Source organism: Phaethon aethereus (assembly GCF_964289735.1).
Source record: "Phaethon aethereus genome assembly, chromosome: 5".
Taxonomy (NCBI): domain Eukaryota; kingdom Metazoa; phylum Chordata; class Aves; order Phaethontiformes; family Phaethontidae; genus Phaethon; species Phaethon aethereus.
In genome coordinates this window covers 50,317,792-50,461,970 of record NC_138579.1, presented here as the reverse complement: position 1 = coordinate 50,461,970, position 144,179 = coordinate 50,317,792, and the positions used below count along the sequence as shown (strand labels likewise).

At 38.8% G+C, this 144,179-nt stretch overlaps 2 protein-coding genes across 2 annotated transcripts; one reads left to right on the top strand and one right to left on the bottom strand.

Annotated features, from left to right (window-relative positions):
• Nucleotides 1-31,490: 31,490 nt before the first annotated feature.
• CD44 (CD44 molecule (IN blood group)) lies at nucleotides 31,491-88,722 on the top strand (the record flags this gene model as incomplete). Its single annotated transcript, XM_081999865.1, has 9 exons — nucleotides 31,491-31,557; nucleotides 56,309-56,474; nucleotides 59,653-59,789; nucleotides 61,225-61,296; nucleotides 61,986-62,225; nucleotides 64,185-64,280; nucleotides 82,753-82,875; nucleotides 84,317-84,395; nucleotides 88,506-88,722. 9 exons carry the CDS (start codon nucleotides 31,491-31,493, stop codon nucleotides 88,720-88,722), a joined length of 1,197 nt encoding a protein of 398 aa, XP_081855991.1.
• Nucleotides 88,723-106,564: 17,842 nt separating this feature from the next.
• Nucleotides 106,565-139,910, bottom strand: SLC1A2 (solute carrier family 1 member 2; the record flags this gene model as incomplete). The annotated part of the gene is made up of 10 exons (XM_082000338.1): nucleotides 106,565-106,639; nucleotides 110,204-110,435; nucleotides 119,472-119,606; nucleotides 123,101-123,295; nucleotides 126,983-127,216; nucleotides 129,975-130,101; nucleotides 133,105-133,273; nucleotides 137,003-137,253; nucleotides 137,883-138,035; nucleotides 139,781-139,910. 10 exons carry the CDS (start codon nucleotides 139,908-139,910, stop codon nucleotides 106,565-106,567), a joined length of 1,701 nt encoding a protein of 566 aa, XP_081856464.1.
• Between the last annotated feature and the right edge of the window lie 4,269 nt (nucleotides 139,911-144,179).

Genomic DNA, 144,179 nt, shown 5'->3' with positions numbered 1-144,179 from the left:
AGAAAAGAGGCAGCATGGCTTAAGGAGAATAGGTTTGGATCAAAAAGAAATCTAGTTAAGAATAGTAAAATAAGTAAGTTATCATACAACAATACTGAAACCTGTATAAATGTTTTCAGATTTCTAATGGTGTTAGCAAATACTTTTGGGAATTGCATGACTGTGAGATTTTTAAGCTTTGTTGATAAGAGATAGAAAAGAAAAGCAACTTACAATGATGAACTTCAGACATTCCCAGATTTGATAGTTAATATATTTCTTCATGATTGTTCCCTAAATTAGAAAGGGACCTCTCAGCTCATCAAGGATTTAGTGAATAGGACGCCCTGGGAAACTGTCCTGAGGGACGAGGGAGCAGAACAGAGCTGGCAGATCTTTAAGGATGCTTTCCATAGAGGGCAAGAGCTCTCAATTCCCAAGTGTAAGAAATCAGGAGAGGAAGTCATGAGACCAGCCTGGCTGAGTGGAGAGCTGATGGGCAAACTAAAGGGCGGGAAGGAAATGCACAGGCAGTGGAAGTAGGGTCTGGAATCCTGGGATGAGTACAGGGACGCTGCCCAGTTGTGTAGGGATTAGGTCAGGAGGGCCAAGGCACAGCTGGAGCTGAACTTGGCAAAGGATGCAAAGAATGACAAGAAGGGCTTCCATAGGTATGTCAGCCAAAAAAGGAAAGTCAAAGAAAGCGTACCCCCCTTGATGAGCAAGACTGTCAAACTGGCGACAATGGAAGAGGAGAAGGCTGAGGTATTCAGCACCTCCTTTGCCTCAGTCTTCATTGGCAGTGTGTCTTTCCACACCTCTTGAGGGGATGGCCTGCAAGATGAGGACTGGAGAAGCAAAGTCAAAGTAAGAGAAGATCAGGTTCATGACCACCTGAGGAACCTGAGTATTACATAAGTCATAGTAATTAATAAGTCCTTATTACATAAGGACCTGACGAGAGGCATCCCAAAGTCCTGAGGGAATAGGCTGATGTAGTTGCCAAGCCACTCTCCATGATATTTGAAAAGTCCTGGCAGTCAGGTGAAGTCCCTGGAGACTGAAAAAAGGGAAACATTGAACCCATTTTTAAAAAGCATCAAAAGGAGGATACTGGGAACTACTGAGCTGTCAGCCTCACCTCTGTGCCTGGGAAGATCATGGAAGAGATCCTCCTAGACACTATGCTAAGGCACATGGAGGGCAGGGAGGAGATTCGAGACGGTCAGCATGGCTTCACGAAGGGCAAGTCTTGCCTGACCAACCTAGTGGCCTTCTATGATGGAGTGACCACATCAGTGGACAAGGGAAGAGCTATCGATGTCATCTATCTGGATTTCTGTAAGGCCTTTGGCACAGTCCCCCACAACATCCTTCTCTCTAAATTGGAGAGGTAGGGATTTGATGGGTGGACTGTTGGGTGGATGAGTAATTGGTTGGATGGTCACATCCAGAGGGTAGGGGTCAACGGCTCAATGTCCAGATGGAGATCGGTGATGAGTGGTGTCCCTCAGGGGTCCGTGTTGGGACCAGTACTCTTTAATATCTTCATCAATGACATAGTGGGATCGAGTGCACCCTCATCAGATTTGCAGACACCAAGCTGAGTGGTGAGGTTGACATACCTGAGGGATGGGATGCCATCCAGAGGGACTTGGATGAGCTTGACAAAGTGGGCCCATGTGAACCTTATGAGGTTCAACAAGGCCAAGTGCAAGGTCCTGCACCTGGGTTGGGGAACCCCGCGGCATCAGTACAAACTGGGGGATGAAGGAATTGAGAGCAGCCTCCACAAGAAGGACTTGGGGGTACCGGTGGATGAAAAGCTGGACATGAGCCAGCAATGTGCATTTACAGACCAGAAGGCCAATCATATCCCAGACTGCATCAAAAGAACCGTGGCCAGCAGGTGGAGGGAGGTGATTCTGCCCCTCTACTCTGCTCTGGTGAGACCCCACCTGGAGTACTGCATCCAGCTCTGGAGCCCTCGTCATAGGAAAGACATGGACATGTCAGGAGCAAGTCCAGAGGAGGGCCACAGAAATTATCAGAGTGATGGAACACTTCTCCTATGAGGACAGACTGAGAGAGTTGGGGTTGTTCAGCATGGAGAAGGGAAGGCTTTGGGGAGACCTTACTATGGTCTTTCAGTACTTAAAGGGGGCTTATAAGAAAGATGGGGACAGACATTTTAGCAGGGTCTGTTGCAATAGGCCAAGGGGTTTTAAACTGAAAGAGGGTAGGTTTTAGCTAGATATAAGGAAGAAAATTATCACCATGAGGGTGGTGAAGCACTGGAACAGGTTGCCCAGAGAGGTAGTAAATGCCCTATCCATGGAAACATTCAAGGTCAGGTTGAATGGGGCCCTGAGCAACCTGGTCTAGTTGAAGATGTCCCTGCTCATGGCAGGTGGGTTGTAACTAGGTGGTTTTTAAGGTCCCTTCCAACCCAAAACAATCTATGATTCTATGATTCCATGATTCTATGATTCCATGATTCTATGATTCTATGATATTGTTGCTCACCTCCTTCTCCCATCTCCCAATTGAAAATATTGTTTTACTCCTACAAGAAGTCACTACAGGGCAAAAAAAGTCACCATGTGGCACCCAGGCATAAATTGCACAGATGATGCAATGGCTGACTCATCTACACCAACACAGATGTTCTGAGTGGCTGAAGTATGCAGAAATTCTACTCTAAACACTTCCCTCCACAGACCAAACTTTCTATTGCCTCTTTGATGTATTTATCTTGCCTAGTGTAGGTATGTACATCATCACTTGGAGACAGTTTGCCAGTCTTAGTGTCTGAGTTAATGGCCTACCTGGAATGGCTAAGTCTGACTGGAATTTTGATGTGTAAATAGTGTATACAAAGATGCATTACATATAAAAGATTAAAATACATACACTGTTGTTCTGAGAAAGTAACTTCTGTTATTATTGCCCTGCAGTTCACTTAAAAACTTTAGGAGATGCTGGATTATCAGTGCACTACATTACATTGTCAGAAAGGGGACAGTTGAGTTTTGCTGAGGGGGATGCTGAATTTGGGGAGAGAATTGTGTGTGACATAAAATGAGAAAGTGGTAGAATTGCGTGGTCTATCTAATCCCTTCAACGTAGGAAACTATAATCAAAGGGAAACAATCTAGGATGGTTGTGAGGAGGCTTGAAATAAGCAGGATAGATAAACAGGAGGGAGTACAGAACACTGTACTCAGGTTCACCTGCTCTAATATTTCACTTAATGTACCCTAGAACAGGGAGAGATTGTTCCAATTCACTGCTGGTATCTTCAGCCCAGTGTTCAAACCCCAGGTTAGTAGTAAAAAAAAAGAGAATATAGCACTCTCACAAGGCATTATACTTCTGCAAAAGTAACAACAGAATATATTTTGCAGGAAGTTTTGCAGTTCCACTTTTTCATCATTTCATTAAAAAAATTGCTTTTTCTCTGTGAAAGTGAAAACCCTGAGATTCCTCAGGTTTCAGTGTAACAAAATTCATACAGGAGGAGTAATTGTATTTATGTGTTTGAAAAGAGAAAAGCTGTGTCAAAAATTCAAAAATTTTCTGGAAAATGCTGGAGACCATTCACAGAATGTCACCATTTTAGAGGTTTTGAATGATAAATGTAAGCCATCAACTTTCTGCCTCTAGGAAACTTTCCCATAGGAAGCATGCATGATATCAGCTAAAATTATATAATTCTTGTCTGGAAGGAACAGGTCAACATGTAAAGCCCAGAAAATTACATGTTTTACGTGTTGCTTTGCTTTGGTAGATGCAAAGTCCTATACGATGGTATTCCTAGGGGACTGGTGATGAATGAACTTGAGTGGAAGAAGTAAAAGTAGCAGTTCAGGCAGCAACAAAAAACAGTCTTTCCATTTTTTTTGTCTCTACCATTCTAGTAAGTAGTGTACTGGTAGGACCAGATGGCGATTCCATAGAAGTGTGGCAAGAAATTGAGGAATGGAAAATGAAGTGTTTGCAGGTATATGCATCTGATTCTCTCAGATTTTTCTAAGTGGAGAAGATTTGATTTGCAGTAAGAAAAATTTCCAGTTTGTTCATTTTATACTACTCTTCATTAAAAATTTCTGTTCCTTTTCTAGCAAACCTCCTCAACTCAGTTGCCTTTAATACTTATGCAAGTTGGTTTCATTGAGAGCAAGCAGCTGGACTTCATTGAGTGAGAGGGATGCAAAAATAAATTAAATATTTTCCTTGTGAACATACAAGTTGCTACAATGGGAATTTCAGTGGTTTTCTATTTATAAATAGTGCCTAAATTCTTTGCATAAATCTGCATAGCAGGAGGATTTCATCATACATACATACATACAGTTGCTGCATTCAGACAAGAAAATGTTCATTGATTTTGTTTTAAAAGTGATTGCTTTAGTTCTCTGCAGTACAAGTAAAAAGTTGTATTTTAAAATTGATCTTCAAGTCACTTTCTTAGGTCCAGGAGAAGAGTTGATAGAATTCTTCATTATGTATTTTTGATAGAATTTACCCATATCCTTTCTGGCTGATTTACGTCACATGAACCTGTTTCTAAATCCAGGTTTAAACTTGCCTTGGTTAAATGCTATCTGATCACTGATTATGTCTGTATCGTTTTGGACTGCTCCATAGAAAGTGTCTGTTCTCCACGTCATTCGACATAGGACAATCAGGCACAATCGACTTGGTATCCTACAAGCCTTTGCACTTCCAGTCTTTTTAGAAATCTGACTGAGGTTGCAAGAGACCTACTGAGATCATCTAGTCCAGCACTTTTGCTCGAGCAGGGCCAGCTAGAGCAGGCTGTCCCGTTGGGTTTTGAAGACCTCTCCGTCTGACCTTCAGTTGAGCTTGAGGCATTTTAACATTTTTAAAGATACTCCAAGTAACTATTAGTATTTCTTTACAAGAAACTGAAGATTACTTGTAGGGCCACTTTGTTGCCCACCTTATCTTTGCTCTTTTAACATGTCTCTGATGGTATGTATTTGCATATAGAGAGATATGGCATAAAGAACTAGGCACAAGGTTTGATGTATTAACAGTTGAGAAAGGATCCAGTGAGGGGGAGCAAGGCATGTCTTGATCTTAACTCATAGTGCCTATTGGGACAGAGTTGTCTATTGGGAAGAAACCTAACTGTCCTATTTTGAATGACATCCCAGAAGTGATGGAGCATAAATGCAGTGGGGAAGACAAAGGCAACAGAATCCTTAAAAGAAACCGACAGTGTACGTATCCTCAAAATACAGCAGAAGAAACTGAGTAAAATGTAAAAACTAGTGCTACCTCCTGCTGCTTACCACTCTGAGACTGGCCTGGAATAACTCAAAAGATTCAGCAACACTTTTGAGACAGAAGTGAGAGTTGTTTCTAATTTCCAGACTATGTTCCTGCATAGTTGTTAAAGGAGAGCTTTCAGACAACTTGTAGTCTTGATCTCTACCCAATTTTTAATATGATTTATCTAAAGGAGTTTTGCATACAAACTTTGCATTCTGGTAGTTGCAATAGTATTTAAAAGAACATTTAGGATACTATTGAATACTGTTTGGAAGACTATTAATTGGAATCCAAAGCATATCTGAATTTTGGACATTTCTCCACTAGTCTAAGAGATTTGGTAAACAATTATTACATGCTAACAATTCAGCGCTTAACATTGTTGTTTCTAGGTGGGTTTTTGGAAAGAAGGGAAAATTTTTTGGTTTTAATGCGAGCGTGGCAAAGAACTTCTGATCTCTTGCCAGAACATTACAGTGTGTTCCTCTTTGGGATAGTCATTCTTTAGGTTATACAGCTTATTATATTTTTGGATACAATTTGTAGTTGCAGAAGTGCACAAGTGTAGCCATTAAAATCTGGCTAATATAGCACAATTTAAGTGTGGGGCTAAAAGTGCTTGTGGTTAGAGAAGATGACATAGACTTGTACTGTAAAAATGAAAGTGCAGCATGAAGATTTATTTTTCCTTTGTCAGCTTCTTAGTAATCTAATCCCATTTAATCAGATCTGGTAGAGACAGTAACACTTTTCACTAGTTATTTCTAACCAGGAAAAACTTGTGCAGTATTTCTCTGTTCCTGAACTAAACAGGAAAATGCAGTTTTAGTGTTTTCTAGGTAGCACATGGCAAGCAAGAAATGTGGCGAAGGGAAGATTTAGTAGAATTATTATAGTCCTAAACCACTGAAGGTCAAAAACATATATTACTTTCTTCCTTGGCACGGCACCTGTTACAAAGAACAGCTCTTCCATGCATTTGCGGAGTGAAAACAGAAAGACTACTGAGAGAATGCTGGAGCATTACCTGTCTTCATCTGGATCATTGTCTGCCAGTATTTAAATCTCATTTGCATCTTTGTACACCTACTAGTGCTCCATGGAAAAAAGACTTAGTTCTCAGGATGGGAAAGACTGCAGTGATACAGTTCTGACCACTACATATGTACTACGTTTCTACACAGAAATCTGGGATAAAGTCATTGCTGTTTGGGTGTGTCAGTATTGTTCTGCCTGCTGTAAGCATTTGTAAGTTGCTGCTAAGTATTTGAATCAAATAGAAACAAGAATTCTAGAACTGCTTTGGTGTAGAGGCATGAAAGGGTTGATAGGAACTAAATCCCAAATTTTCAAGAATCAGGAATTATTGACCTTTTCACCTGTCAGCTCTAAAAGGCCTTTTGGTTGCTATGGCAAGGTAGATTCTTCAGAGGAAACCTCATGGGGTTTTTTCCTCCCTAGCTTGGCTTTCTTTATAGTGGAAGCAAATGGCCTTTACATAATTTAACTTCCTTTTGCTTGGTTCTTTTTGTCCAGTCTTTCAAACCACAGAAGTCTTCAGTTGAACAAATGCAAATTCCAAAATCTGAGAGCTCTTTGTTCAAGAGGTTCTTTGTGAGATCATATTAAACATAAATACACAGTATAAAACAAACCCTTTGAATTATCTCCTCAAATGCATAACATATTAATTTTGACATTTCTTGAGAGAAATTTTTAGTGGGTTGAACAATTGAAGAGAACAAATAAGAAAAGGGGAAGGAAAGGGAGGGGAACTGAAAGATAAAAATCAGTCAAAGCAGAAAAGTTTTAGTTTCTGTTGCAGTTGAATAGATGAATTATATGAATGATGTGCCTTGCTTTAATAGCCAGGAGGAAAAAGTTGATCTGTATTACTTTTCCATAAACAGTATTTAAACACAATTTAATTGAGAACTTGCTGAAGGCCTGGAAGCATAAAAAAAGTCAAAAACAGTTTGAGAAATTTTTTAACTTAGAATATCACAATTTTTTAATAAAATGCCTGTGTTGTTTTTCAAATTAATTTTTCAGTCCCTATATAAAATTGGCATACAATCTTTGCTAAGCTTTTTCCATTGGCTTTTAGAGTGAAAGAATCTGCTACGTCTTCCATGGATATGCACTGAGTTTTCGGGGAGAGAGCTGGGTCTGTCAAGCTCTTCTTATATTAGCAGCTGGTAATGAGTTTTCACAATAGCAGGAGCAGCATAAAAGCATATAGAGTCAAGAATCTGTAGCTTCAGCAAAAGTTCAGCAAAAGTTGGGAACACAAAGGAGAAAATGAACAGAAGAGATTTTGCACTTAGATGCAGCACATGCATGTTTATTGTTTACATTGGTATTCTAACTGAAATCGTACCGGTTCAGTCAGTGTTACTCCACAAAATGGAACAAAATCTGACTAATTGAGAGATCAGAAAAAAGTAACTGTAAAAAGGGAATTATTAGTACATGGAAAAGTTTTTAGATGAGTCTCTGTTTTCTTGGCTCTCCTGTTAATTAATATCTTCCTCATTAATGAGTAGGAGAATATAAAGTCATTTCCAATAAAGTTTATGTAATACATGGTGCACAAAAAAATGGTCAGACAGATCAGCTATACACAACAGTCTAGTTCACATGGTTGGCCTATACCTTGTATTTTACAGCTGCATGTAATATTTTTCAACTGCGTGCAGAGAACAGTTTAGTAGGCAGGAAACTGAATCCCACAAAGAGCAAACAGCAATTTGCATATTTTTTATGATTGATAACTAACTGGACATGAGACTCTGGTATACACATGGTATTATTTATGTCTTAGACCACACCTACATCTGAACTATTCTTCTCTTTTCTTTTTTTTGCACCCATTTGATAATAGGATCTTCTAAACAAAAAGATTTACACAGTGACATTTGTATTCTGTTTATTTCTTCCAAATGTAAATATTTTCATTTTTCCCCATCCTATTTAAACCAATACATTGTTCCAGACTGATTCAGATGTTTTGTTTTGCTCAATATCTTGCTCAATGAAGTATTATCTTTGCTTCCAAGGCAAAATCAGCATTTTGTTAGAAGGAAGTCCATAACTTTTCATTATTAGGGCTGAACCATTAAAATTTTTTTCCCTGATGGCTTGCATAGAAGCAAGACCAAAATCTTGGTAGCTTTGAAAGACTGTCTACTACTAATAGTTGTAGATGCTTGATACATAGTTTGACAGTCCAGGTGGGATTAAGCTGATCTTTACATCACGTTATATATTCTCTGGTAATTACAACAGAAAAGAAAAACTGAAAATGCTGAGTGGACTAAGTCCCTCTACCCTAAATACAAAATAGGAGAAATGTTATTATTTTCAAAGACATATTCAGGGCTAAACTCAAGAGTCCCTGCAAACTGCTTTGAATCTCCATTTGAAAGTTATTTTGTCTATTAGAAGGCATTGTCAAGCTTACAGTCACCAGCTGCTGCACTTTACATTATAACTACAGTAGTGAAATATCATGCAGCTGAGTACATCAGACACTCAGTTAGGCATTCTGAAACCCCAGTGCAAGGAGTCTACATCTCCTCATTGCTGCAAAGTTACTAACTGTTTTCTTCCAAAACTTGTGCAATAAATATCCAGTGCAATGGAAAAGCCCATGATTATGCTATTACAAAAATAATGGCTAAAAAGGCTGTCTAGATGTTCCAAAAATATTTTTATGCTCGGGGCCATCCAGCTGGAAAGCAGCTTAGCAGAAACAGACCGGGGGTGGCTCTTGGACACCAAGTTGAACATGAGCCAGTAACGTGCCCTTGCTACAAAAAAGGCTAATGGTATCCTGGGCTGCATCAAGCAAAGTATTGCCTGATGATATCATCATCAAGATAATATCACTTTTTTACTGTGAGGGTGACCAAGCACTGGTACAGGTTGCCCAGGGAGGTGGTGGAGTCTGCATCCTCAGGAATATTTAAAAGCTGTCTGGACATGATCCTGCACGACTGATTTTAGATGGCCCTGCTTGAGCAAGGGGTTTGGACCAGATACCTCCAGAGGTCCCTTCCAACCTCAGCCATTCTGTAATTCTGTCATTTAGTTTGGGGACTGATAGGAATTCAGACATTATTGATAGATAGTCATGATAGATTGAAAGAAATGGCTAAGAACCTTTGTCTGAACCTTTATTCAGCCTCCTGGCCATGGCCAAGCTATTTCAATAGGCAACAGACTATTGAACCCTGGAGCTCATGTACATGTATCCTAATAAGGCTCATACAGGTGGACCTCTCACAAATTATTCCCCAATTAATTCAGTGGCAATTAAAGCTGATCAAATTTTGTAAGCTAATATAATATGCTTTTCCAGGCCAAGAGATATAATTAGTGATGGACAGAAATTCAGCTTCTATATATCAAGACCAAGGAGAAATATATTATGCATCCATTTTGCAGCAAGTGATGTGAAAATAAATGAGGTAATATAAATTAATCTGAAGAAGAAATATAGAAAACCCTGGGGAAAAAAAAAAACCTGAAATTAAGCATGTAAGTAGAAATTATTTTCATCCATATTATTTCTAATAGAGGTAGATATTCTATATCTGCTGCTAGAATGACTAAAGAAAACCTTATGCATTATCTTTTGTTTTATTATTTTATTATTTTGTTTTATTATTGCTAATATGTTCTTTAAAATTACTTCAGTTCACCTTACTGAAAGCAAATCTGATGCAATCACTGCAATTGATTAAACCTGTAACTTTAAAACTTTTCTGGGAAAATGAATGTGTCAGTATCATGCACAGTATTATTTAGCCAAAAAAAAAAGTGTGCTAAACAAATATGATGGAAAAGCAGAAATATAGCCATAAAGACTGAGAGCTACTTTGGGGCAGTAATTCTGCTGCTCCTGACCTTCTAGGGGCAGTATCTTGTGACTAAAACCATATGAAGCTTTGATTCTGGGATTCAAGAGCCCATATGGATGTATATATTAAAAAGCAGTTGTTCTGGATGGCAACAATTTTACTTCTGAGATCACAAAAGTATGATGGAATTGGTGCAAGCATCAGATTTCCCTGTGAAACCTGCTTGTTCTGGACTTAAGCAAGTTTTTGTGAGCTTGTTTGTTGTTCTCCATTAAATGAATGTAAGAAATGCTATCAAGGGCATCAGTGGACAACATACTGAATTTTCGAATCATTATTAACCCGTTATTTAGAAAAAATACCAGCTAACTCCAAGGACATCTTACTGTGGAAGTACCTGGTTTGTTCCTGAGATGTTTTTCTAAATCATGGCTGCATTCTTGGTCACTGAAGTAATTTAGGGCTTTACTTAATGTAGACTGGCAGGAAAAGTGTATGAAGATTGTCAAAGTGGTCCTGCGTTATTTATGTAGATAGTATTGTCTGTTTACAAATCCCTTATCTTCTCCATCCCTGTACAAATATTTTCCTTTATTATCACAGAGGTAATTACGCACAAACCATACGAAATTCCTACTAGCACTCCAGTGCATCTTCAAATCCTCCCAGCAAAGTAGTGTATCTTATTTAAGGTTATTTCTAAATTGTACAGATCTGCATATGTTCAAAGCAATGTGGCTTATACATACAAGTTAGGCTATTGGTCCTGGCAAAGAAGAATATTTTAAATATACCGCGTTACCCACTGCTTTGCTGGGCTCTATTATTATTGTCATTCCCTTTGTAAGTGATTGTATAGGAAAACAAACCTCATTGTTAGAAATGTTTTCTCACATGCTATAAAATTCTGATCACTATGTGCTCTCCCTCTCAAGTCAATTGGACCACATACAGAGCACAAAATCATTTATTTGATCCTCTTTAAATGTGCTGTTGTAAGAGAGAACTGTGAAGGATTTTGGCAACACTGACCTATCTAGTTATTTCTAATTGCAGTAAAATATAAATTACTTTCTCTGCTCAACACAGTAAGAGAGAACAAATGAATAAGTATTTTAACTTCATACCTTCAAATCAGAAAGTTCATTTTGGAGGAATTGTTTTGTTTGCATTGCACAGATGAATATCCAGTCTGACCCTTTGAAGGAGAAACTATTAGGCTCAACTCACACATTTCTGCTCTGATTAGCTGTTTCACTTTCTTGCTTAATCATAGAATCATAGAATCTTTGCATTGGAATGGACCTTTAAAGGTCATCTAGTCTAAGCCCCCTGCAGTGAGGAGGGACATTTTCAACTAGATCACGTTGCTCAGAGCTCCATCGAACCAGAACTTAAACATTTCCATGGATAGGGCATCTACCACATCTCTGGACAACCTGTTCCAGTGCTTCACCACCCTCATGGTGAAAAGTTTCTTGTTTCAGTTTAAAACCATTACCCCCTGGCCTATTGCTATAGGCCCTGCTAAAAAGTCTGTCCCTGTCTTTCTTATGAGCTTCCTTTAAGTGCTGGAAGGCTGCAAAACACTCTCCCTGGAGCCTGCTTTTCTCCATGCTGAACAACCCCAACTCTCTCAGCCTGTCCTCATAGGAGAAGTGTTCCATCACTCTGATAATTTCTGTGGCCCTCCTCTGGACTTGCTCCTGACATGTCCATGTCTTTCCTATGACGAGGGCTCCAGAGCTGGATGCAGTACTCCAGGTGGGGTCTCACCAGAGCAGAGTAGAGGGGCAGAATCACCTCCCTCCACCTGCTGGCCACGGTTCTTTTGATGCAGTCTGGGATATGATTGGCCTTCTGGTCTGTAAATGCACATTGCTGGCTCATGTCCAGCTTTTCATCCACCGGTACCCCCAAGTCCTTCTTGTGGAGGCTGCTCTCAATTCCTTCATCCCCCAGTTTGTACTGATGCCGCGGGGTTCCCCAACCCAGGTGCAGGACCTTGCACTTGGCCTTGTTGAACCTCATAAGGTTCACATGGGCCCACTTTGTCAAGCTCATCCAAGTCCCTCTGGATGGCATCCCATCCCTCAGGTATGTCAACCTCACCACTCAGCTTGGTGTCTGCAAATCTGATGAGGGTGCACTCGATCCCACTATGTCATTGATGAAGATATTAAAGAGTACTGGTCCCAACACGGACCCCTGAGGGACACCACTCATCACCGATCTCCATCTGGACATTGAGCCGTTGACCCCTACCCTCTGGATGTGACCATCCAACCAATTACTCATCCACCCAACAGTCCACCCATCAAATCCCTACCTCTCCAATTTAGAGAGAAGGATGTTGTGGGGGACTGTGCCAAAGGCCTTACAGAAATCCAGATAGATGACATCGATAGCTCTTCCCTTGTCCACTGATGTGGTCACTCCATCATAGAAGGCCACTAGGTTGGTCAGGCAAGACTTGCCCTTCGTGAAGCCATGCTGACCGTCTCGAATCTCCTCCCTGCCCTCCATGTGCCTTAGCATAGTGTCTAGGAGGATCTCTTCCATGATCTTCCCAGGCACAGAGGTGAGGCTGACAGCTCAGTAGTTCCCAGTATCCTCCTTTTGATGCTTTTTAAAAATGGGTTCAATGTTTCCCTTTTTTCAGTCTCCAGGGACTTCACCTGACTGCCAGGACTTTTCAAATATCATGGAGAGTGGCTTGGCAACTACATCAGCCTATTCCCTCAGGACTTTGGGATGCCTCTCGTCAGGTCCTTATGTAATAAGGACTTATTAATTACTATGACTTATGTAATACTCAGGTTCCTCAGGTGGTCATGAACCTGATCTTCTCTTACTTTGACTTTGCTTCTCCAGTCCTCATCTTGCAGGCCATCCCCTCAAGAGGTGTGGAAAGACACACTGCCAATGAAGACTGAGGCAAAGGAGGTGCTGAATACCTCAGCCTTCTCCTCTTCCATTGTCGCCAGTTTGACAGTCTTGCTCATCAAGGGGGGTACGCTTTCTTTGACTTTCCTTTTTTGGCTGACATACCTATGGAAGCCCTTCTTGTCATTCTTTGCATCCTTTGCCAAGTTCAGCTCCAGCTGTGCCTTGGCCCTCCTGACCTAATCCCTACACAACTGGGCAGCGTCCCTGTACTCATCCCAGGATTCCAGACCCTACTTCCACTGCCTGTGCATTTCCTTCCCGCCCTTTAGTTTGCCCATCAGCTCTCCACTCAGCCAGGCTGGTCTCATGACTTCCTCTCCTGATTTCTTACACTTGGGAATTGAGAGCTCTTGCCCTCTATGGAAAGCATCCTTAAAGATCTGCCAGCTCTGTTCTGCTCCCTCGTCCCTCAGGACAGTTTCCCAGGGCGTCCTATTCAGTAGCTCCTTGGAGAGCTGGAATTTTGTTTTCAGGGTCCTGACTTCACTCTTTGCCTGACCCATATCCCTCAGGACTGCAAACTCCACCAGTGCATGATCACTGCAGCCCAGGCTGCCTCCAGTCTTGACGTCACCAATTAGCTCACTTGCTTTGTTGATGAACAGGTCCAGTATGGCGTCTCCTCTGGTAGGGCTGTCTATTACCTGGTACAGGAATTTATCCTTCATGCACTTCAGGAGTCTCCCGGATTGCCTACAGCTTGCTGTGCTACTTTTCCAGCAGATGTTGGGGTGGTTGAAGACCCCCAGCAGGAAGAGAGCCTGCAAGCACCATGCCTCCTGTAGCTGGAGTGAGAAGGCTTTGTCAATAGACTGTCCTTGGTTGGGCAGCCTGTAGTAGACACAAACGACAAGGTTCCCTTTGTTGCCTTGGTCCCTGATTCTTACCTATGGGTAAGCTTTCAACCTGCTCATGGCTGTTCCTCAGAGACAGCTCTTAGCACTCTATCCATTTCTTCATGTTGAGGGCAACACCACCACCCTTCCTTCCTCACCTGTGCCTTCTAAACAGCCTGTACCCATCGATAGCCACACTTCAGTCGTGGGATTCATCCCACCAAGTTTGAGTAATGGCAATCAGGTCATAGCTTTCCAGCAGCACAGTGGCTTCCAGCTCCTCCTGTTTGTTGCCCATGCTCCGTGCATTGGTGTAGAGGCACTTCAGCTGGGCTGTCAGCCCTGTCACCCTGTTAGGGGAACCTCCTTTAGTTCCTCTGAAGTCTTTCTCTGGTGCAACTGGCTGAGGGGCCTTGCTAGCACCTTGTCCTTTTAACCTTGGTGTGCCATCCCACAGCTTGTCATGCGTGAGCCTGATATTATCTGTCTCCCCCTTCGAGTCTAGTTTAAAGCCCTGTCAATAAGTCTGGCTGGCTTTTCCCCTTTTGAGAAAAGTTAATGCCATCTGATGCCAGCAAGCCAAGTCCCATGTAGGCCATCTCATTATCAAAAACCCCAGAATTGTGGCACCAGTCACAGAGTCATGCATTATTAGACTGTACCTGTCTGCTTCTTTCCTATGTAGCTGCTTGTGACTGGAAGGAGGGAAGAAAAAATAACTTGTGCTCCAGATTCCCTTACCAACTGTCCCAAGGCCCTGAAGTCTCTTTTCATCACTGTGAGTTGCAGCTTCATCTCCACCCACATGGAAGAGCAATAATTAATAATTATCTAATAATTTCTTCCACTGAGGTCTGAATATGCATAAATGAGAACATAAACACTTATAAATATGCAATCAGTTCAATTTCTAAGTCAGAATTGCGAAGTTCTTTAAAATAGAGAGTTCTAACCTGAGAGCTGGGAGGAATGATAACCACTTTGCTTAAAATGCTGAGGGAAATAGATAGTTTATGCTCAGGTTTTGTGTTTTAGGCCAGAAAGATGAGGGAAGAAATCAAATAAAAAGAAAAGAAAGAACATAATATGCAATGGAAGAGGAAATTCTTGAATTCTAGTTGTGATCTCATTGGTGGTGGAAAAACTGACAGTCATTGCTGCTTTGGGAGCACGTTACAGTCTGCTGTAATGTGTGGGGAAAAAATGTTACCATCAGTAACTCCCTCTCGGCCCATGTATTCTACACAAATAGAGTAAATGTGTATGCTCTGAAGTGCAGTGACAAAAGTATAGTGGGGAAAAAAATTGTCTTTCTAAAAGATTATTTTGAACATGGTGATAAAGTAGGGATCAATCTCATATCATACTATGCAATGATATTTACAGGAGTCAGGAGTCATAAAGGTATACCTTTACGTATAACTTTAAAGAAAAGTGAGGGCATGTAAGAACATTATTCTCTTTAATTTTTATTTAATCAAGAAGATAAAAGGACAACAGACTGGGCAGAAAGTTTCTCTGAACTAACATGTTAATTCAATTTCTTTTTTGTTCTCTTTTGACATATTTCCCAACAGTCCGATGAGTAAAACAGAATAAAAAGAAATTGTTCCTCTCTTGAATAAATGGAAGTACAGGTGAACACTTCTTGTACTAGGTGATATTATGAAAGATAATAAGGAGTTTTGTTTCAGAGATTCTTTAGCAGGTAAACAATTTTCTTTCTCTTTGGGAATTTCTTTTTGTCTTGAGCACTTTTGTTTGAACAAAAAAGTGCAGTCATCAATAGTTCTTGAGCAGCAATTAGGAATAATTGAAGCTGCCTGGAGTATTAAAGAGGTACTTGATGAGCCGGTATCATGAGCCATTGATGACTGTACAGTGACAGAGGAACTTGCATTCAAGAGGGAGTATGATAGAACATGTCTCTGTATCCAGTACCTTCAACCATGTGCTGTCAGTCATTACAGATATCCTGAGAACTACCACCTGCTGAAGTTAGTCTACGTACTGTGTGAGAATATGGGTAGCTCACTGTCAAACACACCTTCTATTTAAAATTTTAAAGAATCTTTCAAAGAGAACTTATATGGACTCAATTTTTTACCTAACATCCTGCCAGAGAAAAATTGGTTTAATAAAAGTTTTGCAGAACCTAATTAAAGACTGAAGAAATGTGAAACACCTACTTCTAAATTTAAGTAACAATGTTGGGTACTTTTTGTAATAGAAGAGGTGAGATTACTTGTAGCAGGGAGGAAACAAGGCCTTTTGGGGACTGTAGAAAGGGGAAATTCAAATATTAAACTAATGAGATGTCAGAATTTTCTTCAGTGAGTTGTTAAGAGGAGACACTGCACAAGGATGCAGGTTTTAGATCTTGCACAAAAGGGAAAAAAAACCTAAACACATGCTTCTGTTGTAGTTAGTGTTGTTACTGTGGCATTATAGATTCTTGTGAGACACAGACAAGACCTTAAAGACCTGAATTATAAGACTGAAAAAAAGACCTAAATCCCTTTCACAAATTCAACTCTCTTATTTTGTGGTAGGCTGGCAGGTAAATCTATCTTTTGAAAAGTTCACATGAAATCACATTTTAAGTTGACTTTCCTTATTTATAATTTCTTTTCCTCTTTCCTTTAACTGCCAGTTTACTTTGCTCCCTCTCAGCTCAGCTTCCCATCTCTTCATTGCTACAGTCATATCTGATATTTCCTAAGCAAGGAAGGGTGTTCTCCATGCCTCCAACAGTGCTAAACACTTAGTTTCTGACTGCAGGAGAATGCAATAATGTGGTATTGTAGAGGAATGCTTATTTTACTGTATTCTGAGTCACTGGCAGAAATAAAGTTTTTTTGTTATAATTACTTGACTACACTTCTGATCTGAAATGAGCTGAAAGCATGAACCTTTCATTCCATTTATGAGATATCAGGAAACAAAGAATATTTTAATTATTTGATCAAATAACTCTACATTTCAAAACGTACTACAGGTCCTCTAAGGATAATTTAGGATTATATAAAGCAATTGCAATACACATTAAATATGGTAAAAGCTTGCATTTTTTTGATGCCTTAAACATGTAGGATTAATGTTTCTTTGATTGGTGTTCCCTGTAATAAACATTTATGTTTTTCCTAGATTTGTTTGGAAAAAAATGGAAGATGATCCCTCAAAACATCAAAGAAATCTTGTTTTAATTCATAATTTCCTATCTGACATATCAGTCTTCCATATCTTATTAGTTAAAAGTGTGATTTGCCTGGGCAGAATTTAGATTACAGGGTTCAGGAAAAAACATAGAAAAAATGTTTTGCCATTGCCTCACATCCTGAGTAGCCAATCTGGGGAATTTAAAGCAGTGTTCAGTAATAAATAAATACAATGGCAGCAGTTCAAATTAATTTTGCCTGGTTATAAGTAACAGAAACAGAAGAAAGTTGATGTATAATGGTATAATATATGGTATAATATAATTGATGTCTCTGTGGTAATTGGAGATCAGTTAGAAACACGAGCTCTCTCTTTCAGCAAAATACATAAACTCTCAAATTTAAGCCCAAGAATAGTCCCATTGAAACCAGTCAGAATCACTGACATAATTACTGAGGAATGTACATTTTTAGATTAGATACTGTAAAGCACTTGAATACCTAATAATTCAGTGTGTCAGCCCTGTGTCCCCAAATAGAAGCCAGAACCTCACCAAGAGTTCCATATAGAGTGGACAAGTGAAGTCAGGTATCTCTAAATGGGATCCATAAAAGGCATTTCCTAGAGCTATAGCAGGAAATGTTGAGAGGAATGGGGCTATTTCTAAAATCTCTCATTCCTCTGCGGTTTAGGTAGATTTCGTAGTTTTCTGAGGAAATATTTCCATTTACACAGCATCACAGCTCTGAACAACCACTTAAATGTAGATAGCTAGCATCAAAAGTATATAGGTAGCTACCTATGTAAAGCAGTATCTGAAAGAATAAATTCTTACTGTTCTACACCAAAAAGAGTGCAAATTGGGTTGTTCTCTTTTAAAATACAGTCATTAGTAGCAGTAGTGTCTTTGCACTGGAATTTCCCTTGTCTTTAAAGAGCTGATCAGTTTTAGTACATACCTTATTTAAAACTGATCAGGATTAAGAATCTCAAGGAAATCACAAAATTCAGAATCAAGTTATCACAGAGAGATACTGAGAAGTGGTTCCTTGATTTGGGTGAATGCCTTAGCTGAATTCTAGTGAAGTCCTTCAGGAATTCCTTTTTCACATATTCTTGTAGTTTTGTTCTTTAAATATGTGATGGTTAATTCATAAAGTTTCTTGTTTTATACACACACATATAATATTTTATATATATACACACAAGTGCTTTGAATGACTATATGCTATTGTGTAGGTTTCAGCCTTCACTTGCATGTCAAAATGAAAATGGATACAAAGAAGCCTGATATCACGACTGTATTTTTTTCCTTCTTTTTAAAAGTATACTTAAGAGAACCTAATGTGATGACATTTACAACCAAATCACAAATTATATTTCTGCTACAGTTCCTCCTCTTTAAAAATAAATGTGTCCACAAAAGCTAACACCATTAATAGTTGCATGGAAATCCAAATAGCAGAGCAACTGTGCAGAAATACAGAGGAATATTTAAACCAAGCAATACTTGAAAGCTAGTTTGGTACTTTCTATTATCTACTTGCGTAGCTGAGACCTTTATTTCCCTTAAGAGGCTGTTAAGGATTCCTGCAAGTTTAAAATAAATCGTAACAAAAACAAACAAACAAAACAAAAAACCACAACATCAACTCACAGTGCAACAAACCATGTTTCCTTTTAATGTTTCCTTTTAATTAAGTTCTGCAGCTTCTCATTTGATGTGCAATTTCTTGACTATAATAGAGTTCATTGCCAAATACTTGGCATGGTTATTTATGTCTATCTTTTACTCACCATGTAGCCACATGCAGAGGAAAGAAATTATTAGACTAAGGTGGATGTTGAGAAAAATATGTTTGTTCATTTGGAAATTGGAGTTTATTTATAAACCCCACAGATGACTCCTGATTCCATTTCAAAAGCTTTTGAAAATAATTAAACAAATGTGTTTGATGCTGAATTAAAAAATAAATTTAAGAAGTGAATTTCTGTTTATCCAAAATGAGTGTGAGTAGGTGGTGACTATGTGCAAATGATTACTGATTGAGACAACGGGATCTTAATTGCTGGGTGGAAGTGAGTTCTCTGTCCATATCATGGCTCGTGTCTTTTCTCAAGCTTGTATCTCACTTGAGATTATGGTTTAAAGCAGGTTTCTGAATTCTCTCCAGGCTCACCTTTTCTCTGCTGTTTGCACCTCTTTCCACCTCACAGCAATCATCAGAGATGCAAATTCTGGTGTGTCTTTGACTTAACAGAGAAGGCAAGCTGAGGTTTATAGAGATTCTTGAGACTTTGGAGTTTTCTTTCCTCTCTAAAATCCATTGGGTTTTAGGGTACACATAGGGAGAAAAGTCAACATAGTATTTGGCCTAGTGAGGCATATTGGTTTACTGGAAATAATCCTACATTTGTAAGTGTTCAGACTTAGGGATAGGTTTTGATTCCTAATCAAAGCTAAACTTTACAACCAAATGGGGAAATTAAGCTCCTTGATTTTAATACTTCAAGAATGGAACAGACCAAATTTATAAGACTTTATTTTGTATCTTATTCTTTTTTTGTTGTACTGTTACATTTGAAGCCATTGAGAGATACACCTGAGTGCCGTTTGGGTTCCGTGTTGATCATAATTCTTCTGAAGATGGACTGAACATCTTCTTTCCACACAAACATGCAGACTGGCTGATAGATAGTCCTCAAATCTCAAAATGCTGAATGGGTTCAAACTATCAAAAATTGTGTTTGTTTTGGGAAAAGGGATTTTTACACTGATATGGAAAAGGATTCTACTCAGATCAAGAAATTACTTTTCTACCTCTAAGAGGAACACTCCATCTTAGAGTTTTTACATTCAGGACAAGGGCCCAAAAACTAAATATACTAAAAAAAAATAAAATCAAACCGTGGCTCATGATCCTTCCAGAGCTTCATTCTGGCACTACTTAGCAATGGGGAAGGCTGAGCTGGGACCAAAGCTTCTGGTGAATTTGAGTCTCTGCCTTGTAGGAAAGGATGGCTGAGGCCAGTGTTGCTGGGTCATCCTGTGTGCCCATCTCAACTCAACTCTGCCCTGGAAAAGAAAAGAACCTATCATCATGTGAACCTCTCCTGGAACTCCCCTCTTTTTCCCCAGCTTTCTATAACTTGCCTTGTGGCTGTCACATTTATGAAGATAGTTATTGTTGGCTGTATGGTCAGTGTTGCATGTCTAAAACCATGCACATGAAGAGTGAAGAGTCATCTGAAGGGCAATATATAAGTACATTTTGCTTGAGATCTTGTGTCTCTAGAGTTGATATTTTCAGTGACGAACATATCTCCTATCAGATATTATACTTGTTCCTTACTCTACAACCATTTTTATAGGAAGAGGGCATTATATATTTCATGTTTCTGATCTGCAGCTTGGAAATTATTCATTGACCACATTAAAATAATGCCAACCAGAAAAGAATGTGTTTAGCCCAGTCCTGGTACCCATGTTTCAAATCCTGTGTCCCCTTTTTCTATGATTTCTTTCCCTCTGTAGCACTCCACTCATAAGAATTTATGCAACAAGCCAGAGCTGCACAGTTATTTTTTCCAATATTCCTTAGCAATGTCTGCCATTCTAAAAAGCCACCATTATTTGCAAAGTAATAGCTCAGTGTAGAAAGCACTGAAGAATGTGTAATAGCATGGCAATGAGAGTGTACTTGACCTAGAAGATCACCATGTGTCTCTGTGGGGGAACTCTTTTTTCACAGAATCATCGAATGGTTTGGGTTGGAAGAAACCTTAAAGATCATCTAGTTCCAACACCCTTGCCATGGGCAGGGACACCTTCCACTAGATCAGGTTGCTCAAAGCCCCATCCAACCTGGTCCTGAACATTTCCAGGGATCCACAACTTCTCCAGGCAACCTGTTCCAGTGCCTCACCACCCTCACAGTGAAGAATTTCTTCCTTCATATTGTATAGATTTGTTTCTTTACAATGCCTGTGACTTGAATTCTCAGTTCAGTCAGGCATCAAACCATATGTTTTCTCTTGTTTATGTTAAAAGCAATTACTGAGTCTGTGAGGCAGTAGAAATTATTCTAAGATCTTGATCCTGTGAGGCTCTAATTGCATTGCACAGCCCAAAACATGATGCCGTCTTTCCATGACAAAAGTGCTGAGTGGAGGAAAATGTAGATAATCTGGTGTTTCTTTTGGATCACAAAGTAAAAGACAATTAAGAATGAATCTCATAAATTCATACACAGAGGTAGAAATGAAAAATTCCTCATTTTTCACCTAGTAATTGTCTGTCTACTGATAATGTCTCATCCGTCAGGGATGACAAAATGGATTCTTCAGGAATGTAAAATCCAGGATGTTTCTGAGATGGTCAATAACATGAATAGAGATGAGACAAGTTAAAATACAGAAGTTATTTCCCATAAAGTAATTAACCAGTGTTCCAAGAAACAGAGGAAGTTACTAGCTGAGTTTCAGCCTGAAAGCTGTGTGACTGAAAGCACTCCTTGTCTGCAGCAAAGTCTCTTGTGGAGTGGCAAATCCCACCATGATGTGATTAATTCCTAGTGCTGGTTTCAGTGCCTGTTCAGACATTTCAAGTGTAACACTTGAGGTGTGTGACTCTCCTAAGTGAATCACAGATTCATAGTTAAAAAGCTCTAGTCATCTCATCCATCACTCAGTAAGGATGAACATGTTCTCAGAAGCTATTCCACTATGTAGCTGATATCACACCAGGACCTTCCTAAGGTTCAGCTTCATTTTTTTCCTGTCTTAATTTTATTGCTTACTCCAGTTGAGTCTCTGAAACTAGAAATTTTTCCTAGTCTTGCTTAGACAGACTTCCTGCTTGGCAAAGAACTTATCTGGCAAGGCCAAAATCTGTTACTAAGTAGGCAATTGCTTCAACCTAAATCCATACCAGCAAAATCTGAAATCCTGCAGAGACTTACAAAAGAAAAATACAAGGGAGGTGGGGAAAGGACAGTCTGCCCCAGACTTCAGTGGGAGATATCCTCTTTCCCACCTGAAAGGCCACAAGCAGTGTTACTGGTGACTTATGACTAAATTCTTCAATGTGCTGTGTTCTTTAGGTATGCTCAGCTCAAGGGACTAGGGACATGACTTCAGCATACAGTAGAAGAAGGCAAAGAGATGTACCCAGCTGGTAGTTCCACATGAGGTAATGCCAAGCTTTGTAGAAGCATGAGTTCCTGGAAGCCATAGATCATTACCAGAATGCAGCTGGTCCTAGCTAGTTACATTTATCTGCAAGGCTAATTAGCTCATACACAATTCAATACAACCATGGCTACAATATTTTCAGCTCTGAAGCAGGCTCAGCTGATAGCTCTTTGCTATGCAGATGTGCAAATACATGCTAAACTGCCTACTCCCTGAGGCAATAAGAGGACCTCGATTCCCCAACAAGAGTGTCAAACAAAGCACATCCAGCTACAGTTTTGGTTTCTTTCTCCGGCCTAATACTTCCCTAATTTTCTAAGCAAAATGATGCAACTTCAACATGAATGCTTGAGAGACACCCAGTTCAAGAGGACCACACTGCTTGCTAGCTAGCGTACACTCCTGGGAGAGCAGCTATGGTTGAAATGGTCATAGCAGGTAAAGGACTTAAATCTGTCTTCCACATTCCGGGCAAAAAACCAGTACAATCAAATACTCTAGTCTTATTCACTCATAAGTGTGTGTTTAGTCTTACAGTCTTGGCTGCATTAATTAAGACTGTAACCTATATTTGCAGTTAGAGAAAAATGGTATTTCTATTCTCCTAAATTCTCATACTTGACGTTATTGTTGAAAGGATCTGCTGGGCCCTCTATATGATGCACCCATATTTTGGAAGGAAATGAGTAATCTTTTGAAAGATGCAATCTGAACCTCCTCAGACATTCAGTAAGAATTTCTGGCTGCATGTAGCTAGCAGCATATGGCATATTCTTACCTTTTTATTTCTCAGTTTTCTATGAGTCCTTCAATTAGTTCTCTAATGGGCTAAGCTAGAAAAAGTGAAAAGTATTCTGGAATTGCTAAGTTCAGAAAAGACTGTGCCATGTGAACTGGGTTTCAGATATCTGCCTGTAGAGAAATGTGTGATTAAGAAGAGAGGAAAAACTAGCTAGGTTGGGATTGAAGAACTGAATTTGAATATGGGAGGGAGAAGTTAAAAGGGAATCCTTAAATAGTTGAGATAAGCTTTAGTATACTTATATCTTTATTTGCACTAGACTGCTGAACATTCATAGCCTGTCTATCTCAAATCTGTGCCCTTTGAGATATGCCTCATATAATTCATCACTTAGGTAGTAATGTATTTGTAAGAGTTAATGTTGATGTAGATCTATCCTTCCTGGGCTACGTAATAACAACCGGTAACTTGCCTCCTGTGTAAGGGAAAGAAGCTTTGCAGGAGTGCACTCAATACCTTCCATTTTGTCCTAAGACTCTCAAAAACCTGTTTAGTATGATACTCTTTTGTGGTATTGGCTAGCAATTCCTGCTTGCCAGATAATGGTGTGCAGAGTTTATTATAATACTACTCTATCAGACTAACAGGACAGTTTTTTTCTTACTTCTATTATCTCTGCTTCTCCTACCCATTCCCCTAGGGAAACTTTTCATTAAGTTCTTCTAAAAATTAAAGACGGGTTGGTTATAGAAAGAAAACTGGGTGCAGTATGAATCCCAGCTAAATCTTTATGTTTATAGACATCTTTATCTTGCAAAAGATATGAAGAGGGGTTTTTTACTCTTAGGACTTCCAGGTACAATGGACAGCAGATAAACTGCAAACTGTCTTGCTAGTTCTCATATCCATTTGTATATCACTGAATTTGCTCTCATATCTTTGAAATCTCAGATGACTCAGACATAGATAATTTCTTGTTAAATTCAGTGCAAGTTGGCTGAAACTTTAACATCTCAAGGAGTGTTAATAGCCTTCTGGATCTGACTTGTTCAAAATGCTGTGCAGACATGACTTGCTTAATCCTTCCAACACTTCAATAAAATGTTTAGCATACACAAGTAATGTTTTAGAGGTGAACAAATAACTCATAATACTTTATTTATTGCCAGTTGTACATTTCTGCAAATTAAAAGTTTGTGAACACATTACAAATATTTTAAACATTCATTATTCAGAAGAATCTGGTAAATTTATGAACAAATGTTTTCTTTACCAATGAATCAGAAATGATTGAAAAAGTAGTGTGCAGGAACCAAAAAAATGATATGGCACTGGTTAGAAATTATGATCATGTGATACTGTGTCATTGATGGTTCACATATTTATATAAAGGATGAGAATAGTGCAAATTTTGTAATTTATTATTGCATAAAACATTAAATTTCTTTTTTTCTGTATAGAATTTCTGTCCTGCTAATATCTCTTGCTTGTAGATCCTGTCACCTCAAATATCCCTCAAGAGACAACCCAAAAGGACTGCAACGGAATGCAAGATTAACAATGTGCTTACATTTTGAAAATCATATTCAAGATAATCTTTTTTCTTAACTTCAGTACGTTATTGTCAAACAATATTACTAGGGAAAAGACAAAGCAAATAAACCATGAGTAATATCAGCTTTTGGTCAGTAAGAAACATACATTCTCAAATACAGCTGTGTTATTCTAGGTATGCAGTGAAAGAAATAAACTTCAAAACATAATTGAACTCTTAGAAATTATGTGATAATATCCCAAATGGGTGTTTATTTTTCATTTCTAAAATATTAGCTTTCATTGTTACTTAAGCCAAGTTGTTAAGTAGGCAATGGATGTGTGGTCTACTGACAATTGTCTAGTGTGACAATTCCCAGTTCTAAGATAAACTCACTGTGCTGTAATAGCATTCAGCTCCTCCCTTATCTATTTCTCTACCAGAAATTCAGGAACATGGAAATGGGCGAAAACAGAGTTTCTGTCTCATTAATTTTATGAAATCTATTTTCTTTGCCTTGGTCCCAGACTTACACAAAAGTCCTGCCTGCAGAGTCATGCAGAATTACCTTCTTTTGCTTATTTATATAAAGAAAGCAATTTCCCTCAGAAATAATCTTTTATTTTCCTTAACAATTCCCACATAAATTATGTAGAGCTCAGAAATGAAAAATGCTTTCCTAACTGCCACCTCTACACACTCCAAGTGATCTCCAAGGGGCAAACTGGTGGGGGCTTCCTGCCTTGTGCATTGTCTATCCGTGGAGGGGCACTTAGTGTTGTTTGACCTAAGGCACCTCCCTGAGCGCCTTGTTTTAACAGTTGGGCTCAGGGAGACAGCTGTCCTGACCTTGTCTTGGTATGCCCAGGCAGAAAGGATCAAATCTTAGTAAATAAACTGCTGCTGTTGAACCAGGAGGAGCCAAGTTAATTGATTCCTGGCTATGTTTCACCTGCAGAACTAACAGGGTTTAAAAATATTTTTGAGGAGGGAAAGGATTATAGTTGCTGCTGATGTCTGCACATCCAACAAGGCAAAATGACTGCCTGTTTGAAGAAGAAGGTACTACTGCTGTAGCAATGCATTACCTAAAGCCATATAAGAGGGGCAGCCTGCTTGGTATGTATTTTACACAGCAAGTTTAGCTGTCCAAACCTATCACTCCTGTGTCTATCAGCCTCCTCACCCTGTTCATCGTATGATGTGCACACACCTGCACCTTCCCTCCTAGAGCCAGACTGGAACCAGCTATTATCTTTGTCTCTGAAAACAAACCTGCCTATTATGGTCTAAAATTGGGATACTTTTCCTTCCCTTCTACCTTTCACAGGGGTCATAAAGGGGTCTCCCTGACTAAACGGGAGACTGCTGGAACTCAGTAAGTTTCTGTTTATATACAAATCAGGTCTGGTTTTAGACAGTCTTAGCTATTCATTCCCACACTGCTATGTTTAGGGCACTGCCTAAATGTGGCTATGTTGTATGTGGCTATGGTAAGACTAGCACAAACAGACCTCGTATGAACAGATATTGTTCCACGAATGAATCCAACTAAAATTTGGTTTTTACTTTCTTTAGGTAGCAAAATATTTTATCAGTGGCTACAAACCTGATGTATTCCCTCTATCCTCTCACAGTATATATATACAGGGGAAAAAAGTAAAAAGGTATGTAGAGTTATCATCATATAGATACTGGGACTAAACCAAACACTGTTCACAGCTGGCTTGACTCAAAATTCCTTAAAATCAGTAGAAAACTTCCCTTGACTTTGAAGGGCTCTGGTCATGTCCATATTAGGCATAAGAGCCCCTGAGGATTTATCTGTAGATACAGTTAGCAGTTTACTTATGCAAATCTCAAGTGTTTCCTGAGTTGTTTGAATGTTTGTTTTTTGTAAAGCTCATCTGCTCTTCTGCAGCTTTAAATGTTTGGTTTAATTATTCCAACATACTGCCTAGAAGGGAGAGTGGGTGAGAAAGGATGGGGACTAAGAAAAAAGAGAAATTAGTGGAGATGGGAAAGAGAAGTCGAGGTAGCAGTCAAGAAGCAAAATCAAAAGGAAGAGAATGGAAAGACAGTGAGGAGGAGAGTGAGAGAGATGATAAAGAGCACATCCTGGAGATGGCCTGGTATAAGCTTGATTTGCCTATTGTTAAACTGCAAATGAAAGAAACTAAAGTGGGAATACAGAATGCTTAGTGCAAAGATGGCAGCTCACGCTCTGATAATATCGATTTCCAGGTTCTTGTTGCATAGTGTGTGCTGGGAGGGCCAACATGGGAGAGGGAATTGAAGAGACAGAATGAAACCACCTACAGAGAAAATGTATCTCCCCTTCTCTCCTCAGTTCTCCCTGTACTCCCCCACTGCCACAGCTGTTTGTGGCACAGTTAGTCACTAATGCATTCAGCATGTCTGTGCTGCGTGCTTGGACATCTGGTGGCAGCTGCTGTGTGCAGGTTTCCTGCCCTGTCTCCAATAGTGTAGTAACTATAGTTATATAGTGGTATAGTGGTGTGAAAGTTGTGAATGGGGACTGGTACTGTGATTTCTTTGGGACAGTGCCAGGAAAAAGAAAGCTGATGGGCCACATGGTCTGCTACAGGAGAAACCTTGCTGCAAAGAGTTTCTTATGGCCTACTTGAGCGATTCTGTCTGTTAAGATTTTTGCCTGTGTTGGGTTAGTGAGTTGTTTAGTGATCTGGGGCAAACCAGTAAAACAGGCTGATGAATCCACGAAGTAGGTGCCAATCTGGGTTGCTGCCTTTTTCAGAAGTAAACAACTAGGCGCCATTGTTCATCTTCCTAACTCTCTGCAGGACACAAGCTGTAAATTACATGTAGGAACAAAAGGTTGATGGGAGTAAAACCGGGTGCTCAACTTCCCAAGGGAGTGCTTTGCCCTCCAGCCAAAAGACTAGCTTTTCTGGCTTAAACCAGCACAGGCTCTTCATATGCCTTCCCATCAACACTCAGAGCCCAAGAAAAGTGTGCAGTACAGGATTTGCTACACTGAAGCATTTACAACTGTTTCCATTACAAAACCTGGTTTCAGGGTTGATCATGGAAATTAAATCCAGTCTGAAATGCAGGAAACAAGATTGCAGTCTAGGGACATAGGAGGAAATCTTATTAAAAATACCATATCTTACTGAGATTACAATTAAATGGGTATAAAATCCTCCGTCCTCCCCTGAAACTGACTTACAATCAGTCTCACAGACCAACTGTAGTCTATGCAGAATGTACACTGCCACGACAAGAATCACCTAATAAGCTTTGTGCTTTTTGTATTCACTGAGACTATGTTCTTCAACTCCCTATAACAAGTTTGAAAGTTCCACCAAAATATGTTCAGAAAAGGATTTTCTTAATTAAAACAAAAAAAATCTGATGGTAATAGAAAAAAAGTTTTTTCAAATTAGGAGCTTCCTTTTTCAAAGTTTCTGTTTTTTTAAAATAGAAATACCAGCTATTTCAACAGAAAAAAAATTCCAATCTTCCCTCCTTTCAGTTGTTACCATTTGATAGTGAAACCAATCTCCATTGGTGTAATTTTTTCATCAAAAGTTCAGGTACATTCATTTTCTAGTCTGTCCACATAATAAAATCCAAATAAATACACATTATAGGGAGAGGCTCCCACTGAATCGAGTGGAATTTTGGCCTTCGACTTCAGTTAGCTCAGAATTTCATCCTCTATGGGGATTCCCACAAAAACATCTCTCTATATCGCTGTAAGCCATGCATGTTCCTTTTCTTGGGCTCCAACACATATACAGCCTAATAGGATTTTTATCAAAATTAATTGGTGCTGGCTACAGTTCACATATGTGATAAAATCATGAATGAGTTATTTTGGTGTTCCTATATTGCACCATCATAGATTCAGCATCTGTTGTGTCAAAGGCTTCACAGAAAAACATTTTTTTAAACGCTGGATTTTTATCCTTTGTAGTTGTATTGTTTAATTCTCTTTTGAAAAATTAATTCATTTGGTACCACTTATTATTTTATGAATATTTAGTGCCACTAATTTTACTGCTTGTTGCCAAGGGAGTAAGCAAATTCCAAAAGCTCAAACATTTAACTATGTGATTTGTGTTGTTAACGTCATGGGAACAAATCCACAATGGGAATAAACTGATAGGCTCAACTTAAAGCGATGCTCTGATGCTTTACGATTTTTCTGTCCCTACATACTAAGATTATCCCAAGCTAAAGGAAAAGTTATGTATTTCTCACAAAGAAACCCGCGAAACAAAAAAAACTTTTCCCAAAGGTACACATCTCCTTTGACTAAATTTTCTGGGCAGCATCAGGCCCTGCACCCAGGCTAAATTTGGACTGCTGTCTACCTCAGGCCAACATATTTTAGGGGAGAAATTCCATGTTTGGGTGGGAAAGAAGGAAATACTTTTGTGTCAGCTCTTTTACTTATTTATTAATGGCAGCTCTTTGAAGTGTTCAGTGTGTTGGAATGCAAGTGTGTCCTAGACTGGCATGTAAGCAAGCAGATGGCATATGAAACAGACAAACTTACTTGTTATATACATACAGTTCATTAATTATTTCTGTGGTTTATGACATTAAATGGTGTACTGCGATGAATTATTTTTCTTGTATACATCTGTCTTTTCCTTTTGCATTAGGTACTAGCACATCCATGCACCTGGTCTAAACACACCTAACCTTAGCTGAATTTTTATAGGGCAACAAACAAGAGAGAGACTTTCCAAAGTGGAATACCACCCACTCTCACCAAACACATGCAGAAGTACTGAGAAGTCTAAGATGCATATCAAATAATATTCAGTATTGAGAAAACAACCTGTTCATAATCTGATGTCAGAAGGGCTAGAATTTGAAACTTCAGACCATGAAGAGACTAGGAATTTCCACTCCTAGTAAAATGAAACTTTGCTTCTGTAACACTTGCCCACATCGCTGAAATGGACATTATTCTCCATTTACCTATGCCAAAGAAAATTTAGTTTCATTTTTTTCATTCCATATACTTGTGAATACAGGATATTAACAGAGAAGTATTTTATGCTCATTAAAAAAATAAGATTCAAAGATACCTAAATTTTAATTAAATATTCCATTCTTTTGTTTCATCCATAGGGGTGAATTTTAGAAATAATTTATCAATTGAAGAAAAAGATATGCTTAGTAAACTTACAACAAGCATTAACTGTGCACCAGCATTTTAAATCCCACTAAACTTCATATATTTTGATGCTAAAAATATCTATAGCTATAAACATACAGGAATTCAGAGAACTATTTCTTTTTCCAGTACCATAAACAGTAAGGTGTATAAGAGATTGGTTCTTTCCTTGCTTTTAAAGCCATTTGTTTCAAAAGAAAAAGTAGCGTATTCACTAAATGAATGTGTTTTATCTGTAACTTCAAAGTTGCTAGCTTCTTACTAAAAAGATCCCTGTGTTTAAGAAAAGATTTACACTTTAACCTTGTCCCACCAGATATTCTAGACCTGTAGGAAGAGCCTGTTGGAACTTGTTGCTAAAAATTTGGCTGATTGAGGAAAGGATAGTCAGCCATCTCCAAGTCAAAAGTCAAAGGAAAGGCAAAGTTATGAAGACCTCTTTGTGTGATGTTCTTGTACCTGTGGCTGGAAGGACCTGTCTGTATTTTTCCATTGTTTGTCTTAACAGAGATTAAAAATTAATGAGAAAATTCTTTCAAGTGGGAGGATCAACAAAATTGTAATCTGATACAGAACTATTCATTTCAAATTTGCCGAGTGAAACTGAAATTGGGGCATTACTGGCTGTCAGTCACTATCACATGTTGATTGTTAAAGGTGAGACGTACTGGCTTTGGTGATCCCTGACTAATTCTTCATTCCACTGCACGCAAACCACCGTCGCAATTCGGCAGCTCTGAAGTGTGTGGAGACACCATGAGAAATTGCCAAGGCACACAACAGACATGCCTTTCACTTATCTACAGAGTCTTTAAGGTTTTCACCAGGGATTTCATGTGGCATCTAGAGTCACACAAAATTCCACACTGTAATGTCCCTCAGGAGCTGAGACCTTGTCTGAATGTCAAAGACTGTAATACATTCTCATCCGTTTTCTCTGTTTTGGGAATAAGAGGAATAATTCCTTCCGTACCTCATACCATCAATATAATAAAATACAGCCTTAGCCCTCAGTATCACTGCTGGTACTGGCATTAGTTTCTACTTTTGTTGGAGCAGCCTGTGCAGAGAAGCCAAGGGTAGAATGGGGTGCTGGAGACTGAACTGCCTCGACTTACCTTCTGCATGGAGTTATCCTCAAGGGATGAACAGAAACATTTTATAAAGATTCATTGCAAGAACAGGCATTTTGCTTGCTCTAAATTGAACTGCAAAAAGAGAAAATGGTGAGATGGGACAAAATAAGCAAAATATTTTGGGGAAACATCCAGCTAGCTGTAGATGCTTTGCTGGAGTGCAGAAAATCTAGTGCTTTATGCTCACCTGGTTTGCAATAATGAGGAGATTTTAAAATAGAGGAGGGGAAACTTATAACAAACAGTGCTTTTCTGAGCTAACTCACGAGAGATTACACAATTTTTCCTGCAACTGCAATAAGTATAACTTTTGACTGTACTTGTGTAACAAGAGGAGGTTTAGTGCCTCTTTAAGACTTCAGTGTGGCTGCTTAGTCAGTACTAGCTCGCCTTCCACCACCCCTTTTTTCCACTGCTGGGTAACTTTTGTTGCAATATGGGTGTGACTTTTGATGGAGCTCCCCCTCCCAGTTATGTCATTACTTCAGTTCCTTTGAATCAGAATAAAAAGTGCAGCAAACTTCAGATTCATTGACTGCAGGCTTACAAGCATCAGGACTTTTCTTCTTTCTGCAGCTTGCAAGGATCTCTGGTTTTTGAAAACCAGTTCTGAGAAAACAATGGCCAACTTCTCCTTATGGGCAACTTTTGGATTATGTTTGCTGAAGCTCTGTCTAACAGAAACACGTAAGTTTTTTATGAATGAGAACACTTATGGTTGCTAATAAGTTTATGCTTCAGACAGCAAGAGCTCTTCTGCTAGATAGCTAACAGCTTGTTTGCATCTATCTTTATATAAAGCTTTACTATTTGTAAGAGTTATCAGAGCTGCTTTAGAACTGTAACCTCAGCCATGTTGGTCTGTACAATCACAGAAAGCTGTGTGTTGCTTGTAAAGACCAATTCCAGAACTATAAAAAGTGAATTGTAGATCATTAAAGTTTAAACTAAGAACAGAAGTACGTTAGGGAATTTAGAGTAGCTCTTGTAAAGCTTGGTTCGACAATGTGGCTGCTATTACATGCTTCGTTTGCTCTCCCAGTTCTGTTTCAAACAGTAAAGAGGGGAGTTGGGGGGGATAGGGCTGGACACTCCCTTCCCCCCCCAGCATACAACAACTGCATTCTTGAGTTTACATGGGCTGAACTAACAGCTAGTATATACTGCATTTGGACACAGCCTTGCTAAACAGAAGCAAAACTGCAGTGATCTGTGACTGAAATTTGGAGAGCTTTTGTGCCAAGCATGCTTGTTTCTGACTTCCTAAGGTTTCTTTGGGATTGACTGACAAGATTTTGGAACAGAGGGGGTTAGAAGTGACCACAAAATTTCGTTGCTTATAAGTTAACTTTCTGTACCTTCGTTATCTGCTTCAAATATTTGTATTTAAAAATGAAACATTAATACAGAGAAAGAAATAAAAATTCTATGTCCAAAATGACAGAATACTTTTGAAATTTCAGCAGGCTCAGCTGTGTTTGAGGGAAATGGCCATGCTTTTAACAGACTCTCACTGTGACAGCAACTGCCTCGAGGCATTTTGTGGTTGGGGATAACAATTACACTTCTACATTACTTTTCTACTCATTGATTCCAGGAGTCTAACAAAATACATTTTTCATGGCCATTGTCACCCAAGGGCTGTGTGTGTGTATAATGAATATATATCACGTTTGTTTGGATACTTCTGTAATGGTTGCAGTGCTGCTTGGCTGTGAATGGGTGTGTCAGAGTGAACAGTTCTCAGTGCATCTGTGATACCTTGAAGCACCCTCATTTCTTTTCTTTCTAAAATTACCTGTTGTACCAAAATGCTGTTGCTAAAATCAGGTATATGGACAAAGCCCTTAGAGAAAGGCCAGGGGTACTGTAGGCAAATAAAATATGTCTGAGATGTGTTTAAAACCTTAGTTTTCCCCAAGTCTGTATGTTGTATAAGTATTCTAATCATTTGGTTACCGCCTGCTCAACTGATTTCTTCTTTTATGAGCTGCTGGGGGAGTGTCCTAAAGCAGCAGGGTCTGCACTGACTCTGGGAGTAATAAGTTTTTACAGTGAGACAGAGCAGAAAACTCCATCATCTAGTCTCTAGCATAGTTACAAAAAGCATGTCAAACTTCACATATGACCCACAGGGAAGTTTCTTTAATGGTTTAGGAAGGTATTAGACTATAGCTACAATATATTTTAGCTGGTACACGGTACATTCCAGTGTGACTTTGTAGTCAGTAATGATTTCAAAACAGCAGTTAATAGTAGTTTTATTTTCTTTTTTAAACCGGTGACTTTGCTCTGTATCATAGAGTAGTGGCCATTGCCATTGGCAAATACCTTACTTGAAGACAAAATTCAGATCTGCTCCTGAATTAGAATTTTGATTCTTTCAGTACAGAATTTGGAAAAATTAGAAAGGACCTGGGATTACTGTTAATGTGATCACTAAAGGAAAGATGAGATCTAGAGAGCAGCTGAGAAACTTACTCATCCTGAGTTCTGTGCAGTTGTGACCATACTGTCACTAACACGTGAGTGAGATGTACTATGGTATTGATGTGGTCTTTGTTGTCTAAAGAGTCTGTTGTCTAAGAGTCCAGAAGGATATATAGATGCTGACCTCTTGGTTAATGATGATTCTGGGGGAGATTTTCCCCTGTGAGGATTATGTATTTGTAAAAGTATTTCTCTCAAAGTTTTCCTTGATTAACACAAAGTGAACCCTAGAACTTGACCCCCAAACAGGAAGAAGCTGAAATAGATGTAGTAGTAAAGATGAAATGAAAAGAGGGAGAATGAGTCCACCAGTGGGATGGAGAAGCTTAGCTATTAGCACTGGAGAGGTTGCCAGAGTCTCAGTATGAGGTAAGGTTCTGAGACAGGACTCCTATAGCTATCAGTCAGTCACAAAGGAAGGGACCCACCTGCCTCTTGGCTTATATATCCATCATATAAATTTGTAAATAAAGCAGTTTGAAGAAGCTCTTTGTGCTAGCTTATTTTCACTTCGTCCTTACAGTGTGTATCTTGGCTATTTTCCCAAAGCTGCAAAGTAACTAGACTTTATTAAAGTTCACTTAACTTCCATCATCGTTTAATGGAAAGGTTATATACCTTGAAATACTGCCACTCACAGAGCAAACACATCATGGCAGAGGATTGTCCTGAAGTCTTTGGAGAAACTTATTTAGTGGTGTTCACCACAATGCAGAACAATTACCTTGAAAACAGGAAGTCAAAGAAAAGCTTAATGAGGAAACATAGCATCATACAATTGAGGAAGAACTTTTTAAAAGAAAGGCTTTTAAAACCACTGGTGTCTCTAGCCAAGGTTAAATTAAATTTTCCCCCATACCTCGTCTTTCTTTCCAGAACAGTTCTTTTATAGGCCAAGACTTGAAGACAGTGTTAATATTGCAGTTGTTCATCTAGCACCTAAACATGCATGGAGATTCAGGATGAGATGTCCTGAGATGCTGATAGACAGATATAAACAGCAGAGAGAATCATGAGCTCATTACTGCTAAAATACTTGTAGAAAAGATGGGTTCTCAGTAATTTCATGAAGGTGTAAAAAAAAATGCTTTCACTGAAGGACAACTGCCATTTTAAATGAAAGAACTTAGGGAAGAGAGCAGGAGCATATAGTGAGGAAAAATGTAGATCTCAAAGGCATGTTTGGTTGTATGGCAAGGAACACGGCGGGTTGCAGGAAGCAACTAAAATTAGTTATATAGACAGCATGAAGTCTTGAGGAATTTAAGTTAGAGAAGAAATCTGAAATGTATCAAAGCAAGAACCTGGTGTAAACCTCTGCAGACGATTCCACTAATTTTGATAGGAACTGTCAGGAACAGGGGAAAATAAATGAGGAATAAAAAAAGATAACAGCAGCAATCAAGTTAATGTATAAGAGGATTGGAGCCTATAGATAAGTGAAACATTAGAAAAAGTAAAAACTCTGTTGCTGACTTGGTGGAGGAAAAAGCTCTGGTGAGCTTTGTGGGATATGGGTTAATTAAAAAGTAAAGGGCAAACAATGCAAGATGACAATGTTCTTGCCAAAGAAGAGATGGTATTCTGAGGGAGTGGCTAGACAGCATCAGTAATTAAGTTTGAAAATAAGTTGCTAAGAGACATTGTTTTTAAGGAGAGATTAGATAAGGACAGCCTAGATGTATTTAAAGGATGGTTTGGATATTGGTGCTTGTGCTACTGGGTAAGAAGATGGAGTAGAAGACCTCTGATAACTCTGTTTCTTCTTTGATAAAAGGATAATTTTAGTTCTGAATGTAGTTAACTGGTAGTGGAATACATTGTAGAGAAGCAGGGAGAAAATTATGTAGAGCTTTTTATATAAGAAAAGGATAAGTCAGCCCAAGAACTTAAAAGTTTTTTGACATTCCAGAGATGCTGTAAGAAGGATTCTCCATTTGCTTTCTGGTCATCTTGCCTTGCATTTCTGTTCCTGCGGTAATGGATAAGCGTTTGAAAATGCAGTCAAGATAGAAGATTATAATTGTCAACTTCCTATGACATGGATTCCATTATTTACAAAACATTGATTTTTATTTTATTTTTTTTAAAGAGAACTCTATGTGAGAGACAAGGGAAGGTGTTATGCCAAACTTTCCTCTAAAATGGCTTTTTCCAAGACCAAGGCATGTACATAGTTACCTGTGAACAGTAATTTCAGAGAGGATAATCATGAAACAAACATGACCCACTTTGAAAACAATACAACATTGTACTGCAACAATACACAGTGTTCAAAACACATGAAATTTTAGCATCAGCTGGTAACTGAGAGCATGCTTTATCAAATTTCATTTTTCAGCACTAAACTGAATTCTTAGACTAGAGAAGTTCAAAATTCCACCTGAATTTTGTGAGGAGCAAAATGTGAGGAGCAAGACAGAGATTGGGTTTATCACCAACACATCTCTGATACATACGTCATGGTTGCTACGAAGTAAACCCCACATCCACAGTCTATTTTCTTTGCCTTTACCTGTAAGGGTTTCTTTGTGATCTGTCTGGTGGTTTGGACCGTTCTTCATGGGTTATCGACAACTGTAGGTGTGAAGCCAGTTTGGCATAGCTGCTAGTCATTTTCCAGACTAGACCGGAAGTTCATGTGCTGTTAACACGCAGTTGTATCTCACTCCCAGGGAGGTAATAATTTCAAAGCCATCAGACACTGTAATTGTCAGTGACCATTGTGGCTGCTGCTAATACTGGTGGCAGACAGGACTGTGTCAGTTCAGAATGTTTATCAGTTTGCTCCCTGCCAAATCACAGGCCTCCCTACTGTGGAATCAGCAGTAGTATCAGCAGCAGCTGGCTGTGATTTTCCTCTCTTGCCATGGCTGCTTGGATCTGACCCCACCCAAGAGATGAAAGCAGCTTGTTGCATGAATAAATTTGCAGGCAGTAATGTGAAATGGCAACTCAGAGAAAGAGGGGTTTTCCTTGGAGAATCTTTTCAGTCAGACTGAAAGTTTAGCTAATTGCGATTTAAAGTTCAAACCTCGTGACTGTTTCCTGCCTGACGAAACCTGCAGGCATTTTTGGAGTCTGTGCCTACAATTAAGAACATAATTGAAATCTCTTTTGTACGCACTGGCTTCGGGACTTTCCAGTTCCTCTACATGACAACACTGGGTGCATTATACAAAGCAGCAATCTTATTTCAGTACAATAACCTTCAACGCTCACACTGTGAAACCGAAAAAAAAAAAAAGATGACACAAAGGAGTTGAAGAATAATATACAATTTTAGCAATTACTAACATGGAAGCTCAAGCAACTATGCCAATTCAAAGAAAAAATCACAGATAAGACCTAAATTTTGCTTACATTTGCAGTTTGAAAAATACATTGCTTCACTTTTTTTCTTTCCTTCTATTGATGAGTGAGCTAGGCTCAGTAGCTGGAAGCTCTAAGAGACTGCATTGTATCTTTAAAAAAAAAAAAAGAAAAAATAAGACACAGCAGCTATGGTAAAACTTCTGTCTCTGTTTCTGCTAATGATACTGTTCCAAAAGCAATGTGAGATGGTTAAAAAAGCGGTTGCTAGGGTAGAGGCTGACAGCTGCCTGGGAAAAGGTCATTAGCCAGCTATCATCACATTTAATGTGTGTTTTACTAAATACCTGCTTTTGTAATTAAGAAGCTGTCCTTGACAGAAAGTATAATAGTAAAAAAAATCTGCTGTGACATAGCTTTTGTTGATTATATATGTTTCACAGTGGCAGCATGTTAGCAAAACAAGTTCTCAGAAGTATATTTCCCTAGGGGACTTTTTTATTGTTATTTTTGTTAATATATAGGTGTCTGTAAAGACGCAGGGTGTGGTATGTGTGGGTAGATGTAATGAACAGTTTCTTGCAGCGTTCCCATACTGAAGTTGGAGGTTAACTGGAGCTCAGCGTATTGTCTATGGCCACCCAGGACCCTGTGGGCAGGTGTGAGTGAGCTCTGTCTAGGCAGCAAGCAAGCTGCTATCCAAATCAGGGTCTGAAAGTCAAGCACCAAACTTAAGTTGGCACCCTCTCTGGGAGAACATACCTTGCTGCCAAGGAGGCTTATCAGCAAGAGATCGGTATCACGCTTGCCAGTGCAGCATGACTGCAGCCGTTTTCAGAGAGCAGGCAGAGCCCACATACCCACTCAAAACAGACTAAGCAAGCTGGCAGCGGCTCTTTCTACAGCATGTAAATGCAGTAATTTGACAGTGCTATAGGAGTGATTGTGATGGTAGTGATTAGTTGTTTACCTACTCATTGAGAGGCAGTGATACACTACATCACTGCAGCCAGGTCTTCCCAGCTCCATCATGGTGCTCTGAGTGAAGCTTCTGCACAAAGGAATGTGGAATAGTTAACTGGGCAGGTTCAAGGGAAAGTAGTGTTTACCACTTACAAAGAAACATGTTTCATTAATAATGAAGACACTCAGGGTGAGGCTTGAACTCATCTTAATGTTTTGCTTTCACCCACTTCCCTATTCTTCCTCCTCCTGCTAGATTAGGTGTCCTCCATTAATTTACATGTCCTTTGCCTTTTCCATCATTCACTCAGGCATGTCAGTGTAGAAAAAAAGCCTATTTTGCTAATGAGTCTTCATATTTATATATCTAGGTTTTTGTTCTCTGTTCCGACATATTGCTTATGCATAAATTAGATATATAGGAACATTTAGAACATGGAAATTAAATAATATGTATTCTGTTCAAATAGATTTCTCCAGTAGCAGTGCTATAAAAATCAGATAAAACTTTTATTTGTTGTTCTGACACTTTCATCCTGTTTACTTGTGTGTATGCTATCTATACACATACTTAAGACTGGGAGTATTTGGTTCCTGTTAGACAACAGAGAATGCAAAAGAGATTTTTTTTAAAAAGTTCTTATTCAAGACTTATCTTTTTATGATTAGGGGTGTTTGAAGCTGTTTGGCAAATGAGAACCGACTTAAATATTTTGTCCTACTGTCAAACTTAAGTTCTTTAGGTTCAAGAACTTTAAAATTGCTGATTTAACAGTTAACTGAAGAATGATGTCTTAAATTTAGTCAATTTTCTCTCCTGTTTGAAGCAATACTTCTTAGTGATAATTATCAGCTATCTTCTTGAGATCTTGGAGGTATTTGTACATAAAGGCTTGACACTCTGGGAAAGCTTTGTGCCAAGAGACATAAAATGACCCAGCAAGTCAGAGGAGGAGCCAAGAACAGACCCACTGTTTGTAACCTGAATGTGGGCCACCGGATCACAGTGCCAGAAGGCCATGTGGTGAGAACGTTACAAGTCCAAAGAAGTTTGAGTGCCACTGTGCAGCAACTATGTGTGTCTGGGTGGTACCCAGGTGTATTTTTTAAATGTCCATGTGTTCTTTTGAACAACCTTTTCTGTTTCTTGCACCTATTTACTGTTTTCCCTGCTAATCCATCTCTATGTCTCTGGGACATCTGGCTGAAGCAGTCCAATAAATCTGATAGACTCTTGTCAGCCTGTGTCTGTGATAGAAGGTTACATCCAGTAAAACTTCTGCTCAGCAGCTTAGTCATTCTCAGGCAAAATTAAATGTAGAGAGCAAGTTCTTCTTCCAAGAGACAGGTCTCAGAGAAGACTCAAATTCTCTTATTCATATTTTTTATAATTTTCTTTTGATTTCAGCCTACTCCGCTGGCAAGTCTTACTTCCTGTCTGAGCTGGTTTTGGCTGGGATAGAGTTAATTTTCTTCATAGTAGCTAGCATGGGGTTAAGTTTTGGGTTTGTGCAGAAAGCAGTGTTGATAATACAGGGATGTTTTGGTTACTGCTAAGCACAGTTGCTTACACTGAGTCAAGGCCTTTTCTGCTTCTCATCCCATTCCATCAGCCAGTAGGGTGGGGGTGCACAAGAATTTGGGAGGGGACACAGCTGGGACACCTGACCCCAACTGACCAAAGGGGGTCATGCTCAGCATATAAAGCTGGGGGAAGAAGAAGGGAGAGGGAGACGTTTGGAGTTACGTGTTTGTCTTCCCAAGTAACAGTTCTGTGTGATGGAGTCCTGCCTTGATGGACATGGCTGAACACCTGCCTGCCGATGGGAAGTGGTGAATTAATTCCTTGTTTTGCTTTGCGTGCATGCATGGCTTTTGCTTTACTTATTAAACTGTCCTTATCTCAACCCACATGTTTTTTCACTTTTACCCTTCCAATTCTCTTCCCCCCGTCCTGCTGTGGGGGGTGTGAGCAAGCGGCTGTGTGGTGCTTAGTTGCTGGCTGGGGTTAATCTACAACACTGGCATTGTGTTCAACATCAGGCTAACAGGGCAGGAACATCCAGTGACTTCAGAAGATTGGTATTAACAAAATACCACTCATATTGCACTAGCAAGAATCACTTTGACTTCTTGGGAGGAGCAAAAGCTCTTCTAGCACAGAAAATAAAAATACTTTTCTTGAGTTCTCATATTGAGCTCTAAACTCTTAAAATCCTCTTTTCCAGAATGTAACAAAATCATTTTATAGCCTACAGAGAATAGATACTTGGTGGTTCCAGTTGATCACTGAATGGGCACAGCTAAGATTTTAGAAAGGCAGCTATCCTATTCACAATTCTTGTATTAAAAGCAGTAATAGGCAGATGTTGTGAGAACGTGAGACATCTTCCCTTCTGTTAACACTTTGATGAGAGTATATTTTTATCCAGGTAGTACTTATAACAAGTAGTTTGTGTTTCTGGAGCTGGAGATCTTTCTTTGTCTTTTGTATTTCCTAACAACTCCTATTATTTATATACATGCCTGTGGGTGCCAACCCAGAATACACAATATATTACATACAGAACAATGCGAGACTGGTAAAATGTTGCAACAGTGCCCTTAAAGATCAGTGGAATTTCTATCCAAAACGTTGCATTTGCAAATGAATGAATTCTTTAATTAATTTCCATTGCTGAGTAAAGGAGGAAAAGTTAAAAAGACTCTCTCTACCTGACTACATTACCCTTCAAAATAAAATATAGGCAAAGTTATTTTCTTCAATTGCTTCTATGTTGTCACATTCCCATTTTAAAAATACAGCATAGCCACAGCATTGAAAGTCTTGGGCCCAGCAAGGGTTATATTCATTAATAACCTACAAGAGTGTTGATAACATCCACATCTTCAAAGCTCAAGGTGGGCATTAGTAACAAAATGGAGTGGTCTCTCCTCAACATATCCTACAGCACCTTAAACATTTGAACATTTCAACATCAACATATGTCTGAGATTTATTCCTTCCACTTGTCATCTGCTTGATTCTTCTGAGTACTGTAGAACAACTTGAATTCTTCTTGAAAGAGATTTGATGTCTTATGCTTTCTCAATGTATCACTTCAGAAACACATGGTGTCTCTGATGAAATTCTGTTCTGTGCAATGTTTCTTTTTCTTGCGTTATACGGAGTTCACATAAATATTACAACATTTGGTCTAGAAGGGATTACTGTCTTATCTGTTGTTTCACCAACACATTCAGCACAGTTGGAATCAGGCTGAATGTGTTTAAATTACCATAGAACTTAAAATTTAAACTCTAGGTGTATTTAACAGTGATGAATAAGAACATCCCAGCTAATGAGAAAGAAGTGAACTGATATATATGCTGATAGCAGACAATAACCAGAGTTTTTTGTGATCCTTTGGAAGTCAGTGATCTTATCCCCACCTCACAGGTAGGGAAACAAAGAAAAAGCAAAATGAGTCACTCAGCAACATAGCTGTAAATAAAACATTTTCTTCTAAGTCTCAGCCTGGTGTTCCATGAACAAGATTAGTGCCTCTTTAGTTTGAATTTCAGAAAGCAGATATAAGTACACATACAGGGTTATTTCAGCTGAAATAAGCATTATTATTACTATTATTCATAAGAAAAAAGTCCTTGTGCAAGCATTCTTCTACTGGTGCAGAAGTGAACAAGAGTACAGAGGACCAGAGAGTTCTCTGGAAAGCTGTTATCTTCAAAACAGGAAACTTTCTCTTCAGTTACTAACTGTTTGGTAATCTGTCAGCGAGCTTGGCTATGAAATCCTTACTTGAGCTGGACAATCCATGTGAGAAAACACTCTTTATGAGTAGGAGCTAAGTATTTTCCTAATTTTTGAAACACCCTTACAAGCCGTTGTTTGCAGATCTGCACTGAATTTATTAACAGTACCAGCCAAAGACTTTATTACTCATAGTCATAGTGCTCAGGTCAGGCCAGTTTATCAACACCAGTCACAATCATATTACTGTTGACTCACAGCAATTGCAAGGCAACATATTAAAACCTTTTTTCCACTCCAACATGATACAGATATATCCACAATGATACTCATAGCAGCATAGAATCGTAGAATCATTTAGGTTGGAAAAGACCTTTAAGATCATCAAGTCCACCACTAAACGATATCCCTAAGCACCACATCTCCATGCCTTCTAAATACCTCCAGGGATGGTGACTCAATCACTTCCCTGGGGAGCCTGCTCCAATGATTTACAACCCTTTTGGTGAAGAAATCAAGTCCCAGTGTAAGTCTATCTGTTGCTTTTTGACTTACTGGTTTGGTATCTTGAATTGATTGCTGTATTGGGAGATATCCCAATATCTCCCATCCTTACAGAGCAAATAGTTTTAAGAATCAGCTGAATTAGCAGTGTTTGGGGAATCAATGTATTAAGGTGTGTCTAAAACATGCTTTCAGACTGTTCAAGAAACGCAAATGGGATCTATACACAATGTCTGCTAGCAGATCATCTGGAAAAGTGGTTCCACGCTGTGTCAGCTACTTCTGCTGTTCCTAAGAGAGATCTCTGCTATGTTTAAAGAGCTTTCCCCTTTTATTTTTTACAAGTACCTGATGAGATCTTCTTACTTCTGATTTCAGAGTCCTTTATCGGCTTGCTTTCCTTTTCAGCTCTGATAAAGGTTACTGGTCTCAGTCCCTCTTTTGTATTGTATATAGCTCTCTTAATACTTACTGTCACATGGTAATAGTGGGCCACACACGATTAGTTTTTTGCTTTGTCTAGTGTATTTGACAGACAATGAATTTTGCTTCAAGAATCTAAGTAGTTTCCTTGGGAGAAGAAGAAACAACTTGTAGTGCTTTATTAATAATAAATTGCTACCTATCTAGGATTTTCTATTTATTAAGATGGTTTATTCCTGATTTGCTATTTGAATTGACTTCTGCTCAGAGTGAATCTGACTTCATGGTGTTTTCCAATGTCATGAAACTCACAGTAACTGAACTGAGGTCTGTCACTGTATGATTTGCCATTCAAACCTTGATTTAATTATGGACCTTTTCATAAAATCCAACTATTTCTTTTTAAAATAGAAGATTATTAGAATCAAAGCAGAATCACTGGCTTCACAATGATTCCAGCACTTCTGGGAGACAATGAGTCTTTGCTACTTAAGAATGATTACATTCAAGTAGTGCATTGCCCATACATATCTCCACTGCGTAAATATATATAGATTTAATGTAGTATATGAATTCACAGAATATCAAGGCTACACTACCAATGCCAGTTTGCCATTCTTCCTTCATGCAAGTGAATTTTCACTGCCTTTCATGAATTATTAAGTTTAAATAATCTTTAAAAAAAAATGAAAAAATATATAAAACCAGAGTCATATCATTATTCTCACCACATTTGTGATAGCAACAGCATTGTGTACATACTAATGTTAATTGCAAACTCTAGTTATTAAGCATACCTTTTTACTAAACCAATTATAAAAGATTCAAAACTAAGACTGTAAGAATTATTAAAGAAATTTAACTGAACATTTAGCTTGGGATACAAATAAGCTTCATGCATCTTGGGAAGGTTTCTTGCTAGGTCAGTATTTTCAGTATAAATCTTAAGATTCTTCAATGAATGGATAGAGTCCATAGTCCAAAAAATGGAAACATTTTGCCACCAAATATTCCAGTCGAAGTTTCCTGCTGGCCTAGGCATTCTCATTACAATCTATGGGATCCTTCTGGTATTAGGGAAAAAACAGGGAGTAGTGGATGTGACAGTGTTCTTTTCCGTCATCAGAAGCTTGCACTGATTCAAGGTAGTGTAAGAGCTTTCCTACTGATTTCTATAGATTCTAGATGAGATTTGATTAAGTAGATTGTGTTAATCATTAGTGATCATTTCCAAAGGTATCTTTTTGTTTGAATCATACTTCAGATCCCAAGCCAAGTCTTTCTGCCAATGAAAATCTTAAGTTTGGTTTTTTTTCACTCTTAATCTCTCCCAGTATTTCCAGAGTAAAATTTCAAGGTCTTCAACAAGTGAAAATGAAATGTGCATTCATCATCCATCCCTCTGTTGAAAATGTACTTATGGCTGGGTACTTCTTGTGTTTTTATGGAGAGGAACACATTGAGATCAACCCACTCTCCATCTCTGAAACTGCAGTAGCTTGTACACACAGCTGGAAATGCAACTTTCATCTTTCATTATTTCCTGTGAATTAAGCTCTTCAGACTTCAGATATTGTTTTCTTCCAAGATTGTTTCTTTACTGTCTCTTTCATATCCAGCGTTTCTGATCTCTTCAAATCACAGCATTTGTAAGGTCTTGTGGATAACAATGACCAGACAGCACTGCTAGCAGAAGTTACTTAAAATTGCACTGTGGAAAGAAATCGGGGTTTCTGTGTAACATCACAAAGCAAGCCAGCTGCTTTTTGCTAACCATTGATTTTAATAAGTAACTCCCTTCAGTTTTTGGTTTTGATTTGATTACCATTCATCCAGTAATTTGTTAGGATTTAGAACCCTTCCATATTCTGGAGACCTTCACAATGCAGATGATACTATACCTTATTTTTGTGAAAATCACAAATATTCAAAAGTATTATTTTATCCATGTTTAAAACTGCAAAGTTACATACAAATGCTATATTCTTAATCTGAGGAATCTGAATTTATTATGAGTCATTAAATTATGCATTACATTGGAAGTTTCAGTTCTCCAGTTTGGTTTCTATCAGGACAAATTAAATAGATTATTGGAAAATATTTTAATCAATATGCAATTACCAACTATGATCCCTGATATTGTACTACTTTGTACTATTCTGTAAGGTATCTCCTTGTAAATTTGTACAAGCAGCTTCTGCAAAAAGTTTGGTTTTCATCTTAATTTTCCCAGACATTTGAAAAAGAATGGAGAGGCATTATGAAAGAAACTGGGAATGAGTTCACCTGCATTGTGGGGAAGCTGAGTTGGAAATAAGTACTGATATCTCCTGTTTGGGCAGTCCTCTTCTGCCATTAGTTGTTACTAGGAAGTGTGTATGGGTCATTTGTCCTTTGACATGTGTTACATTGTGAGGCATACTCTAAGCAGGCACCTTCTTTTCAGTATGTCTGCCAGACTAATGTTATCTTTTTTTAACTGGCTGGCTTTCAGAACTTTCAAAAAGATTCTTGGGGTTCCTTTCTCTCTTGTTTTCTTGCCAAGTTGTGTTGTTAAAGCCAATAGATGTCCTTCTTCTTATTCAATTACTTTTTTTCTCTTTTTCAGTTTTGATCACTGCTTTTTTTTCCATAATGAACTTACTGTACAAATGAGTTTAAAATGTTGAGAATAGTTATTTATTTATTAGAGGTTTCCTGTATAACTCAGAGGAGCAAAGGAAATATAAAAAGCATGTTTTTTTAGTTTAGAAATTGTTTACCAAAAAATAAAAAACATTTTTGAATATAATGTGAAAAATAGTTTCAAATCACACCTGGTATTATTAATTGAGTAGCATACTGCAAATAATTAAAATTAGAAATCTATAATTTAATTGGATTTGTTAATCATAGGTCTGATTTTGTATTAAGTTCTTATCTAAATAACCACAGAACTAAAATCAGACTTCCTGTGACTTGTCAAATCTTAGGTGGAGGCTGAATGTAAAAGCTTAAGAACACAATAAAATAACAATGCGATAGTTCTTTGCTCTTACAGTATTCTTTATCAGTAAATCTGAAATTGCTTTATTAAGGAGGTTTGCTGCAGAGTGAGGTAAAGAGAGATTAATTGGCTTATCCAGGTTATATCAGTGGATAGATGACAGAGCAGGGAACAGGCATAAGGCCCTTGAGCTCCAGGCTGGGGATCTGTCTGCTGAGCAACACTGTATCTCACCTGCTTTTATCCCAAATGACTAAACGATTTGCTTTCAGTCAAACAATGAAGATCAGGCTCCAGCTATTATTCACCAGCTTTGTTTCATGTATGTTTCTTCACCTGGATTGCATGGAATAAATGCCAACTGATTCAATTCACAGTCCCTGTTTGTTGCTCAGCCTTTGGGGTTAGGCTACTCATTGTACAGCCTGAAGCTTTCATAGTATCGACAATGATGATTATGTTTTCATCATCTCGAGGGGGCATATCTGATAACTGTCTAATTCCAGGACTCTGATTTCACTGCCTGCAGTTTTTCCACTGAGGTGCCGCACAGCTGTGCCATGTTCTAGCGGAGTCTGAAAACATTCAACTCACTATTGGGTGAGTTGAAACTATTACAGAGTGAAACTATTACAAAAAGAATAATATTAATGTCAGCAGCAAGGAAGTTTATCATAAGTGATGACACTGTACAGGCTCACTCAGGATGTTTACCAGAGCAACAGTTGCCAAGCAGATAAAGTATGTTTGCAAGACTCATTAGCAGACTTTTTTCCTCCGGCAACAACTGCTGAGGAATGAAACATATTTCTTGTACTTACTTGCATTTTGAGTGACTCTGTGAATGCTCAATTCACTGATAGTGCCAACCCCCACTTTTTAATATTAGTAGTCAGGAAAGCTAATCAGATTAAGAGACTGGAGGTTTTTGCCCTTTGGTAAATAGATGCAGAGACAACGACTTTGGTAGCCAGTAGGCAGATTCTTTAAGAAAAATTATTTAAAACAACTTGAGCTTTGTCCTACATCCCATTTTCAGTGTGCATTTACTGAAGGAACACAGAAATGTAAGGAATACTTATTAACATTTGGTGAAGAAAGGAGATCCTCCTGCTGCAGTGTATCCCTCTGTTGCTACTGTCTGTATGCCCAGCCACACCTCTCCATTTCATTTCAGAGATCCACCTGAGTGCACTTGGATCACAGGACTAGCATGTCATGAGTTTTTACGTAGTTAACAGCATACAAGCGAGTGCCTTTTCAGCCCAAATTACTAGGTACCCAAATATAACTGGGTTGTAGGAACAGCTTTGGCACAACTTCAAAGAAAGGCTTTATTTTATACCTCTGGATCCATGGAGAGGTTCTTCACTTTCTTGTCACCACACCCAACTACTAAAAATATGTTGTCTCTATTTATAGCAGGCACTCCTTGCAACATGCAAGTAAATCCCTTTTGAAGTGTTTTCCTGGACTTGACTGTCTTTAAAAAGCCAGGTGTGCAGAGTCCCCCTGAATATCAGCAATCTATTAGGGATATGACTATATTTGGTTTTTTCTCTCCCATTAAAATTTTCAAGACTTAGAATGTTTTCCTATGCCAAACTGAAATATGAAATTTTAAAAAATTCTACAGGAAAATTTTGGGCTGGGTTCCTTAAACCATCTTGTATTGCAAACCAAAACAAAACTTGTATTGCAACCATGTAAACATTTAAACTCAACTTTATTAGATTGATTTTTTATTTTGTGCAAACTAATTAAGTTTCAAAATAAAAGGCAATTTCAAACGGAAAAACAAACGCCTTGTTTTGCTTTATTTAAATGTCCACAAGGCATACTTAAAAAACCGAAAGTATGGTTTATTCCCACTAAATCTAAAAACGTATTTCCTATAAATCATTTTAGGTTTCACAGCTTGGCAATACCCCAGGGAAAGTATTTCATCTGACAGCTCCCAAGAATCTGTGAAGACTTATTTTCACTGTCGCTATTTGGAGAAGCCTCATTTATGGTGTAGGTGGCTTATTTCCAGGTTTGTTTCTCTACTTTCTGTAGAGAATGGTGGCTAGCAGAGCAAGCATATCAGAACTGGGAGAACAGAAAAATATCACCCAGCCACACTAAATGACTATGTTTTTTGATCATTGGTGCTTTTTTGTTGTGATGGTAAAGGACTGCAGCCTCCTAGACACATGCTTGCTTAACTCATGTGGATCCTGCAGAATTTGGCTTGTAAATTTTGATCAATGTGTAGTCATCCCAGTTTAGTGTCCTATTTTCCTTTCCCTGAGGGAAATGAAAGCCTTCCTGAAGCCCTGAGGGATTCAGGTATAGATGTGTTTTAATGATGTTGACACATGTCTATTAGTGGCTGGGGCTGGGATTAATGAATCATTTTACGTAACTAGCAAACAGCTATCCAGTGGTTTTCCTCACTACTGACCAGGGCTTTACTCCAATTTCTGACATAAAGGTGGAAGCCTCTGTATCCTATTACAGTTCTCTGGGCTGCGAATTGCTTTAGTGAATGGTTTTACTAATAGCCTCTAAAGAAATGGTGGAATGCTCAGCAAATAATAATGCCATCCAGCCCTGTGTGTATCGTAGTGTGTTAGGTAATCATGGAATGATATTTTTGCATATTCAGGTTCTCCCAGATGTCAAAATGGTGGTAACTGGGCAATCTCAGTATATCTGTTGACAGAATATCTTGGATCCTGAAATGTTTCATGAATCCATCCTATACAAACTTTTGTACTCAGAGGTCATTTCCTCTAGTCAGGATTAAAATATGCTTTCTTATTTAGCCATGAAGTAATTTTCCTGAGGAACATTTAAAAAACCAAACATCAACTGGACACAAGTCTGAACTGAGAGCCAAGATTTGAACTGTCCAGACCTCCTCGGATAGAATCATAGAATAGTTAAGGTTGGAAGGGACCGTTAAAGGTCATCTAGTCCACCAGCCCTGCAATGAGCAGGGTCTTCTTCAACTTGATCGGTTGCTCAGCCCTGTCCAGCCTGACCTTGAAAGTTTCCAGGGATGGGGCATGTACCACCTCTCTGGGAAACCTCTTCCAGTGTTTCACCACACGCATCATGAAAAATTTCTTCCTTGTATCTAGTGTAAATTTGCCCTATTTTAGTTTAAAAGCATTACCCTTTGGCCTATCACAACAGGCCCTACTAAAAAGTCTGTCCCCATCTTTCTTATAAGCCCCCTTTAAGTACTGAAAGGCCTCAATAAGGTCTCCCCAGACCCTTCTTTGCTCCAGGCTGAACAACCCCAACTCTCAGCCTGTCCTTGTAGGAGAAGTGTTCCATCCCTCTGATCGTTTTTGTGGCCCTCCTCTGGACACGCTCCAACAGGTCCATGTCTTTCCTGTGCTGGGGGCTCCAGAGCTGGACACAGTACTCCAGGTGGGGTCTCACCAGAGCAGAGTAGAGGGGCAGAATCAAATCCCTCAGCCTGCTGGCTACACTGCTTTTGATGCAGCCCGGGATATGGTTGGCCTTCTGGCCTGTAAATGCACATTGCTGGCTCATGTCCAGCTTTTCATCCACCAGTACCCCCAAGTCCTTCTTGTGGAGGCCTCTCTCTATTCCTTCATCCCCCAGTTTGTACTGATACCGAGGGTTGCTCTGACCCAGATGCAGGACCCTGCACTTGGCCTTGTTGAACCTCATGAGGTTCACACAGACCCATTCCTCAAGCTTGTCCAGGTCCCTCTGGATGGCTTCCCATCCCTCAGGTGTGTCAGCTGCACCACTCAGCATGGTGTCATCTGCAAACTTGCTGAGCGTGCACTTGATCACACAGGAAAGACATGGACCTATTGGAGCAGGTCCAGAGGAGGGCCACAAAAATGATCAGAAGGATGGAACACCTCTCCTATGAGGACAGGCCGAGAGAGTTGGGCTTGGTCAGCCTGGAGAAGAGAAGACTCCAGGGACACCTTTTTGCAGTCTTTCAGTACTTAAAAGGGGCTTATAAGAAAGATAGAGACAGACTTTTTAGTAGAGCCTGTTGTGATAGGACAAAGAGAACAGTTTTAAACTAAATGAGGGTAGATTTAGACTAGGTATAAGGAAGAAATTTTTCACGATGCGTGTGGTGAAACACTGGAACAGTTTCCCAGAAAGGTGGTAAGATAGCCCATCCCTGGAGACATTCAGGTTGGATGACACTCTGAGCAACCTGATCTAGTTGAAGATGTCCCTGCTCATTGCAGGCAGGTTGGACTAGATGACCTTTAACGGTCCCTTCCAACTCAAACTATTCTATGATTCTATATTAACAGTACTGTTTGCAATATGGATCCCTGAGGGATACCACTCATCACCAATCTCCATCTGGACACTGAGCTGTTGACCCTTACTCTCTGGATGTGACCATCCAATCAGTTCCTCATCCACTGAACAGTCTACCCATGAAATCCATGTCTCTCCAGTCTGAGATCTCCAGATCTTAGGAATCATATGGCCCAATGTCTAGAACTGCCTGGAGTGAAACTGCAGTTACTAGGAGTCTCTTTTAAACAGGTGTTAATCTGTTTCCAATATGCCACTTTTCTCTACTTCATTATTAGCATGCATTAAAGCAGGTCCTAATATTCAAAATGTAGGTATCAGTGATAAGCAATGGTTGTTCCTGTTCAGAAGTGTCAGTACAAGATTAAGTAATCTGTGATTATAAGGAAACATTTACCCATGTATATCTGCCTAGAGCTTGAAATCTGTTTAATAAATTTAGAACAAAGTTCTTACAATAAATGTAAAAACTATATTCCATTAAAGCAAACAGAGTATGAAAACTACCTGCACCATCAACCCCGTAGTTCTGTCACTGTTTTCAGCCCCAATTTATCATGTCCTGGTGACCTATCAATCATCTTGAACCGCAAACCGAAAAGGAAAATCCCCATGAGAACAGCACACTAACATTTCCTGGTTGCCATGCAATGCAGACTGTGGTTTTACCAAGAAGTTTGTTAAGAATCTTGTGTCTAAGTATTCTCCTACAGGTTTATGTTTTAATGGGGGCAGGGTTTTTGCAAGTCTTCCACTTAATTTGCTTTGATATATCTCTGCAGTTGTTGAAATAACATTTTTTAATATAAGACAGCATCCACCTTGAGAATGAAATCTCTGGGTATTGTCTTGAAAACAATGAAAAGCAGGGAGCAGTGCATGAAACATCCATACAGTAGATCAAAAATCTTTATGGAAAATTGACTCCAGTGGCAAGAGATTGCATGAGTCAGTGCTACTCATTGTGTGAAAGGGTTGCAGAACCAGGGTGGAAATGGAGATTGCACCTGGCTTCTTACTGTGACAGCTTCTAACAAGCCTCTAGTATTCATAATCAGGGTGTAACTCACACTTTCATGAAATGACAGTGTTCTTTGGTCTGCCTCAGCCAGTTCTATCACACCAGTAGGCTCCAGCTAGGAAATTTTCTGTGGAACTGGAGTTAGTGATTTTGGATGAAAAGTATTAATTGAGCCTGGTTTAGATATGTGAATGGCAAGAGCAGCGAAGGACTTGCACACAGCTGCTTGAGACAGAGCACCAGAAATCCCAGGAAAGACACACAGAAACGGCCTATGTGAAAGTTAATGTTCTCTATGCTCATAAAACTCAGTGCAGGCTTAGAGTCATTCCATGGCTTTGGGTTGAGTCACCCAGGTCTTATGGTCTGGATGACATTAATGATGATGACAATTCAGGAATGTCTAGTACTTTTTGCCTTTTTTAAGAGCTATTATTAAACAATTTTGTCTTTAAGCTGTAGCACATCATGTGGATGTTAGGGAAAGATCATGGCCTGTCAGCCCCCAAAGCCTGCCAGCTATAGGAAAAGACAGAAGGGAAGATTTGGGTGGTGTTTGTGAGTCCACTGTGAGTCCATTCTGAATCAGCTCCTTTGAAACTTCAAAAGGGTTGAAAGGATCAGTAACAGTTTGGCACACAGTAGGGGTTTTGCATTGCCTTATCTCTTGAAACAGAGAAAAAATCCATCTTTTGCATAACTGTGTTAAAAGCAACTAAGTAACATCAACATAAAATTAATGGATTTGACCTTCCTGCACTATGAGAAAAGGTGGAATATGTGTTTAGATTTGGATATGGCAATCATGTTTCTTCCTTTAACTCAAAATTTGTCTACAAGCCTCAGCATGGAAAAAAACATTTAAGTTGTTAATTTAGTTTAGACCCCATCTTTTATTTTTGATAAGTTTTGCAATTGATATGACTAGAAATATTTTCATTAATTCAGTTAAGGGTCCCCATTGTCTGGAAGTTAAAATATGAGACCATAAAGTAAGAACTCTGAGTTCCATGACAGCTCTGGGCAGTGTGCTCTGTATCTGTATTTTGCCATTTCTAAAATGTGGTAATTATTGTCTTCACAGAACAGGTGCTGGGTTTATGCAATTTGCTTAGACTGTGAAATGTCGTGTGAATTTTAGGTACTGCCGTAGTCCTTTTTGCACACATTCTGCTTCATGAACAGTGTAACAGCATTTTTAATAGTAGGTGTAGAAGGTATCATCAAAATAAAAACAGAGCATGCTGTCTCAACATTACTTTAGAGCAAAGTGCCAACTAGTTGGATGGCCTCAAAACCAATTTTGAGAATTGGATTGCTACATTTTTGCCAGGGGTTTCCTGGACACCCACATGATCTCCCATGCTGTATGAGTGAGGCTTCCTGGGAGCTTTGTCCCTTCTGTGTGTGCATGCAGTGCAGTTGGTCAGCACATGTGTAATAAGCCTGATACTTCCCAGAAGTGCACTGGTGTACAGTACATACTCTGTAGAGCCAGACTGAGCATTTCCATGGAAAATGTACATGCTTGTAACTGTAGCCCACAAGTAGTTCCAATAAGCCTATTTGTGTAAATAAGCCTATTCAACAGTTGGAGTTTAAGGAATTGTCTGCTTAATAAGTGGGATTCTGACTACGATTGGATGTCTGGGTGACTGGATCTCTGTGTGGTCATGGAACATATATTGTAGTCTTTTAAAACCATGAATGGGCTGAGGTTTGATGACAGCTGAATCAAATTCACTCTAAACAAAAGTGAACTTCACAATATTTCAGTGAGTCTGGGATGAGCTGCGAAATTCAAATGCAACCCAAAAGCAAGTGGATGTGGTGTCTCCTTTCACAGCAAAAGTTCTTCAGAAATTAGCCCAAAGTTATTGGAAGAGATGTTGATGTTCCAAATAAATCTAGTTCCAAAATCACTAAGCTTGTTACTTTTAAATAATCAAATAGATCTCTGTGATCTGATCCCTGAATTTAATATTAAATCTTGGGCTTTACACGGTATGTTTAATTATTAACAAACTTAGGCCTGCCCTGTTCTACAAGGCAGAGAGAATCAAGAAGAGAAAAATGAAGTGAAGCCTTTTTCCTGTCTAGGTCATTTATGCTTAATACAGATACTTGGACAACTTACAAAATAATTTCATGCTTTGAATATGGAACATTCAGAGCCAAAGTAGGAGTTACTCACATGGCAGCTGTGAGAGCAGTTCCATCCCATAGCAGTAGTTGTGGGCCACATCCTTCTGTGCAGAGTAGCTATTCGTTGTGTTGTCGTAAGAAAACATCTATTGGGATCTGCAACCTGAACGTCTGTTGACTACATTTGTGACTTGCAGGTACACATGGCAATGGCTTTTCAGCATGTAGTGCTGTTCAGTGAGGGGCATGGCCACAGAAGTTCTCTAGGTCATCAGCTATCGGCTATCCCCAGGACATGTGCACATCTGTGTCTGGCACTTGTGGAACCACTGCGACTATTTCAGAATCATGTGTGTGAACTTGCTGAGACTATCATTCTATGTTAATCCACTAGCCTCTCCTCAGACTGTGAAACTCAGCCCTGTTGCAAGACACTAAGTCATTGAGGAAAGAAAAATGCATTTGTTAGTGACCTTCCACGCAGGTTCCTCATTCTTGTCTTCAAAACCTCTCATGACATGGCTGTCGTCAGAGAAATTGCAAGAGAACTATTTTTCTCTGGAAGAAAACAGCTGTGTCAAAATAAAGGCACTTTGAGAAAACATGTTAGTCTTGCATAAATTTTACAAAACTAAAAATTATGTCCTCTTGGTATTTTTTAATAACATATGATAATAAAAATATTAAGAACTGTAATCATCAAGACTGTTAAACAGCTATGAAATATATATAAATTTTGTCAACATTACATGTTTTTGTCAGCCTAAATAACTGGGGAGGTCAGTGGAAGAAGAGATAGTTTTTGCATTCTTTTTGTGGAAAGAAAATCCAAGTAACCATAATGATTAATGCGGTTCACAGAATCAGAATCACAAAATCACTAAGGTTGGAAAGGACCTTCAAGTTCATTAAGTCCAACTATTAATCCAACGCCACCAAGCCCCCTAAACCATGTCCTGAAGCGCCACATCCACACGTTTTTTGAATACTTCCAGAGATGATGACTCCACCACCTCCCTGGGCAGCCTGTTCCAATGCTTGACCACTCTCTCCATAAAGAAATTTTTCCTAATATCCAATCTAAACCTCCCCTGGCACAACTTGAGGCCATTTCCTCTTGTCCTATCACTAGTTACTTGGGAGAAGAAACCAACACCCACGTCACCATAACCCCCTTTCAGGTAGTTGTAGAGAGTGATAAGGTCTCCGCTCAGCCTCCTCTTCTACAGACTGAACAACCCCAGTTCCCTCAGCCGCTCCTCATCAGACTTGTGCTCCAGACCCCTCACCAGCTTCGTTGCCCTTCTTTGGACACGCTGCAGCAACTCAACGTCCTTCTTGTAGTGAGGGGCCCAAAACTGAACATAGTATTCAAGGTGCGGCCTCACCAGTGCCAAGTATATTGCCTGTGGTAAAAGTATTTAAGATTGGATGTACAGCTTTTGAGATGCTTTGGACAAGCAGTCATCAATACTATTGGACTCCTACCTATGCTGTGAATAATGGTTGTCTTCTCATACACCATAGAGTCTGGATCTAATCTGGTACTTCATCTTCTTCATTGTTTTCTGCTACCTGTGTAAAGGAACATGCCTTGCAGTTTACACTGAGTAGACACACTGTAGATAGAATAACCTCAGTTTATCAATGAACAAAAGCAATTGAAGGAAGGGTTCACGCCTTGATTATTATCATTTGCATTGACATCTATGCTATAGAAGAAAGTAGACTGTCAAGCAAAAATGACATTAGGAAAGTTGCTCATTATTCACATAGAATGTGACGATGCAAATATGCATGAATTGCATTTTGGGTTTTCTAGGAAAACAGTTATTATACGGCATCTTTTATTTCAAATAGATGGTACGGACACCCGTTTCTAATATTTGGAGAAGACTGGTCTATTTTTCCCTTTCTGCATGTGGAGCTCCCATTAAAACTAAGATAAACATGAGTCATGCTCCTCTCTTCACTGGGAATAATAGGCTACTCCAATTAAGTATGCTTTGTAGTTGTGATTCTAGTCTGGAGTTGCAAACACTTTTTTCTCTTGATGGAAAGGTGGGACAGGAACAAAGTTAATTCACATTGTTTTGAAGCATCCTGATCTTTCCCCATTTTCTCCATGCACATGATTATTCTTATTTGTATTATTACTATTACTGTTATTATTTTTATTATTGTTATTACTTTTTTCTTAGCATTTCCTGTCAAAAAAAGATGATAAACAAATGTTTATTTTTCCTCTAATTTTACTCAGTCACAGACTTTCCTTGGATTATACTATCTTCCCATTGTGCCTGTTGCATTGTGTAGGCAGTATCTTTCCAACATAAAGATTAATGTCATCTCAGAGCCTCTAGCCCTTATGCCTTTCATTCAGTGTCTGTAGTGAATTGTATGAGGCGCTCCCTTCCCATAGGCTTTGCATGTACTACTTGTTCAGGTTCCCAGGCTGAAAGCCAGAAAACAAATTGCACAACATAACTATGGCACCTAAAATATTTTTTATTTTATTTTATTCATTATTTTTATCCTTATACTGCTTGTCATTGAAAAGTACTTCTATGTGCAAACCTTTACAGTATTATTAAATTAAAATATGTCTAAAGTCATCTTTCAACATTAAATAAGCTTTCTGCTGTACATATTGAAACTCTGACATGGGTTGGCAGTAAGATGCTTTTGTGTGAGCATGAGCTCAGCAAGAGGAAGCCTTTCAAAATGGAGGAAAATACTGTCAAGACGAATGAACAGGGAATGAGAAGTTTATTCATGTGAGCTCTTATATAATGTCTATTTGATGCATCTCTATCTGCCCCAGTAGGCTAAGTAAGAAGAGCTTAAAGATTATCTTTCACGGAGTATTTAACAGCATGATGTTTTTCTAGTTCAGAATACCTGTGCAGCTCACTTAGGTTTATGATCTCGGGTAGATCATGCAACATCAAACCAATGCAAGCTTTCTGCTTTTGTCTTACTAATAATAGGAACATGTTTCTTGAACTAGTTCTGAAACTGTGGATTGACATATATATTCATTTAAAAGGATTCACTGTGAAGAAATCACAATGACATAATTAAGGAACCTTATGATCATAAAGGCTCTGATTATACGCCATTTCATCTTTTAAAAATTCTGTTATGAATGAAATATTTTGTTTCCAAATACATTTGAATATTCAGTTAGTTTTGCAGTAATGTGGCTTTCAAGACTTTCGCAATGTATTTACATCTTCTGCATGTTATTGTTAATGGTATGTTAAAAGTGCTAGATACTTCACAAAAACACGTTGTATTGCTATTTTTGGAACGGCTGAAGATTTGGCTTGTGTCTCAGGCCAAAGAAGGAAAGTGTGAAGAAGGTGATTGAAAGTGCTAGCTTGCTTTCTGAATGATTTGGTAGCTGCTACTTGTTGCTGGTTTGCATTGAACACGCTATACTTGAAAAGAAATAATTTCCAGGTCTTCGGTGAATCATTAAGTCCAACAATTTATATTTCCTTTTTTCCTTTTCTTTCGATAAAAGAATTCAATGTAAGTTGCAGATACGGAGGAGTTTTTCATGTTGAGAAAAATGGTCGCTACAGTCTCACGCGATCTGAAGCCGTCGAACTCTGCAGAGCTCTCAATAGTACCTTGTCAACATTAGAGCAGTTGAAGAAGGCTCATGAACTTGGATTTGAAACTTGCAGGTAGAAAAGTTCTTGAAAATATATTTTGACAAGTACATCCATCCATGCTATTGTGTAATAATTACGGTTGACTTCATATACCTGTTAATTAGATGGCTGTATCAGTCCTCAACTGAGTTATATTCTGTGATGAACAAAACATCTTTGTGCATGTGTATGTTTGCTCTAGGTTTGGTAATAAATAAGTCCTTGACTGTATATACATTTTACCAATTATCTTTAAAAAATCATAACCTCTTACAGATAAAATCTAAAGATAAGAAAAGATTCACAGTATAATAAGCTAATTAGGAAGATGTTCAGATCATACTGTGTCACTGACTAATTGGTAAGATAAGTATGTGAAAAGTATTTATGATCTGATGTAAGGTCATTGACTGAAGATGTACAGTATAGGGAACTCCGTCTTGTCAAGAAACAGTAAAAAGCAGCAAGTGGTATTGTGAGGGATGAACTCCTGACATCCCAGTGAAAAAATGGCCATGGTATTAGTGCATTCTTATAATCTGTGAATGGAGAAGTTTCAGACAACAGCCATGAAAATGGTTAAAAACCCCAAACCCGCATTGTCAAATGACTTAATTACCCTCTGTAATTAATGATGTATATAGCAACAAATGCGGATAATACAGACTCTTCAGTTTAGCAAAAAATAATAAGACAGAGAGACTGGAAGTTATTCACAGAAAATTTCGGATTAAAAAAATTGAGTAGTAATATAACAAAATACGTAAGTATAATAATTATTGGCTGAAACAACTTACAAGGTTTGTAGTAGATTCTGTGTCACACCAAATTTTCATCAAGATGAAATATTTTCCTCAAGGATGCCCTCTGTTCAAACAGTATTCAAGTCAGGACAGTCCTATGGTTTGTAAATATGTCAGACTAGATGATCATGTGATCTAGCTTTACAAAACATGTAACAAACTTATTATACAAGTCATCCTAAACATCATATGCAGAAAAGAGACTGAACTCAGGAGCTGTATATTTGAAGTTTGTTTGGGTTTTGTTTTTTGTTTTTTAAATTAAATAACATATTCATGTTGGAAAACCATTATAGAGTTGAAATAAATTTCAGTAGATTTTCAACTTTATTACAATCTAAAATAAACAGCAAATACGGAGAAATGGGATTTATCTTCTAACTGACTGGAGTAGAAATGTTCAGTGGACATTTCTCCAAAATTTTAAGACTTTCATTCTGGAACCATTAGAAATAGTACTAGCATCAATACTGTTTGCAACTATTTCCTGTGAATTATTTAATTTCAGTTTATTTGGTGGTGCTTTACTTTTTTAATGCCTAATACATGAATGTTCTTTTCCACTGGCTTGCAAGCCTATGAGAATTGAATAAAGCTCTTTTCAAATTAATAGTATCCACACGAAGTAATTTGTAATCATGGAAACATACATGTGCATTGCCTTGAAAACATTCTTATACATATAAATGTCATGCACTGCCGTTGATGACAGCACATGGCATGTTCATTTTCACAAGCATTATGCCCTGCATAGTGGTGAAGGAGGTGGACAGTAATTCCAGGGAGCAATGGATGGACAATTCTTAGAAGATTCTTCCATAAGAAGTGGGAATGTTGTTTAAAATAGTACCACATAAAAACTAGAGGCAATTCTTTACTCTGAGGGAAGTATGACATACTCTGTGTAACATAGTAGGCATGTTCTTTCTCTAACATTAGCATATGAACATACTTAGCATTCTGAATTGTCCAGCACTACACAATATGTAGAGACTAAGGATCAATTCCTATCTAAACGCCTAGGGGTAGAGGTTTCTAGCACTAGCAGTTATGGGTATTCTGTAATGTGGAAACTCCTTTCTGAAGTTAAAATATAAAAATAATTGAAAGAAGGAGTAAAGGGAACTGTTTCTTGCCATTGGGAGCTGTAGTTTTTCATTAATGTTACAATTCTCCATAATTCACAGTTTAGCAGAGGACAGACTTAGATATGTAAGGCATGTAGTTAGGATTCCTTTCTCCCTTCTGGACAGCCCTCCCACCTTCTTACTTTCATTTGTTGATCCTGTGCTAGAAGTTCCTGTCAGTAAAGCTAGGCTCTTATCAAGCTTGAGTAGTTGAGAAGAATTATTCTGCATATAATCATCAAAATAATATGAGGAATGGTAAGTGAATAAAATGATTGAACAGACCATAACACAAGTAGGTGATTAATGGATTATACAGTGTCAACATCATAGGTTCAGTTGGAAGTGTGAGTAAAGCAGTATATAATTCCACCGACAAGAGAGTTTCAGAATTGCAAGCATCTGCACATAAGACATGTAACTGGAATGGGGCTCACAGATAAAAAACTGCAAAGGTATGAAATTTACTTCTCCCTGATAAATTGTACTCTCAAGAAGTAAAACAAAACACAAACCAAATCCCCGTTCTTTCTACCATTCTATCACACCTCCCAGCTAAATACATTGGCATTAATCAGGTGGTACACGATTGCAAAATAGTAATAATGCATTGTGCATTATGTAGCTCTGTTAACCACAGTCTTCACTGAAATATGTGAGCTCTGTACACAATAGCTATATTGTTCAACTGAAAGGTACAGTAAGAATTTGTGGATGAATGAGTGTTGTATCTGAATATTTTACTAAGCTGTCAGCTTTAGCAGAAAGTGATGTGTCTTACAATCATTCTCTAAATTTGCTCACATACTATAAATTGAGCCCCCAACATTTCTGTGTGAAATGTCACTTGGCAGTACGTTATGCTCAAAACAATGAAAATATGACTCCCTGAAGAGAAAAGAAACCAGTCTTTAGTGTCAGGTAATACAACCTCACACTGAATAAAAAGTGCGCTTGCTTCCCAGTCCCTCACTTTCACTGCCTTGTTCTGGAAGTGATTGTCCTAGCTAATAAGATGCTCATTTAATTAAAATGGGTTTAGCTCTAGAAATTATATGCAAAATGGTGTTCAGTGCCTGGAGACTGATATAGCTGAATATGAGAAAGGAACACCCTTCATATACAAAAAGTATGCATAAATGCAAACGTGTGTACTTTTTAAAAATAATTTAAGATGAAAATAATGGTTTCTTCATAGCTTCCTCATGTTTGAGGTATCTAGAACATTTATTCTATCTTCTATAATATGTAATATGTTGGTTCCTCCTCTGTTCTTAACAGGTATGGTTTTGTAGTGGGGAATATTGTTATCCCACGAATCAATCCCTATCATCTTTGTGCAGCAAATCATACTGGCATTTACAAACTTTCAGCAAACACAACTGGTCGATATGATGCATACTGTTACAATATGACTGGTATGTATATGCTTTTATGACATATTTTAGATATAGATTAACTAACAATAACATGTAATCTCATATTTAAGGTACTGGACTGAAGGTTTCTGTATTACATATCATCTATTTTTCAGCTGAGAAGAAATACATTTTGTCAGCCTCTAGAAGTGTATCTATAAGACCAGCAATGAATTTGACCCATTTTGTCATTAGTGTGTTTTGAACTAAACCATTTTCTGCCCTTGGTACTAACTTACTAGCTTCAAAATGGTTCATTATAATGGCTTAGTGCAGTGAACCACTGCAGCAGTGAATCTGAAAGACATAACTGTTGTAGGCGATGGTGCTTAGCTCTTCTGTTCATGCACACATGATATTCTATAGTGAACAACAGTTATTTGTGTTAAGGGATGCTAGGACTGGCTGCCGTCTGCAGCAGCTCCAAGGCCCAGGGTGGCCATCCCAGGCCCATGGACGTGGCTTCTGCTCTCCTGTTTGCTGGTTCATACAGTATTTGCTCTAAGGCAAATCTCCATTCAGACATTAGGCAATTAGATAGCAATGCAGGTCAGAAGCAGACCGCTTTCTTCTAAGGTTTTGAACTTTTTAATAGTTGGAAATACTTTACTAAATTATTAGGAAAATGTAGATAATCTTGTGACAGTTGCAGAACACAGTATTTGAAGATACAATCTGGACTAACTTGAAGTGTCTTTAATTTCAGTAGATTATTACATTTACAGTGGAAATGGACAGATCTTACAGAAAGCTGTAGGCAAAACTCATTGATGATTTGAGTGGCAGTAACATTTTTAAATTTTGTTCTTGGTGGTCATATCATTAAAAATCACCTTTGTATTGTCGTAGTATCAGGTTATCTGCCATCCCCTATCACCCACGGATGACTCTTCTGCTACAGCGATGTTCATCACCACCAGAGTTTATAACTCCTCCCAAGTCTTACTCTCTTCCAGCACTATAAGCGTGTGGCTCACACACTGGCCCTGAGCGTGGCACTGCAGCCCACTGAAGCAAGGAGTGCTCACCAGACCAGGGCACACACTGCCTGTGCAGAGCCCTCCATGGAGGGGATGGGGTCCCTCTGGATAAAAACGATTAGAGCTGCCACTGACATCACGACAATGGGGCTGTCTACATTGAAACTGGGTTATAAGGCTATTTTAACTAAAGTTGATTGCAAGAGTTTTCTGGAATGGTTATGGAAATGGAGAATCTTGTTAATGGACAGAACAATCTTGAAGTGTCCCACCATCTGGGAAGGAGCAAAAAGGGAACGTAGGTAAACCAGTGAATAACGTTTAGTTTGGAAATTTGTTTTCAATTGTCCATATCTGAAGCTGACATTTTGTGATTATGTACAATTAATACGGGTATACATGACTTTTTTCTCAGTTTTCTCAAATTGATATTTTCTCTTTTTGTTCTTTTACAGAAACAAGGGACAAAGCATGTGAGCCAATTGAAAGACTAGATACTTCTTTCCTCAATAATCAGGGTGAAATAGGTACTGTATTGATTAGAAAGACCTGCCACTTGTTTAATTTTTAGGATCTGGTTATCTCTTTTTACATAAACAATTGCTAATGTTAAAAATCAAGCCAAACATAAGAAAAAGTAGTCAAGAAATGTTCAACAGCAATTCAAGCAATTAGTCACTTGTCTTCTTCTAAATCCTGTGGACCTTCATTTGTCTCAAGGTGCTACCAAACATTTTTATATAGGTATTTTACATTTTTTAGCACCGCGGATCTGCTAATGTTTCTTTGACATATAGGACTTTGCATAAGATAGTAACCCTTCTACTTCTCATTTGAGCTGCTGGTTAGAAAAGCAGCTGGAAGTGGAAAGAACCTCTTATAATAAATTATTTGTCCCAACTGTAAAATTCTGATTGACTTTACAGAGGCCAAGGTTTTATGTTCAAAATCAAACTGTCTGATTAAAATATCAAAATATTTGATGCAGAGTAGGCCCTATATGTTTCACAAATAAATACATTAGCATATATACATTAGACATAGTTTAGTGATGTATGATCTAGGCAGAGTAGATAGGATGGCAAAAATGGATGAACTGATATAAATCCACAACTGTTTATCTTTTTGTTATAGGACTTAAATTGTTTAGCATTACTGAAATATAACTATGTATGTCCTTGATATTATCAACTGCTTCACTTCCTCTTTCCAACAGTCATTGACAATGCAGATGGCTCACGTTACAATGCAGATGGTACACGTCATAGCGGAGAGTCTTCAACCTCAGGTGCGGATGATGAAAATGTAGGTAGTGGATCAACACATGACACAACTCCCATGGATACCTCCATCAGGAGATCCAGCCCCTCATATTATGGAAGTGCTACTCCAGCATCACAGCTGCCAGATCATTCTTCTGGAGGGGGTGAAAAAGAAATTCCTAGAAAACATTCTGGTAAGGACAGTAAATTGCCACTATATCCTCTTTAAAATAACTGAGCGAAGGAATACATTTGCTAGTTAAAGTATATCATGAGGCAATGAGAAGCACCATCTCTACTTTGTATCCTGGAGAAATAAAAGGAGAATGTGTATCTGATAGAAAACAGAAGCATTCTGAATTTCTAAGGATTTTTTTGATTGCACAGGAGTACAAAGCATCCACACATCATCATAGTTTCCCACATAAACTTTCCCAGGATGTTGAGAATACATGGTTCTAAGAATTTGCTCTTGTTCTTATTAAAATATTTATTTCATTAAAGGCTCAAAAACATATCTAGCAGTGAACACAAAAAGGTTAGTGAGGTTGAGGATATGGGTATATAGAGATAAGGATAACATTCTTATCTGTTCTCTAAAAAGATGAATTGACATTAAGTAATAACAAGGAGGAGTTTACAGTACAAGTGATTTCGCTTTGCACAATACAGGGGTTTTTTTAGGACATCTTCTTAATACAGTATATTAAAGAATACACAGAGATATAAAAATGTCAAATTAAAATGTTATTAATATCTTCTTCCTTTAGGTGGTAAAGCCAAGTTCTATTTTCATTAAGCCCTACCAAATACAAATGCCATACTCATTTCTAGGGCATTCTGCAGGGTGGAAAATTAATTAATTATAGTGCCTTTCCTGTATCTTGCTTTCCTGTGAAAGTGGCATGTTTTTTAGTTCATCTTTTTTGTTGCTTGTGTGGCTAAAATTATCAGAGGTCTGAAAGACTAGCTCCCATTGAATCTAAGGGATACAGATATAATACAGATAAGTACAGTAAAGTTTACTGTGTGATCTCTGACTACAGGCTTTTTATGAAATCACCACTAACGTACCTATGAAGGATACCAGCAGTTTGCATCATTATCCTTAACAAATACTGAAATAAAAAAAATAATTGAGCAGAAGCATTAGGATTATAAAATGACTTTTCACTGCTGGTATACTCATGACATGTTATGCTTGTTTTTCCATGTAGCTAGCATCATGAAAGGTAAAACCTAACATTCTCTTCCTAAGGAACTAGGATGAGAGCAATTCTTGAACGTGTATGCCATGTGTTTCAATTGCTTTCCATGACAACTCTTATCAATTCTGCTTACATGCAGAGTTCACAGTTTTGGACTAAATCTCAGAATATATCTCAGTAAAGAGGGGAATACAAATAACTTCACCCATTGCTCTAGAGCGGGTCCAAAGGAGGGTCACAAAAAAGATCAGAAAGATGGAACACCTCTTCTGTGATGGCTGAGAAAGTTGGGTTATTCAGCCTAGAGAAGGCTCTGGGGAGACCTTACTGCAGCATTTCAGGGCTTAAAGGGGTCTTATAAGATGGGGACAGACATTCTAGCAGGGCCTGTTGTGATAGGACAAGGGGTAACAGTTTTAAACTAAAAGATTTGGACTAGATAATAAGGAATAATTTTTCACAACGTGGGTGATGAAACACTGTCACAGGTTTCCCAGAGAGGTGGTAGGTGCCCATCCCTGGAATCATTCAAGGTCAGGTTGGATGGGGCTCTGAGGGACCTGATCTAATTGAAGATGTCCCTGCTCATTGCAGGGGGTTTGGACTAGATGACCTTGAAAGGACCCTTCCAATACAAACTGTTCTATGATTATATGGTATACATGTACAATTAGAGCTTGAACCACATGAACAGATCATTGCCAGAATGTTCATTATCACTGTAATACATACTCCTCTTGAAATAATCTGTTTTGGTGATATCCCTACTATGTTAGTAAAGTAAGACTATTTGAGATTGAATTATATGAAGAACCTAGTCTGTATCTTTCTTCCTCTTGGACCAGTAAATGAAGGAATGAAACTAGCAGCATAGAATAATTGAAGTAGTCATGAGTACTGAGTTGCCATTCAGCTAATAGTAATGATTCATCCATCACCATACAGATGATGAAGTTTCTCCTGTATCACCTGACATCTCTTTGGTGACGGCAGCTGATGATTCCCCTGAAAAAGATGGTGGACAGTATCCTGCGAGTACTAGTAAGATTCATGTATTATAATAACTATATCAAATATAGATTGCATTAAAACTGCTTTCTTCTTCCAGCAGGGCGTTCTGGTAAGTGGTGAAGTATACATCATCTCAGTTTTGGAAAGGCATTGAAAGACAGTACTTTCCAGGCTGGTTAAGTCAGAAATAAACTTCACTCTCTGAGACAAGGGGAGCAAAAACATTTACTGTATGTTTACGTCAATGCTTATACATCAGTTCAGAAAGATTGTTGGTTTGTGTTTCCCACTGCTTTTTTATCACACCTGTTTACGCTATGAGGCACCACAAATTAGTGCAACCAACTATCACTCGAATGTATTTCTGAGGTAGAAAAGGACATTTTTGACAATTTGTGATGAAAGTGTGTGTGATTCTAATATGTTTGTGGTTATGAATGTGGGTAATCCACATCAAAACCATGGCCTTGCTCACCAAAGCACTGCTTTAAGTGGCAGTTCCAATTGCCAAGCCACTTGTGTACTGCAAAAACTGATTTCATCTTTGTTGTTTGCAAAATGCATGAGAAAAAAATGGAGCCTGTGGTGGCTCCACAGGCTTTGAGGGCTCAAAAGAACAGTAGTGATTTTCTCTGCTTTGTCCTTAAACAGCTGTAATGAATGGGAAAACTGCTTGTGATGTTTGTATCAAATACGTAGTGCACAGCTGCTACAGCAAATAAAAAACTTTTAAAGTCATCTTACACATTTTAAAGTGGAACTGTACATATCTAGTTCGTAAGTTTAGAGCGGTAAAGATCTTTGCCCCAGAAAATAAAGTGAACCTAAAGGGAGAACATTTTAATTATACTATAGGACACTACAGAGGTGTCTTATAGTAAAGATTGAACTGCTAGAAATGAAAGTTTCTTCCTTCTGACTCTTTTTTGCCACCATGGAAGCCTGTGATAGTGAGGAATTTGCTTGTTTGTTGGTTGCTGATAGATGGTCAAATGGTCTATGTGACTTGGAGGGACAGTGCCCTCGTTACTGGTTTTAGTTATCACAGGATAGAATAAGGATGACTGTATGTTTTACACAGTTAGCAAAAGCTTTACTGAAAGGCAGAAATCATTCAACCAAGCATTTTATCTCACAGGATGTGAAGGTTAGTAAAACTTTATAACTACATAGATCGAAAAAAGAAATATGTTGATATTCCTCCAAGCCTTGAAAGCAAGTAGAGAATTTTCTGGTGCTTGTTTCAAGTGAAATATTTTGCTACATGGTATTGCCTGTAAGCGGGGGGAATCCTGCCTGGTAACAGCGGGGACTTTGTCTGGTTGACTCGGGTGGTAGTTTTTCCTTCATATTTATTTGCTTTTGTATGCATGTGTGACTTAGTGCTTCCTTGTACAGACGATTCTGTACCCATTGCAAAAACATGTGCATTGTTTCTAGGCAAGAAAGATTTCGGTTTTACTTGTACTACTTGATTACCTAATATATTGATCCTAAATACGTATGTCCCTTCCTGTTGCTAACAGTTCTATCTCATGGGCATGACTATTTTACAGAGGGAAAACTAGAGGTACTTAAGATTTTAAAAGATAAAAATAGCTATAGAGCTATGTAACCAAAGGTGTCAATACTGATATATGTGTATCACAGAAGTGATAGCATTGTCATGAATGCTTATTGGTTTAGGGTTGATAGATTTATTCTCTGGAAAAAAAAAGGTTATGAAAGTACTGCACCTGGACTTTTCTGATAGCTTTAGCTATTACTCAGCAACATCACTTTAAAGCCAAACAGACCTATTTCATTTAATTTTACTGCATTACAAATGAATAATTTAGCATTCCTTTCAGAAATTAAGTGTAAGTTATGCATCTCCTTGAAGAAGTTATCAAATATTCAGTAGCATAGGAGAAAGTTACATAGATAACAAACAAAAAAGAAGATAAAGCCATGCCCCAGTGTCTGCTATTTGCATTGTGCAACAGTACAGGCTCGTTGGAATATCCCCGGCCACAACTGAATTTCCCAGAGAAAAATCCCAGACAGCAAAGTAGAAAATAAAGAAATAAGTGAAGAAATCTATTTGGCATATATCTTCAGACAGGTGGCTAAAAATATATCTATCTAATTCTATGGTGTGTGAAAGTGAGAAACAAAACTGGTGACTCTCCATCTATACTACACACCATTTGTAAACTTTTGGTGAAAAGGCATCTAGCTTGATCAAAACACTTCTTTGCTATGGGTTTGAAGTGAGCGATTGCCACAGCTCCTTGTTCTTCAGATGATTCCCTTTCATTATTGCTCTGGCTTTGGACATTATTGGTGATGTTCTTCATAAGTTCACAGTACAGATTAATACACTGCCAGCACTTTACCATTGACTTTCTCTTCTGGCTGAAATGAGTTTTTCTCTTTGTTATTAATAAATTATGATTCATCTGTAGATGAGCCATGTATCAGATGTCAAAAAATGTTAATCGATGAGACACTTCCCTAAGTTATCAGAGCTAGTTACTCAAACAGTAACTGCAACTGATTTTGTTCATCCATATATAATAGACATCTTTATGATCTGGTGGATTTTCCTTTTATTTGGTTTGGAGCAGTCCCTGAAAAAAATCTCACCAATGAAAAAAGTCTTACATCCATACTTCGGCTAATCTGACAGTAAAGCATCTGCATTGGTATTTTGTATGTGGAAGGAAGACAAGAATATATATTCATCACTTAAGAAAATGAGCTGTGGAAAGTAGGTAGACGTGAGATCACTTTGCTGCAATTACAGCAAGTCAGATGGCAATTATTTAGTTATTCCGTTATTGTTTTGTTAAGCAATTTTTTGGCATTACCATTTTGTTCACAGTTCCATCCCAAAGCTCCAAATCTGAGACTACCTGGGTTTTGATGGTCCATTGCTGAGAGATCAGATTTTAAATGTCCAGGTTTCCCATTTTCTGACACCAATGTCAGAGTAGTACTAGTAGTAGTAATTTTAGGGAGCAGTTAGTGACTGTGGGAAGAGACAATATTTATTCAATCAAGGACAGCATCTCAGAAAGGCAAAATCTGTTAGGTTTTGCTGCCAAAATAGCTACACTTTGAAAAAATGCCGTTCTGAGTTTAAGACCATACACTTTGTACACTTTGCAGCTTACAGGTAAGCAAAACATAACTACTGCAGACTGAAGAACATCAGTTTATCCTGTTTGATCATTAGAACTGTGATTCCTAGGTCTTGCATTTTTCAATGCTTTCATATATTGCTCAAAATTTATCAAAACCATTTTCTTTGATGTTAGTCTTCAAGGTATGTTTCAAAATTAATTATTTAAATATTTTTTTCTGAATGAAAAAGAGTACATGATATCTTTTTTTCATCTTCATGAAATAGAAGTAAGATGGTCTAAATGCTGATAAAAATATTGCTTGTGAGGATTTTCCAGAATAAAAATATTTCCAGAGAAACATTTTGAAGTAGATTTTGCTTTCTTTTGGTGAATACGTGTATGACTTGAAGCACAGCTCTTCTTGCAAACCCTACTTCTCAGCTTATTGATGAATAACTTTCTGAGCAAGGAGAAAGGTTAAACTATCAACTGGCTTGCTTGAGGGATTTTGGTTTCTATGGTGTGCATGCTTCTATTAGCTTTCAATGCTTTTTGTCAAAATATCGGGGTGTATTTCACATAGAGTACATACTTTGATCTGTCACACCTAAAAATGCTATGCAGAATTCATTGACTTTACTGGACTTTGAGAGCTGGTAACACTATCTTACACTTTAGTAGAATGTTTCAAACTTCACTTACATTGGATATTTTTGCTGTTGGAGGAATGTAATGGTACCATGGGTTCATACATTCGCCTTGCACTCACATCGTTCTCAGTGGCGTGAGCATGCTCAGGGTGCTGGTGCTGGTGCACTTGACTTAACTGGAGGAAAAGTCCTTCTCAAGAAATAATAACAAGATCTTGGTTGAATGAACCATGTCCTAACAGCTCCAGGGCCTCATCATGACAACGTGGAGAAAGCCATCACCCAGTCTCTGTGGAATCCATTCTCAAACCACTGGTGGTGGTCAAATCCTGGACAGAAGTCGCAAGAACCCATGCAAGCAACCAAGGGTAAAGAATGTCATGCTAAGAGGGCGCTTTGATTAGGGGATGAATAACCAGAGTGCCAGGGCAGCAAACTTCAGAAGCATGAAGTGGAGAGGGGCTGAATGTGTGGTATATGATTAGTGCTGTGTATGCTGTATATGCATACCATATAGAGTATGGTTAGTGCTGTGAGCATGCATAGTGCACTGAAATGGAGCCAAGAGCCACGTTGGGGCAGCTTCAGCAGGGCCATGGCAGAGTGATGAATCCCTTGTGGGTGGAAGGACCAGCAGGAGATATGGACTGTGGTAAGCACGGTGCTGTGTACTCTCCCCTGTGATTGTAAGGCTGCATGTAGGGGAGACAGGAAAGCATAACTGCTGTCAGCAGAAGACCTTGTGGGTTAGGGCTTCATGGGAGATTTAACATCATCACAGCAGATGTGACCTCAAGTGGCAATGGTTCAGATGATGAAGACTCTTCAGAGGAGACGATTTACACAACAGCGTTTCCAGGCTGGGACAGAAGTGTGACCAAGGACGAGTATGCTCCAAGTACTAGTAAGGAACTTCCTTTCTCTTTGGATGGTTTCTTTCTTCTTTTTCCTGTCCTACCCGATGTTCCTTCTCCTTTGCCACACATATAATGTGGAAAATTAGATGCTCTTCTCATCAACTGTTCCTTTAGAAATATTTCTTTTGTGATTGGAAAAATCATATGAGGTCCATACTGATAGAATGAATCTCTCTTCCATCACTTAAAATTAACTTCTCAGTTTCATGCCTATTTGAATGCATGCATTCACTCATGATTTTCCAAGAAAAAAAATGTTTGTCGTTTTTCTGTTGTTTTCTTTTTTGGGGAAAACTGTTAAAATAATTCCAGTTCATGTTATTTATAATCTACATCTATGCAATAGCAGACTTCCTGTCTGTGGAAGAAGATGTTTAGGCACAATCTGGGGAGGCCAAACCTCAAGTGCACTTTTCATTGGGAAGCGTCATCAAAACAGACTCATATTTGCTACCTTCCACACTCTTCCCATGCACTCTTCTAACATCATCTCATTTGTTTTGTGACCTCAGATGTTTAGGCATGATCCAATACCACAACTCAGATATCGTAATACATAGACTTATTTTCCTGATAGGAATTGTCCCACAGTGATCATCTGATAGCTCTTTTTTAACTAAAAAAGCCATCCATACCAAAAATAATTTTTGTTTTTTTCAAAACCAGAAAACCAAAAAATATGAGGATTAAAACCAAATGCTGTGTGTCACTGAGGCACACAGTCTGCTACTTGGCCTTATTCCCAGGAATATTCCCAGCCCTAGGGTTTTTTTTCGGTATAGATATTGCTATTAATGACTATACTCTAACACTCTTACTTGTACAAAGATAATAACCTGTTCCCTTTTTGTAATTTAATTTAATTTAAACTTGTCTTAATGTGTCTTTTGTCTGTGCACTTATTTAGTCAGTAGTGTTTATAAACCATTCTGTATAAGCTTTTTTTTTCTGAAGATAGTGGAGTATTTGTTTTTTTCAGCAGTGGTCTTCATTTTTAGAAGAAAATACAAAATGAGCCAGCCATATTGCTGTGGGATTTTTTATTCTTTTGCCTAAGTTTGGTGTATTTCTGGTGTTAATTTATTTATCTTTGAGACTCTGCATTGGTGACTTATTCCACATGGCATATTGCATTCCAGCTACTTTCTATGGCCTAGTGGTATGTGCATGCTCCATGAGTGAAAATGTCTCTGATCATAGACTCTTCTGGAAGTTTTCTCTCTTCTTCTTGACTAATATTGGCTTCCTGGTGGCTGTCAAGGTGCTTTGGTTTTGTTGCTGACCTTAGCTTTTGAGCTCAGTGGTGGAAACATGAATCTGAGTACTTTTTGAGTACTTAGCAAGCATGTTTTACAAGTATTCAGACATCTACCATATTCTTTAGGTCCAGAATTATCTTCAAACTTGAGTTTAGTTGTCTATAACTGCTGTAATGGTTTTGCACTACTTCTGCTATACATTATTCTTCTATTGCTTGTTTTCCCCATTCTTCTTGGGAAACTTTGCATCTGTCCAATGCAAAGAAAAGAACGACTGGTTTGATGCAAAGGGACTTGATAAGAAGAGTAGAGAGACTGCGGTTAAACTGTGCATGAACATCCATTTTCCATCACCTTTATGGCACACACTAACAGTAGAGTAATAGTGGTAGATGTAGAGCATGGTCAGTGTTGAATCCTCCATTATCCTAACAGCTGTGAACTCGCAACATGAAACACTTCTGGAAATCTCCACACAAGATCATTGGGACCCCGCCTATACAGATGAAGAGGAGCAGTATCCTAGCTCTGCTGGCAGGGGTAAAGCAATTAAGCATTTCAGATAATATTCATATTTGTGACATAATCCAGTGAAGTATAACACTGTTATGCTGCAGCTGGTTGTAATTCCCATAACATTGGCTTCAGTTCATTATAATACCTTTATATTACTTGTGCTAGAGCCCTCAGAGGTGGCCTCTATAATATTCATCTATCTTTCCAAGTCTATCTTTTGCATCTAATCTGCATTACTTGCCACTTTTTCTCGTGTCTGGGATTTTTAAACTTGCATTGCCAGTAGTGTAATAAAACTAAGCAGATTGTGACATTTGGTGACCCACCTTGATGAGAAAAAAAAAATCCCATTTTTCCACTTCAAAATTTCTATTGTAAAATATGAAGACAAAAGACAAAAAAGAGAGCTAGTGATTCAAATACATGAAACTGTGCTACAAAAGGTAATATACTACCTCCAGATGAAAGTGAACATTTTGCTACAAGTGTTAGTGCCAGTAGGCAACTGAGATACTGAAAGTGTGCTCATGCTCTTCAAGACGAAAAACCTCTGTAGGCAAAGGCTTACAGGGTGCATTCTCCAGCTATTCTGCTGTGTACCTAAACAGTTTCCAGCTAAAATTTTTTGAAAAGCATAGTTGGATATGAGCTTCATTTTTAGGATATTTTGGCTATAACGCACAACAGATTGTACAATTAGATTGTACTGAAAAGAAATACATTTCACTGGGACTTGTGAAAACCTTCTTATCCCTCTGTAAAAACAAGCATTTTCTACATCCTGTGGTAGTTCTTTGGATTTATACAATCTGCCTCCAATAGCTAGATACCTGTCTTTCTGGTTCCAAGATTGTTTTGAACTGTGAAAGTTTATACAACTGGCTTCAGAACAGGTTCTATAATCACACAGAAACAATTTTTATGATAACTTTCTTTTAGTTCTGAAGTATTGTTAGGTCAGTTGTATTCATACATTAGTTAATTTTAACTTTTATTTTACAAGATATTCTATATGTATTTAGTTTAATTACAAAAATAATGAATTACATTTGCATGAGTGCCCTCTTCATGAACGTTTCATTGCCTGAATGTGAAGATAAATATTCTTCCAGTTTTGCCTTTTCTGGGCAATAGTGTAGGTTTCTCTAGCTGGTGACTTATGGCATATGTAACAGGTCCAGCTCATTCTTTGCATGCTCTGATTAAAGACCTTTGCTTTACCCTTAATATATCACTCATGAAAATGTTTGATACCTAAGGCAAATATATTTCAACATTAGTTCTAATGCTCATCTTAGTGTTACAGGTATTCTTTTTTTTCTGGTGTATCTTAGCCTTTTAACATTCATTAGAAAATCTCTTGTGGTGGTTGGTACTTCAGGTGATTTCTGACTGCATCTTCTGCTATGCAAACAACAGCAAATTCAAGAGTGAGCAATGAATTTATTTTATTAGTAAGAGTTTTAATCTTTACTGAAATCAAAAAATGTATGATTTGCAACTTCGAATGTATGAACCTAGTTATTTCATTCATCCAGTCCCAGAAGAAATTACAATATCCTTGGAGAAATTTTCCTTGTAATTCTGTAATTGAGATATTAACATAAAAGAGAAAGTTCATAATCTTTTTCACTTTTACAAACCCAGAATACACAGAGTTAACAGTTAAGCAAGAACTAGAGATGCAAGCTGTTGTTTCTGTGTGTTCTTCCACTGCTTCTCCAATAGCTTTACTCTGCCATTGGTCATTGGGATACTTCCTAGCACACATAAATCTTCCGATCCTGGTGATGCTTTTGTGTGATAGGGTTTCCAAAGAACTTTTGTCTTCTTTCATCTTTCATTTCACATCAAATGCAACAATGAAAAGAAAAAGCCAAAACAGAAAAGCCAACCTCCCTTGTTGCTTAGACCATGAAGATGAGAATAATATGACTGGTGTTGGGTATTTTGATCATTATTGATTGAATTATCATCTTATCAGCACTAGTTACAAGTGAAAATGAAAAACGTCAAGGACCAACCCAACATCCATTATTACACAGCGTTCATTCTGGATGGATCAGTCAAGAACAAAATCCTGCAAATACCACTGGGAGTATTGAAAAACATACTGTTGCAGCTGAAAATTATATTGAAAAGGAATCTTCTCATACAGGTAATATTATAGGTCACATTTACTCAAGGTTTAGTTTTAGGGTTTTTTTACTAACAATTTTGCATATGAGGCCATAACAGAGGTTCTTGAATAAACCTGAGAAATTCTGATGTTACTTTTTTTTTTTTAATTATTCTATTATTCAGACCTGTTCCTGGAGTTTTGTTTTCTCTCCTATTTGGATTGTGTGTCAAGAGCTATAGTAGATTAAGTCTGTAACTGTCTCCTACATTTTCTGTTCTGTGTCATGCATTCAAAAGATTTTAACAGGCTACCTACCAGCATTATATCAGTAGGAAGCAATGAATGTTTAAAAGGAAAAATAATAATGCCTGTTGTATTTTTCACATATTTGGAGCTGTGTTCACTCCCCTGTTGCAAGTCATTATTGGATCGGGAGGGGTGTCAGTTTTTATTAATATGACAATTATATCTAAAAAATTTATTTAAAATATCTACTCACCTCACTTTTGAACTATTACAAGATGATACTGGTGATGAAGGGAAGAAAACAAAGCATAATGTGGAATAAAAGACAAGATTCTCTCTTCCATCTGTTGAAGCAATTGAAATGTAAAAGATCAAATTATACTATAAAGCTAGTAACTGAAAATTGACATATATTAGTTTCTGTTCCTGTGAGTGTACTAAGTTTCCTAGTTAATGACTGATGTGCTGTACTAAGCACTGCCAACAGTGAATTTAACACAGTCATCATCTGCTCTTGCAGATTATCAAATACAGGACACTGAATACAAGCATATCATAACCATTATTTGAGATTCTGCATAATGTGGATCTATATCTACAACTGAATGTAATTTTATTACCAAAAGTTTTGTATAGCTCACTGCTTCAGCAGTCCCTAAGCCCACATTCTGCTAAGATGTCAACCCCAGGTGTTGCATCAACATCCTTCGAAAATCTGGTGATGCAGTACAATGTATTGCTGATATATATAAATACTATACCGTACTGTACAATACTATACTACTATAGCAATATAATTTGGCATACTTGCAATTAAAATTTTAACATGCTGTGGCAATTTTCCTGGGTTTTTTTCATTGAGTTGGAAGGGTTTAGGGAAGGTTATGCTGCTTAGAAGATTTGGGTACTCTTTTGCTGTGACTGTCTAATAAAAGCTACAGATTGGTTGATATGGACAATATAATATTTTTCTAAATAACTGCAATATCAAATATTATCCAGTTGAATCCTGTCTTATTTATTGTGTGTGCCATTCACAAATATGCAGCATGTGCTAGCCTTCCCCTCTGTCAGACTTCCTTGTCTATTTTCCTGGAGATGCTGCAACTAATAAAACAGTGAAATCTTGAGGGGAAAAAATTGGAATAGTCAATACACTCAAATTCTGTGATTAAAATCTTACAGATGGGTCATATTCTTGCAGTTATTTCTGCCTTTGCTCTTCTTAATTCTGTATCAGTGGATGTTGGTTTGATGTTCAACTAATAAAAAGTCAACAGCATGATTCAGGGAAATACTTCTGAAAAACAATGAGACATCTTGATTCTGAAAAGCTTATGCTCAGTTTGAGGAAGGAGTCAGTCTTATTGGTGAGAGTAGGCAACTTTTCTAAACATAAACCAGAATGAGAAGCATATCTGCTTTACTTCTCTTTGCTATTAAATGTAGTAGACATGTGAGCAAGGCCTGTCATAGAGACAAGAACCGAAGAGGAGAGTAATATGAGAAATGCATCTTTATTTACTGAGTTCATAATTGCTTCACCATCGTCATAACAGCTATGGCCTCCAACCATGGGGCCAAACAGAATGACTCAGCGCAAGACGTGTTGGTGTATCCGGGCTGGGACAAGAGAGAGGATTATGCCACACAATCTGCTGTAATGGATAGAATTATTCCTTCCAGAAAGATTAATCATGAAAAAGAGTCTTCCACTACAGGTATTAGCAAAAATGTCAGTTATGTATATTTCATCACTTCTGTCTCTCAAATGGCCTGTCTTGGAAAGATACTGTATGAACTTGTAGAGAGGAGTAACTACTGATCTCTGTATCTCAACGATATAGAGTGATTAATCTTCTCTGTGCTTTGCTTGGATGGTGGTGAGATGGAAATGTTCAATTTTAGCTCCGTACAGAACATTTATTTTTTACTTATCAACACCACTTTTAGTGTATTCTGTTCCTTAATGAAAATGACTGTGGAATTGCATCCAGCTCATTACATAAGTTATAGTATTTGGTGTTGCCAAACTGTCTTTACCATAAAGCTGAATTCATATTCATTTTTGTACATCAACAGGTTAATGCTTTTGATTTTTGAATATCCATCTGGGGAAAGAATGTTATTTTCATAGTTTTTATCAAAACATTTCCGCCTCTGGTTTGTAGAATGATGAGAGAAAGGAATTTATAAAACTGGCATGACACATAATAATGCAGTGTTGTGTTACACATAACACTTACACCATCAAAATAATGTTCTAAAAACATGATATGAGAAACACATTACTTATTCCTGAAATAAGAGGAAAGGTAACTTTAATCCTTTCTTAAACAGAAAATGCTTAGAAACTATTTTTGATTTTGTGACAGCTAGTTGAATTTCTTTTTTGATTGCTGTTTCTCTGATGTTTCTCTTCTTTTTGCTCCTGCCATTATACAGCATTAGCCAGCTATTCTGAAACAGCAGGATAGCTTAGGTTACAAAGCTGAAAAGCTGATGACAATGAAAATGCATAGAAAAGTCTGTTTCCTTTTCTTCTTTATGATCCCAATTAGAATAAAAACCAGAAAGTCTGCATGTAAGGAAGAAAAGAACAGTGTGAGTGGTGGGTTCAGTAAACACTACACCACAAAGTAATTCTAATAGGTGAAATCCTTCAGTAATGCCCAAATTTGAAGCTGATTCTGGGAGGAAACCTAATCTTATGACTACCATGATCAGACCATGAATTATAACCATTTTCTAAAACTTATCAACACTCACAGAGTCTCGAGCAACAAACGAGAATCAATGCCTGTAGAAAGAGTTCTTTACTGTCAGTATTGATATCTGCAATGTAAAACACACTGTAGCAGTACTTGACAGTGTCCCTGAAGCTGAGGATCTGTGCTCAGCATGAGACACAGGTCAGGGAATTGTCCTGACTGCTGTCTCTATGTCCCTTCCCTGTGTCCACTGTCTTTGGGAATTTTTTGGATTAAGTAAAAGAGTGGATGAGAATAGCATGTCTGATCAATACATTGAGAAAGCAGTGATGATGTACGGGAGGACAGAAGGTGTCCTTTCTCTTCCCCTTTTGTGGTGAGAAAAGGGTAGCAGTGGTTTAAAGAGAACAGGAGACTTGAACATGGTGGGAACGGGAGGGGCACAGCAGTACACAGGTGGAATTCACCTGGTTAATTCAGCTGGTTAAATCATCGTGGTAACAGCTGCTGCCTCTCCTGATGGTGCCTACTATGAAGACTCAACTCAGCCACCTCTACCTTCAGATAATGAACCAGGACAGGGCACTGAAGTCACAGATGCCCCTGGGGATGAGGTCCTCCACAGGACCACAGCTTGTATGAACAAAGCCGGGGATGACTCTCTTCTGACAGGTACCAGTAAGAATAATGAATCATACTCATTTCTCATGCCGGGTGTGAAATGAGACATTATTTCTTCTGAAATCGAGTCCTATCCCTTATCCTTCTATCCTGGGAGTCTACATTCTTTTTGTGAACTAGCAGTGCAAACATTTTTATGATTTTGTTGCATGTGAACATCCCAACAAGAATTTCTATCTTTTCTCTGGGTCCCTTATTTCTTATGTCCCTCAGCTTTTCTTGGGTTTGTTTTTAGTAGAAGGAGATACTGAGGAAGCAATGGCTTTGTGGGGGTGGTGGATGGTGTAAATGAATCATAGACAAAAGCAGTTTTTGATGTCTGATCATTCCTGGTCTTGCCATTGCCACAGACTCTCTTAATACTGTGAACTTTGAAATAATTTACTGCAGTTTGTTCGTGCACTTCTGCAATATTTTAACTTTGAGTCCTAAACTCTGCATGTTATCCAGTTAAAATTATCCCAAATCAAAATATTGCTTTTTTATTCTAGTATTTTTGTTGTTTAGTAATCGATTTTTATGACATCATAGTGCTTCAGAACTTTTTGCATTTTTCTTGCATTTCCTAAAAATAAAATGCTAAGGAAAAATTAGCATTTACGCTTTCCCTTCTTCAAAATCCATTTTCATCAGGATTATTTAATCCGCAACACTTTGCCAAAGAGCTATGAAAACCAAAGATTGTGTGGACTAAAATGCAGTTCTTTTCTCTACTCCCTACTCCTGTTTTCTAAATATGGAAGAGATTCTATAAAGCTTCACAGTTCATGGTCATCAGCCTGTTAAGCTTTATGTGGTTTTACAGATCAATTGCAAACATGAAACCTCAATTACGATTTGGCAATTTATTCAAATGTTTTCAATCAAGTAATTCTAATCTTATTCCTGTGTAACAACAGGAATTCTTATACCCATTTTATTCTGAAAATAATATTTTTTTTCTCCCTTCTAAATAGTGATCACTAGGTATTTTCAAAACTAATACTTTAGGCTACTGTTGTTTGAAAATGCATCTTTTGATTTCTCATTTTGGTTAGTAATTTAAGTTTTTGGTGGTGTAAATTTGAATTAATATTAACTTTTATTATTCAGTTAATGTTTTGGAGAACTTGGAAATTCTGAAAGTGTATTTAGTTAAGCTATGCCTATTTCTTTAGCATGCTTTTGTGACATCCTTATTCTTTTGCATCAGCAACAGTCTTAGCACTGCCAGAATGATGTGTAAAGGATGTTCAGTAAACAATTTCATTCCTTAATTTTCCATTTGAATTAATTTTAATTTTTTCTCTTGGGATACCAGCACACATTATTATCATCATCTCATGGAAAAAGAGAGATGCCTAAATAAACTTTAAAAGACCTTTTTTTTAACATGATGGTATTGTCTATCTCAAATAGTCAGGTCTAAGTGGCTATTACCTACTCTTTGGAAAGTCTTTACACGCCTTAATCCACACTGAAATTTAGGAAATGAATAAGCAACTATTAAAGTGATCAATAGAGTATTAGTGAAGGAACAGACAAACAAAATAATGTGACAGAAGACCTTGTTTGCTTGTGGGTGGTTGTTTTTTCTCACTGTGTATTCTGCATAGGGTAAAAAAGAAAAAGGTAGAGCTTGTTAAATAAAATAAAGAGGGAAAAATACATTAGGTGGGGTTTTGTAAAGATCTTTGAAATTAACTTAGCCAGCATCACAATAGTCATAGTCTCCACTGATGTTCTGAAACCAGAAGACATAACCCAGGAAGCATGGACACCTCACGTCTTGGTAACAGCTGTTGCCTCTCCTGATGGTGCCCACCATGAAGACCCAACTCAGCCACTTCTGCCTTCAGATAATGAACCAGGACAGGGCACTGAATTCATCATGCATCCCACAGACGCCCCTGGGGATGAGGTCATCCACAGGATCACAGCTAGTACGAACAAAGCTGATGATGACTCTCCTTTGATGGGTACCAGTAAGGATAATGGATCATACTCATTTCTCATGCCTGTGCAAAATAAGGCATTATGTCTTCTGAAATTGACTCCTTTCTCTATCTTTCTCATCCTGGGAGTCTGCATTCTCAGTGTGGACTTGCAGTGCAAAAATCTGTGGCGGGATCTGTGCTGTTGATAGGATTACCTTCACAAGGCATAAGGAACTCCTTGCTGGTACACTTGGTGGTTCCTGTCCTTTGCTGGAGCATGTTTCTGGGTGTCCTCCTGACTATTCTGCAAGGCACACCCTTCGGCAATTCTGAATCCCCAACCCCATTTTCCTTTCTTGCCTATCAGTGGGATCAGACTCGATATGCTTTGGCACCATGATTGGTGTGGTGGAGGTGCTCTGGTATGTTAATCAGGTGGCTTGCTCCTGTGACTCAGCAGCAGCACCATCACTGGGGAGTGCTGTCCTGGTAGTGACAACAGGCAATCACAGAATTATGTTACATAAATTCTGCCTTCAGTTCCTTAGTCCTCCTCACCAGTGGACTGCCAGGCAAGACTGCCACAGATCTGGCTGCAGTGCAGCCTCTCACTCCTGAATTACAGGGTTAGTTTGCTGCTGCTGTGGTCTCTTCTGAAGGTCTTCCTTCTCCATCTGTCACTGGGATCTGTATATGTAGCCAATATCTCCCTCCAACATGGTGTGCATGTATGTGGTGCTGAAGGGTCTCTCAGAAGCCAGTGGCAGTGTGGAAGAAGGGAAGGCCTTCATGTCTTTTCTCCTTCTGTGCTTTTAATGAAGAAGATGGATGTGGCTTTCTGGCTTGCTGTTATACAGGAAAAAGGGAAATAATGTGGGTGGTGGTTTTGTGAGTGCTCACCCTTAAAGCTGATCATGCCATCGTCATGGTAGTCGCAGAGTCTGTGGATGATGTTAACCAAAAGAGAGCAACCAAGGAGCCACTGGCACCTGGCACTCCATCTGGAAGTCAGAGTGAACAAGGAAACACCACAGATGGTTCCCATATCAATTGGATACCTGCAGTTTTTCCAGACATTGAAGATCATCTTGCCCAATTGCAGACTCCTCTTCCTACTAGTAAGAACTACAAATGACGAGCATTTTCAATTATCCATAGTCAGTTATTATTTTGGATAATGGCGATCATCCAAAAACGTGTGTACTAAACGTAATTGTAAATTATTGTCATATTATTATTTCCTTTTAGGTTTTTATTATTGTTTATAACCTGCTTATAAAATGTTGTTAAAGGGAATCTCTTCCTGTGCAAAGCAGAGGACATTTGCTAAAAGGCTGAAAATAGTGTTTTGCAAATGACCTTTTCTTATATTCTGTTATCTGTATATGGTAACACTGTTATTAAAATGAACAAGTGTAAACTTTCTCCTCACACTTATACATACGTTGATAGTATTTTTTTCTGTCAAATGATAGGTATGTAACACTTAACTGTCTGTGACTTTTTCCCCAATCCCAATTCTATCTACATTAGTTGAATATGTTTCAAAAGAAAGGTAATTCTCTGTGAAGTGTTTTTTTTAATATGTGTATTTGCTGTTTGTATCTTGCCAGTGATTGATTATAGCTATGTTACTGGGCTGTAACTGACATTTCATATGTTAACAACTTTTTTTTTTTTTAAGGGTTATTCTTCTGATAGCGTTAGTGCAGTTAACACTAACAGTGTTTACTTATTACACTACATATAACCTTTTTTTTCCCCTACACATGCTAATAATGAGGGGACTTTTCCTTATTCCCAAATGCAGTTTCCATACAAATAATTATCCTCACAGTAAGGTTTTTTCCAAACGTTACTTCTCATGCACACTAATCCAAATACTATTTTCATGCACTTTCTTGGAAGTTAGTGGAACCATGCCAGGGTAGATTTTGGCCAGTGCTCTGTGGACATTTATTGCACATAAACAAGATATTTTTATATAGCAAGCAATTTAAAGATAATTCTGTTATTAATTAATTAATGCTAATTCCTACATTGTTAAGTAGAATTTTGCCTGCTTTTTTTCCCCCTGAATTTTATATACACCCAATAAAATCAACCTTATCAAAATTGCCTGACTTACAGTATTTTGACACAGACACAGCAATATAAGTGCAAAATATGTATTTGATAGAATTTTATTGGAAACAAAAAAATCTATTTTTAATAATGGTTTCCTACTACAAGAAACTCATTTCTTGACTATCGCTGCTCTATTCACTTAATTCATCTAAGCTGCCTCCTTAATTTTATGTGGAGACATTACACACTGTGAAAAAATGTTTGCTACCTTTCTGATTTGAGCACATAAAACCTGTAGGAACTAGTTTGAAGATAATTTTCAAGGTGAATGTCTGCATTGAATCTTTGCATTTTCAGTGCCCTGGTAAAGGCTCATAAGGTCATAGTCCCAAAACTCTTCCTTTTTTTTCAGTTATCTTAGCTTAGTGCTTTTTAAAAACATGATACAAGGGAATTACAAGGACATTACCATCATCATAAAAAGTTTATTTATTGAAGGGTTATGAATGCATTTGTAACGTTGCCCCAATATTGCTGTAATGGAATGGAAAAGATTAACAAATATATTGGCAGACTATAGATAAAGGCTTTCTCTGAACAAATGAATGATGTACTATACTACTTTCAATTGCTTTTTCTCTACAGCAATGTTTAAGCTGTGGTCTGACATCACACTAATGACTGATCTGTCGTCACATTCCAAGTGTCCATGGAATAACAGATCAGTCCACTGAAGAAACCCAAAAAATAACTGTCAGAAAAAAATCTAGTACATCATCAAAATTAAATGTAGAGAGCTTTTAAAGATCCTTCCTTGCCACTTGCAAGCACCTTCCCAGAGCCATAACAGCAGGGGATCTGACTTAATCCTGCTGCTTCTTCTCAATGCTCAGGGGAGGGAAAAGGCTAATGTCCTCTAAGCACACAACTTTTAATAAATGTCTACATGCTTTTCTAAGGAGCTTGTGGTGGAAATGCTCAGACATTTCTCAAGGATGATATAAAGCACCTTAAAAAAAACTCTGCTGAGGTGTGGGGTAGGCAAGTGAGTATGTTCATCTTCCTCTTGGTCAGCCTTCTTGGAGGCTAGATGAGGACCCTTAGTTGCTGAATTAGTGCTCTGTCCTTTGTGGTGAGATAGCACAAAACAACTCACCAGTCAGTAAGTTTCTTGTTAATAAAAGTAATGAAAACATCTAGAAGATTCATGAACTACTTACTGGCTAAGTGTAACGGAGGGAAAAAACATGCTTCTCAGTTTTGTATTTGCCAGCTGCTATTAGGCAATATGATCAGAAATGCTGCCTAGAAGCGAGTTGTAACGTGTTAAAGAAAAAGAACTTCACAGATGATTACAGTGCTTAATTTGCTCTACTAGAGTCTGGAAAAATTCAGAGAGGTAAAGATCTGTAATATCTTATTTGTAGTGATAGTGAAGTGGTAGTCCCAAATTAAATTGCTGTATCTATAGTCTGCTGATAATTTTAGACTTGGGATATCCATATGGCAACAGCGTGGACCAGGAATTGGATAAAAGTTCAAGTGGTATGGCCAGCGTAGCAAATACTTGAGACTGGAAGTATGCATTTTGATTTAAGATCAAATATCATCTTAGAACCAAATTGCACAACTTCTTAAAAAGGACAAGGGGGTCCACCTCTAAGTTAGAAAGCATTTTTTCTATTAGGAAAAATAGTTTGATTTTTTAAAGTCACACTCTGTACATAGGTATCAAATCTAAAACCGTTCAGAGAACTATCCTTCTATTTTATGAAAGCATTAGAATTTTAGAAATTCAGTTTTATCCTATGTAGGAATAAAAATAAAAGTTTCAAAATGTCTCCATATTGATCATTTTATGTTTAAATAACAAAGTAAAGTGCTTTCTCTCTCTCCCCCCAACCCCCCTTTTCCCCATGGAACAGACAAGATGTTTGACTTGTATGACAAAAACCTCTTCAAAAAGTTGCCAACATTCACATGTATTTACATTTTCTCCAGAAAAATTCTAGGCAATTATAATTGCATTTTCATTCACGGAAGTATAGTGTATTCAAAACCGAAACATGAGAGACACAAGAGTGGAAAACCATGAGTTTTTTTATTCAAAATACTAAAACTAGCGATAGTTCACATAAGTATGATGATTATAGTCTATGTCATTATTTCCAGTATAAATACTTGTTAATGACCTCAGCATGAACTTGCTAGAATATGTTTTTTTAATTGTGAAAGTCATAGTCTTTGTACCTCACTGTTAAATATACACTAAGCATATTTGGCCTAATGGATAGTTTTGTTCTTTAGGATCTACCTCCAGTATATATGGTAATCAAGGACCACACAAGGGAGATTATGAGTCCACTACTTTCCCTGGAGAGACCACAACAACAAAAATAGTTTCACAACCAAGATTGGCCCAGGTACCAGGTAGGTTTTTGAAGTCACATGTTTTAACAATTTAAGGTCAAGTACAGTCATTCCAGGATTTTTTCTGAATCAGATAGTATTCAGCATTTTCACTAGTAGTCTGAAAAATGGAGTATATTGTAACTCATATAATTCAATAACAATTCAACTCAGTAATATCAAGGTGAGAGACATCAAGCATTTGGAGAATGGGATTAAGATCCAAATAACCTTTATAAATTGATATGAGATCAGGCAAAATTGAGTAGAGATACATGCAAAGTATCATATCCATGAGAATGTTTGGTGAAAATAATAGCTGTGACAAGTGTTGCAGAATGGGGCTTGAAGATTAAAATGGAATAGAAAGAAGCCAACACCATGATACAACTGCAAAAGAATGCAAATATATTCTGGGACATATTAACAATATAGTAATTTTTAAAACAGAGAAAGTATTTATCCCACTCTACTTAGGCCTAGCAAGTCCAGAGCTTAAGCTTTTTATTCAGTTCAAGGTATTATGTTAATCACATAGGAAAAAAAGGGAGAAGAGCACAAAGACTGTTTTTGAAAGGTAACCTTTGAAGCACCTTTTGAAGATCTCATAATTTTCAGAGAAAACTGAAGGGTTGTATGAGAAGAGTATGCTACAAAAAGAATGCTTATCAGTTTTTCACCATGGAGTAATTAATTAACTAATTAGAAGTAGTAATTTGTTTCAAATGAAATGCAGGAGGCCTGTTAAACAAGAGAGACTTGTTTCAAACAAACAAAAGAAAGCAGTTAGCTTTTCAGAGAGGATCTCTGTCTATAATCGTAGTACAGCTTAAAGAATAGGCTACTCGGAAGGTTGTGAAATCTCTTTTACTAAAAATGTTAAGAGCAAATTCCTCAGCCATCTTCTTATTGACTCTGTTCCACTGGAGTGAAATGTAGCTAATATGATCTCTTAGGGTTTTATAGTTCCTTTTTTTTAAAAGTTTGCCCCAAAGTATTTCTAGTATTATTGAATTATTTAGTATTAGTTAAATTATTTTTAGTATTTTTGCCCTTAAAGTAAAATTTTAAATGAATAAATGAACATTTCACTCTACCGGAAAGTCATCCTGCTTTTGTATCTGGGATTGCAGGTGTATCATTGCTAAGCCTTTTCTTTTGCTCTTGGCATAAATCAGTGATACTACTCCTCACCTATGCTCACCTAAGTATAGTGCTTATAGGTGCTAACAGTGTTGGGGTATTTCATCTCAGTTGGCCTGTGTATAGCTGAATGATGAAAATTTATTCAATTTGCACAGAAGCACTTTGTAAAACAAAAAAACAAACATTGATGCAAGCTAGGAAAAAAGTCTGACAGTTTAAAGAATGTAAAAGCTTGTGTTCTTGCAGTTCTGCAAAATGGCAAAACTACACGAGATATTTAACACGCTCTCCTCCCCTCCCTCAACTCTCCCCACAGAATGGCTGACCATAGTTGCTGCTCTTGTGGCACTTGCATTGATTCTTGCAGTGTGCATTGCTGTTAACAGTCGGAGAAGGTAAGGTAGCTCTTTTACTTTTTAAAAACACACTGTCGTGCTATTTTCTTCATTGAGAGGCTTCAAAGCTTCATGAAAAGAAAAGTAGCTTAAGACAAGAAGGCAGCTCCTTTGCGAAGCTCTGTGACTTGGGATGTGAAGGCCCACCATGTCCTGTACAGGTCACACATCAGCCTTCACATTCACGTGGAACCACTTGAAGTCTGTATAAAACATTTGGACTTTATTTGTAGATGGAACCTAACTGTATATAGATCACAGAGAATTAATTATTCTCTACCTATTACTTATTAATAGGAAACTCCTGTCTACTGAGAGTGAAAACTATGTGAGATGGACATAGACAGTAGCAACCGCAGGATGAGCTGAGTATAATCTTCCACCATTAACAGTGTTGTCTATGTACAGTATGAAGGGCTGTCACAGAATTAATTTGATCCTTCCAAACAAAAAGCAGTATCACACCTGGCAGTCACAGGGACATAGTCTAACATTGCTAACAGAGTACTCAGTAGCTTTATTTATGCTACTTTACAGATGAAGAAGCTGAGGAATAGAAAGTTGCAGTGATCTGTGCAGTTAGCCAGGAAATTTGAAAAAACTCTAACCTAAAGGATAGGTTATAATATTCTTACCTCTTTCTTTTCTCTGGGGGCTGTTTTGAGGTTCCTTCTCAATTGTCTTACATGAATGATAAAGTTGACCCCTTTAACAGTGTAACTACTTCTGCTTAAATGTCGAATCTGAACTTTTTTAATCAGAATAACCATATAATATGTAGAGATTTTTGTTCAGGAAGCAGTGAGCAAATTTATTCCTAGTGTGCTGGTTGCAGGAAGGCATATGTTAATACTTCTGTGAAATACTGTCAAGGTTCTCCAAAGCATATGTTAATACTTCTGTGAAATAGTGTCAAGGTTCTCCAATGCATGGTGTGGGTGCTAGAATAAAGAAATGCTACCATAGTGAGGAGGAAACGCAGACAGTGCCCACCCATAATGCAGAAGGCTTCTGTGAGACAAGGCAGTGCAAACTAAATGCCAGATTGCCAGACAGAGTAAACTGATATAGTTTTGCTGAAGTCAGTAGTAAGATGCCACCTGGTATGTTTGTCCTATTCCTGTAGCTGGAATATCAATGCTTATTTGACAGCTTTATTAGAGACCTGCGGAAATAAGAAAGTTATCAAGCATCTGGTGAGCAGAAAACTCCACAACTTTCTTTCTGTGAAGTGATTCTGAAGTTATACAGCCTGCACAGCATGGCTTATTGATATATATGTTACCCTGTTGTGCCTTTAAAAGTAGAGGCTGCCATTGTTTCCTCCCTCTTAACCCAGAGTCACCATAGGAACAGACAAACAGGACCACTATGGCTAATTATAGATTGCATTTGACAAGAAATGACACAATCTCAGAGCTGTAAATTATGCCCTAGATACTGTAAATGGAAAACATATCTTTTACTTTGAGCTTCCATGCAGCTGGGAGCAAGTCACAAAGACAGAATGTGCATGTGGGTGCATGTATGTGTACGAATGCATGGATTGACCCCAGTAATATGTGTTAATCACTGTGAGGAAAACTTTTTGAAGCAAGGATGTACTCTGGTATGCTTGAAATGAGTGGAATATTTCTTTCACTTTAGCAGGATCCAAATGATAACATGAATAAGTCAAGAATCCTTTCCTCATCTATTCTGATGTGCTAATACGCTGAAAATTCATAGAGAGGTAGTTGATATGCAGTCAGCATACTGCATGTGAATGCCAAATAATCCTAAATTAACACTGCAGCAGTACTATGAGAAAACTGGATAGCTGAGAAAGGAGGACTGAGCATTTCATTGTTAGCTGAGCAGTAATTTGAGATTGTTTCAAGCATTAATTTATTTAAAAAGTGAGAATGACCTGTGTTTTTATTTGTGTAATGCTGTCAGTTACACCATTTTTTAAATTAATGCTAACTGCAGCATCTCCAGTTTCAGTCTTGTTTGGGTTGTCTGAAAAAGCCTAATGAAGTGTAGGCCTTAGTTTCAAGATAGTTAACTTCCTGATTCAGAAATTAATAGGTTTAGCCTTTATAATTAGGAGGTCAGTATGGCAGAGATTTCATAGAATCATAGAATCTTTGGGTTGGAAGGGACCTTTTTAAGGTCAAGCAATTGGGCCTTCTCAGTAAATAGCAAATTGCTTGACTATAGTATTGCTAGTATTTCTTTTTTTTCTTTATTTTTAAATTAGTGTTGTCATAAGTTATCTTAACCAAAACCCAAAATGGTCAAGGTTCAGTGTGCTCCTATTTAGTTAGTTACATCGTTGTTATTCTTGCTGCAAAGAAGACTGCCTCTGTCTGGTGCCTGTCGTAAAAAGTGCTAGGATCTCCTTCCAGAGTCCAACAGACCCTGCCCAGCCTGACCATCACATCAGGAAAGGCACTCTGAGCTGGTCTTTCAAGAAGCTGTGGAGGTCCACAGCTCCTTGCTGGCCTCTTTCATCATTTCACAGCTGCAGAGCAGGAATCATTCCCAAGGGTGTGTGTAACATTAGCACACTGCACTGAGCTACTTGAGTGTGCTGGTTTTGGCTGGGATAGAGTTAATTTTCTTCATAGTAGCTAGCATGGGGTTATATTTCGCATTTGTGCAGAAAACAGTGTTGATAATACAGGGATGTTTTGGTTACTGCTAAGCACAGTTGCTTACACTGAATCAAGGCCTTTTCTGCTTCTCACCTCACTCCACCAGCCAGTAGGGTGGGGGTGAAAGAGAATTTGGGAGGGGACACAGCTGGGACAGCTGACTCCAAATGACCAAAGGGATGTTCCATACCATATGACGCCATGCTCAGCATATAAAGCTGTGGGAAGAAGGGAGAGGAGGAGGTTTGGAGTTATGTGTTTGTCTTCCCAAGTAACAGTTCTGTGTGATGGAGTCCTGCTTTGATGGACATGGCTGAACACCTGCCTGCCGATGGGAAGTGGTGAATGAATTCCTTATTTTGCTTTGTTTGTGTGTGTGACTTTTGCCTTACTTATTAAACTATCTTTATCTGAACCCATGAGTTTTCTTACTTTTACTCTTCTGATTCTCTCCCCATCCCATGTGGGGAGAGTGAGCAAGAGGCTGTGTGGTGCTTAGCTGCCAGCTGAGGTTAAACCACAACATTCGGATAAAATAACCCTCATCTATTGGTCAGTAAGCATGAAAAAACAATATTTCAAAAGGATAATAGTGCAACTGAACTGCCAAATTAATCCTTAAGGCAAAATATGCTTAAGAAGAAAGCACTTTAAAGTACAACTTCACAGAGATATTGTCCCTCTTAAGAGAGCTGTGCTTTGTATACTCAGTTTACACAAGGATGTTAGAGAACAAGTAGGATGTTCAGCACCAGGTAGCTAGAAAACCAACCTAACAGTCTGGGGCAAATCTGACAGCTGTGTAACTAGTGCTTTTTTACGACCCTGAAGAAGACCTAGACCATGTTGACCAGCATGCATCAGTTTTGGACTGGTGACTTTTTAAAAGAGTATGTGTGTGTGTCATTCAGAGCTACATGTAGCATTTATTGGGCAACATTGCAGTGAGTGTAACTTTAAAAGCACAGTAGCTATTTTCTAACTTAGTATCATAAGGAGCAATGCTGTTGATAGTAGCAAGAGTAGTTCCCCGTATTTCTTTGCTGTTGGTGGGCTTCTAGGCCTGACACGCTAATAGAAAAAGGGAAGAAGTTATCTTGTATAAAGAGGTGAGAGCTTGATTGAAATTTTCTCCTATCACAAGAAATTGAGCATTTTCAAAGGTGTGGTGCCAAGTCTTGATTTAGAATGACCCTGTCCTTACAGTGGGATATATACAAAGTTCATAATTGTGGATATATCCAAATGTTAGAAAGTCTTTCAGTTATGAAACAGAAAAGCTTTCAGTTAGGAATGTTCTTCCTATCTGTAGTAACGATAGATGCAAATCGAGTAAGCGAGCTCCTGCCAATTTTTTTCCATATAAAGTTTCATTTCCAAGAACCTTTTCCCCAATACTGACTTTCAATTTTTTTTCTTATTTCTGTTAGTCTCCATTTATAGTACTTATTTTATTTTTATTTCTTTCTAGATGTGGGCAGAAGAAAAAGCTAGTGATTAACAATGGCAAAGGGGCAGTGGAGGACAGAAAGACAAGTGGATTAAATGGAGATGCCAGCAAATCACAAGAAATGGTGCACTTGGTTCATAAAGAACAGGCAAATGACCGAACAGGAGCATGTGATGAATTACTCACCATTAATGAAACACAAAATCATCACGAGCTTGACATCAAGACTGGAGTGTAATGGTACCAAGTTGCCAAGTACATCAGAGCTGGGGAACTCAAAATCACATGGAACTTGGACAGGAATTCACAGATGCACTGTGCTACTGATGTCTTTTGAACATAATTAAACATACGTTTTATTCATTTTTAATCACTTTAAAATGATGTCTGAGTTACAAAATTGACATTTGCTATCTGAAATAAGCCCCTGAGAGTTGCATAATGTTTTCAGTTCCCAGTTCCTACACAGAGGACATGCACTCTGTCCCATGAGGGTTACGAGTTTACGCCATTGTTCCTCAAATGGAGGGTCTTCGCTGTGCGAAGCTACAGAAGTATCCTGCCATTCCATCTTACAGGCATTTAAGGTACAAAACTTGCCATGATACAAGAGTAAGTGAGGAACAAATGTCAAGAGCAAAAATCAAACTTAAACCAAAAAGGCTTCCTATAGAATGCCTAAAACATCAGAATCCTTCAGAAATGCCTTCCAGCCAGGAAGAGCAGTAGATGCGTTCAGAGTCTGCCAGTATAAACAAAAAGTAACATTTTATAATGATTTATGTCTTGGTTTACAATGAGGCAAACCCAGAATGACAAAATTTATTTATCTCTATTTTTAAATGTCTATGGGCATATAGCAAGTCTTCTTGGGAGGGGGAATAAAGAGATGAAAACATGAGCTGATACATAATAAACTTCTATATGTTATTGTCCTAATAATCTGTACAGTTATCCTTGAGTTTTTGAGGTGTTCATTGCACTTCCCCCTCCCTCCTTCATTGGTCACAGTTTGTGCATGTTTTTAATGAGTCTGAGAATGACTAAAACAGAATGACCCCAGCTCTATCACACGTGCATAAATCAAGCAATTTGAGATATTAGGGAAGATGACAGTATTTTATTCCTGAAGAATAGATCTCTATCTCCTTCCACTCCATTTTACTTAGGAGTTGCTGAGCCTAGTAAAACCTTTCCCCTGTAACTATTATGTTACACCAGTTTGCTGATATTTTAAAAGTTGCGTTCTGTGATCTCACTTCCTCTGAATTCTATTTCATCCATGTTTTTCCCTCTGCTTTTTAAAAATACCAAAAGAAACATTGCTTGCTTATTGGTACCAGAAGTTCAAATTCTACAGAAAAGATCAAAGAAAATTAAAGGAAACTCTTCCAGCCGTATAATACAGTAAAGTAGCAGCAGCTGCATTGTTATATGCTTTTGTTTTGTCCTTATGTGTCTGTTATGTAAAGTATTTGTATTAAGCTATGATGCTGTGCATTATATTGATATAAATTGTCAGAAAGAAAATTATTTACTACCAGTGGTCTGTGCCATTTTTAACAAAGCTTATTGGAATTGAGGGAGAATGATGTCTTTGATTGGACTGCCTCAAAAAAATGCAAGTAAAAATAATCTAAGGTAATTGCAACCAGTGGTCTGTGTCAGTCATGGAGAATGTCCTGTAGCAGGGTTATTCAAGTGTTCCTGTTCACCGACTGTAGCATTTGTCTTTCAGCACTGTTCTGCTGAAGCATGTTATTTTATGTTCTTCATCCAAAGCAATTTGGAGGATGAGTATTCAGCTGGCTATATACTAACATTAGCTAGCACTGATCTTTACTGGAACATAAAGCACAAGACTGGTTATAGTTCTCGATCACGGCCCTCTGGCAGTTTCCCGTGTGTTTTCATTGAGTTGCTCAATGCCCTCGTATCTGCAGACAGATCTCCTCAGGGGCAACTCACACCTGGGCAAAAGGTCCAAAGATGAGGTGTGATTTTAAAGTATACATAGGGTGTTTTCTGACTTTATGTAGGTCAGCATGTTTCATCTATGAACAGTCACACAGCTCGTGCTCCAGAGGTGTTCAAACGAGCTGAAGCTGATGGTCAAGGTGATTTACGCTATCAGTATTTGTGGTCTACTGTCAAAATTCTCAGTCCTTTTATGTATTTTAATACTGAACTGTGTAGTGGGAAGTCTCTTGAATCTGTTCATTGATTTTTGTTTAATTTCTTTAATATTTTTAAGCAAGCTTTTCTGTTTGTCATTATAAATCAAAATGATCTGTCGAAGGCTGTGTTTTAACTGGTGTACTGTTACGTACGCGTTTCACTAAGTACGGAGATCAAGAGTAAGACTTATTCCTCTCTTTAAATCATAATTGACTATAGGTCTCAATCGGAAGGAGATATTTTATTGTCTTGAAGCCTAAATGTTTCTTTAAAAAAAAGAAAAAAAGGCTATGTCATGTTATCCATCTCCCTATTTAGATCTTTAATAGAAAAATCCACAAACTCCTTCCTAATTTATGTAATGTTCAGTAGCTATAAATGCACGGGCGGCACTAGTTGCCTTCTCTTTATATTTCTAAATAGGGAGATGCTCAAGTTCTCTTTACAGAGGAATGCCGTTATTTTATATATGCTGATTTTTTTTAGATTATGTCATGTGATTCATGTGTAATTAAGTTTCATTATAGTTTCAAAACTAGATGGCCATTTCATATGTGTAATATAGTACACATTTTTATTAGTCTTGGTCTTATTATCTGAGGGGTGGTTTGTTGTGTGTATGTATTTTTAGTATAGAGCACTTGATATATTTGCATATTTATTTAATAGATTAATCAGAATGAAAGAAAATATCATCTCTACATTGTAACTAGAAATAATAATGCTAAAAACACATTGAACTATAAAATAAGCTTCCAAAAATAAACTTGATTCCACATTGAGGATGAAAAGTAAGATCGACATTATTAGTGAGAGAGAAGTATTCAGCAGGATAGTCGTGTTTAATACTGGTGAGCCAGGGGTCATTTCTTCTGCTTGTAAACTCTAAGCCAGGCTCAGCTGAATGCTGTGTGACCTTGTCTGCTCTCTGAGCCTCCCATAGGCTCTGGGAGTTAGTGATTAACTCAGCTTCCCCCTAGAAGCAGACAGCTTGGTCCAATTTAAGATCAATGCAGTAAGATCTTGATGACTATTCCTAGCTCACTGAACCAGTAGCATTTGGGATAGTGCAGTGCCCAGCAAGATCCAGCCCTTCTTTCAGGGTGCTGACAAACAATTTGGATCTTGGTCTACCCTTCGTGCCTGGGAAGAATGAGGATCTCTCCCAAAAATGCTGAACAGACCAGGCTGGACCTAGAACAAACCCCATGATCAGCTTGTGTTATTCCTTTGTCTTGAACAGTTTTAAGTAAATGCAATCCTGACCACCTTTGTCATGGAAATACTGTCTCAAGAAGTAAGCATATTTAATAGAGGGTTTATATGTGTTATGAGAATGTAATATTTTCATCAAACAATCCAGGGTGATTGTTTCACCTGTATTTTCTTGAAGATCTTACAAGGTATGTTTGATTAAAGTGGAGAAAGGATATGCAGCCATCATGTCTACCTGCATGGATGTGTGAAACCCTTTCCACACCAGTTCCAAAATTATATTTCTGCTCATGATCCCACATGATAGGGATGTCATTTGTGTGTCCTTTATCAACAACAGCCTTTGTACTAAGTAGTCTGAAGCATGTTGCCTGGAATATTAGATAGGAGACAGCTACAAAGTGTTTCTAGCACATAGAAACAATGCTGGGCAGGGACAGAGGTCAGTATATCATTCTGGTTAGGGCTGGTCCTAATTACTCTTTCTGTAAATGAAGGAAACAGAGTAAATCCTCTGACAACTGTGTTCTGCCTCAGCATACACATAAGCCAGCAGTTAATGGGTTTATTTTATGCTATATTAGGCCATTAACCAATAATTATTTCTTAGCCTTATTAAACAATTCAAGGTTCTGACTTCTCTGGTTGCAAGAGATTTGATTAGTCAAATACAAACCCTTTGGGTAACCACAGGTACTCACTAGTTTTCATCTGTGCAGGGGAAAAGGACAAAAAGGTTGGGAAAAGGACAAAAAGATCAGGAAAAGCACTGCACTGGACTGTTCCTTGGGGTGCAGTTCCATCTGTGTGGGAGTGGGTGACAAAACTCTCATTCCACACAGCAGGCAAGAATTCTGCAAAGTTGTTTTGCTGATGGGAGCTCCAAGGGATTAGGGACAGAGGGAGGACAGAGTTGCTGGGAGAGGAAGTAAAGGGAGAGTGAAATTTCTGTGCTACTGCTGGGAAAGTCCCTTCAACACCTGCAAGACTTTGGCACTTGAATGTTTCACAGCTCTGAGAAGGAAAAAAGAATTGGCCTTTTCTTGTCAACACCCCACCTCCAAGTCACCCTCTACATTCACCACCTCATCTGTGAACTGTTTTTGAATAATCTTCCCCTGGCAGCTTATTTGTCATTATTACTATGCCATGCTGCACGTGGCATCCACTAAGACCATGCTGAGAGCAAGCGGCTGTGACAATGAGAAATGACAGGCAAAGTACAAATTTAGCAAAATGAGTAACAGTGTCTTTTGTATAGTACAGAGACTGTACTTTCTGTCTTCTCTGTCTCGCCTGTTTGGAATAAGGTTAGCAATGGCAAAATTTCTAGAACATTTGTCTTCTTGCTTGTCTTCTTGTTTTTAAAGTATCAGACTTACACGGATCTTCACATAGGTCAAATGTGCCGCTGCACGGTTTTTTGAGAAGTTGAAATTGAAGATGTGAATCCATCATCAAAGAAGCCCTCCTGACCTCAAGAGAGCTGATTATTGTTAAAGTCCAAGTAAAACAGAGGCAGTGAAAGCTTTACATATGCTTTAAACACAGCCTTCTTTCTATTTTGTCTGGATGGTTCCAGTAAGCATTAGAAAGGTTTTGCCTGAGAGAAAGCTTCAAGGAGTCTCAAACTTTTTATTGAAACTTCTTACTCTGCACGCAAAGGGGTTTTGGATGAACAAGTGAATGGATGAAACCCATTTTTCATACATTTTCTGACACACAAATCTGTGCATTGAATGCTGATGTGAATGTCATTAGTTTTGTGTTTTCTTACAGAAAAAAAGAAAAAAAAATGTTTTGGATCCAAACGAGACCACAAATACTGTCAAATGAGAAGATGATTAATTTTTTGTTCTCAGAAATAGATGTAGTTTTAGCTAGTTTTAATATCCAAGATAGACAGAAGATCTAGCTGTGCAAAATTATTATTTTTTTTTAAGATTCACCATGCCTAATACATAATATATCTTTCCCTTTGTACTAAATTGAAATTCTTACAAGTAATTTATTTCCCATTGGAAAAAATGTCTGTGTAAATTTACAGTAAAATAAGATCTGTCAAGTCAAATAAGATCTGACATAAATTTAAGTGCAGCTACTGGAAAGCCCTCAAGCACTTTTTAGAATATTAGGGAAAAGTCTCACTCTGAAACACCCACCTATCTCAGACTTTAGCTCAACAGAAGCTTTCTTCTGGTGCTGAAGCTGGGGCTAGAGGCTGCCTTGTAAGTGATGCCAAAGGCACAGCTGATGTTAGGGGTGTGTAGGCTGGCAGTGGGAAATCAGCATATGGCTCATAGGCAGTGGAGGCTCATCAAACAGCTTCTAGGTCTGTTGAATTGGTCCTGAAGTCCTTCAAACTCCCAAAGCAACCCAGGACAGAGGAGGATTGGATAAGGCATTTTCCACCTCTTTTCCAGAGGCTGTAAATTTTGTACCCAGCATCTGAAAGCCTTGCCTCAGGCAATTGTGTTAGAGTAGGATCAGCTTTAACACCCATATGCTAGTCCTGTGTTGCAGTGCATAAATGGCTTGGTTACAGCAGAGTTTTAGCTTTAAAACTGAATTTACTTGCATTGGTGTACATCTAGATTCTGGCACCACATACTCAAAAGGCTTTTTTTTTTTCCTGACTTGATCTAAGAAAAAAGCTTAGATAACTATCAGTGACCACATTTTCCTTGCATGAATCGAGACTCCATGCTTTCATTCTACCCAGGACAAACAGTAATAAACTGGGTATATTCTGCCTTGTGATTGGATGTGAAGTCTGAGTTTTTATTCACCACTTACTTACATCATCAGCTTACTCTTTTTAATAAAAAGCATCTGGTTCAGGGCTGCTGTTGCAGATTGTTAGCAGCAACCTAACTGTAGCTATCTCAGGGAAACAGTTTTCAGCAGCTTTCAGCCTGAGCCTGTAGGATGAGTTTTTCTAAGATGAGCTTGTCATAGGTGAGCCCTGTATCCAAGACACAGTGATCTCAGCTGACAACGGCACAACAGGGGAGAGAGAAGACATCCTGCAAGTGCTCTGGACTACAGCCGTCAATGATACAAGCCTCACAGTGAATCTGTAGAAAAAGTATGGTGGGTTCATTTAACTTTTCAGATCTAGAAATTAGTCAGTTTTGGCTTTATTCAAGCACTGGCAATGTACGTCTAAATGCGGCCTATCTAGCTGGAGCCTAGTGTGCAAGTACATGGGATTTGTTTTACTGTAAAACTGTTTTACAATCATCCACTCAATTGAGCATGTTTTGTGTTGCAGCAACAGATCATCAGATTCCCTGGTGGACATAAGTTTATAGTTATCGGGTACTTCTCTGCAGTTCTTTTGTGGTTCATTTTGTAGTTAATGTTTCTTTCATTCATTAAGAGAAAGTCTGACATGAACTCCAGGTAAGGATGCTTGTTTGTTCAGCTAGTGACTTAAAAACTAAACTTACCCTTTGTTCAAGATGGGTGACTTCCCCTCCCTGAGGGGAGGGGGATAGGACGGATATAAAGCCTACCCATTGGTTACATGCGAGTCAAAAATGGGAGAAAACAGATTCAGAGACAGCTCAGAGAGTCAGCCTGCTGCTGATTAACTGCAAAGGTGTGAGTCTTCCTCAGGGACCCTCCTTTAGAGCAATTTTCATTCATACGGAGTAGGGCCTTCAAAAATCATTGCTAAAAAGCACACTAACAAAGCATATTTGATGCTGGAAATTTAAGTAATACTGATAACCTAGGTGAAACACTGGAATGAATTTTGAGTGAATTTCCTAGCCCTGTCCCTCTTCTTTCCCCTTCACGGAGTTGGGAGTCAGCTTTTTTTGCTTGCACATTTCCACAGCAGCATTTCTCAAGTGGTGTCTGTGGACCATGGGAGAGCTATCCTTCCTTCGGGCATCGCAGTAAGAAAACAGCCAAATGGAGATAGATCAGTCTTACGAACAACTACAGGAAAGGCAAACATAATGTTAGTTTAGTCACAAGTGAGAATGAATAGCACAACACTCTCAAAGACAGACCCTAGGTTGCTTTTCTAAATACTCATCCACGTACTACAGAAGTGCCATAAAAAGTGTGAGGCCTCATTCCTCTAGAGCCTGTCCCTGCGAGTTTCAGTGGGCAGCAGTCAGCTTTGTCATTTATCTGTAATTTATCTATGCAGACACATTTTGCTTATCGCCAGAGAATCTGCCTGCCTTGTTAATGCCACCATGACTGCAAGACTTTGCATGCAATCTAGTTTCCTTCCTGTGCCTGCTGTAGCAGAAGAGCACTTTCACTGCATGCTGTCCATGCAAGACAGCAGACAGCTGCCAGCCAAGGCTGTGAAGACACCTCAGTTTGTGAACCTGCACAGAACTTTTCAGTTTGGGGATGCAGTGGCACTAAACCCTGCTGGGATATTTGTACATTCTTGTAGTGTAAGTGCTTGCTGCAAATAACTCTTGCTAGCCCAGTTGAGTGGAATTTTTAATGTCTTCTTCCTAAAGCACTGCAGCTGGGGTCACCTGTTTCTTTCATATCTTTGTCTTGTTTACATGTACTATCATGTACGTTACTGTACAAAGCAGAAGACTGCTTAAAGGTTTAACAGACCTCAAGTGTTCTCTTGGTTTTTCTTTCATGCCTGACAGGGGCTATAGAAATATCTCTTAATGTGGATGAATGATTCATGACACACTGTCTTTCATAGCACCTTATAGAAGATGCTTTCCTGTAGAGAGGGATACATCCCAGATACAAACAGACTCCTGAAATGATCTTCTCTAAGGCTGACGACATGGAGAAAGTGGGGCACACAAGGGGTTTGCAAGAGCTTAGAGAATCAGCCTTTGGGGTATGTATTTTCAAAGGGGATGACTTCATATAATTGCAGAATTAATTCCTGCACGGGTTGGTGTTTTTAGGTCATTCTCACAGAAACATTGCTTTGAAAAAAGCAACAAATATAGGTCACATCGTTGAGCCTTTAATTTCAGACTTTTTGCCATGATGTGTAACAAAAGAATAACCACCTGTATAGAAGGTGTTTGAACATACACAATGCACATAAAATATGTGAGTGATGGGGAATCCTGAGCGCAACAAACTTGGGGGGGGGGCAGAATTTTAAATCAGTAGTGTGCATTTATTAACAATGCTTGTTAATGAGGCCAGATCTAGACATTTCTGTCTCTGGCAGAAAGTGGCAACATGATACAGAAATGGCAGCAGATAGCCAGGGCCTCAGATTTATCTTTTGCCCAAAGATCTTCCTAGAGCCGCATTAGGACTTAGTTCGTTACTGACTCAGAGGGCAGATTGCCAACTAAAGGGCTGCCAAAACCACTTCCTGCCGTGACTGGATTTTCTTTGGAAACTTGTCAAGTGGATGCTGGCCTTGGTTAGATTAGTAAGAAGGAAGCACAGGGCTGTGCAGACTGTTAAACCTCAGAACCTGGGTTTTGGTTACGTGTCTTGATCACGCAATAGTAGTTACGCTATTTCCATAATGTGTGCTACTCTTGAGCATAAATGTCAGAGCTTTCTCTCCATACTTAGCAACTCCCAGTCCTCTGAGCCATGGTTCACTCCATGAGCATCTCTTAATTCATGTATTAAATAGAGTTGATTTCTTTACAAAGTGCTCCAGGGGTTCAGCTACAGGCTTTTTTTTTTTTTTTTAGAAAGGCTATGAGGAAAAGTTTTATTTTTTAGCAGTCAGCGGAGGGAAGTAGGTTTCTAAAGCAACTGCAACCATTGCATTGTATATTCCTACTCTTCTAACATCTCTTCCCACTTCTCTAGACTTCATTGCCAAGAACTGGCCTTTGTGGCAAACGAGCTCAGTTGCAGCTGGCACCCTGGAATATTTGGAGGATACAGTGAGGAATGAGATTTCTAACACTTTGGCAAAGTCAGATTCATCTTCTACTCTCCCTCCAGTTTCCAGAACAGGCAGCCTCTCCCATCAGACTGCTTTATCTAAACTCCTACCCAAAGCATTCCCATATTGAGCCCAGGCTGAGATTAAAACTCACAGATATAAGCCATGAAAATTATGAATAGACATTTATTGATGATATGTACATAAGAGGAACAACACTTAGTGAAATATTATATTCATGACTGTTTCCCATATAGAAAGTATGTCTAGTGTTTTATACATGAAAGTTAAAGAAATCAGTTCACACCATAAGAAAGCATTAAAAGCAAATGACTACTCATCGTTGTAAAGGAGGAAGGATTTGAACTACAAAAATAGACTCAGTCTACAAGGCATTCCAACTCCAATATACAAGAACAGAGCCCAGAGTTGGGAGACATTTTATCATCTGCATTCATTAGTTTCAAAACAAACTGTACTATAGATACTACAGTATATTTCAAAATCTGGGGAATTATTTTTTAGTGTAAGGAGAAAACCAACCTTATCCCACTTTCTTTTTACCCTTTTTACCTTTTTTACATGAAACATCTCAAAACATTCCAGCTCATTCCTGGTCACTTTTAATAGGGGGCAAGGGATGATGAATAGGCAGCACACAGTACTGTAGTGTGCAATTCTTACTGAAGCATTGTAGTGGGACTGACTAAGCAGGATACTTCCTGTGCTTTGGGGCCTGATTTTGATCTCTTTCCACTTACAGGGGATGATTATATTTATGAGATCCAGGCCTGGGGTATCTAGGAACAAACCAGCTTCTTGCTGTCCCAAACTCTTTCAGAATCACCTTCAGGTTTTGCCCCAGAAAGTTTTTTTCTCACAGATCTAAACTGTAGCCCTGATTTCAGAAGATTTTTGCCACTGACTATGTAGTTCATATATCTGTTTTATGATCAGATGTATTTTTTGTGAATAACAATCCTGTACAACAACCACAGTAGCTCAAGAAACATTTAGCTTGGCATTTAATTTCCAATAACTATTAATATCCTTTTTTAACAATGAAAGAAACAGTGCACCTTCCACCCATGAGTGTATTCATCTTTCTCAGAGACTATTCCTGTCAAGGGGATGAATCAGAGGTTCCTACTTTGACTTCTTGGGCACTCTGGAGAGAACTGGCAGCCCCCTGCTGCCCACAGCCTTGTCCAGTCACAGCCATGTGAATGCACTTGCTTTGCTGCTGTCTGTGGTCAAGGAGGAACTGGAAGTGACTCAGAGGGATCCTGCAATGCCGTGACATGACTAAGAGCTGAATGATGCACAGTGCACAAAGAGGCAAAAGCAGCCAGGGCATCCAGTGGGAATGCAGTTAGATGGATTTCCCCTTATTCATTGTGCCAATTTAAAGAGTGACTTACTAAACTTCTGGTGATAAAGAGCCCCAACATTTCAAGCAAACAAGAAGAAAACAAAACAGAAACCAATAATGCTAGGTGAACATTAATTCTTAATGTCATAACAACTGCATTCATAAGGCAGCAAATCTAGGCCGGGATCACTTTCACTCACTGCCAGGGAACCTACACATGCAGGTACTAACACATACCACACTGGTTAGATAGCTGAAAACTAAAAATATCACATTTACAATAAGTTGGCTACATACATGATTCTGAATGTTATCAGAACAGGATACTCCATAATAGACATATAGAGCAGTTACTAAGCTGTGGAACCTAATCAACTGAATGGCCAAAAAGGAAACAAACCCAGATACAAATGAAAAACAGCAAATACAACAAAATTTTAGAAGACAGTCTAATTTTCTACTATGGCTCAATACAGAGAAACCAATTAAATTAAAGCACTGCTATGCATACTGTATACACCATTTCATGAAATTACATGTTTATAGCTACATTATCTACACTAAGTGCAGAGAGGCACTGGACATCATGCTTCAACAAAACATCAAAATTGGTATCAATAAGGTTTTATAGCTATTAATAACTCAGCACTATTCTACCTGCGGTTCCTAATAAGATAATACCTGGTACATCTGATTTAAAATACAAGAAAGAGATTAAAATACAAGGTTGTATCAACATGCTTCCTACATGTATATCTACTAGAAACTTAGTCTCAGCAGAATAACATGGCCCCATAGATTTCTAAATAGTTGAAGAGATACCCAGTATCAGTCACACTGGGACAGCAATACTTGCTATTCAATGTTTTTTTTTTTTAAATCACAGTCAAAGAACTAGTAGGCCATAAAAGATTTTTTGTCATGTAATTTTAATGAATATTTATATTAATTTATTTTTATACCTCTAAAACCAGTTCCTTGTTAGCCAAATAGAAATTATTATAGTCGCAGCCTTAATGCCAATGGGTATTTGCCTAATGGGAACAGATGACCATAACAGAGGAGCAACTCTCACTTGTCCTGGTCAAAAAATATAATGGTTGTTCTCTTTAAAATACATAAGAAAACAGGAGGTATTGTTACAGATGCTACCTAATTACACTGGTCCCATGGTAGTTCTGTTGGTCCCTTTTCAAGAAGGCAAAGGTAGGTGGCCAGATCACAAACTCTTTCCACAGGCTGAACTCATATACACCGTATAGTAGCAAGATGGACTGGGTACCTGATAACATATTTTTGCCTACCCAGATCTCCAGTTTTCTATAAACTGTATTCTGAGTCAGTCAGTTATACATGATCAGATCCCACGAAAGAACTGCAGGATTTGGCAAAGGTTAACACCAGGAAAAATTACAAAAATGAGGGACAATTGCCCAAGACAATCAATCTAGAAGATTCTTCAGATTATTATAACATTGTTCCATAATGAACTGCAGCATTTAAGGACATCTTGAAATTCCTATTTGCTTCTTGCATCTTGTGCTTTGTTTATAATTCATCACTAAACATAACACAAAAATATTTCATTGATCCTAAATGTTATAAGAAAACTGGTTTTGTTCTAAGGTCCAGATCACCTTTAAAGAATTATCCCCCTATACTGACATATAGAAAACATTATAAGAAAATATTAGTGTGTCTGTAAATTACACATACTAGGTAATTTAGTTCAGGCTACACTGTAGTTTCCAGAAAACAAGTATAAACCCCTAAAACCTGTATTAATAACTAAATCAGTATTGAGCATATAATATTTAACAATTAATTTAACCACCCCAGCATTGTGAATAAATACATATGCAGCTTTTTCTAATGCATTCGACAAGCTAGAGTTCACACCAGATCACAGGAAATGGGGTATATTTAAGAAAGGAGCAGGATATGTTGGATGGAGGTGTATGCAGTTGTCTTTAAGAAGGAAGGACAACCTGTAGTACACAAGAACTCACAAGCCCATACAAACCACAAAAATGGAAATGCTATAATCTACAATACTGACTGAAAAATCAATTTGTAAACAGTTTGCATACAGTCTTTGAAAAACTGTAGAAAAAAAATAGAAAAGAATGATACAAAAGACCCTGCAAACTATGCTATTTATGTACAAAGCAATATACAGGTACCAGACAATCCAGGTTGTATGATTCTGCCTACAACAGCTTCCTTTCGTGTAATGGTGCACGCCACAGAGCATCATTAAAAAATGATGCAGGACTCCTGAATTTTGAAAAATCAGACTAGAAAGATTGGACACTGTGGCATCAATCAGCATTGGCTTTGCAGCAGAATGTACTTAGAAGTGAAAGGGGATCAAAGGTTGGGTGAAGTGAGAAATCCCACAAGTCTTCTTGTCTCCCCAAATCCTGCATTTCCCTGTTGGTTATTTCTATTCTAGACTAGTAGGGATCTACTCAGTGGCTCAGTCATGTGCTTTAGTTTTTTCAGTGTTTGGAGCCTGGGTTTTCCATAGTTGCAAGTTCCAAGACTCATAGTTGCAACTGCACAACCACCTTATCTGTTAGGATTTGTATCAGCCTGGTAGTGGGAAGTCACCAGGTTTCCCTCAAGCAGGGGAAGATGTCTCTGGGATGGTGAGCACATGCAATGGATGGTTCGTCAGAGCCTTGTGCCAGGGAGACCACTTATACAAGAAGTAAAAGAATTACCAGCACCTGGGCATCAGCAGCTCTTTGACTCATTTATAGCAGCAGATTTCAATTTAACATCAAACATGATCAGGAGGAAAAAATGAGGGAGGCACCCATTGTACAGTCTGTACCCAGGCACTGTTGCTAGGGTCTTTACCAGGAGTCCTGCCTTAAGTGTGCAGAACTGCATAGTCTGTGCTTTGTCTGAGGACCACAGAGAGACACAGCCTTGGTGTCTATGTGGGAAGACAGATCAATGACTTTGGAAGAAATATGCATTAAATACATTGTTTCAGGTAAATTGTGAGCAAGAACGTAACACTTGCAAAAATAACATGGCAAAGCTGAACAATTTGTTTACAGTTGGACTGCCTTCTTTGCAACTCCTTTTTTTTTTTTGTGGTACTTGAAGACACACTCTATATATCGTTACACAGACAAAGGTAATTGGGTAAATATTTTTCCTTCAAAGTCATCAATATGATTGGAGAAAAGAAAATAACTCATCTTTCTGAGAGTACTTCCTCCTGGGAACAGGAGCTTCTGCATAGTCTTATATGGTGAATTATAGCCAAGGTGAATCGTCCCAATGGACTATACACCTATCATAATAACTAATATGAAAAATATCTTTATCATGGCCTTAGAAGTCACAGTAATAAAATCCAGGATAGTTTTCTGGCTCATAACAGAATAATATTACAGTACCTTTTTATAAAGTGCCTTTATTTATCCTTCTGTAAATTAATTCAAATGCAGCAACAAAAATGGGCAAATAGTACTTAATGAAATGAGAAACAGTTATACCTTTACATCTCCACAAAAGGATTCTTCTGAGCCCAATACTAAAGCTCAGAGACTTTTTAAAGATAATTACAGAAATTAATGTCAAAGTTGAGGTTTAATACTGCCTATGCGGTTTTGGGGATTTGTGCAACTGCTCCTGTGTTGCTACAAGGCTGCAACAACACAAGTGAAGGTGAGGAAGCAAAGAAAATCCACACACTTGCCAGAATAAATTTGCTCAAACACTGTTGCTGCAGCTTCTCACATGAACAGTCTGCACTTCTGAGTATCTACTGCTGGAAAATTAATGATCCTGGGAGTGATGGAAAACAAATCAGAAATCTGTATTACTCATACGTTTTAAAGTGGCACAAAGTTTGGAATTCCGTGTGCTTTGAGAAAGAAACGGATATCAGCTGCATCTCAGGGAAAAAATGGAGAAAAACATGATAGTGATCCTTATTTTTGTGCTGAGTTTTAAATTCATCGCTGGACTTGCAGCATAGAAACGATTAAGCAAAAAAGAAGCATCTTGGCAGAAATGTTTTGGATGTGAGAATCAATGTCATTATAAATAGCAGACAAAGACTATTCCCTAGGATGGGATTGTGAAATGTCTTATAACTTAGAGACAGGAAGGAACTTGACCTTTTGTGGAAGCCCATGATTCCCATAGATTTCAGTGGGGCTTTCATGTAGTCAGAGCATTGCAGACACAGGTTTTACTACAGCAAACACAGTTTTTCAAAGACATACTGAGTTTCTCACCGATTCAAATGGAAGGAGCACATCCCATAATATCGTTCAAATGACTTATCCCCTACCTATTTGAAGCACCTTTGTGTTATAAGATACACGCATGTTTCTTACAATGCTGATGCAGCCTTTGTCTTCTAAGGGAAGCAATGAAGAAAGAAATTCAGTAGCAAAGTGCTCCATCTCTTCTGTAGTTTTAACATACAGTGTGCTTTAGTTTCAATTAATAGATATTAAGAGAATGCTGACCTAGCTTCACCAGCAAATGCTTACACAAATGCTTAAGTGTGTACTTAATTAAGCATGCAATTAACTGAGTCTTTGCCTGGTCTAGACTTTTGCATATGCCAGTGTGCTGTCAGCAATCCAAAGAGCAAAGCATATCACAGTTGCACAGACAAGGGTGGGGGGAACTGACAGAGCAGCAAACGAGAGGAATGCAGAAAGAAATGTTAATTTGTTTAGGAACTACACAGAAAACAAATCACTTTCCACTGTGCTTTTCCTTTAACTTTTGCCACCCCAGCATTGTGAATAAATACAAAAGATCTTCCAGATAAAAATTAATGCATTAACACTCCTAGTGAAACTAAAAAGAGACTGGCCAGTAACCAGCACTGCTTGCTTGAAATGTGAGACTTGTATTAGCTGAAGTGGCCAGCCCCTGGGTTATTTTCTGTTTATTTAGTTAAGTAGCAACTCAGCCTCATGTGGAATGAGCAAATCAAGAAATGCAAGCCAAGACTGAGTTACATTTTCCCAGAGAAAATGAAAGCTTTTTGGTTAAATACAGTACTGCGCTGGAGTAACGCTATATTAAATATTTAGTCAGGCTAAAAGCAGAGGAGTATACCAAAAACAACATTTCTCCTTCTCCCACATCCACATTTAAATAGAGAAATACCATTGTAATTATATTTTGCAATGTCCCTGAGTTACTTTTTCTACAGAATTACTATTTTAAAATCACAGTCTGCTATTCTAGTCCTATCAAAAGACCCAAATTTATTCTCCCTTATGTGGGTGGGGTTTCTCTAGCATCTCATTCCTTCCTCCCCTAGTCTCCACACAAAGCAGCACTCTTCAAAGGGCGGTATGTCCCAAGTGGATGCAAGCATATTCTAAGTGTTTCTCAATACATAATTTTGTGGACCTGCCTAGTCACATGTTGCTGGCATTCCTATTTTTTCCAACTGCTAAACAGTTTCAAATGACAGCTAAAAGTGTATGGACAAGTTTTCTAAAGGTACTTTCAAGGCAAGCAATCGTTGTGGCTGCTCCTAAGAAACTGCTACAGCAAAAAGGATGGAAAGTCATCTATTAACGGGTGAGCTGTGCCATGACACAGATAATGGACTTGATCTTGCAAATCATTAATCACGCAAGTAGTATTGGCTGGCTCAGGTCCATGTGCATTTTTGGTCATATTTATATAAATGCAGATGAGCAAAAGCAGCTTATATTTGTATTTCAATAATTTCTACAGAGCCAAATACTACTCTACAGTTGAACACATTATTCCTGTTTAAAACCATGACAGGACTGAACACAAACACTGAATGGCCTATTTCCATAAATGTTTCAACTCTTTCTTCTGCCATTTTTAAGTTGACCATATGCTCATACTCTGACTCATCCTGAGAACCTCTGAGAGCTCCCTAAAAATTACACAAAGCTTGTTCTGTGGGTAGAGCCTTCCAAGGCCACGTGTCTCAGCTTTGCTATAGAACATTGCTAATAGTATAATGGCATTCACCAGTGTCTTAAAATTGCTGAGTATTAACAAGCACCTTTAAAGACACTTCACAGGGGTGATTATTGTGACTGTAATTTCTTCTGACAGGATGAGTCAGCTATACTATGTTGACAAAACAGCATCTCATTAATTCAGATGCCATATGCTCTAAGAAACATTTATCTGACATTAGAGTGTTACATGAATTGTTACTCTGCAAAAGAGAAAGAGAGAGATGTATATTCAATGTCCTGGTCTACATCCTGAAATTCTGGTTTATTCTGCATTCAGTCCTAACTCTGGCCAAATTCTATTACCCTTATATGCTTAGCATTTGGCTTAGCAATGAATTCAGGATTTAGCCATTCTCTGAAATATGACACATACTTGAAAGATGGCTTTCATTTCATACCAAATGCTACTGATGAACACATTCAAAAACTCTCAATTTCTTAGAGCAATGGATTCAGAATTTGTTTATAGATCATTATCAAGCACCCAGTCATGACATCTGTGATCAATCTTAGTAGTACCTTACTTGAGTAGTCCTGTCCGTATGAGTAACCCCTCTGACATCAGTGGAGCGGTGTGAATAGTAATGTGCTAGCTACTTTGATTAAGAATAGCATAACTGAGCCCATGGTATTCTGTATTTTGTACATCAGGCATAGATTTAGTGAAGGAACTACCACCCTTGCAATAATACTGCCTTCTATTATATAATGCATTGTGGTCACAAAGCAGCACAGCTCCATCATAAAATAAAGGCTGCACCTGCCCTGGGACATCTGAAAAAAACCCACATCACATGCACATACAAATCTAACGTCTTCCCTTGATGCTAAGCATTAGTTTTACTGATCTAACAAAATGTCTGGGATAATTTATTGACTTCTACACATTAATCTTGCCCCTTGATCTAAGTTCAGTTTAAAGTACAACTAGGCACAAAAATACAGAGCTTGTTATTATTAAAACAAATAGAAACCTTTATGGACATTTTCAAAAGATATTTTAGTCATACAGTGTGAAATAGATCAGGTATGCCACAAGAGTCACCAAAACACTTGAAGGTTTACATGGTGTTATATTTCTCTTGTATGTGTGACCCTGAGTCCCTGTAGTAAACTGTACTGGCACTTTGATCTTCCCATTTTGCAGCATTTACATTCTATGTGTCTTGAATGAAAGGGGAGGCGGGTGAGAGCACATTGCACTGCATGGAGGGTTCTCCAGCTGCATCATCCAAACAGTAACACAAGAGAGACAGATGGTTATGGATCATTGCTTGGCAAAGACACTACAATGACTTGATGAGATCTTTGCTAAGTTTCAGCTAAGAAATTAAGTAAGCAGAAACTGTAGATGTTAAATAGAAAAAAGAAATCTTCTTTAATCGTGGTATCTTTGACAGAAGATAGCTTCAGGGCTTATTAAAGATGGAGCTAGAAATCTCTTCCCTTAGTTTTCAGGTTTCCAAGGCTCTTCTTCAACAACACTGAAGTCTGCAGATTTGCCACTGGTTGCCAGTGTTACCTGCAAGTAATTATCATCAACAACCAACTTAAAGGCCAAGGCCACTTGACAAGAAAAGTTAGGAATTTTATATGTAAGATCATGATATTTACAGGAACTACATACACCATGTCTTATTTTTTATATATATATATATATAAAAATTGTATTCATTCAGAATTCACAACACTCCTGAATAGTGAAACTCCTGTTCATTTGTTATACTGCCTAGAAAACATTAGCAGTAGGAAAAAAGTACCATATTTTCTTAGCCTTTGCTGTAGCTTTTTTATAATAAATATTTCAGATTCTACTCCTTCCTATCTCCTACAGATTTCTCTGGTTTATTTCAAAATCAGATTACTTTTTTTTAAATGTAGGAGGTCATATATTTTCAGTGGAATTCCTTAGCAAAGCAGGATAGCTGATGCAAGGACATGAAAAATATGCAAGGCCAGAATAATCACAGATGTGTGTCTATACAAACTCACCTACAATTTACACAACCTTTAAAAATGGAGGAAAAGATACACTGTGAAAGTATTGTTCATCATACTACTATTTCTAACAATGTATTGAAAGATTTTGACTATAGTCATACCAAAAATTCATAGTAATGCTGTTTGTCTCACAAAAAGTACAGTAAAACATCACTCTTGCCTGTAAAGATATGTGCTAAAATTTTTAGTTTTTAAGTAAGGTAGAAGACCTATAGTGATATACCAACTCACAGTAAACACTGGCCGAACACATTGCATCCCAGAAATCACTATAAATAAACCCACGCTTCAGGAAAGATAGCACCAGCCAAATGACTTAAAAAATTTTAAAAAGGTAAAATGTCAATTTAACTTTACAAAAGTGATCTAGATCTTTATAGTTGTGAGACAACCTTTCATTCAATGATAAATGGATGGCTCACTCTTTCCTAACTTACCTTGTAAGTTAACATCCTCAGCTTCAAATGAAAACTTAAAGACAGAGCTGAAATTCCCCATGCTGGATAAACTGGATGCATGGAAGCATTGGGAAATGGAAATATGACAAAATGCACTGATTTTTGAAACAAAGTCAAACTTTTTCTTAGATAATTGAAAGGGGAAAACATGCAAATACAGGAATGAACAGCTTATTCAGGAATTAAAAACACATAGTGTAATGTGAAATATAATAATAAAAAATACAAAAATATCATGCAATAACAACCACTCTACCCCCATATAAAGGTAAACTACTTATTAAAAATATACAATGACCATGCAAAATTATACACTACTAGTGTTATACATGGAACATATCACAGAAAGTACATAGAAAGGACATGCTAGTAGATTAGCTTTTACAAATTCTGACCAGAGTTGCAGTGAGCTTTTCAATCCACCAGTGTATTTGACAGGATGAAGAAATGTCTCTTAGATTTAACAGCAGGCTGTTTTGAAGCCCCAAATCCTACACTCTGTTGCTTTTGTTACTTTAACACTTGGGAGCTGTAGACCACTTCAACATGATCCAAATGCTTTGCAAATGTCAGCATATATTCATAGCTTGGGAAGTAGACCATAACATCACATCATTTTGGCAGCTTGCAGACAGACATACAGACAAGTGACCTGCTTGAAGTCAGTCTTGCACTCAATTCAGTAAACCGTGGCTCTTTTCATGAGTTTAAAAGTGCAAAATGAGATCACAAGCAGAGCAAACGTAAAGCAATTGAAAAGGACAAACACTTCCAGCTCATAAGTGACTGGTCCCAAATTTTAATTAAAGGGTGTACTTAGGACACTTGCTTACTACTTACTACTTACTTACTTACTTACTACTACGGTACTTACTACTCACCATTAGTCCATGTTTTTGAGGTAAGCTAATGCCTCAACTGAGGGAAGTTATAAGAGAAACTGAAGGAGAAAAGGAAAGTGCAGCAAGTATTGCATCAATGGGCTACTACTTTCTAGCTTGACTTGGTTGTCTGTGCAAATCTGAGAGACTGGAAGGAGATAAAATTATCAGTATTCAGTTCCACGAACCTGATTCAGACTGATATATGGTAGCTGAATTTGTCTTAAATCCACTGAAACTAGCATAGTCTATTTCACTGAAAAACAGTTAAGTTCCAAAAGGAGTTAACCAAAAAATAAGAGTGTGTGTGTGCACGCATGCTTATTTTTAATGAAAAAAATCTTTTATCATTTGATAAAATCTTTCTTTTCAGGGAGTCTCATTTTTCCCTCAAATTTTTATCTCTTCTGTGTCCTATCCTTTTTTGAGAAATATGACAACTAACGACTATTTTTAATTTTGTGCAAGCATATTCTCTTTCCATTTCAAAATTTTTATCTTTAATTTTTCTCATGGAAAAAAAGAGGGTCAGAAGAGGAAGGGGAGAGCCATATCAGAACAAAATGTTTGTTTTCATTTTTAAAAAGAACATTTTATTAAAACCTCGGAAGATTCAGAAAGAAATTGAGGATAAGATGAAAGTTTTTTCTTTCTTGAATTCTGTATTAGTTTTTCCCCTGGAAATTCAGATTTGGCCTGACATTACCTAGAAGTAAGCATTAGAAAAAAAATATATTCTAAATAACATATCCAGCCAGGTTAGAGACAGGTGAAAGTGATAGAACAGGACTTCTATTTCCAGTATATATGATGATCTGCTAATGGACTTTATGTAGGCTTTCACAGTTAGATTCACTGGCTCACTGGCAACTGGAAGATGGAAGAGAATCTGTTTGGATAAATGGCTAAGGTAGGCTCACTGGCAAACTCACTGCATCAAAGGCAGTGTGCAAGATCAGACCAGAGTATTAATAAATAATAAAAAAAGGCTATGAAATGAAAAGTTTCAGCTTGTTCCACTCTCTCCTCCTTTTCAAAAACTCTCTCTTGATTTTAAACTGCCCTGTCCTTGTGGTGGGTGCTTAGTAAACTTCTAACCACTAACCTCCCCAACTGTTTTCTCATTCAACTGGTGGGGTTTCTCAAGCTCACTTTGCTCTGATCAAGATGTTATTATTATTATTAATAATCCATGTTAGTTACAGAAAGAATTAGAGAGAGAATATGATGTTTGTGTCTTAATGACTCAGGAACGATGATGGAAGCAAAGCGCAAGCATGCTGTATGAGAGCAGGAACATTCTGATGCTAAAGTGCATTCAACACATCCATCTCTGAACAGCATATCATGGAAGGCAGTCAGCAAATGACAACACCTATATCTGAATTGCAACTATCCTTCATTTGGGTTGGCAATTAAGTTCTCTGTTGCCATAGAAAATTAAGTAAATGTCCATAAAAGGTGATGCCATATTCTCTGTGTCTTGGCATATTCCATAATACGCTGCATCTTGCCTTTTGATATGTAAACAATGTACATAATTTTTTCCCCCACTTTTAAGAAGAGCGCAAAAACACCATCTTTTGAATTGGTCAAACTCATTCAAAACGTCTGGGGTTCATGGACCTTGTTGTCACATTGTTACTTGCAGAATGATTTGAAAAATACATGCACATTAAAAAAGAAGATAAAATAAAGCATGCAACGCTATATACATGTCTCAATATCCATAAATGTGAAAGGTACCTTGCACTCATCTACTATGACTGAGTTGTGAGCTGCAAAAACACATTGGTTTGAGTTGTTTTCCCTATGATTTTTCACGTCGTCATAGATTGACTGAGTCTTGGTCATTTCAATGTCTTCATGCCCTTTATGATGGGAATCAATGGTGTTAAGTTCTGCCTTGGAAAGGTGGTAGACAATGCCAGCACCAAAAGAATCCCCCACTACATTGACTGACGTTCTCATGCGGTCCCTACAAAAGAAGCAAAAGGCAGAGGCTGAATGACATGAGAGGCAGAAAAAGTAGGGCATGGCAGCCTTGTTAATGTTACAGTTACTGCATTTACTTCAGAAAGTTTACGGCATCTTTAGAACAGAAAGATGGGAGCTTTCATGTGTAATTGAAAAAGCCTGCTTTCCCAGGGGACTTGTTCAGACAGGAAGATGTGCAAACTCCAACGTCCCAGCTGCTCATACTCATGGATTTTGTCAAAGAACTTGTGCTAGAGACACAGCGAAATTGCAGAGCTGTGCTTCACTGAGATCCCCCCATCACCTGCTTCTGGAGCTCAAGGTTTCAATGTCAAGGTGCCAGGCTCACACCATTGCCCTTTGTTTAATCTGAATTTATCACAGCACTGAACTTAATGCAGCCAGATAAAAGGATTTTGGATCTGATGTAGTGTTCTCATTTCTGGGACGGATTACCAAATGGCCTGTCCCTTTACTCTCAGTGAGCAAACTATGGGGAAAAAAATGCCTGAAATACCTCCATAAGGCTCAGGGCATCAATGCTCCTCTCCTGCTACCATCTTTACAGATGGTGATCTGTTAGCATGGCAGCACGGCCACTTACACTACTGTATGCCAGGGCTCAGCATACAAGTCAACCAAATATAGGTCACACCCTACAAAGTGATGAGCCTGTGACAGCATTTCAGTTATGAGTGCCCCTCATTGTGGGAAGGTGCCAAGAGAGGCTCACATGCTTCATTACAAGAAACGTGTTTGTTGGCACTTCCTGGACAGGATGCCACTGGACAGACACACCACCTTTCTCTTGTGTTGTTTTTAGAGTGTGGCAGTATCTGTCACAGTGAACTCATGGTTGTGGATTTTCCCCCATTTGAGAATTCTGCCCCAAATCTGCCCAAAATTCTGCAAAAATGGGAGATGGTCTTACAGAGCACTGCAGGACTATGGGCTCCTGATATCTTTCCTACTTCAGGTAGGCTGTGTTACACATGTTGAAATCATTTTCAACTTAATTTGCCTCTTCATATCTGAACTAAACCTAAGACTCCTAAAAACTTTCTGACTGAGAGTTGCAATTTAAAGATACTGCAGCAACTGAGTCCAGCTTTCTCAAACAGGTCAGAGAAGTGATTACACTGAATAGTTCTCCAAAGACTCATTTACACAAAATAGGCAGGTTGAACAGTGTGGACATCTGCCAAGTGACACAAAAGCCAGCATGTAAGACCTCATTTCCCATGACAGTGAGTGATTGATTTGAAAACACTCTTTCTGATATTTCTGGTACTAGATTTGTGTGACATCTCCTCTTCCTGTAGAACACCGAGGAAAAAACCCTAAAGATATATATATAAAAAAAACCTGCATATTGATAAACATTCATTGCACATGCCTATTCATGGCCATACAAACTTTTTACATCTTTGCTCTAAATATTTGTAAATCTGCCTTTCCCAGATGTGGAACTGTATTCCCTTTCAAGTTTCTCCTCTCCCTCTCTGCATTATCATGCTTACATATTTGGAGTTTGTGGTGTAACATCTTAGTTGAAGCAGTTAATCTTTTTTTTTTTTGTCATCAAAAGAATACCCAGAAGGAACAAAACCCTCCAATAATCCCCCCCAACAAACAAACCAACAAGCCATAGGAGGAAAATATCATTCCAGTTTTGCTTCACACAAATTAAATTGCAGTTCTCATCCCATGCCTGTGAAGAGTGTTTTAAACTTGGTCAGAGTGGCAGAATAGGAAAATACGACTTTCTGTGTGTAATTTTTAATTAAGACCATCAAATATACTGAACCCAACAATATGGCTTCACAAAAAGAACACCTGCTTAATTTTTTTTGTATGAATGGCATTAAATTTTGAAAGGATTCACTGATGCCAGACTATGGAGGGGTAGTATAGGATGCCAAAAAACCAAAGTGGAGAGAACACATAAATATAATTGAGGCACAGTTCAAATTCTGAAAAGGTCATTTGAGGAGATGCTCCATCCCGCATACATGTACTACTGGCCAAGAGATTCAGTGACACACACTGCACACTGCTGCAGAACGTGCTATACTGTGTGAACTGAAGTAAACAAGCTGTCAGGAATCAACAGCAAAGTGCCACTGACCTCTTTTGGGCCAAAGAACACCCTAAGAAGAACAAAGACAACTGTACTTACTCTTTTGTTAAAAACAGCATGCCAATTAATTCCAGCTGTGCTGAAATTATGGAAACAAAATCAACATAGGAAAGCTGCAGCCTAGTATATGACTTGCCCCAACACAGATACTTCTGCATTGTCAGTAACAGCTTCTGAGAGGAATAATGGGACTGAATGTCAAAGTTATCTCTCAAAAGACAACTCAGCATCTGATAAGAATGGGCTTTGGAATCATTGGGAAGTAATTCTTTAAATCCTGATAAGGGTTAATGCCTAATTTCCTCAAACTGGCATAAATCAGAGGAACTGGAAGCTTAAAAATGTAGATGAAAGGAACAGAAATGAGAAGAATTGAATCAAGCCCCCTTGTTATTAGTGTCATAGTACCTATATAGCATGCTAGTATGCAAAGAAGTTACTCCTGTTCTCTGAAAGCTTGAAAATCCAGTATATCAACCTTACTAGATTTTAGAAAGGAGATTAAAATCTTAGCACACCTGCTAAGTCAAAGACCAGCTGACATGTTTAACTTGCCTTACCTCTTTGTCATCACAAGAAACAGCTCTTGTTTTCCATAGTTTAATTCGATTTACATAAGGCCCTGTCCATAACATCCAGATGTCAACTGTGTCTGAATATTGTGAATTTAAATCTAACTCAAGAAACAGTCAGAACACAAGTCATCTTTCTCTGAGTTACTGAATGAAGGTTGAAATACTGGATCATCCATCCACACCCATTTTCTCTAATTCATCTCTCTTCACTGCAAAATACCACTGTATTTGAGGTTGTGCTATGATATTTGCTAAGCTTGTCAGTCTCACATCTGGACAGTAGCCAGCTTCTGGCTAGAGGAAAAGAAGCTGGTTATATTTCAGTTGTTGACACATAATTACTGTCCTATTAAATGTAACTGCTGTGTTGTGCTTAGTTTTAAAATGAGAAACTATACGAGTTTTGAAATCTTGGGAAACTTGCCTAGTGAAAAAGCTCACACTGTGTGTATACACATGGGAGGGGGAAGGTTGAGCAACCTAATCTCTACATATTGCAGACGCTCGACAAGAAATGGATGCAGAAACCTCTTGGCTCCAATTTGAAGGAGAGAGTGCCAAGTTTAAGGACAAGTCAGCTTTGTGTTACACTGTGATCAAATCGTGCAAAATTGGTTTTGGTAAGATCACAGTTTCAGATGATGGTAGTACTGTAAAACCAATTGACGTTCTGCTATTTTCTTTCATCACAAATATTGAAAAAATCATAAATAGGACATTTTTTAAAAGCTTTCATCATATGGAATTGAAAAGAGCTATTCCAAATATTTCTATATGGCTGGTTGCATTTACACACTGGTTCCAGAAAAGTGGCTCAAATTAAATATTCGCTGGGTTGTAAAAATTTTATTAATTTTCTCTTCTACATTCTGTTAGAAATACTGCTGTAATATTTGACGATCTAAAGAAATGGAAGAAGACAATGTTTGTAAGTAAAGAAAAAGTATTTTTCACATTTTCATACAATCATTAAGGTTGGAAAGGACCTTTAAGATCATCAAGTCCAACCATCAAACCAACACCACCATGACCACTAAACCATGTCCTGAAGCGCCCTGTCTACACGTTTTTTGAACACTTCCAGAGATGGTGACTCCACCACCTCCCTGGGCAGCCTGTTCCAATGCTTGACCACTCTCTCAGTAAAAAAATCTTTCCTAATATCCAATCTAAACCTCCCCTGGCACAACTTGAGGCCATTTCCTCTCGTCCTATCACTAGTTACTTGGGAGAAGAGACCAACACTCATCTCACTACAGCCCCCTTTCAGGTAGTTGTAGAGAGTGATAAGGTCTCCCCTCAGCCTCCTCTTCTACAGACTAAACAAGCCGAGTTCCCTCAGCCGCTCCTCGTTAGACTTGTTCTCCAGACCCCTCACCAGCTTCGTTGCCCTTCTCTGGACATGCTCCAGCACCTCAACGTCCTTCCTGTAGTGAGGGGCCCAAAACTGAACACAGGATTCAAGGTGTGGCCTCACCAGTGCCAAGTACAGGGGCATGATCACTTCTGTACTCCTGCTGGCCACACTATTTCTGATACAGGCCAGGATGCTGTCGGCCTTCTTGGCCACCTGGGCACACTGCTGGCTCATGTTCAGCCGGCTGTCAACCAGCATCCCCAGGTTCTTTTCTGCCAGGCAGCTCTCTAGCCACTCCTCCACAAGCATGTAGCGTTGCATGGGGTTGTTGTGATCAAAGTGCAGGACCCAGCACTTGGCCTTATTAAATCTCATACAGTTGACCTCAGCCCATTGATCCAGCCTGTCCAGATCCCTCTGCAGAGCCCTCCTACCCTCCAGCAGATCAACACTCCCACCCAACTTGGTGGTGTCTGCAAATTTGATGGAGCACTTGATCCCTTCATCCAGATCATGCATAAAGATGTTGAACAAGACCGGCCCCAGAACCGAGCCCTGGGGAACACCGCTTGTGACTGGCCGCCAGCTGGATTTAACTCTGTTCATCACAACTCTCTGAGCTCGACCATCCAGCTAGTTCTTTACCCAGCAAAGAGTAAACCTGTCTAAGCCACGAGCCGCCAGTTTCTCCAGGAGAATGCTGTGGGAGACGCTGTCAAAGGCTTTACTAAAGTCCAGGTAGACAACATCCACAGCCTTTCCCTCCTCCACTAGGCAGGTTACCTGGTCATACAAGGAGATCAGGTTGGTCAAGCAGGACCTGCCTTTCATGAAGACATGCCGACTGGGCCTGATCCCTTGGTTGCCCTGCACATGCCCTGTGAGCACCCTCCAGATGAACCACTCCATAATCTTCCCTGGTACTGAGGTCAGGCTGACAGGCCTGTAGTTCCCCGGATCCTCTTTCTGGCCTATCTTGTAGATGGGCATCACATTGGCAAGACTTCAGTCACCTGGGACCTCCCCTGTTAACCAGGACTGCTGATAAATGATGGAGAGGGGCTTGGCAAGTGCCTCCGCCAGCTCCCTCAGTACTCTTGGGTGGATCCCATTAGGCCCCATAGACTTGTGGGTATCCAGGTGGTGTAGCAGGTAGCTAACTGCTTCCTCATGGATTATGGGGAGTTTATTCTGCTCTCCATCCCTGTCTTCCAGCTCAGGGGGCTGAATACCCTGAGAATACCTTGTATGGCTATTAAAGACAGAGGCAAAAAAGGCATTAAGTACCTCAGCCTTTTCCTCATCCTTAGTGACAATGTTCCCCCCTGCATCCAATAAGGGATGGAGATTCTTGTTGGTTCTCTTTTTGTTGTTAACATATTTGTAAAAACATTTTTTGTTATCCCTTACAACTGTGGCCAGACTGAGTTCTAGCTGGGCTTTTGCCTTTCTAATTTTGTCCCTGCTTGACCTAACGAGATCTCTGTACTCTTGAGTTGCCTGCCCCGTCTTCCAAAGGTGATAAACTCTCCTCTTTTCCCTGAGGCCCAGCAAAATCTCCCTGTTCAGCCAGGCCGGTCGTCTTCCCTGCCAGCTCGTCTTGCAGCATATGGGGACCACCTGCTCCTGAGCCTTTAAGATTTCCTTCCTGAAGACTGTCCAGCCTTCCTGGACCCCTTTGTCCTTCAGGACTGTCTCCCAAGGGACTCTCTCAACCAGTGACCTGAACAGGCCAAAGTCTGCCCTCCAGAAGTCTGTGATAGCAGTTTTGCTGACCCCCTCCTTCACTCAGAATCGAGAATTCTATCATGTCATGGTCGCTAAGCCCAAGACGGCCTCCGACCACCACATCTCCCACCAGTCCTTCTCTGTTCATAAACAGTAGGTCAAGTGAGGTGCCTCCCCTGGTAGTCTCACTTACCAGCTGTGTCAGGAAGTTATCTTCCACACACTCCAGGAACCTCCTAGACTGTTGCCTCTCTGCTCTGTTATACTTCCAGCAGATGTCCGGTAAATTCAAGTCCCCTACAAGAACAAGGGCTAGCAATTGTGAGACTTCTATGCTTGTAGAATGCTTCATCTGCCTCTTCATCCTGTTTGGGTGGTCTATAACAGACTCCCAGAGGGATATCTGACTCATTAGCCTTCCCCCTCATCCTTACCCATAAGTACTCGACTTGGTCATCACAATCGTTGAGCTCTATACAATCAAAACTCTCCCTAACATACGGAGCCACCCCACCACCTCTCCTTCCTTGCCTATCCCTTCTGAAGAGCTTATAGCCATCCATTGCAGCACTCCAGTCATAAGAGTCATCCCACCATGTTTCTGCGATGGCGACTAAGTCATAGCTGTCCTGCTGCACAATGGCTTCCAGCTCCTCCTGTTTGCTTCCCATGCTGCGTGCATTGGTGTAGGTGCGCTTGAGCTAGACTATCGATTTCAACCCCCAACTCTGGCACGGCACTCCTAGGTTCAACTCTAGTGATCCTGGTTTTATCCCCTTCCCCCTTCAAATCTAGTTTAAAGCCCTCTTGATGAGCCCCGCCAGCTCGTAAGCAAGAATCCTTTTCCTCCTTAGAGATGGTTGCACTCCATCTGCTGCCAGCAGGCCTGGTGCCATGTAAACTGCTCCGTGCTCAGAAACCCCAAAATTCTGCCGATGGCACCAGCCTTTTACGACCTTTTTTTTCTGTTATTCTTTAGGTCTGTTTTTGGTGCCCAAAAGCTTGCTCAAAAGTTTGCTTGTGCGCCTTTTATTAACATCAGCAATGTCAGCAGCATCGTTTACCATATCTGATTTGATCAACGTGGCTACCACAACACAACCACTGGAAGATGGAAAATAAAGCTATTAGCTGTTGACATGTGTTAATTAGCACAACATTTCCACAAACAAACTTTGTCTTACCTTTGCAGCACTAGTGGCATGACACAGAGCTTTTCATCTATCTTTCAATTCTGAATCACACTGCAATTGCACTGCTGATTGTTAGGCCAGAAGGATCCAAACCTAACTGTTTGTGCTGGAAGGTTCTTTTGCCTGGCATTTATTTTGGAAAGATACCTTGAAATATTTCTTTCAGAAGTACTATCTTTCCTGTATTTACATTCATCACCGCCACAGCACCACAGTACAGACATTTTTATTTCCTAAGCAGGGTTGGATAAGCAAGCGGTAACTACGCTGCTGAAGCTGAGCCTGAAATGCAACACCTACTAGTGGATCAGAACTGCTGGTAAACTTACAGCTCCGAGGTTTGCTAGTGGGCAGAGCTGCTCAGTCCACAGGAATATTTTCAAATGACATTTCCCTAAAAAACCAAACAAACCACAATCTCCTTTTGCATGTACTCCTACCAGCTGCAGAAACCTATCTATTTGCCTTACTTTGAGTGCCAGCAAAAACATATATTTAAAATGAGTATGCAACTCCTTTTTGCTCTCCTCTCAGCTGCAGATTCCTATGCTGCTTTCCTGTTTTCAACCATGACCTCATAAATATAATAAACTCACAGAATATCACATTTTTCCCTAAGCCAGCTGTACTTTGACTGCTGAACATTGCCTCATGTCACGATTCTGAGTCATAATATCATGATATTGTAAGTCATCTTTTCCCTTTGCCTTCCCAAGCTGTAAATTCCTCTTTTTATTTTTCCCTGAAGCAGAAATAGGAGCTGCGTGCTATTCTTCAAAACCCTTACTGACAATACAGGTAATAAAAGAGCATAGCAGTAGATCCAAAATACATGTCAGAGGATTGACCAAGTTCTTGAATTCCTCTCAGTAAGTCAGAAGATAATGACAGAAAATTAATTTTCTATTTTATCTTCACATTCTCAACTCTGCTATTCCTTTTTGCATAATTTTAGTAGCATACCTGGGACTGAAAACTACCACAAGCGGGCAGCTGAGGCTGCTAGTGTGGAATGAAATGCAGAAATCTTACAGCGTGGTACTTATGTCTCTGGGCACCATGGCTGGCACAATAGAAACGTACATCTTTGCTATGTAAAAGAATATTAGGGGAGAGATGGCTGTTGACCAGAATATACTGTGCTGCAAGCAGTACAGGACAATATAAAAGCCTCTGGAGGCCAGTACAACTTAGAGGACTATTGAGTCCCTGTCAGTTCTGCACAGGTGACAGAATGATATCCACATTGACAAATGACAACATAAGAAAGGATGTGGCTTGTCATATACTCTGTCTATATTTACAGCTTCTGTATTCAAATGTTGAAAAACAAAGGCCTTGGAAAACTATCTGTGGGTTAGCTGTTTCTTGTCGGAGGACCTGCAATGGCACTGACGGACTTTGATTTCAAGTCCTTGAAAATGAAAGTCCCCAGTTTGAGGGATCTGTCAGTAAAATCAAACTAGGGAATGACCCTCTCTCTTTCAGTTTGCTTTCATATTTGTCTTTGGTTTATATCTCACCCTAGAACAGTTTCTTTCTTAAAAGTATTTTACTTTCTTATATGCAAAACGATACAGACTTTTCCCACTAGGAGCATAAAACATTTGATACTACAAATGCCCAAATCACCCTGAAACTTGCTAACAACATCTTGATGGAACATGCATTTTCAGCATTCGTCCTTAATTTTAGACCAAACTACAAGAAATAGAAATATGGAAGCAAAGATCAGAAAACTGTTCTTGAGCTATGTCTGTTATGAAAAGGCATCATTAGGAAGAAGAAAATATATGAGCGTGAACCCAAGGTTCTTACAAGATCCTTGGGTCATAGAAACTGGCTTCAGTAGCTCTATAAAAATTTGTACCAGCTGAGAAGCTGCTTTCAGTGTCTCCTACTTCATCAATAGCCCATTTCTTCCTTTGTTTCATCCGTAGAGGAGAGTTTTACAGTTCTTTAAGATCAATGGTTGAAAAGCACTATGGACAAGCATTACTTCACTACTTTTTCTGCACTGAGCAGTAGGGTCAGCACAACTTACAAAAGCCAGTCAACAGCAACAAGCAAACTGATGTCCTGGGTAGGAAGACCCACTGCAGTAAGGATCAGAAGCATAGTAACAAGTCCTGCGCTGGGAATACTGGCAGCTCCAACACTTGCAAGGGTGGCGGTCAAACTGCAAAACAAAAATCAAATGGAGGTAGCAGGAAAAGGAAGGAACATACACTTTCATTGCATATTCATGTGACCATTAGGAAAGTCTTATTTTTAATGAGTTCTTCCCAGAAAACTAACAACTATTATGATAAATCATGGTAAGCTCAGGCTGTAGTTTTCACCAAAAATATTTATTAGGGGAGGCCAGATCTATGTGAATGAATGTCTGTGCTTCAAATGTTTGTAAAAATACAACACAGACCATAACAAATATCAACATCATTCGGCAATCCTATGAAGAATGGAAAACAAATATCTCAGAGAACAGGTCAAAGGGAGAAAATCAGGGAAGAGAAGGAGGGAAAGGAAAAAGGGAAAAGGAGAAAGGGGAATGGTGAAAGGAAAGAAAAAGTTATCTTTGTCTTTTAAACACAGAGATGAGTAACATGGTTGTACTTCTGTGGGTGTATCCAACAAATCTGAAAGTGCTTCCAACACAGAAGTAGGGGAAAAAGGTCTCTGTGAGGGAAATCCTCAGCCATTAGCCACTGAATTAATCTGTGAAGATACTACCCTGATTTAAAGCTTGCATATGGCCGGGTCTGACCTAGACAGTCCAGGTTGCAGTATGTTTGTCAGGTGTCTGGGTTAGAGTGCAACCTGGCCTACTAAACACCCAGGTAGGTCCAGCAGGTATGCAGGCAGGATGCTCTGCTCTGCTGTCAGGCTCTGTACATGGTGCCAGCTCCTCAGGCATTTCCAGCCTGAACTGGTAAGGGATTGCTTTCAAGGTCTGTGAGGAAATGCTCCTGCCAACATTCCCACAGCAGTGCTTACAGGGCTGGAAGGGAATGAAGGTAGCACTGTTCAGGACTAAATAGAGTCTGGCTTAGCTACCATTTCGAAGATCACCCTCCCCCAAAGAAGACAGGAAATCAGAGGTTCTACTTAGAATCACTTAGAATAGTTTAGGCTGGAAGGGAGTTTTAAAGGTCATCTAGTCCAACTCTCCTGCAATAAGTAGGGACATCTTCAACTAGACCAGGTTGCTCAGGGCCTCATCCAACTTGACCTTGAACGTTTCCAGGGATGGGCCATCTACCACCTCTCTGGGAAACCTGTTCCGGTGCATCACCACCCCATCATGAAAAATTTCTTCCTTCTATCTAGTTGAAATCTACACTAATTTAGTTTAAAACCATCACCCATTTGTCTTATCACAACAGGCCCTGTTAAAAAGTCTGTCCCCATCTTTCTTATAGGCTCCCTTTAAGTACTGAAAGGCTGCAATAAGGTCTTCCCAGAGCCTTCTCTCCTCCAGGCTGAACAACGCCAACTCTCTCAGCCTTTCTTCATAGCAGAGGTGTTCCATCCCGATGATCATCTTTGTGGCCTTCCTCTGGACCCGCTCCAACCGGTCCATGTCTTTCCTGTGCTGAGAGCTCCAGAGCTGGACACAGTACTCCAGGTGGGGTCTCATCAGAGTGGAGTAGTGGGGCAGAATCATCTCCCTCAACTTGCTGGCCACATTTCTTCCGGTGCAGCCCAGGATGTGGTCCTTCATGTGCCTTAGCATAGCTTCTAGGAGGATCTTTTCCATGACCTTCCCAGGCACAGAGGTGAGGCTGACAGCTCAGTAGTTCCCAGCGTCCTCCTTGCTACCTTTTTTAAAAATGGGTTCAATGTTTCCCTTTTTCCAGTCTCAAGGGATTTCATCTGACTGCCAAGACTTTTCAAATATCATGGAGAGTGGCTTGGCAACTACATCAGCCTATTCCCTCAGGACTCTGGGACGCATCTTGTCAAGTCCCAGAGACTTATGTATGTTCAGGTTCCTCAGGTGGTCTCAAATCTGATCTTCTCTTACAGTGGGAGGGACTTTGTTCCTCCAGTTCCTGTCTTGCAGTCCATCCACTTAAGAAGTGTGGGAAGAGAGGTTGCCAGTGAAGACCGAGGCAAAGAAGTCGTTGAGTACCTCAGACTTTTCTGGCTGACATACCCATAGAAGCCCTTCTTATAATACTTTGCATCCCTTGCTGAGTTCAGCTCTAGCTGCACCTTGGCCTTCCTGACCACATCCCTACACAATCGGGCAGCATGCCTATACTCTTCCCAGGATACCTGTCCCTGCTTCCACTGCCTGTGCCTACATGACCAATATGAAGGAACTAGAGCAGGTCAAAGGATAATTAAGTCTTCATGAATTTATGTCTGGGACATTTGAATATCCTCAGTATCACAAACAGGATGTGACAGACAAAACCTAATAACCTTTCATTCATTTGTATTGCCACCTCAAGAGATAGTCCTTGTCATATTGTTGTAGCAAAAATGCTGTACTGCATGGAGAGGAGAACCAATGGCTTTCTTAAAGATAGACCAAAATTGCTGCCTGCTTAGTAAATGTGAGTCACTAAGCTTGCTACACCAGCTTTGAAATGGTGAGATCAGGAAGAGCTAACGACTGAGTCCATCAGAGAAGTAGAAGAGGAGTAACTCAGGTTGAAGCCTACCAAATCTCTTGGACAACAGCTGATTCCTGACTTGAACTTCCCTTGTCTCAATTTAGTTTAATATGTGGACTCTCTGAAATGACTGTTTTCAGTCTTAGCAACAAATATGCATCATTCACGTCTAGTATCTGCCTTCATTAGAAGCAGGCCTGAACCTTTTACAAACCTTGGCTTTACTATTTCAGGAGTTGGAACAGGAGGTAAAGAAGTGGAAAATATGGAACTAGTATAGCTGGGCAAGAAACATAGAATTAGACATCCCTTTGCAGGACTTTCTTTAGTGTTAAAGGGGTTTAATAAAAGAAAGACGGGTGTGTGAAATCTACAGGAAGAAGGCAAACTTGGTAGCCTTCACTTGTCGTTTCCATTTTAACTATTCAAAATGTTAGGCCTGGTGTCTTCATCAAATTTTCCATTGTAAATTAACTTTAGTTGCAGCAGTCATAACATGACAATTTGATATGAAAAGAATAGAGCTAATATTGGCTGGGTTAAAGATAAAAAGTCTGAAAGTATCCAGACCATGCTGCAGGCAATCTCACCCTCAGGCTGGGCTATTCTCATTCCATTTTATTTGCTGTTCACCAAAGTCACAGAAAAAGTACAGGCAAACTTAAATACATGGATACATTTTTTAGATACACTTTTTTCTTCCAGTGTATATAAACAGGTACATTCTAGAAAGTTAATGCCCCATATATCACTTGTAGTGTCCCTCTATACTAAAAAAGGCATTGCATTGGACAGAGAATGCTGTATTTCACATTTTATTGTCAGCTGCAAAACCTTTTGTAAAACACCACCAGCATGCACTAAGGCTGCAAATGATTGAAAATGCATTTTGAGAACGAGGATCTATGTATATGACATTCCTTTGCATATCATAAGTAGAAATCCATGGATTTCACAGTGAATCCCACAGCTACTGAGAAGACATCCAACCCATAGCTTCACATTTTATAGTCTGTAGAAACAAAGTCTACAAGTATTTTGAACTGACCTCACAGTAACTATCTGACCACCATCCAGCTCAATTCCATTCATCTGTGCTATAAAGATGGCAGCCACAGCTTCATAAAGGGCAGTTCCATCCATGTTAATAGTTGCTCCAACCGGAAGAACGAACCTTGTTACACGCTTATCAATGCCTAGATTTTCTTCAAGACACCGGAATGTGACAGGTAATGTTCCAGCACTGAAGGAGGGAAAGCAAAAAAGTAGAGGAAACATAATTACAACATAATATATACCCATAAAGGAGCAAAGTCAGAAATTCTGCTATCATTGTTCACATTTTCTAATTCCACCTTCTGCTGTGATTCAAGCCATTTTTAGCCAATTTTAAAATTAAGCCTACACTTAGTTGGAGTTGGGTCAAGACATGAACATGACTTGAAGTAGGGACGAGAGCTTGAGAGAGGGTAGATGAATTTTTCAGACTCATTTATGAATTATTTCTTGCATTTCATTCAAAAAGACAAATTCCAGATTTTTTTTGATGGACAGAACTATGAGCGCAGGGACAAATCCTAAATTTCTTTGATTGTGAATTTTCTCTGAAGGGAGAAATCAATGTTGCATTAAGGAATCAAAAAGCCAGGAAAAAAGATGCAACCCATGGAGTTCCCAGACACTGGAGGAAAGGAAAGGGTATGAAACACAGCTGGAGGATAGACTAGAAAGATGACTAGAAGAGGGGAATAGCTCCTTGCACAGATCCACAGTTCCTTGCCTTTGTGGAAATAGTTCAGGCTCAAAATAAATTCACTTGCTCAAAATAAAACACCTTCACCAAAAAACACTGCTGAAAACAGGACATACTCTTTTTCCCTGTAGATGCAAATATCTCTTACTCCTTCCCTTCCCTAGCAGGACTGCCTGCCTCAGGCAAAGGACTTGCTGCAACAAGCATGAAACTCAACACAGGAACATGTTTTAGTTCCTTACTTTTCTGTGTTACCTCTGAGGTCAAGTCCATCACTAAATGAAGTTGGTTGTTGCCTCAGAAGCTGTTCAGAAAAGAAAGTAGACCTGGGGAAATTCCTTTTAATTGATATTTCACACAGAAGCAGCTGGAGCACATCTGGTGTGGTTTATTTACTTTTCTTCATTTCAGTTGGCAGAATTTCTCAGAGGTCGTCCCTATTGTATCCCACTAATTCTGGTGTCATTGCCCATTTTTGTAAAATACTAATTTCCTCATAGAAGAATAAAGGACTAGAGTCACCAAATTTTCTTAGATACTCACAGCATATTGTTTCTAGTGCCTTGCAACTTCAGGGTCTTTCCAACTCATTCATTCATCCACTACCAAAGAGATGATATTGGGTACAAAAAATGCAATCTTTCCATTTTACAGATAATTAAACCATGGAAAATTGAGATTAAGGAATGATTGAGATACCTAACTATAAAAATGTAGTGTCAAAATACATGTCCTAGGTTATGTGGAACAAGCACATGAGGCTGACCTATCTCGCATGGGATCTATGGAAAACCCAAATCCTTCTGGACCAGTAGATGCCCAAGTCACTTCCTAAATGACTCCTCTTGTCCCACATCTCTGGAAATATGAGTTAGAAGATATGAGCTTCTAGATTCCCACCTTGTGCTCAAATGACTGGACCATTCTTTGTTCACAGAAGTGATTTTTTTAACCGATGTTTGTAAGCCAGATACATGGTACCAACCATTTGTGTTCTAGCATTTTTACAAATATATTTGTAAATATGATTTATTTTACTGTGTTTTTAATCAAAGGTCATCAAATGCTTAATATTCTGTGGGTTTAGTCAAATCAGAGAGAATTCATACTTTCCAAAAACAATGTAGTATATTCTCTCCTAAGTTACTCTGGCAGCTATATTTATAGCAGATAGAAGAAAATATCTAGTGGGTCATTAACCAGTTAATCAGCTTTCAGGTCAGTTCCTGGATCACTTTGCCACCTACAGCAAAGATATTCCTATATCTTATTAAAAGAAAACCAGAATAGAAAATGTAGTTCGCTATCACACATTGAAACTCAATCAGATATGGTTCTTTTTCTGCAGAAATACAAGTCCCACCTTACCTTTACTGTTACAAATAATCAGATCATCACCACAAGGTATGTACCAGCCATGGCCTACTATCATTGCAATGAACGCCAGTGGGCTTAGCAGGCAGGGGCTATGCAAATATCTTCCCCCTTCAGTTCTTCCACCATGAGCAAGGACAAATGGGTGTAGGCCATGGAGACAAGGTTTATTAGAAGAGCACAATACGTACATGCCTTCCATGGTTCCTCAGCCTGGTCAAAGAGCTTTAATAGCTCCCCGAATAGGAAGCATTTGCAACTTCCAGAGGTATCTTGTTAGACCATATGATGGTGATTGTTGTCGTGTGGTCACTTGCCTGTGGTGCTACAAACTGGTCCACTTCTGCTTAGCCAGAAATTCAGATCTGGACAGCAGTCGGGTGGTATAGCTAGTATCCAGGTAAATCCATGTGCTAGAATCACTTAGAATCCCCTACATTTTTCCAATTTGGTACTCCAGCAGAAGAACATTACTTCATGCTGAAAAAAACCCCACAAATGTTGTGTATGGACACTGTAAATTTTGTCTTGAAAATCTAAGTGGAAGATTGAACACTTCAATGAATAAATGCCTTAGGGAATCTGTGGTTTAGTGAAACTCCTATAATCCCACATTGTTTATCACAGAGCCACAGAATTGTTGAGGTTGGAAGACACTTCTGGAGGTCACCTATTACAACCACCTTGCTCAAGGCAGGGACAGCTAGGGCAGGTTGCCCAGGACCATGCCCAGACAGGTTTTGTGTATCTCCAGGGATGGAGACTCCACAACTCCTCTGGACAACCTGTGCCAGCATTCAACCACCATCACAGTAAATAACAGTAAAAATATTTTTCTTGTGTTCAGATGGAATTTCTTGTTTTTCAATTTGTGTCCCCTGTCTCTCGTCCTGTCACTGGGCACCACTAAGAAGAGTCTTGCTTCATCTTCTTTACACTGTCCCATCAGATGTTTATGCACATCCGTAAGGTGCCCCCAGAGCCTCTTATTCATCATGGGAGAAGTTGTTCAGCAGAGTGTTTTGGCTTGACCCAAAGAGGCAGATAAATTACAGTTCTTTCAAGGCATTCCTGAAATCAAGGCTGCTCAAGTCTCTGATGGTCATTTTTGAGCTAGGCTTTTTCATCTTTTTAATTAATATGGAAGATCAAATTTTCTTCAGAAATAAAACATTTATTGAACAAAACAACTTTAAAATACGGTATTTAACTGAAAAATATTTTCAACTCAAGGTCTACTGACTACCCCAATGCAAAGCATCAATTTATTACTGAGAGCTGAGTTGCCTACATACTTTGTTGAGTCTGTTCCATGCATTAGTAACAAGTCTAAAATGCTCAGCTCTTCAATGAAGTCCCTTTATGCTGACAAAATAGAAAAAAGATTCAAATGAGAGGTTTTTTCGTTTCTTTTTTGAAACCTAGCACTGTTTATTTTTTTCCCCCAATGCAATGAGATTGGTCTTAGCATGCTTTCAAATTAAATATAATTATCACTGTCTCCTAGTTGAGGAAACAAGTACAGAGCTAACACAATTTGCACAAGTAATTTGGACAATGCCACAAAAGAAGATAAAAAGTGGGTCTCCCAACTCTCTGCGGTTGGCTTGTACAACCTCTCTAAAAAATCCTGAAGGTGTGTGGTTATTTATATTTATTTCAACATGTCTGGACCAAAAATAGTTTTTATTCAATGCCATAAAATGATTTTGCAGTGAAGGTCAGAATAGCAGATGTATTATCTCTGAACAGCAGCTAATAATCTGCTAAAAAATAAAGCAAGCTGTTATTTCTCAAGTGTACCTGGAAGCTGTGCCTAGTGCTGTGATCCATGCCTGGAAAATCCCAGCAAGGAATGAAAATGGGCTTTTCCTTGTTATCACAAAGTAGAGCAGAGGCAGGAAGATCCCTCCATGGATGAGAAGACCCACAATCACAGTGACCATGTACATGCCAAGTTGCCTGGCAACTACTTCTAAATCCTTTATTGCAATGATTTTTCCACAGATCAGGCAAGCAATGCCCAAAGGGGAATACCTGGAGAAGGAGAACAAGCATAGACAGAACTAGTCTTTGCAGTGTAGTCATAAAAGTTGTGTTCAACAGATTATAGACTGCAGAAAGAGTAGAGGGCTCTCAGGCTTAACACTAAGATGGCAGATCAGGAATTGATGGAACAGCTTACACATCTTTTTAAAAAAAAAATGGCTGTCTCCAGCAAATTCCCCATCTACTACATTTTATTCCATCCCACTGAATGGTATATGCATTTCCTGAATAGTCTTTGATCCTGGAATAACATCGTACAAGAATACTATAATGTTACACAGGTTTGGACATTATGAAGAGTGATGCAGTATTTGTTCTTAATACATAACTTTTACAACCCATTGCTTATCTGGTTTCAGGGATTTCCATTATTTGCTTCAGTTAAACTGTTTGTTGAAATGAATTGCTTTTATCTTGAAGGTTGCAAATGTTTCCACTATGTTCTTTCAATAATTTAGACAAATGCTTTTTACTTTATGGATTCTTCATTAATTATGTGCTTTACTTACTTAGGGGAGGGTTTTTGTCACCTCAGTCATGTGATTCCCCCATGGCATAAATGGAACTTTTAAGTAGGATGGTAACAGTAGCACAGTATGTTAATAAAAAAGTTTGAAATGAATGGATATTATTTTAAAAATAAACATAATAATCAGCTATAGTGAAAAATGCCTGAAAGTGCATGGATAGAAGACAATATTTATACCTGCAGTGGTAAAAGTTAGTATATGATATATTTTTAAGTGACATTCACTTTATCTGTTTTCTAAAAATTAAGCTGGGAGAAAGTAATGTGTGTAATGTGGAGAAACAGTAAACAAAATGCCCCTCTGAAAACAAATGGTAATGAGTATTTTCAAAAGTGATTAGTAATTTGGATGCTTAATTAAAGACCATACAAAGGAAACTGACTTTCAGAGTGCTTCATGTTTTCTGTAAGAAACTTCTCATGGTTTCTGAAGCACATTGCTTCAGAAACCTGGAAAGCCCTCAGTCACTTGAAATGCAAAGGACAACTGTTATACCACTTATCATAAAAAGCCTATGAATGAACTCAACAAAGCCTATTTCTTATAAAGAATTACATGGTGTCAGAGCCAGATGTCTGATTTGTTTTATGTTTGTGTAGAAATGCCATGCTCCCGAGAGTCATGAGAGTTGCCATGAGACTTAACAGCTGTCTGTGCAGAGAAATTATAAACCAAACAAAATGTAAGTCTGCATGAAGAAGTGCATTTGTCTTTATAAGCACACATAAAAAGCCCTCTTTTGGCCACAAGAGTTCTTTAAAAATTCTAGACAGAGATGAAGAAGTGGAATTCCCAACATCAATCTCCTTTCTCAGAAAAAGAGAAATAAAAAGCACATCATTAAAAATAAACATTTACAGTAAATTTCCTTAAACTTGAATATTTCCTGCCATTGCAACACAGACTACTAGAGAAAATTTATACTGTAGGCAAGGTATTATGTCTTGGGTGTACCAACTAGTGCTAAGTGAAGTAAGAGTAAATTCTAGCTCTTGGAGTGTTATGAGAGTATAGTCACCATCTCTCTATAGACAGTCAAGAGCAGCAGGTTACAATAACTACTGAAAGAGTAGGGCTTTGTGAATAAAAACAACTGTGTTTTTATGCAGCAAGATTATCTACAGAAAAGCAGAAGCATAACAGGAATGCAAAGTCATTGCTCGAAGTTCTTTTTTTTGTTCTACACATTTCCACATCACTATTGCTATCTGCATTGCTTCTCCATAACAGTCTCCCTTTGAAACCATGATGATGCTGAAGTCTTGTGCTTCAGGCACCCTACTCCCTTTTCTGGAAATCACTTCCAGGGACACCAGGGAATCACAGAGATCAATGAGCCATGATATGTGTGTTGTATTTGGAGTGGCTATTTCTGTTCTCAAAGACCTAGGAGAATCGAAACTCAGTAGTACAATGCCAAATGTAGCCGTGTGTTTTTATGATCCAAAAAACTGGCTTTGTGTGATATGGCCATGCTTGGCACTGTGTACAAAGAGCTCTGGGGAAGCCCTCGGAAGAAACATCTCAAAAAAAAGAGAGAATCCCCTTCCAGAAATGTAAACAAGGGCTCTGTCTTAATTGGGTAAAGTAACTCCCTTGAAAGCAAGCCAAGCCTGATTATTAAGAATGAGTATACTTCAAAACCAGGACAGGACAGATAGCTTCCAGTGACCCCATTGCAGTGAGGTTGTAAAACACAGATTCTGCAGAAACTGAGTGGAGGGACTACACATCACTGAAAACCACTGGAATTTTATTTGGTGGTAAAGTATTTTTACTACAGAAGGCAGTGAATAAAGTGTGTCTCCAGGCTTCTTTGTAATTATACCTCTTAGCTAATACCCTGGGATTATGCTAACCACTAAGGAAGATTTGGGTGTTCTTATGTGGGGTGTTCTTGCTTGCTTAGGCGTCCTATGTAATGAACTTCCATAATCAGTGGCATTTGAAGGCCTTTGCTGGTACCTGCATGTATTGGATTTCAGTAAACAAAGAACAGAATACCTTCAGAAATATTTCAAATTGGGTCCTAAATAATCCTCACTGAATAGAAATAATGCTGCTGTGGTTCTAAAATACTTGTCAAGGCTTTAAAAAATGAACTATTTAATTACATTGTTTACTAACAAACTGTGGTCACTGTATGCTATATTAGGGCTTTATGAGATTTTTTTAAATCTTTTTTTTTTTCTGGAAGTTAGAATTCAAAAACTTACCACATGATCATAGTTACTAACTTCATTACAATCTCATTCAGGATGTTGAAGAAATCCACCATCATCTTGGCCTGTTCTCCCATTTTCCCCATAGCAATGCCAAAAGCAATAAAGAATCCTATCAAACCTATTGGGAAAAAATTGCAAGACAAAAAAAAGCAAGTAAAACCATGTTTTTAGGAAGTTTTTGCATCTAGTCAATGTCTTGATACTAGCTGCTAATCCAGAACTATAGTGTATTACACATCTCTTGAGTCTTTTTAATAAGGACTCACTCTCAACTTTCATGATCATATTCAGAACATCTTTTATTCTTCATTATTTTACTAATTTCCAATTTCACAGCCCAACTATGTTTTTTTCTTTTTTCATTAATTGTTCTGATCATCAAAAAAATACCTATACTGTAATCTTCTCAGTGCCATGCAACTGTTAGAAACCTCATAGCCCCTGGCAAATGGGAGAGGCAACACAGCACCATATTATGACTCATCTTTGTTGTTAAAGTAGACACTAGAGACCAAGAACATATTTCTAAACTTTTACAAAAGTCCCTTGACAGATTCAACCTACAGACTAGTCGGTCCTGGAGTACAGGGAAAGGCAAAGCAGCCCCAGAACATAACTTTTGCAGGCCAGGGGTATTCTGGTTAAATAAAGGTGGGGGTGGGAGGAGAAGGTGGGTATTGCACTTTAAACTAAGCCACAGAACTCCCATTAAACAGATTAACCTCACTGAAACCAGCTATCAGTGGATACATAATCATAGAATTCAATATGAGTAACATTTGGCTCCTAAATTTAAATGCTAAGGTGTGAAAGTCTGGAGTATTGGACTATCAGTGTGAAAAACCAACTGACTGCATCTGTCATATATTACTTTGGAAGTGTCTCTCCAATGCTAACCTTTACCATTCCACAATTTTCAGTGTCCATGGTGGGATTATTAACTGATACGGACAGATGGTTTGAATCTTCAGCCACCTTTTGACGATAAACTTTCAGTCATGACAAGAGTTCAGTATTTAACAAATGTGTGAACTCAGCTAGGAAATTCCTAAGGAAAAATCCATCAGGACACAAAAGTATTCAAGTGAAAGGAATTTCAGCTACCACTATTCTGGGAAAGACAGGCTGTCCTATATCGTCACATTGGGTTTAGCAACCAGACTTTTTTCTTCTTTTTTTAAAATCTAACCTCCTGGCTAGAAAGTCGTTCTTTAGCACCAAGCTATCTTTGTTGAGTCACTTGAATATGAAGTGAAGCATATGTTTGTGTGCTGCACAGCATAAAGAAATGATGAAAAGCTTTTCAATCAACGACCAAGTAGCTTCCTGGAATTCAGACACTGCATCAGAAAATGTTAGTAGGTGGTTTTGTTCATTAATACCAAATAAGCTGCTACATTAGTCACTAAGAGTCAAGTTCGTTCATATTTGCAGGAATTTGCCTGGCTTGTACAGTTTATGCAAGCTGGATGGCAATTCCTCAACATTTTCACTTCTTCATTCAAAACCAAACCACACCAAACCAAAAAACTCTGCAACATTTGAGAGTCATTGGTCAAAATACTACAGCAAATCCCCCACCTAAACTGTGTACTTCTTTTTTGTAGAAATTGTATTCAGCCCTCTAGCTCTTTACTTATCCAGGACAGAGCCTGCACAAAACAAGTCCAGCAGTAAATGTAGTGCATCTTTCACATTAGAAGTACTCTTTCATTTTAATGCATAAGCAGAGCTCCAGGAAAAAAAAGGCAGGTGAGGGCAACAGCCTGAGCAATGAGCTGCTGCCTCACGCAGGGTACAAAATGCCAATATTTGCAGCTTTGAAAAAAAGCAGCTCCTCTGCCCACAGATGTTGAATGGAAGGAGGAGCCGCGGAGGCAGGCAGAATACAGTGGTTCCTGGCTCTTGTAGAGCACGCTGCTTTGCAGACGAACAAATCATCTCTGATCAGCTTACTGGTGCTATCTCCCCCATGTCTGTGCAAAGCACCCACTGCCAACCAACTCACCAACACCTGGAGAAGCTCTGCAGGCACAGCAGCCACTGTGTCAGCAGGAGCAGCCCATGAGCTGTTAGGAGTCTGTAAGGGGCCATTTGCCCCTACAAAGTGATGGCCTAGTAGTGAGATAAAGCAGTGGTTTAGGTACTGCCACATACTGTCCCCCTTTGAGGATGACATCTGTAAACACAGGTGTCGGCCTCAGCCCTATGGACATGCTGCCACAAAGCCCATGTATCTTCAAGTGTAGGTGTGCCAATGAGGCTACAAATTGAAGGCTAATTTGTGACTGACTTTACCTACATACAGAAAGTAAGAAGGTGAAGGAGGAGCACTCCTCTCTGGGCTGACAAAATGGTGAGTCTAGGAACAGAGGAGAAAACAGAGGTGGTGTGGTGGCTTTTTGTTCCCCTGCACCCTCACCCAATCTGAACAGGGGCTTCAGGATATCTCCCAGATAGGCAAAGCCTTTATACCACCCCCACGTGTTGGCTTGTCCAGACAAGATGGCACAACAGCAGTTGTTCATAATGTGCACCTGGTAAAGGTCAGCAGCCAAGATGAAAGGAGGAGGGAGTCGTGACTCAGAGATGTGTCAAGCCTCTCTGGGATTTTTCTTGGGTGGTGCGGTTCACACCCCTCCTCTCACTTTCAGGCTCTGCCTCAAGCCAAATTCTAGTTCAGCATGCCTGAGACACCTACTGGAAACAACTGAGCTCAAATTCATCACAGGGTGGGTAAAGCACTGGCTCCTGAAGCTCTCCCCCATACTGTTTTGCCAAGATGCATTAGTATTAGTCTAGGTAGGCTACTTCTAGGATGAAAGGATGTTTTAGGTACCTCCTACATGCTTCCCCACTGTACTCCAATTCATACCTGCAAAGCTGCCAATCCAGAATAATTCCCTTGATTGTTTCTGTGATACAGTCATACTTCTAGTAAGACCACTAGATTTTCATCTCAGAGACCAATGGGCAGCCCAGTAGGTGATAACATTTGATGATTACTTGGGGAGACTAACCGTGCACTGAAGAGCAGATCAGATAACACTGGCTACCCAGTCACAGCCAAAAGCTGTGTCATACATATGATGTATATATTTGACGGCAAAAGTTTCCCTACCCAGGACATTCATGCCATCCTTAAATTCAAGTCCCTTCTTAATGACCAGCTGGGCTTCTGGTGCTGCTTCACGCACTGTCTCATTCATCATAGCAAAAGCAGAGTCAGTGACATTAGGTGGTCCTTCAATGGGTGGTGGTGCCAGTACTTTCTTGGTGACAGTTTGGATCTGAAAGCAATAAAAAGGGAGAATGAGAACGGAAACAGACTGAATGTAATCCATATGGGAAATCAGGAAATAATAATAGTCTTGAAATTCCAGGGAACTATATTTTTAAAGGATTAGACATGCATTCCACAACCTCTTACCCCCTCTTTCAAAAATAAGTTTGTTTTTCAATAGTTCCAAGTGTCACAAATTCCTGGGAGTCTTCCTCATTACTCTAGTGTGAAAAGTATGGCAAATACTTGTTCCTTACCACTACAGTGTAACATTTTACAGATAGTTAGCCCCTTTGTCCAGATGGTTCACAAATGGTGCTTCACAGATTGTATGTTACATGTTGATACCATTTATTTAGTACCAAAAGGCAGGTATCCCTAAGATCAGTCACAGCAGCAACTCTGCAGTAAGGCTTGTTATTCAGGATGGTCTGCCAAGCTCAGGTTATCATAGTTTGATAGTCAACTTGAATCAAAAACTTAGGACCTTCCAACACTTCACTTGGTGACTGCAAGAGCTCAAAATGGAATACGCACCATCCCCTGAGCTCTCTAATTAAAATATTGTAAAGGACAGATCACAGAAAAATCATCAAAGCTGCCAGATACCTATTGAATTAAATCTGACCACCTCAAAAAAGAAGACATCAGCATCTGAATATTTCTGGAGCCCTCCTGGCACATGAAAGGCAGGGTCAAGGGAAAGCTGGGAAGGAATGGTAGGGGGACAAATGTGCTTGAGTTTACGGCTGGGAAAAAAGGGAGGAGGGAGTGGAAAAAGAGAAATCGGTGACTTGCTGCTTTTAGAAGCGATGTTCTCCTCCCACTTCACACCTTGAGTCTTTCCTGCCTCTTCATGGCCCTGGGACAGGCAAAATGGTTAGGAAGCTATGACTGGTTTGCCATGGTTTCCCATCTGCTCCCTACTTTCCTTGTTCCTACAAACATGTTTGAGGAAGGCATCAGAAACTGCGCATTAGCCTTTCAAAGAACATTTGCATCTCTTTCCTCTTGAGATGGACATTGTAGTACTATGGATGATGATTCAGATTTGATTTTAAAATACCTTATGTCTCTCCTTTCAAAACCTGCTGTCTAAATCTAGAGAGGGGGATGTAGTCAGAAAACCTACATAGCTTTGTATGAGAAACTCTTCAGTTGTCCTGAAACAATCCAACATTACTGCACGTTTACATTTTTTTCAGAGATTCAATTTATCTGAAGGATGTTGTCAACACAGTATTTTTTATGTGAGGTATCTAGAATGTAAGAACCGAGTCACAGAAATTAAAGTTAAAACATTAGACTCTACACACTCACAAATTCCACTACAGTCACTTAAGTCAAAGGTCCTCAGCCCTCCTTTGCCCAAGGCCACAGTCACTAAAAATGCTGAGCCTAACATCAAGTTTAGATTCTGACAACACCACCTGAGGCCAGAAAAACATTTAAATGTCACAGTCATATTTACAGATGATAGTGCCATTCTCTTTCATGACACATAACTTTAACTTTCAACTTAAAGTCATATGAGTGTGGTTTTAGATATTTCTGGCTTAGATTTCTGAACTAAAATAAAAATGTTTATGAGTGCTAGCATGGCAGCTGCAAAGATGTGCAATGTGTCACTGTGAAGGCTGAGTAACTTCACACTGGGGATGCCAGTATTGTATCTATTGCTAGATACAATAGGGATTTACTTGCCTAGAAACTAGGCTTTGCAGCACCTAGCTTGACCCTAGAAACTAGGAAGAACTTTTAAAGAGATAAACCCACTTGGATAAAGAATAATCTGGGTATAGCAGCAAACTTTAGAAATGTCGGCTGGAAGAGCAGTTTTCATTATAAATTAAGACTTTCTTGTGGACCATACAAAAATTCAAGAGATATTGAGAGTTCAGTTTGCAAATGGACTGCCTCAGAATTGCAAGTGACTCTCTTCATTGCTTTCTGCCTGGTCGCAAGGGAAGACCTGTAAAACTCCTCCACAGACCACAGCTACACAGTACCATTGCTGCGCACCCTTCAAAATAATTCTTCACAGGATTTCTGTAAAAGATTTCTTCCTTCTAAGGCAACCTCAAAACACTGAATGCTCATGGAGAGGGTCTGTATAAATGTAGGAAGAAAAAGTATGTTCTGACATCATTAAAAGTAGTTAATTTTCCTCCTAAATAAAGAGAGACACCAGTAAAGCCTAACTCCTTACTGAGGAGTTCAGGGCTAATAGAAGGCACAAGTTCCATCTGAAAAGGAGCATGACTGACTTTGCAAATGAAAGGTGGCCTTGTGGCAGAGGCTTTCACTGGCAATTTGTTTGGAATCTGATAAAATTAAACACTAATTTTAAAAATGGTCAATGGAACTGGTGATCCATAACCAGTGAAGTGACCTGAATATTGATATTACACACACTGAAAAAGCAGTATTAAGGTTCCAAGAAAACTATCTGACATAGGTAGCTTAATTCTTCTTTCTCCTGCTTTTTCTCCCCTTTGTTGAGCTATTTGACCACTTTCAACGGACCAGAAATTTAATTCTCCACTCTTCCACAGTTCAAATGAGGGAAAGAAAGAAAAAAACATAAGCACCTTGTTCTCCCCTCACTCAATTATGCAAAAATACATTTCATATTACATGTGATGTTTAGCCACCCGCAGTTTGACCATATGACTGACATTCCCATGATGATTTGGAAATATTGAGAACGTCCTCTCTTTAAACACCAAGGACTATGTTTTTTTATGAGGAAGTCCATGGAAGAAGTAAAGCAATCCAAGCCCTTTCAGCAGCTTAGCTTGCCCTCCATTCTTGCACCCTCCATGGCCTCTTCTCCCTTCCCCCTCTTGTTTTCACTTTATTCTTCGGCCACAACCAGAGCTGCAGCTATCATGCCATTTCACACAGGAAGACTTAAGAACAGGTTTAGCAACAAAGCCTGTTCCATAAAAAAAAACCAAACAACTGCATTATTGACAAACAATGTAGTTACAGTAAAAAGCAGTTTAGGTACAAGAAATATGCTTAAGCAGAAATTAGAAAGCATGCATTTTTCATTTATTTTATCCCTTGAACTGAAGTTATTTTGATTAAGCATTGGTGAAAAGCTTTCAGACAAAATTATCTACTTATAGAGCAAGCAACACATGGTGCAAGCATCCTTCTTTCCCAATATGCTTGAAACCTGGCCTGATGGAGCCACCCTGTAGGTGGGCAGCCACTTGACTGTATTTTCCCTACCTAGTCTGGACTCTAAGACAGCAATAGAAGTTATGAGAGGTTGGGTTTTGGGGTACATTTCCACTGGCAATCATCTGGAATGAAGATCATCCATATATTACAAACAGGGCATTGCAGAACCATCAGCTCTGTAACTAACAACTAAAATCCAATTCAACCTGGGTGAAAGATCCCAAAATTCATCAGCTGTTCAGGCCCAAGCCAGCATTCATGACTGTATATATTGTATAGAAAGTGAGTAAAAAATTTAAGTTTACTTAACAACAAACTAAAAATAATCTTCTTTTAAAAAAATCTATTAATTTAAATAATAACTACAACATAAACCAAAGCAACTATAAATAATGTTCTTTCATTTACATGCTCAAGACTTAAGACCTGTATTTCTCTGTGCATCGTCATTTATGTTATTCACCTAAACAATGACATTAACTTTACAGACATCCCTGGTAAGTAAAAAATGTAAAAAATACTACCAAGAAGTAGAAGGACTTACCTGCTGAAAGCATGCTTGGACTAGATTTTCAGGGAAGAGGTTTCGGATCAGATCCAAGAAAGCATCCAGACTAGATACTTCATCATTCTTCTTCCCTTGACCAAGCTGTTTCTTGAGTTTTGGATTCCCTGGATGGATGGCTAAAACCAAAATCACTCCCAGCACGGCAGCAATAATAGTGGTGGACATGTAGTAGACCATGGCTCTTGTACCCAATCGGCCACTTGCTTTAGCATCTAAACCAGACAGTCCTGCAGGTGTTTTATTTTAAGAAACAAACAAATATATTGAAACTCAATATTCAATTCAATAATCATCAAATAAAATCCTTTATAATTTGCAAGGTGTAATGACTGCCTAACAGGTGCCTACTGAAATTCTCACCACTAGCTACATTACTGAAGCTTCTCCCTACAGCTCTTACATGAACAATGTCTGCTGCTACTAATTTGAAGAGAACCATTTAAGACTCCATCTAATCGCAAAGAAGGCATGGGAGAATAAAGATCATACCATGTTTTGCCCTTGATTGCTGCAAACTGGCCATGGTCTGGCTGATACCACAGCCTTAAGAAGGCTAGGCTTGCTAGAGTCATGCCATCTTATTTGCAAGGTTCATTGCAGGAATTAGGTGAAACAGCATATTAATAAATTTCTGATGTTCAAGAAGTTAGTATGTGTGCATGTGTTTGCAAATAAATTCACTGGAGCACCTACGTATTAAAGCCAATGAAGTTAATCAGAAATTAACTCTGAAATACACATCGCAACTGCAAAATCCCTGACAGAATCACAGTAGTATTCTTCCTACATCACAAAAAGCAAACCAGGCAATATCTGTAGCAAGCATCTTAAAGTATTTATGGCTAATAGATCTTACCTGTGATTAAACTGGAGATAATTAAAGGGAGGATCAGCATTTTTAGCATCCTCATAAGTATATCTCCTGGGAAGGCTATTAACATGATGATGTCAGGGTCAATAGGTGTTGCTAGACGAAGAAGTCCCCCACACAGTGCACCCAGGATAACACCTGGAAGAAAAAGAGAGCAGGTAGGTAACATAAATATACCTGAATGCACATTGATAACCCAGAAGAACAGCCTAGAAGAACAACTGTTATATAAGGCAGCTGATTTTTGGTGCAGAGACAGATTTTGGAAAGCTTAGCCTTCTGATTAATACAAGGCTGTAACATGCTTGCCATGTATCTCCTGATTAAAGAGAAGTGGTCATGATGTAGAATCTTCTGCCAGCTGAACTTACACCTAATGTACTATTCTGCTTCTGCAAATACAAATTTGCTGAAAATCACAATGTTGTTCAGGTTTACTAATACTGTGTAGGCCTTGCAATACACCGAGGGATAGTCAATTATAATTCATATCATTGCTCTACAGCTGACAAAATTGAGGCACCAAGAGGTGAAGTGATTTATACAAGGCCATACAGAACTGACAGAAGAGCCAAGGTTAGGACCCAGCTCTTCAGAGTACGACATCTAGCTCTTAACATAAGAATGTTGAAACCACTTGAAAACAAGGTCATCATGAGTAGCTATTTTACAGCCTAAGAAAAACCCTGCAGGAAACCTAGAATAGTCTTGTGAGGAAAACAGATTCAAGTTTTATTGGGGGGGGGGGTTGGAAGGGAGTACCTGATCTGGAATACTGCACATATAATTGAAGAAAACTTGATTCTTAGTACTCATTTGTTACTCCCTTTCTTTGATGGTCTGCATGCTTCTCTTCAATTTGTGCTAATGTTCTCAAATCACAAACAATCCCTTCATCACTTATTTAGATTTATAGAGTGATAACACCTAAAGCCCTCTTTCAGGATTGAGGCTGTTAAAGCATAGTCTAGAGGAAAAAAGGCCATGTTTACTTTCACAACATGGTCTTTGTGAATGGATATTTTATGATTACATCCAGGATTCCTTTGTTTTCCTGATCCCAGGCCCAAGTCTGAAGTATAATAAAATTTGACAGCAAAGCCTGACTTATGATTTGCAGCAAATATAACTCTTTGAAGTATCAGTTTGATATAATGGAAAATATATGTGTATTTAAAACTTTTTCTGGAACTGCATCAGACACCTTCTAAAGATGATTCAAAGCAATACTATCTACACACTTCAGCAGTACGGGTTTTGAAGACTGAAAAATACGGATGTGAAATTTGCAGCTCAAGACCAGCTGCAGCTGATCTTTCAAACAATAACAAAATAGAGTCTGTCTATGAATTTGCTGCGTTTGGCTGTTAGGCTTTCAGTGCAAAAGAAACAGGCAAAGAGCCAGTGAACCACAATAAAATGTTAAAGTATTTGGAAGCTGCTAAAGCCAGAGACAATCTTCAGGATGAGATCACAGAGCGCTGGCTTACAGCTACAGAGATGGAGACAAACCTTAAAAGCAGCAGAACATGAACTGAGAGATAAAAGATGAAGGAAAGGAAATTTTGAAGAGTTTTTGTCTTTATTTCAAATAACTGAGAGAAAAAATGTGTAATGCATTTAGTTCTACTGAATGACATTTATCTGACTGGCCCTGGGACTTAGATCACACTCCATTCAAAACCAAATAAAGAACGTATCTCAGTGGTATGGATTTGCTCTGTATTGTGTCAGTAGCACAACACACCCCCGAACTAAAGTCACATCCTATTTACTCTCTGGCTGTTTAGCTGCAACAGCTGATGACCACAGACACTGTCTGTGCTACTACATGAACAAATACAGATACACATGGAATGTCCAGACCGGTGGATGTAGCTTACCAAATACAGTAAGAGTCAGGAGCAGATTCCTGTGGAGTGACTGGCAGAACTGCACACATATGTTCCTGGATCCGTGCTCTGTTGGACTTAAATGACTTTCATGCATTCGCACTTCTACTTGCTTAGGCATATTGCTGGCACTAGAATAAAAAATGAAAATTAAGTAAAAGTTATAGCACAAGATGCCAAAAGTGAGAGAAAACTCTGGATTACTTCCATCATATATAAACTGGGGAATCTGATGTGTATTCCATCACTTCCCATTTACTGCTCTGAAGAAGCCTCTGAAATGGCAATGTTTTGTCCTTTTAAAGATGTATCCCGTAAGGTTTTTTTTTGCAGTTATCTCTCAAATGGTGGACATGTAAGCAGAATTAATACACCAGACACAGCATCCCAACTGTGTCATAGACTAAACTATTGGTCTTGAGACGGAAGATACAGTTTCCCCAAAGAACATGGCTATCTACTTAAGTAGGAGAGACGGCTAAGGAACAAAGTTTCTATTAGTAGGAAAATGCAGTTTTTAATAGCTTATTTAATTCCAATTCAGAAAAAGAGTTTAAAAATGGGGATTTATTTGCAAAATAAAGCATTCCGGCTTAATCTGGATCCAATTTTAGCCTAAAACATATCTTTTTAACATTAATATTTTATTGTAATATAATCAGAATGCTGAGGTCAAAAGAATCTTTTTAAACTTGGTTTTAATGAGACTTCAACAACTACCACTGAAAATAAGTCAGAAAACTATGCATTCCCAAAAAAACCCTTTGGTTTCATTGAATTGGACAGGCTGGATCGATGGGCAGAGGTCAACTGTATGAGGTTTAATAAGGGCAAGTGCAGGGTCCTGCACTTCGGCCACAACAACTCCATGCAACGCTACAGGCTTGTGGAGGAGTGGCTGGAGAGCTGCCCAGCAGAAAGGGACCTGGGAGTGCTGGTTGACAGCCAGCTGAACATGAGCCGGCAGTGTGCCCAGGTGGCCAAGAAGGCCAACAGCATCCTGGCCTGTATCAGAAATAGTGTGGCCAGCAGGAGTAGGGAAGTGATTGTGCCCCTGTACTCGGCACTGGTGAGGCCACACCTTGAATCCTGTGTTCAGTTTTGGGCCCCTCACTACAAGAAGGATGTTGAGGTGCTGGAGCATGTCCAGAGAAGGGCAACGAAGCTGGTGAGGGGTCTGGAGCACAAGTCTTATAAGAAGTGGCTGAGGGAACTGGGGTTGTTTAGTCTGGAGAAGAGGAGGCTGAGGGGAGACCTTATCATCCTCTACAACTACCTGAAAGGGGGTTATGGTGACGAGGGTGTTGGTCTCTTCTCCCAAGTAACTAGTGATAGGACAAGAGGAAATGGCCTCAAGTTGTGCCAGGGGAGGTTTAGATTGGATATTAGGAAAAATTTCTTCACCGAGAGGGTCGTCAAGCATTGGAACAGGCTGCCCAGGGAGGTGGTGGAGTCGCCATCTCTGGAAGTGTTTAAAAAACATGTGGATGTGGTGCTTCGGGACATGGTTTAGGGGCCATGGTGGTGCTGGATTAATGGTTGGACTTGATGATCTTGAAGGTCCTTTCCAACCTTAGTCATTCTGTGATTCTGTGATTCTGTAATTGGCAGTATTTAGACAAAAAAGATTTTTGCCCAATTCTGGTTTATAATAGAGTAAGTGATGTGCACATGAGCGCAGGACTTACTTTGAAAGACATGCCTCTAACTTTCTCAACATCTGAGAAACCATTAGCAATAGACTCACTTTTTATTTGCAAAATATTAAAATGTACTTGAAAAAAATACTAAAAATACTACTACAAATAAAAAACAGAGTTCCCTAAAAGTTAAGGTTGTCTACATAAATATGAGAAATGGGTAAAGAACCAATTTTTTATTAGCAAGAAAATATATACTTTGAGACCTGGTCTTATGCCAGACTAGGATAAGGTTTTAGAAATAGGAAACCAAATCTTCCACTACAACAGTAGACTGAGGTCTACAGACCTAAAACAGGTCTGAAAAGACATATAAAGTTTCAGTGCTCTCAAAACTAAACCATTTCGAGTGAATCAAAACATCTTTTCAAAACATCATGAATTACATGGTGTTACACTGTCTCTCGAGGGAAAGTAGAAGAGATGCAACCCTGATGCTGCTAACAAATATCCTTCAGGGCAGATTAAGCTCTGGGTGTCCAGTACATGCTGCATGATGGCACTCAAGATAACCTGCTCCATATCGTTTCTGAGCATCAAGGTCAGGCTGACAGGCCTGTAGTTCCCCAGATCCTCCTTCCAGCCCTTCTTGTAGATGAGCGTCGCAGTTGCTATCTTCCAGTCAACTGGGACCTGCCCGATTAGCCAGGGCTGCTAATAAATGATTGAAAGTGCCTTTACTAAAGTCTAGGTAGATGAACAACCACAGCCTTTTCCTCACCCACTAAGCGATTCACCTTGTCACAGAACAAGGTCTGGTTGGTCAAGCAGGACCAGCCTTTCATAAATCCATGCTGCCTGGGCCTGATCACCTGGTTGTCCTGTACATGCCACTGGACTGCACTCAGAGTGATATCCTCCATAACCTTCCCTGGCACCGAGGTCAGACTGACAGGCCTGTAGTTCCCCGGACCCTCCTTCTGGCCCTTCCTGTAGATGGGTGTCATATTTGCTAACTTCCAGTCAACTGGGACCTCCCCAGTTAGCCAGGACTACCGATAAATAATGGAAACTGGCTTGGTGAGCACTTGCACCAGCTCCCTCAGTACCCTTGGGTGGATCCCATCAGGCCCCATAGACTTGTTTGTGTCTAAGTGGTATAGCTGGTCTCTAAGCATTCCCCCTTTTATTATGGGGGCCTCATTCTGCTCCCAGTCCCTGTCTTCCAGCACAGGGGACTAGGTACCTGGAGAACAACTGGGCTTAAATATAGTATATTTAAATATACTGGTCTTAGATATTTATGTATCTATAGTATAGCTTGTTGTTGTCATAAAGTTGCTCAACAGAAAGTTTCGATTAGAACTGTAATACGAACTCAGTCATTTTTATGCAAATAGTTGCATGATTTTCCCTTTCAAATTGAAACGGCATTTCTTTCTAATACATTTGGTTGTAAAAAAGTAGCACCAGCAGAAAATGTATGAGAGGATACTCTTTTTTCTATGTGGAAAAAAAAACTCCAAGTGTTGTAATTTTTATTTCATACCTTTTAAAATATTTTACAATGGTGGTTGCGACACAATGTACTGCCGATTGTGAAATAACAAACAAGAGTATCAGTGCACATTCAGATAGCTTAAATGTAAGGCATGCCTACTTCTTGAAGGCATGCAAGTATCAGACATACATAAAGATTAGCCAGGGGATAATATATATAGCACTTATTTGAGGAATTATGAGAACTATGAGACAGTGTCTGCAGTTTTCATACACATGGGCCACAGAGCCATGAAATCACTGGTGGAAGTGTGCCCCTTGTGTAGCACATGAAAAAAACAGTATTTTGCACCAGAAATTTTCTACCCAGTTACTAGAAGATGAAAATCTGTTTGACCTCTAGAAATGAACCTTTCTCAAATGAGTCATCATTTCTTGTGCTGTTTTCGTGCCTCTGTTTGCATCTTGTAAATGATACTTAGCTCCAGAAAAATGCACAACTTTCTGCACCTGAAACCTACAGTCACATAATGATATAACTGCAAGAAGTTCCTGTTGAAGTCAACGGAAGATGCGCAGATGTAAGTTAGGGCAGAATCTGGGCCTTTATGGACCTGTCTGTCCTACTCCTCTGCTGTCTGTCACTGACATTAGTGCACACTCATATGCACAGCTTTCTCCGTACCGTGAAGGCCAGAGTGCCATGTTAAAGCATGCAGGGAAGGGGCTTAAATATATATAAGGCTTTTTTGTGCTTCAGACTTTCTTGCTGAAGGGAAAATTAATGCATGACAGAGTGGATTTTGACTGCACCCCAACTGATGGGCAGTGATGGGACTCAAATGCAAAGCCAGAAGTGTACCCAACAACATGAGCCCCTCCTATGCAACTGAACACCAATAACATAATCTCTGTTAATGGTACCGCTGTACATTGCTAAGTATCACAAAATAGTGCAGAATGCATTTTAACAGCTGTGATCTTTCAAACATGCAAATGATTACCTTGATTAAATAAATCATCGTTCCACTGCACTGAACTTCTATGGCTATTCAAACAAATGAAGCATTGTGAATGCTCATCTGAAACCCATCAGACCAAAACCTCTTTTCGTCTAACTTCACTGAAGCCAGAACATGATAATGTAAATTAATTCTGCTCATTATTTTCATATGTCACAGTGACAAGCAGCCAAACAGCTAAGCTCCAAAATAGGCCCAGAGAGGAATTGTAAGAACTGAGACCTTAAA